This window comes from Hoplias malabaricus, chromosome 13 (assembly GCF_029633855.1).
Source record: "Hoplias malabaricus isolate fHopMal1 chromosome 13, fHopMal1.hap1, whole genome shotgun sequence".
NCBI classification, from domain to species: domain Eukaryota; kingdom Metazoa; phylum Chordata; class Actinopteri; order Characiformes; family Erythrinidae; genus Hoplias; species Hoplias malabaricus.
This window is the reverse complement of record NC_089812.1, coordinates 34,235,343-34,379,521: the sequence shown is the minus strand read 5'-3', so window position 1 is coordinate 34,379,521 and position 144,179 is coordinate 34,235,343. Positions and strand designations below refer to the sequence as shown.

Genomic DNA, 144,179 nt, shown 5'->3' with positions numbered 1-144,179 from the left:
ATGTATTGTAACCATTGTAACATATGCAAAGCTGCAATAAAGCTATAAGTAGGTACACCTATAGCTAGCGAAGCATAACTATTAAACCCCCACCTCAGCATCTCCCCAAATGGCCCTATGTTCAATCTGTTCACAGCTCTTTGAAAGTTTTATAGAGGCACGATTGGAGGTTTGATGCCTTCCAACATAGATGATTAGAGCCTGGACACTATATTAAATATCCTTCCTTCTCTCACACACAGAATCTGCTATTGCCCTCTGTCCTCCTGCCCTATCCCAGCTCACCCACACGCAGTACCTTCTATAGCCATCTGTCCTCCTCCTGCCCTAACCCCCTCAGAAAACTTAGAAAATAACTGAAATAAGACAGGTTCTACATTTTTAGAAGCATAGCTGGAAGGGTAACTGGAACTTGTGGTTTAACACACCACAGCAGAAGATTTTCCAGTTAACTGAGGCTCAAAACACACACATTTAGTGTGGCGCCATCCACATGAATCCATTTTTTAGTTTTAAAAATGGAGATTTTCCTCTCTCTGGTTTTGAAAATATCCCCACCCAGACGAATATAAAAATGGCTGCATTATCATGACAGTCCAGTAGTGGGCTATAGTACCTCTTAGTGGGGAGCTGTGGACTAATGGTTGTGTGGGGGGGTGTGTTCACAGCCCCTAGTGCACTAGTGTGTGATCACTGCAGAATAATATAATATGCAGAAAATGGACTACATTTGTTCACTTTAAACGGGCACTTTGGAAAGGACCATCCGCTCACTCCGTTATCTGTAGCTCATTTCACTGGCGCTTTTCCAACAATATGGGCATGTAAGGACACCAACGAAAGGTGTTCAAGAGCCTCTGTAACATGGAGGTAAACAGGGTGAGGACACTCACTTCGCCTGTTTTAGTTGGTGTTAGTTAACGTTAGCTTGACTCGCTAAACTCGGTGGCTCAGATTATACTCGGCTACGTAGCTGCATTACGGAGGTTTATAGTGTCGGATGAATTCGAGTTCGACTTCGATCACATTTACAAGAATAACGGTACCTCTACATTTGAGTTTAGCTTATTGCTAGGCTATTGTCATGAATAATGTTGGTTATTTAGCTAGATACTGTCATAACAGTCAGTCATAACGGTGTTTTACCGCGGCGTTGTTCAGCTGTTGTCCACCAGTGACGTCACGGTCGCGTTCAAGAATTTCCGTAGCGAGCTCGGGTTTTTCCATCAATTTAATAAAATTGTCAGTTTTAAAGCAAATTAAGCTGCTATTTTCATTTTAATTCATACTTATTTCTGTCAGTAACTACAATAATGTGAAATATTCATGGAGGTCCATTAAGTGGTGCTTAGCCTTTAATGATTTATGTACTTCACTATATAAGGAGGGAGGAGGTATTTGCATTTCAGTCAGAGACAGGCACCCAATGTGATGTAAGCGTTTCTTAAAATATCGTTTCATCCACAGCAGGACAGTGACAAAGGTGTTTTAAAAAATCTGCATCTTAGAGAATGTTTTCAAACAGCTCAGTTTTCAGTGACCTAAAATGCTGTTTTTTGTTTTTTTTTTGTGGATAGGGGCTCTTTGGCCTTGTACTTAAGAAACAGAACAGTAATTTATAACATTACACTAAGTGCATTTTTAATAACGGCTGTATGTGATATTACCATTATAGCGCTGAACCCCAAATTCAATGATCATGAAGAAAATATAGCTTTGCCTTATAAATCATTTTTAAACTTCCTTGTGTGCACAGACAAGGACAGATGTTTGTAAATTAGTAAATCTAGGCCAGATGTTAGTAAAAAGGTGTAAAGTGGGAATTCTGATCCTGAGGTTGATCTAAATTTGCTTCATATTTATTTCGCTTACAGACGTTGTGTGTATTTGCTCTTGGGATCCATTATTAAACAGTGTACATGGCAGGGGCAAATACCTTTTCACTTAGAGGTTATATTTGCCTTGGCCTTATGAGAATTGGTGGGAAGAGCAGGTCCAGATATCAACAGGCTCATCAGAGCTGTCCTCAGTTATTGACAGGCAGGTGAGTAATGCTTGAAAACCTCATTATGTGTTACGCCCAGTGAGTCCACCCACAACTTCAGGTCATGTGGGAGAACATTGGTTACATTTATGTCTCCTAAATCAGTTCATTCCATGTCTGGCAACATGGAGCATCACTCAGCCGACTGCCACGCTGCTTTTAATTGCACCGCCAAGTTTTTGTCACCAGGGGCCTATTACTTAACATCATGACCTTCCCTGCACACGGGTGGTCATTGCTCACTACCATTTTTTTTTTGTTTTGTTTCCTTCTTCCCTCCATTAATGCCCATATTGATGTAGTTGCCTGTAGCGAGGGTAGACCCAGGACCCACTGGTGTGATTATATCTCCTTGCTGGTCTGAGAACATCTGAGAGACTCCTAAGTGGAGCTGGGGCTGAGAGACTGCGGGGCTTCTTTGCTCAAACTGGTGCCACCGCGACCCTGATTATAGCTTTTCTAAATAAGACGATGAGATGAGATGTTGCTGTGCAGTATTCGGTCTTCCTCTTTTGATGATTAATTGGTGAGGCTTTAAATAAGGGCAAATTGAACAGGTTTATATTATAAAAAGAAAGAGGAAACCTTTTAAAGAACTTGTTTAAATTCCACTCTCCATAAATTGGTCAAAGACCAATATAAATGATTATGTGCATCAGATTATGTGTTTATGTGTAGAGACAGCAACAGTAGAATTTTGAAAATTTGTCGCTGTTTAAAGAAAAGCATGTATCTCCATTTTTTGGTGGATTTTTAGTTTACTACATTGTTTGAACACAGCAGAAATCCTTTATATTCTGTGAATATTTCAAGGTGACATTGACATCCATTGAAAATTAAGAGGCAGCACGATGGAGCAACAGGTAGGTGTCGCAGTCAGACAGATCCAGGGACCTGAAGGTTGTGGGTTCGAGTCCCGCTCCAGGTGACTGTGAGGAGTGTGGTGTGTTCTCTCTGTGTCTGCGTGGGTTTCCTCTGGGTGACTGTCTGTGAGGAGTGTGGTGTGTTCTCTCTGTGTCTGCGTGGGTTTCCTCCGGGTGACTGTCTGTGAGGAGTGTGGTGTGTTCTCTCTGTGTCTGCGTGGGTTTCCTCCGGGTGACTGTCTGTGAGGAGTGTGGTGTGTTCTCTCTGTGTCTGCGTGGGATTCCTCCGGGTGACTGTCTGTGAGGAGTGTGGTGTGTTCTCCCTGTGTCTGCGTGGGTTTCCTCCGGGTGACTGTCTGTGAGGAGTGTGGTGTATTCTCTCTGTGTCACTCACGAATGGTTTGACGGAGAAGTTTGACTCAGATTTAGTATCGTTTTGAAGAGGACTATCAAAGGTAGCGCTGCTGTGCTAACTTTGTGTGTGAGCCGCTTGTGGGCTCTTCACGCTTCGAGAAGCAGCGGTTTTGTCATCAATGAGGAAGTTTGGAATATCTTATTTTTTTGGCTTTAATTCCTGTAGTACTTGAGATATACTGACGGCTATAACAATGAGTGATTTTTTTATAGGCGCCGCTGACCAATGAGCGAAATAAGAGTCTAAATAACATTGCGTATCTAGGTTACAACTATCAACTCAGTCATTTATTGAGTGTAAGTTACAAAGAGAAGCAAATAACAAATAGTGAGAGCTGAAGACGAGAAAATAATTCATACCGTTTTCTCTGATGAGACGGCATGCAGCTACAGGTTGGAGGCTTGTACTCCTGTACTTGTGCTCAATGATGTCTGCCTGTAAGATGGCAAAATGGACACAAGGGGCGCTCTAACAGCCAGAATGACGGAGCTGCTCACTGCATTGCCTGTGTGCATTGTGTAAATATCGGCCCCTTGCGCTAATATATCGGCCGATGCAGATTTGATAAAAAATGCCAAAAATCGGCCGATATATCCGTCAATCACTAGTATACACAGTCATTCAGCTGCTGTGGCTCACAGAACATTGTTGGAAATTGGAACGTGATTTAAACCTGGGAAAACCATGAAAGAATTAATGAAATTAATCAATAAATTTTGAATCTTTGTTGTCCACGCATAACTTTAACAGTATCATTTTTATAGAGAAAATCATATTTGAGCGTGTAAGACCCAACTAAGGATGAACAATTATTCAGTATCAATATATCGCAATATAAAATGTTTCAATAACAATTATATTCTTCTTTATATTATATTCTTAAACACGTTTTCAGTATTTCAACATTTTCAATTAAAAATTTTGTTTCAAAATATTAATATTGACTAAGCCAATAGGTTTATGTTTGTTAATTTTTTTTGTTTGTTTGATAGTTAGTTGTTGGAAGTTTTAAGTGGATTTTATACTGTTTATGTCGATATTGGAATTATATCGTATAGACCAAATTTAAGAAATATATCATGACATAAAATATGACTAAATTGTCCAGCCCTAGACCCAAAACAAATATGTTTGTTAAACCATTATTTGAAAAGGATGTAGCATACCTTTGTAAACTCAGGGCTATCAGTTTAAATAAAAGTAAAAACCCATATTTTTGTTAAATAGGCAATTTGTAATCAAAATCTACTGCTGCATCCCTCTTCTTTTAGATTTCACCTTTTTTTCACTTCTGTTGCCCGTGGCAGGGTACAAACTGATAACATGCATTTTTTGTCATATATAATATTTATAATATTATATTATATATATATAATATATTTTGTCTCTGTGCCAGGTGTCTCCCCACTTCTCTCCCACAGCCCCCGTTTGTGACTTTGTGTTATTAATGCTAGCTCGAGGAGTTCAATTTGTTTCACCTAAATGACTTATCAATAAAGCTGCTGGGCTCACTCCCGTCTCACAGCGGATTGACAGCGAGAGAGTGAGCTGAACGCTCACACTTTCCCACAACACTCCACTGAGCTTCTCCAGTGTTCACTCACTTCAAGGTTGAGGAGGTGCTCCCTGGGTGACTCCTTTTCAAAGCACATTACTCTCCAAGTTTTTATTCATAAAGCCGTTGATTAAGTTGATGTTTAGGGGACCCTCTTTTCATCATGTGATAGTGCTCCAGGAGCCCTGCCAAGGCCATTCTGTTGGCTGACAGTGTGAGGGATACCCTTGAGACGAACATTAGGGAGAGTTCAATAGTCTTACTTTGTAAACAAAATGATATTTTTCATTTCCTCTACCAAAGAACAATATTTAATTAAGTGTAAAGATGGAATGCATTATTTCACTTTCAGCCAGATACATTGCCTGGACTAGTGCAGAATGTCAGGAGTTATTTAATTTCTTTTATTAAGCATAGAACACTTTAAGAGGTTATGTACTACTTGTTTTCTTCCCGATTGTATTTCTTTTGTACTTTGGATGATGCGTTTTGTCATTTTTTTGTGGAATTACTACATGATGGTGTGTTTTCCTCTTTATGCACTGAAGCTGGCACGTTCCCTGAGTCTTTCAGCAAGACGGTGCACCACCACAGTTTGGGTGTCAGGTCTGAGTGTTCCTAGATGAACAGTTTCCTGGAAAGTGGAAAGTGGCCTCCAAGGTCTCCCGATCTGACCCCCTTGGACTTTTATCTTTGGGGTCATCTGAAGGCAATTGTCTATGCTGTGAAGATACAAGATGTGCAGCACCTGAAACTACGGATACTGGAAGCCTGTGCTAGCATTTTTCCTGCAGTGTTGCTATCAGTGTGTGAAGAGTGGGAGAAGAGGGTTGCATTGACAGTCCAACACAATGGGCAGCACTTTGAACACATTTTATAAGTGGTCAGAAACTTGTAAATAACTCATGAAAGAATAAAGTTAAGTTAAAACCAAGCACACCATTGTTTTTCTTGTGAAATTCCAAATAAGTTTGATGTGTCACAGGACCCTCTTCCCATTGAAAAGACAAAAATTGGATCCAAAATGTCCGACTTCAAAATGGCCGCCATGGTCACCACCCATCTTGAAAAGTTTCCCCCCTCCCATATACTAATGTGCCACAAACAGGAAGTTAATATCACCAACCATTCCCATTTTATTAAGGTGTATCCATATAAATGATCCACCCTGTAGACATCTTATTGCTATTTCAGATCATTTAAGGTGGAAATGTCTCCAAATTCAGGAGTGTTACAAAACTCAACAACTTGAGTTACGAATGAGTTTCTGTGATAATTCAAACAGTGAAATAAAACTTACAGACAAGTTAAACTTCATCCAGGTACAAGCAACAGCTTTTTTTCCAGCTCAAACCTTAACTGTTCCACCTTAAAAGACACTTAGCTTCAGAATGTAAGCAACCAGAGAGAACTGTGAGAGCCCATTATTCGTAACATTCCCTTTAAAATGTGGCTTGTATCTGGATGTTGTCCATATACATAGTTTGTGACTGGATCATTGTCATGATCCAAAGGTATTTAAACAAATACTGTTGTCGGAACTGTCTGGCTGTGCATAATTCACAACCTAACGTTGTGAACAACAACCACAGCTTTCAGCTTTTCCTGTCTCTTGTTTAGCAGTTGATAAAACTGTATATTCTTACACATTTTGTTTTAAATTGTACGTGTACATCTTCTCTTTGTTTCTATGTATGTAATATATGTTTATATGTGTGTGTGTATGTATCATCGCTGTCCAGTGAAAAACGTGTATCTCAAATAGAGCAACTTTACAAGAGAAGCCTCATGTAAAAATATTTAATGTCAAGTATCATTTTGGAGCATTTCTGTTGGTCCATTCATCATGTATTTAATGTGACAGGGACTAATATATATGTATAAAGTATTCCAATACAGAATAAACAGTTTTATACTGTAAATGTACTGTAGAAATGTCATTTGTAATGTATTATTCAGTGTAACACATTTTGAATATTGGAATATTTAAAAATGATCACATGTTTTAAGAGTGTGAATGCAGCAATCGTACCATGCTTAGTGTTACACTGCGCTGTCTATGTGTGTGTTTTCCCTCTCGCTCCCTCTCTGTCTTTGTAGAATTCTAGAATCTGCAGTCTGTTCCAGTCCGTGTGTTTGTTCATCCGTCTAGAGTTCGTTTCAGATTCCAGTTCATGTATTTGTTCAGCGTCCTGAATCCGTTCCATAATCCAGTCCATGTGTTTTGTCTGTCACAGTTTCCTCTATGTCATCTCTCGGCGGGAATCATAAATACATCTGTGTGTACGCTGCTAGTCAGCCATATTTGTGCTCTGAGCTTTTTGTGACTTTGTTGCGTATATTTAATTCTGTGCGTTTCTTGGTATTGACTTTGTGCTCTTACTACTTTGACCACGGGTTTGTTTTGCTCCTTTTGGTTACTGACGTTAGATTTATATTTGTAAAGTATTGTAAACACTGTGTACATATATTTCACCAGAGTAGGGCTGGCTGCTGTTTGTTTGGGAGTGAGTTCTGTGTGTTTTTGTATATACCTAGGGACTAAGGTAAGGTATTGTCTTTTGTTTCTCTTTATTTTCCACTTAGGTAAGTTAGATTTGTTTGTGGGTCAGTTGGGAGGGGTGTTTGTTTATTATTTTTGTCAGCATAAGGCCATCCTGAAGTTCACTGGTGTTTGTCATTGTAAAAATCACATATACAGTGGAACCTCTACCTACGAACTTGATCCGTTCCGTGACCCAGTTCGTAAGTAGAAAAGTTTGTTTCTCGAGTCAATTTTCCCCATTTAAAATAATGGAAAAGCAATTAATGCGTTCCAGCCCCCACCCCGAAAGTCACCCTTTTTGCACTGATATATGTTTACAACACTCTCAAATTAGTAAAAAAAAATACATGTAGCGTTACTAAAAATAAAAGAGAAATACAGTGGTAACAGTGATAAAAAAGAAATAAAGTTGTAAGTGGTTACACATCGCTACCTTGAAGACGTGACGACTGGCTGGAGGAGTAACACAGGCACTGGCTGTATGACGGGAGTTGGTTGGGGGGGGTGGAATAACGGAGAGTAGGAGGGTGAATGTGGAGAGACGAAGCGTAGATACGGCTTAACTTAGCACGAATTTCGATGTCTGCTATTTACACTAATGCTAAATTGCTAAAGCTACAATTTGCTAATCTTAAAAGCTCACTCAAGTCTGGGGGCGCTGGGAGACTCGCCTATTGGGGTCAGTGGCCATTTCCAGCCGCCGGCTCGGAGGAGGCTCGGGTTCGTTTCTAGAGTCGTGGTTCGTTGGTGGAGGCAAAAAATATTCAAATGCCCGGTTCATATCTTGGAAAGTTTGTTAGTAGAGGCGTTCGTTAGTAGAGGTTCCACTGTACAATATATATTCTATTTATTATTTTTGTTCGCATACTTTGGTCCAGATTCTCATCTCTGTTACAGTTATTCATTTTCCCACGCATCAATCACAACACACACCTCATCCTGTTACGGCTCAACCCTAGACTGGGTCGTAACGTTAGTTTAGAAGAATATTCTGGTTTGTTCTTCTACTGAAGCGACTAGCTGTATGTATTAGTTTTCTTGTTTAAGTTTTCTGTCCTTGTTAGTGTCATCACTGTTGGTAATATATATATATATTATTATATTATTTATATAATTTAAACAATGAATGTGATTGAAAAATAATTTAAAAATTACTAATTAAACAAAGTTAGATTTTTAAAAGCTTCCCTTTTCAAACCTAACTTTGTTAATTAGTTATTTTTCAATTAATCAGCAAAAGTGGAGCATTCCATTGCAAGTTAGACCAGTAGCGATGACATTAATGAGGACAGAAATCTTACAGCTCTGAGTAATATTAATATTACTTATATATATAACGTTTTAAGGATTTATGTGGTACATTTTTACGATAAATAAAAAACTATTAAATCAAAACGTTCTGATCCTGTGGTGAACTCACAAGTTGATTTTATATTCCACATAAGTCCACATTAGAAAACTTTCCCAGTCCAAATTGTCTCTGTAAACGTGCTTCAATAAAACAATGAGTAATGACTCAGAGTCATCGCGACCCTGAGTGCAAATAATGAAGGTTTTAGCGATGATAAGATGAGTTCTTAATTGTTTCTCAGATTTGCATATTGTACCATGAATCTTTAAGAGCTTCTCGGTTTAAGGAATATTACATATTCTTTTCTCCTTTAGAGAAGCAGTGGCCGTCATTCTGGTTGATGCCAGCAGCATTGCGTAGCATTTCCTTTTTTTGCTCCGTCACTGGCTCTTTCCTCTGCCTCTCTGCCAAAAGCCAAATTGTGGCCTACAAGTTTATGTACACGGACAAATTGCGCCCTTGCAGCCTCTGTAATCTTGTTTGATTTGCTGAGAGCTTGCAGAGGTCTGGTTTTACTGTCACTATTTACAGCCGTAAGACACGTATTTGTCTGCCAATGCTGCTCTTCTGCCTCTTGGTTTTTATTCTCCCACCTTCTGTTTCGAGTATGGGCTTGATTTACGCCTGTCCTTCTCCCCCTAGCCTTCCACTCTGTTGTTGGTTTGAAATGGCACCCAGTGCTGGAGTCCAGGGCCACTGGCGGGACTTTTTTGTAAATCACTTCAAACTCAAAGTGTTTAGCGTAGCAGGGTTTACACTGTTCTGAAATCTTTTTTTGTGGATCTGGATATGGCTTCATTCCCTCAGAATGGACATTTACAGAAACCCTTGCAGGCTTCACTTTTGAGGTTGTTTTTAACTGGTGTGTGTTTGCTCTCTAATCTTTGATAACAATTAATAGAAAGAGTGGCTTGAGGACGTTTAAGAAGGAATATGCCAGAGTCTGGGTCTTTATTTAAATGATTGATTACCACTGACATAAATTCCCCTGTACAAAAACAGAAAAAAAGGACAGAGGCCTTTGGGAAGATGCTTGAATGACACACACATGCAAACACACCCACCCATACACAGTAGTTTTTAGTGGAATTTCCAATAAAGCTAAAGTAAACGCTTTGGGGGAAGGACAGCTAAAAAGCAATCAATTGGAAAACACTAATCATTGCTAGGAACTTAATAACTTTGCTTCTTTTACAGCACTGTTTATTCATTTGTTATTTACACTTTACAAAAAATTGCCTCTTATGTAAAAGCATCCCACTACAACTGTCCAGTGTTCTTCTCCCCTCTCCTCTCTTGTGAAGTCTTTGTAGCACACATTGCTCAAACACAGCTCCTCTTCCAGTCTGACACCTCCCTTGGGGTAATAGTAATCTATAACATGTCTTTTACAGTTCAGACGACAGTCAAATGCTCACGCCCATATATCCAGCACCTTATTCCTCTAATGACCTGCCTAGCAAAGTTGTTAAGCCACCGGGAATGGCTCATCGCACTAAGGACAAAGTCACTCTGGAAAGAATGAAGGGAAAAAAACAAGAATTAAACCTTTCTTTCCTTTGCCTTCTCTGAGAGTTCTGAAATAGAAAAACATTCTGAGCAAATTAAATTAATTTTGAAGCCTTTTAAGTTCATTGCACTTGTCTGATTATCATCTTTCAGGTGTGGTGTTAACGTGACGTTTCACACGTGAGAATCGGCGCCCACCACACACTAGAGCAGGGGTCGGCAACCTTTACCACTCAAAAGCCATTTGGACCCTTTTCACACAGTAAAGAAAACATTGGGAGCCACAAAACCCTTTTGAAATTTTAAATGAAATAACACTAACAGGGGTTTTTGCCTTTGTGCTGTGTATAAACAAACCACACTGTGTTACATTTATGAAATCAATGAACAACTGCAGAGAAAATGAAATAACATTTCTGCATGCAACAAAATGCAACCGCACACTGGGGGGTGACGTTGGAAGTTGTGACGTGTATTAAGAGCGACAAATATATTTTAAATATTAAATATTAAAATATTTTAGATTTTACAAGATCACCATAATCTTCATAGAATTCCATTTTGAAAATGAACTAAAATAAAATACATTTTAATTAAACACTCATTTATCAAACACATCAAAGAGCCGCGGGTTGCCGACCCCTGCTCTAGAGGATTCTGAGTCGTAAATATTGAACGTTTCATATTTGCGAATCACAATCGAGGCGGCCCTGACTGCACTGAGAGAAGATCTGAGGAGTAAAGATTGGACTATAGTCTCCCGACACTATGCGATAATCTGGGAAGATAATCGTTGATCATCGTAAAATTCTTGCAATTGTCGGGAGGACTGAATCGGCCTCAAAATCGGCTTGATTATCCTGTAGTGTGAGCCAGGCTTAAGCCTTAATATTATTTAGTAATTTTGCTGATTAAATAGAAATTTCTAACTTTGAAACAGTGAACTTTGATGCACTGAAATGCATCCTTGAAACAAAATTGAAAGTTTGAAAAGATGACATAATCTATGATGCACAGAACAGAGCAAAACACAGAATCAAATAGGAAAGATCCTGTGTGTACACACACACACAACCAACCTAAACCTAAGTATAATTAAAATGTTTTCATTGCCAGTAGTTGTCTGTTGTTGTGATCAGCAGCTCTGATGAAATCTGCAATGATTTAAAGAGTAATAATATGTAATAATGTATATAATAATCATGACTGTATTTCAGTGGTACAGTAGGTTGGTGATGATGATGATTCATTCATTCATTCATTCATTATCTGTAACCCTTATCCAGTTCAGGGTCGCGGTGGGTCCAGAGCCTACCTGGAACACACCCTGGAGGGGGCGCCAGTCCTTCACAGGGCGACACACACTCACACATTCACTCACACACTCACACCTACGGACACTTTTGAGTCGCCAATCCACCTACCAACGTGTGTTTTTGGACTGTGGGAGGAAACCGGAGCACCCGGTGGAAACCCACGCAGACACAGGGAGAACACACCACACTCCTCAGAGAAAGTCACCCGGAGGAAACCCACGCAGACACAGGGAGAACACATGATGATGATGATGACTTAAATTTTAACAAGTCTCATTAGAAATAAAAACACTTTTATATAAACAGTTTTTGTTTTGCCTCCTTTTCTGCGTTTATCTCTGCTTTTTCTTCTCATGTATGTGGATTTTGCAAGTACTTTGTTGCTATTTATATTCTTCGCAGCGCAGTCTTTTCACACACTCAGTGGTTAAATCTGTGACCTTTCAGTCTCCTCAGCTGTCTATATCCCGCAGGCCTCCAGAGGTCTGAAGTCTTAAACGTTTCCCCTTCATGCCACTCTGATGCAGGCCATTAGCCTTTGGTTGCACTCCCTCTGAGTCCAAACTCTGACCCAATTAAAATCATTTGTCTGTCTTTGACCACAGTCATCTAAGAAAAAAAGGTGAAAGAGGGAGACAACGAAACAAGTGAAACAAGGGTGGAGTTTATTGGAACATTTTTTTATAAAGGGAACTGAAGGGTGAGAACTGTTCTCAGCATGTCACCTCTCCCCTGTAGAATAAGCTTGTTAGAAGATATTATTACTATACTGCACTAAAATTGTCCAGTCAGACAATAGTGACACTACTGGAAAGGGTAATGGGGCACAGTGTTCACGTTTTGAATATTGCAGAATACGACTTTTGCCTTCGAATGAGGTGGGAAAGTTGATTTATCAGTGGAAGCAATATGTGAGAAACTATGATCTACATCCTGTTGATGTAGCAGGAAGGAAAGTCATGTTTGGCTCCTTGCCCTCTCAGAATTTTTACCCTGCTGGCTAAGGATGCACTGATAACAGTTTTTCCCCCTCCAATAGCGATATTTGATGTGTAAGTATCTGCCAATACTGATACCAACTCTATCTATCTTAACTGCTAGATAGGTGCCTATAAATCCAGTTCTTTTTATTGCTATGCTTACAGATTAACTTTTGTTAAAGCAGTGTTCTGTATCGCTAATAAGATATAATAAGCTTGAATGAACATTTACTTCTTTATTAACTGCACATTAAAAAATTTAATGTTTCAGAACCATCAAAAAATAAATATTCCCACAATGCTGTAACAAGCAAGAAGACATAGTCTAGCCTGACTGAACAGGTTTTTACACTGCCATGAGGATATTTTTCACAACTGTGAAATGCACTTTCTAAGGACGGCTGCTGACCCGAGTTTGCGTGTTTCTTTGAGGTCGCTTGATTGACGTCAGTGTTCTTTGGCAAGCCTTAAGCTGTGGTTACACTACACGACTTTTGGCCAGATTTTCAATTTTGTTGATTCGAAATCACATTTCAAACCAGTCACAGCATATTAAATGTTTAATATTTTCAACCCGACTTTGGGCATAGTCGCGAAGTGTAAACTCTCCACCAACTCGAGGCTAAACGAGCACGTTGTGACAGCAGCTTGGGCCCTCATTAAGTGGACTGCTACACACTTCACCTGCCATCTCTGAACTGTTAGATGTCCATTTACCATTGGCAGGGGCATTACTAAGCTCCACAGAATCCCATTCAACTAACAATGCCTTTATATGAATATCGTACAAGTCTTTTTGTGTAACTTTAAAATAGCTGTGTAATTCACTAATTAAATGTGCGGGGCTCGTTTTATATGTATATATAGTGTATATTTATGAATGGCCATTGGTACATTTTATTGACATAGTTAATATTTTCTGACAAATGTCATAGTTGAAATTTGTTGGTATGTCTGTTTGTGACTTGAGTACAAATTTAAGAAGCAAACGTCATGTCAGAGATGTCTTTCCATCCACTAGATCCCAAGATTTCTTGCCAAATGTTTTGTTTTTGTTTGTTTGTTTTTTTTTCAACCAATCTATTGCTTAACATCTCACTTGTGGTCTGAGCTTTTGGAGAATATATGTTACAGTGCAGTCTCTAACTTCTAAAATTTGCTTATGGTTCCCAGAACACTGCTTTACATTTTCTAGCAGCATAAGGTGCTTCCTCACACTAATGGCAGAAATGGACCTGTTCCACAGCCAGTCTCTAGCCTCATTTAATAAAGGCATGAACCAAGGCCATGAAGGTACCTGACTGGTTGCTGGCTGAGTGTGCTAAGTGCCCTGCATTTTCTGTGCTCTGATGGTTCAGATAATAGAGGCATTCCTTATACAGTTCGCTCCATTCCTAAAAGCTCACAGAGGAGAAAAGACTTAGAGTTCGGTGATACCTTAGCTGGCATTTTACTGTGCTCCTCCATGCTGGGTGGATATGGTGTCTTTTGTGAGATTGGCTTCTATAATAATAAGAACGTTAAGTAAATTTCCTAAAGCTATGTCAGACTATAGAACAGAAAGTCAACCCAATTTTTGTCATTTTATGCATTTTTTTAGAAAGAGATGCAGCAAATTTCAAATATTCCTTTAATTTCCAGTTCAAACTGTCTTAGCTAGGTAAGTTATATACATTAAATAAGATGATTAAAGCGGTTCTATGTAAGTTTGGCAAGTTTGCTGACCATTCTGGGGGAAATAAGAAAATGCACACAACATGCAAAAGCTCTGTGTTTATCCACCCTCTTGAAGCAAGTGATCTAATGATGTCTGGGTAGTGAATCTCTTTTCACCCTACATAAGATTTGTTATTAAAACAATGTTCTTGATAATGTAGGCTAGGTTTGGGCAGCATAATGGTAATACCATAAACCGCTATATTTAAAAATGGACATGGTATGACAAAATGTGGGCGGTATGTATTTCACCTTTACAACATGTGGGTGGTATAAAATTTCTGTTCTGTGTCTGACTACTTGAGTACAAAGCCAAAGAGTTCATTTATGTGCATTTAAGAAAGCCACAGGTAGGGGGTGTTGTTGGGGCTCACTGACTGGTGATGTCATGCTCTGAAAATGGGTGGGGAAAACCACAAGCCAGTAGCCCACCGCAGTTGTGAGTTTAGTGCAAAGTATAGGTTAAAAGGGAGAGGGAGGAAGCTGTAAACAACCAAAATACTCATAAGCCCCTTCACTTTGACAGGTATGAGGCTTTATCCTCTAAATATGTGTGATTTGAACTGAAGCTGGACAAATCATCTGCTGAGGTGTGCTAAATCACAGGCTAGCCAGCTATACATCTAAACAGTGTAGAACCATTGTATTTAGCTTATTTTTGAACTTTCTGTTCCTCCAGCCTGCCAGTTGCTGAAATTTGCGCTCTGAAAAAATGTTTTTATCGTCAGCGTGTGTGTCTGTGTGTATTATCAGGCTGTGCTGGGCTGAACTGCTTAGAGCAAAAACACTTCACTCAACTTTGAAAAATGTGAATACTGCCCATCCACAAATGTAGGCTATAACTTCGATTACACTCTTTCAAATTTCTATTCAAATTTTATATATATATATATATACGGATTTGCCGGGTTTGTCCTCAGCAACGTGCTGAAGTGCTGGATCTTTCAACTTACAGAGTTAAACAGGCCAGTCTAGTACCCGCACTTTTTTACTAAGAAGTCACGCTGTTGTAACACGGGCAGAATGTAGCTTGGCATTGTCTTTGCTGAAATAAGCAGATACATCCCTGAAAAAGACGTTGCTTGGATGGCAGCATATGTTGCTCCAAATCCTGTATGTACCCTTCAGCATTAATGGTGCCTTCACAGATGTGCAAGTTACCCATGCCATGGGCGTTCAGTGTTGGTTTTTGGCCTTGTCGCTTACTTGCAGAGATTTCTCCAGATTCTCTGAATCTTTTGATGATATTATGGACTGTAGATGATGAAATCCCTAAATTCCTTGCAATTCTACGTTGAGAAACGTTGTTCTTAAACTGTTGGATGATTTGCTCATGCAGTTGTTCACGAAGTGGTGAACCTCACTCCATCCTTGTTTGTGAAAGACTGAGCTCTTCGGGGATGCTCCCTTTATACCCAGTCTTGACACTCACCTGTTTCCAATTCACCTGTTCACCCCTGGTGTTTTATGAGCATTCCTCAACTTTCATGGTCTTTTGTTGCCTCTGTCCCAACTCTTTTGGAATGTGTTGCAGTCCTCAAATTTAAAAAGTTTGTCTGTCTGAACATTACATACATTACATTACATATATAGCTTGAAAAGGATTCGCAAATCATCGTATTCTGTTTTTATTTATGTTTTACACCACGTCCCAACTTCATTGGAATTGGGGCTGTAGTTTTTATATTGAATTTAAAATGTTATATATTAGTTTATAAGGCACTACATGGCCTCACACCAGACCACCTCTCAAGTGCTTTTGAGATATGAACAAAAGAAACCCCCTCAGATTCTCTGGTTCTTCTCTCCTAGTTGTTCCACATGTAAGAATAGAAACGTTAGACATTGCTGCTCAGTCGCTATGCTCCCAGCCTGTGGAACAGGCTTCCAGTAAAAACAAAAATGTCATATATCCAGTATAACTTTTATATACGGTCTTAAAATTCTCTGCTCTTAGTGTGTTATGCATTTTGTTTATTGTATGTATGTATTTATTTATTTGTTTATTCATATTTTTACTGAGAACATGTTATTTTATTTTATGAATGACTTGCCATATTATGTTTTATGAAATCTTTTATTCATTCATTCATTCATTATCTGTAACCCTTATCCAGTTCAGGGTCGCGGGGGGTCCAGAGCCTACCTGGAATCATTGGGCGCAAGGCGGGAATACACCCTGGAGGGGGCGCCAGTCCTTCACAGGGAAACACAGACACACATTCACTCACACACACACACCTACGGACACTTTTGAGTCGCCAATCCACCTACCAACGTGTGTTTTTTTTGGACTGTGGGAGGAAACCAGAGCACCCGGAGGAAACCCACACAGACACAGGGAGAACACACCACACTCCTCACAGACAGTCACCTGGAGCAGGAATCGAACCCACAACCTTCAGGTCCCTGGAGCTGTGTGACTGCGACACTACCTGCTGCACCACTGTGATACCTTTTATAATTTTTTGTATTCTTATTTTCTTTGAATTATATTACAATTTGTTTGAAAGGTGCTACATAAATACATTTTGTTTGATTTATATTTGTATTCAGTTGCTGTAGCTGGTGAAAAGTTCATTATTTCAGCTGCATAAGCTTTGTGTCATTGTAATAAAAGGAACACTGCTCTTCATAAATTAATGTACCACACAGTGTTAGAGCCACTTATACTAACCAGAGATATGAACCTGGAGGCTGCCTTCATGTGTCAAGGACAGGCGAGCGATATCAACCATGGCATGTAAGTGTCAATTTATTGTATTTTGTACTGCTTTCGTGCTATGGTAATGATGTCAGGTCAATTCCAAAAGCTAGCATAAGAGGCTGTGTCCTTGATAAGCTGACATTCAGCAGAAAATAATGGGAAACCTCCAACATGATGACTGCCCCACTTCTTTTCTTTCAAGCAGATTGTATTGGTTTATTTTTTTTTTCATGTATTTTTAAATGTTAATCTTGTGGTGTAGAAAAAACAGCTGTTAGCTTGGAGTGTGCACGGCATTCAGTTATTCGTTGTCTGTAACCGCTTATCTAGTTCAGGGTCGCGGTGGATCCAGTGCTTACTCGGAATCACTGAGCGCAAGGTGGGAACACACCCTGGAGGGGGCACCAGTCCTTCGCAGAGAGACACACACTCACACATTTACTTACACATATGGACCCTTTTGAGATTTTGGACTGTTGGAGGAAACCGGAGCGTTGGAGTAAACTCAGGTATGGTATATGATTGTAATACAGTATTTGCTTTAATATGTGGCTTCCAGATTTGCGCTGCTGTCCATTTTGGACCACGCATGCACAGAACACCATGCTTCTGTACACTTTACTGATAGCACTGATATTTTACTAATTGTGAAGAGACATGGTCGTTTTTGGTTGAACGCCATGTGTTATCCGTAATGTTTTGTTTAAACGGAAGACTTCCTCAATACGGCTATCATCAGTTGTAAATAAACACACTTTGCAGGTGCTCGAGTTTCTAACTTGTTTGTGTGTTTAAAGTTACTCACTCTTGAAGATTAAGCTCTCCTTTGCGTTGGAAATCAATCCTTTTCCAGCTGTAAGTTGTATGGGTGAAGGTCACCACAGGGCCTAGCTTTTAGGCTATGTCCAGAAAATGGCCGCCATCTTGAAAGACGCCATATTGGACCATGGGCAAATTTTTCCCAATGGGAAGGTGGTCATGTGGCATATGAAAGAAATAAAAGGGTGTCCTGTGACTTTGGAATCAGCAGATACTATAAGATAATTTGAATATATTTTTAATATTGAATTTTATCAAGGCTTAAGCATGAGTCTGCTGTAATATTTTTCCACTGTCATGCCCTAAACTGGATCGATCTGTCAGTCTGTACTTCCATAGCCGGTCTAGACGAGAGATAATCTAGGTAATGTTTCAGGCTGGACAGAAATTATGTCAGTCCTTCTATGAGCAAATTCCTCTGTCCTCTGCTAAGCCAAGAAGAATACTAGGCCCCTAGAGCATTCAGGATGGAGAGTGGGCTTGAATGGGCCTCATTTTCAGCAGATTAAATATCCATTTCTGCTTTGGCGACAGCAGTGTCTTGTTTATTGCGTTATATAAAGTTGAGAAAAGGTCTTTCAGCAAAGCAGAGTGAAAGTAGCATTTTATAGCCTATCACATTTACCTCCAGTCAGTTGGAGAGGTAATTTCCCCAGCTCGCAACACACATTCCTCACTTGTACACATACACAATCTCACTTGACCCCCCCACCCCACGCCCCACCCCACCCCCTCTCCTCAAAGTCATTCTTGGAATTACTTCGGATCAATATTTTGTTATTTATCTGTCTCGGCCTCTCAAGGTGCGAAATGAAATCTGTCTGGTTTCACTGGGAAAATGAAAACACTCGACCCTCCTCTCAATATCATAGTCACGGTAATCCAATATACAATAATAAATAAAATAAAGTCACTCAGTCAACTTTTGGTTTACTTTACATGTGAGCCTTGTGGGCTGGAATAGCTAATGTGCAAAACCCATATCCCATATCACCCATACGTGAGTGTGTGAGTGAGAGACGATGGTGGATTTTTTTTCTAAAATGTTATAGATTTATTAGACAAGGTTTCATAGATTTGGCAAATTCGTTTTTCAGAAGTATGTAGGTACAGGCATTTGTTGTGGGCGTATGTAAGTTGCACTGACCAATATTAATAAATGATCACTTGATTACGAATGCCTACCTTGTATCGACATTCACTGTTCTTCCCCCCTAGTTCCACTGACCATAAAGGAGCACTTTGTAGTTCTACACCAACAGAATGTACTCCACCTGCTATGATTTGAGTAATGGATCATTCTCTGTTATTGTGCTGTTCTTGTGATAGACATGTCGGCCGTAGGGCGGCACGGTGGCGCAGCAGGTTAGAGTCGCAGTTACACAGCTCCAGGGACCTGGAGGTTGTGGGTTCGACTCCCACTCCGGGTGACTGTCTGTGAGGAGTTGGTGTGTTCTCCCTGTGTCTGCGTGGGTTTCCTCCGGGTGACTGTCTGTGAGGAGTTGATGTGTTCTTTCTGTGTCTGCCTGGGTTTCCTCCGGGTGCTCTTGGCGACTCAAAAGTGTCTGTAGGTGTGAATGTTTGTGTGTGTGTGTGTCTGTGTTGCCCTGTGAAGGACTGGCGCCCCCTCCAGGGTGTGTTCCCGCCTTGCGCCCAATGATTCCAGGTAGGCTCTGGACACACAGTGACCCTGAATTGGATAAGCGGTTACAGATAATGAATGTCGGCCATATCTTATATCATATCACACTTAGGATTGATAACCTGGGCTGGATTTGAGTGCCCCTGCTAATGGATGCTTGAGATGATTGCACAACCAATGCTGAAAAATCCTGTTATGAAGTTAGGAGAATGTTGTAAGCACAGGACTTTAGTCGTTTCCCCAAATAGTGGCTTAGCTGGGGACCTTAAGATTTGTGTGTGAACTGGAGCCGGTGTATATTTCCATTGCCTGAGGTTGTTTCCTTTAAGCTAATCAAGTGTTTTAACTGCATTGGCTCTCACTGAATTGTGAAGGTCTAATGCACTGAGGTTAATGGTAAACAGAGTCTAACATCCTGTTTTTTCCTGTTTCCCCTGTTTCTTTCTCTTGAGGAAATTTGTGTGATGGGGAGTGGAAGTAAGTTAATCCTTTTAAATCAATAGTACTTTAAGTTTAACTTTAAAACTTTGAGACATTGGGATGCGTCTCTACAATTAGATAATGTTCCCCAGTCTGTGTCTGTGAGCAGAGCAAACTATGGGGTGGATTTATGTTTATTTTACATTAGTGGGGGTTAAGTAAATTTGTTCTCGTGGACCATTTCTGACTGTCACTGTATTCAGAGAACGCTTGGAATGAATATAATCTCAATTAATTACTGCCAAAGCATAGTCATAGATGTGTTATTTGCTTCTGTGTTTATTGGATATGTAAACTCTCTAAGCCAGTAATAGCTTATTTTCCATAACAACATGCAAAGGTATTTAAAAACAAAATAGAACTGCTGTATTGGTTAGATTTGTACTATTGTGCGGACGCACACTGAATCATAAGCTGAGGGATATGTTTCCCCAGTGACCCAGGGGTGACAGTGGACTTACTTTGGTTTAGATATTGTGACACGCCATATGGCCAAACATATGACTCAAACATAGTCAGTGTAATGTGAATTATGGTTATACAGTAGCAAGGTGAGCAAGGTCAAGTAGGCATAAGCTTTAACAGCATAGATGAGAAAGCCAGGCTGCCTGGTTCAAAAGGCACTAGCGTATTAATGAATTCCCTTTTAGTATTTATTTATTTTTTTGGCCGGCCTTTTAAGCCTCAGTTTGTTTCTCATCCATGAAGATCATTCTCAATCCTGTCCCTCCGAGACCCGCATTGCTGGACAAGATTTGGACTGTGCACACTCTGTGTGTAATTTATTTAAGGACGGCTGAAGCGGGGATGCACAAACTGTGAAATAAGCAGGTACAGAGCAATATGAGCATTGTCTGTATTTATTGAGAATGCTGGACAGTGCTTTATTAATGACCCCTAGTTGTTTTGTTTTGGCTGAGAATACGCCACATAATGTTCTGGGAAAAATGTTAGAAATTAAGGTTTCAGATTCACTTTTACCTTCAGTCACTTGGACATTTATATTAGGAAAAGAATTGCATGACAATTATTTTTCTGGTGGTGCAGCAGGTAGTGTCGCAGTCACACAGCTCCAGGGACCTGGAGGTTGTGGGTTCGAGTCCGGCTCCGGGTGACTGTCTGTGAGGAGTGTGGTGTGTTTTCTCTGTGTCTGCGTGGGTTTCCTCTGGGTGACTGTCTGTGAGGAGTGTGGTGTGTTCTCTCTGTGTCTGCGTGGGTTTCCTCTGGGTGACTGTCTGTGAGGAGTGTGGTGTGTTCTCCCTGTGTCTGCGTGGGTTTCCTCTGGGTGACTGTCTGTGAGGAGTGTGGTGTGTTCTCCCTGTGTCTGCGTGGGTTTCCTCCGGGTGCTCCGGTTTCCTCCTACAGTCCAAAAACACACGTTGGTAGATGGATTGGTGACTCGAAAGTGTCTAAAGGTGTGAATGTGTGAGGACTGGCACCCCCTGCAGGGTGCGCCCAGTGGTTCCGGGTAGGCTCTGGACCCACTGTGGCCCTAAACTGGATAAGTGGTTACAGACAATGAGTTTATGAATTATTTTTCAATTTTGAAACCTGTATTGAAAGTACTGACTGATATAGATTGGTCTTAAAAATAAAATCTTTACAGGCTAAAAGATGTTTAACTATTGAACTGTGCATCTGCCTCTAGCACTTTGTGGAAATCTACATAAATAGCTAAATTCCCATGCCTTTTTATTAGGGCTATTACGATTAGATGCAATGCAAATAATTGTAATTAAGGATGTAATTGTCACTCCTTCACATTGAGAGGAGCAGGCCTGGGTGGTTTGGGCATCTGATAAGAATGCCCCCAGGTGTCTCTTGCTGGATGTGTATCAGACACGGCCAACTAGGAGAAAGCTCTAAGCTAGACCCAGGAAAGGCTTGGAGGGATTATATCTCCTGGCTGGCCTGGAGATACCTGTGGATCCCCCAGGTGGTGGAATCCAACTGGTTGAAGTTGTAGGGAACAGATGCCTGGGATTCTTGCTTACACTGTCGCCACTGCAACTCTGAAATGGATTAAATAAATAAAGATGATGATTTAATTGTCTGCCTTTACCCCCATCATTATTAGAGCAGACCTGTATGCTACACATTTAGCATACATTAGTACTGTGTGTTGTACATAGCACAGTGTTTGGTTGCCTCTGATTGGACTAAATCTGTTAGATGTCATGAAGGAATATCCCAATTTGGAAGTTGTTATGAAACTTGATACTGTAGGCTCTTGAAAATGGCAGCTTGATGAGCTTTTGTGATTTTACAAACTTACTAAAGAATTTACGGAGCAATTTGTAAAACCTTTACAGTAATAAATTATGAAACTCTCTCACAGACATCTCTCCAGTTTTTTTATTATTTATTTATTTATTGGAGTGCAGTAGCTTTAGGTTTTAATCGCTTTCAGTCAGTATTACAGATCCCTCCATTAAGAAGGAGTTATACTTTGCACAGTTTTTGTCTCATTTTGTAATAATTCAATAATCATAGTCAGCACAAATAATTTACAGTCAGCTCAGTTATTTCTCATCATTCATTCATTCATTATCTGTAACCGCTTATCCAATTCAGGGTCGCGGTGGGTCCAGAGCCCACCTGGAATCACTGGGCGCAAGGCGGGGATCACACCCTGGAGGGGGCGCCAGTCCTTCACAGGGCAACACACACACACACATTCACTCACACCTACGGACACTTTTGAGTCGCCAATCCACCTACCAACGTGTGTTTTTGGACTGTGGGAGGAAACCGGAGCACCCGGAGGAAACCCACGCAGACACAGGGAGAACACACCACACTCCTCACAGACAGTCACCTGGAGGAAACCCACACGGACACAGAGAGAACACACCACACTCCTCACAGACAGTCACCCGGAGGAAACCCACACGGACACAGGGAGAACACACCACACTCCTCACAGACAGTCACCCGGAGGAAACCCACACGGACACAGAGAGAACACACCACACTCCTCACAGACAGTCACCCGGAGGAAACCCACGCAGACACAGGGAGAACACACCAAACTCCTCACAGACAGTCACCCGGAGCGGGAATCGAACCCACAACCTCCAGGTCCCTGGAGCTGTGTGACTGCGACACTAACATGCTGCACCAACGTGCCGCCCTATTTCTCATCATAATAATAATAATAATAATAATAATCTCATTTAGACGATTATGTAATAGTTGAGGCTGGTGTATCTCTCATTATCCTACACGTTTTCCCTTTCTTTTCCTCCTCTTTTTATTTGCCTGTCCTTCCAGGATGGCCGGGGACCGGGTGGACAAGTCTTGTTCCTCTCTTAATCAAAGCAACAGATGCGATTAGTGAGGAGCGGATGGCGCAGCCTGGCCTACCCCAGGGTAATCAATTTGCAATGGCAGATGCTCAGAGGGGGGAAAAACTTGAGTGGTGCACAACAGCTGCTACCGAATAAATATCAAGGAGTTTGTGTTTGCAATCTTCCATACACCCTGCTCTCTTTACCTTCATCATTCACTCTCTCTTTGACCTGCAGTGGCTTCTACCCTGTGCTTTGCTGCTTATTCAAACACCCCGAGGTATGGTATTACATGGGCGCTGATTGTAAACCTACGTACTCTACCTCCCTCCGTCTTTTTCTTGCTCTCAGTCATGAGGAGTATGTGCTGCTTGTTTTTGTTAGGTCTGATTGACTGATGAGGACGCTGCCAGCAAGAACTTCCATTTTATGTATTTTCTATTTATTTTTTGCACCGTCTCCTATGTGTTCACCTCTACTTCACTCTCTGGCCTGATCTAGATGGATATTGTGTTTCATGGCACCAGCAGTGGTCGAGGGAAGACAGATGGCTATGATTTTGGCAGCCAGACGGGACGTTTTCTGCAACAAGAATGTGATGAATGGTAATTAAACGATTACTGACTTCACAGATAAATGGGAAGTGAACAATCAGAAAGGCAAAGGGTGCTAAAAGGTGCTGATTGAACAAACACGGATGTGTAATATAGTAAACCACTTTACATTTGTTAGGCAGCACTATAATGAATGGGCTCGAGGTAAGCTTTAGGCCTTCGCTGTGTGTCCAGCCCAAGAGCAGCTGTGGTATTGCCTACCTGTGCCAACCACATTTTTCTGACCAATATACAGTATTTAAGTCTGCCACGCCCTGGCAGGCCACGCCTCTAACACTTTTTACCTTGTCTCCCTGCACACCTCTCATTAAGTAGGAAGGGAAGACGATTATTTCCATTTTGCTTGTCAAAGCACAGTGTGAGACTTTGACAAATGACGGCGTCTGCTTGCAGCGATGCCCATCCATTCTGATTAGGAAGCTGAGATCCTGAAGTGGCTTTTCAGCTAGACGTACGGCGGAGAATGAAACCAGGGAACAGATGCCCGTCTGGAGAAGACGGTTCTTTGGAACTGAGTTTGCTTTCAACTACATGCTTTTTGGCCACTGCTTGTGAGTTTGAGATTATTTTCTGGATTTGTGGAAGGATGAAGCTGTGTGCTTTGCCACGATAATGAGTCATGAAATAGAATGATGGGAGAATATGTAGAGTTTGGGTGTACTCACATTAGGCAATCCGTACTATGCCTGTGCATGTTTGAGCCCCAAAGTCCGGTTTGTCTGACCGGCGTGATTGCTTCGTACTGTACCTTGGCCCAGGCATGGTGTGTTTGAACTCAACCCGAGCACTGTACACGACTGATTGATCGCTAACCATGCCTGAACATGCAAATAAAATGCAATACAATATGTAACTAATTGTAACCAAACGGGGGAGGCATGGTGGCGCAGCAGGTAGCATCGCAGTCACACAGCTCCAGGGACCTGGAGGTTGTGGGTTCAAGTCCCACTCCGGGTGACTGTCTGTGAGGAGTGTGGTGTGTTCTCCCTGTGTCTGCGTGGGTTTCCTCCAGGTGACTGTCTGTGATGAGTGTGATGTGTTCTGTGTCTGCGTGGGTTTCCTCCGGGTGACTGTCTGTGAGGAGTGTGGTGTGTTCTCCCTGTGTCTGCGTGGGTTTCCTCCGGGTGACTGTCTGTGAGGAGTGTGGTGTGTTCTGTGTCTGCGTGGGTTTCCTCCGGGTGACTGTCTGTGAGGAGTGTGGTGTGTTCTCCCTGTGTCTGCGTGGGTTTCTTCTGGGTGACTGTCTGTGAGGAGTGTGGTGTGTTCTCCCAGCGTCTGCGTGGGTTTCCTCCGGGTGCTCCGGTTTCCCCCCACAGTCCAAAAATACAAGTTGGTAGGTGGATTGGCGACTCAAAAGTGTCCGTAGGGGTGTGTGTGTGTTGCCCTGTGAAGGACGGGTGCCCCCTCCAGGGTGTATTCCCACCTTGTGCCCAGTGGTTCCAGGTAGGTTCCGCGACCCTGTACTTGATAAGCGCTTACAGATAATGAATGAATGAATGAATGTAACCAAATGTAGCAGCAAAGAGATCACATGTGCACTGCTGAGGTGTAGTATTTGATGGGAGTGCAATGTTTCCTTTAGAATTTTTTCTTTAGCATAGCAGTGGTGGCAGGCCACCACTATATCTTCTATCTTCTATATTAAAATTTTGGTCCAAATTACAGGCCTGATTTAAGCACTAATAAGAGTCTGGAGCAAGGATATTCATCATTTTTTCTGCTTGAACTCCCTTTTTTTAGAAGTTGTGGTTGTTCTCAGTTAAATAAATTATTTATAGGTAGTTTATAAAAAGGTATAACCTTTTTTTCTCCATATTGCCTTATACACAACACATAATGTTGCCTAAATTCAGGTCCAGTCCTGGAGAAACAGGTTCTAACAGGTTTTCTTGTTTGCCTCATGTAAGAGACAAATGATTATATTCCATATAAAATTCTGTGATTTTACTTACTTTTTGAAAATGTTTAGGATTTGCCTTCTTTTTTAAACAGAATCCGTCAAGTTCAGGTTGTATCTTGTGAACAGCTCGTTTTAAGTTATTCTCCACTTGCACTTTTGATGTGTGCTTTGGCTTCAGGACAGTCAGTGCAGGAAATCCAGCTTCACATAAAAATGATGATCCAAATGGCAGATGGTCTCTCAGTGCTGGTGTTTTTTTCCTTTTTTTTTCGTGTCAAGGCTGGATAGTTTTGCTGAATTTTCAACCAGAAGTCTGCTGCTACTTGTTGTTGAACTGTGTTTCTGTGGTTCTGTCAGTCTGCAGTTCAGTGAGCTGCTCTTGAATCTGATCTTTTGCATGAGTTTCTGGCTTCACCAGAAAGTATTTGCCCTGATTGGCTTTTAGTCTAGGTAGTGTCGCAGTCACACAGCTCCAGGAACCTGGAGGTTGTGGGTTCGATTCCCGCTCCGGGTGACTGTCTGTGAGGAGTTGGTGTGTTCTCCCCGTGTCCGCGTGGGTTTCCTCCGGGTGCTCCGGTTTCCTCCCACAGTCCAAAAACACACGTTGCAGGTGGATTGGCGACTCGAAAGTGTCCGTAGGTGTGAGTGTGTGAGTGAATGTGTGTGTGTCTGTGTTGCCCTGTGAAGGACTGGCGTCCCCTCCAGGGTGTATTCCCGCCTTGCGCCCGATGATTCCAGGTAGGCTCTGGTCCCCCCGCGACCCTAAATTGGATAAGCGGTTACAGATAATGGATGGATGGATGGCTTTTAGTCTGCACAAATATTTCCTTTCTAGACCACAAAAACACCTGGAGGGTGTGGGTTCGAGTCCCGCTCCGGGTGACTGTCTGTGAGGAGTGTGGTGTGTTCTCCCTGTGTCTGCGTGGGTTTCCTCCGTGTGACTGTCTGTGAGGAGGGTGGTGTGTTCTCTCTGTGCCTGCGTGGGTTTCCTCCGGGTGACTGTCTGTGAGGAGTGTGGTGTGTTCTCCCTGTGTCTGTGTGGGTTTCCTCCGTGTGACTGTCTGTGAGGAGTGTGGTGTGTTCTCCCTCTGTCCGCGTGGGTTTCCTCCGTGTGACTGTCTGTTAAGAGTTTGGTGTGTTCTCCCCGTGTCCGCATAGGTTTCCCCTGGGTGCTCTGATTTCTCCTGTCCAATAACGCATGTTGGTAGTTGGATTGGTGACTCAAATATGTCTGTGTCCCTGTAATGCATTGGCGCCCCCTCCAGGGTGTTTTCCTGCCCAATGATCCCGGGTAAGCTCTGGACTTACCGCAACCCTTTATTGGATAAGCGGTTACAGTCAATAAATAATGGTGCTTATTAGTAAAATATACAAATTCTTGAAAATGTCAGGAATGTATAAAAAAAGTGCAGTCCAACTGGTATTGAACAATACATCAGTATTAGTGTGGATTGTTCTCCAACATAAGAAACTGCTCCTAATCCTCCACTAAAGCACTTGCTTACATTTCCTAGTACTTAGCAGTGACGATACAGTTGAATCTGTCTATTTATAGGTGGACGTCTCTCGTGACAGCCACCCAAATTCTGTGTGAATTAGCAGGAGGGATAATTGTCCCTATATTAACAAAAATAGCAGCAGAAAGGCAGCAGCATCAAATGTCATTGCGGTCCTTTGTACGAGTAGAAAGAGCTTCATGGAAGATCATGCAGTGGTTCCACAGAATGAGGTGCTGTTTCCAGTATCTGTGATACTGGAAACTATGATGATGTTAACTCTGCTCCAGTTGTGTTATAATCTCCTTTGACACAATGGTCATTTGATAGCCTGTGTGAATAACTACACTGATGGTACTTACTTGTGATGTCTGTAGCCTCATCCAGCTGGACTGCTATTTGGATGCTTGTATAGGAGTGATCAGACCTTCGTGGACAGTTTCTGACATATCTGCTATTGGCAGAGCCACTGTATTGTCAGACAGCACTGTTGCTGAGGATTGTTCTACACGTATCAATAGCTGTAGTAAAGATAAGTTTATCATTTTTTTTATTTCAACACAAAAATTAAGTGACCTTTTTCTTATTTTGTATTGAAAATCCCTATTTTTTTATTTTCACAATGAACATTTATTGTACTACACAGACCCACTCTGGGGGCTCTTCAGTTGTAGATTCGGTGGTACCTCTGCAGCCCTCCTTCTGCACATACTTCATTGGAATTTAACTCACATATTAAATACTTTTCTTCATATTATATCTCATTATGTGCATTTGTGATCTTTTTGTAATTCATTCATTCACTCTGTAACCCTTATCCAATTCAGGGTCGCGGTGGGTCCAGAGCCTACCTGGAGTCACTGGACACAAGGCAAGAACACACCCTGGAGGGGCCGCCAGTCCTTCACAGGGCAACACAGACACACACACATTCACTCACACACTCACACCTACAAACACTTTTGAGTCACCAATCCACCTACTAATGTGTGTATTTGGACTGAGGAAACCGGAGCACCCAGAGGAAACCCACATGGACTCAGGGAGAACACACCACACTCCTCAAACCCACTACCCCAGGTCCCTGGATCTGTGTGTCTACAACACTGCCTGTTGCACCACTGTGCTGCTCTCTTGACAACAAATTGTAAACACCCCTATTAAGCCTGTTTTTATTTATTTATTTATTTATTTAATTTGAATTTTAATTTTAATTTTAATTTTAATTTTAATTTAATTTAATTTAATTTAATTTAATTTAATTTTTATTCTCCAACTGGAGGAATGTCAGATTTTAAAGAGGAAGAACTTTACAGACCTGTTACTAGGACTAAAGCATAGCACAGTTTCAATGTTGATTTCAGAAGGCTGTAGGGGTGAACCAAAAAAGGAGTGCCAACTCAATTTAGAGCTTGTGCAGACTTATGAATCTTGTGGGGAAAAATACATATATGTATTTATATATATATTATACAATATTTGAGAGAAAATGTCCTGTTGTTTAGATAGAAAAACTCCTTTGTTATTTTTTGAGCAAAAACATAACTGTTACATTTATATTTTTGTTCAGTGTGTGTGTGTATGTGTGTGTGTGTGTGTGTGTGTGTGTGTGTGTGTGTGTGTGTGTGTGTGTGTGTGTATGACAGTCTATGTTGTTAATCTAAAATCAGGGAGTGGCAGGAAGTTAAAGTGTAGAGAGTGGGGAGTCTTCACCTGATGAAGGTCATGACAGAAGTGGCTGGATTGTGGGGTGTGGGGGGATTTGAATCTGATTATTTCCTGGCGATAGGGAGGGACGAACCCTCTAATGGATCTCTCCCTTAAAATGATTTCCACTGGGATGGGGACAAGGATCCTTTAAAGTCCCCCCCCCCCCCCCCCCCCATACTCATTCCCTTTTACTCACTACTCTCCCTCTTCCCTTGGTCATGCTTTTATTAGCTCATTTTCAGACTCCAGTTGAAAGAGGGGAATAAGTAGGCGGAGTGAAAACACGGATGCAAATAACTGGATTTTTTCCCCCTGCTTCAGTCTGTCTCTGAGCCTGAAGAATAATTTATGTCTTCTGGACTAGAATATACTGCTTCCTGAAGGTGTGGTGTGCGTTGCGGCATTCCCACTAGATGCTCACTCACTAGCTCCTTAATTAGAGAGAGACACACTCAAAGTATTTCCACTGCACACTGTAGGGATATTGTTGATTGTCTGGTAGGAAAAAGCAACTAAGTTTCTCTCATATGCTCTAAAGCATTCAGCCAGTTCAGCAGCCACCTGACTGGTAGGCTATTAGAAATACGGAATGAGAAGTGCCGAAAGACCCAGCCAAAAATATACACAGACAAATTTCTTATTGTACACAAGTTTTATATTGCACACTTTTCCATTTAACACATTGGAAGACATTTATTTAACACTCTCTTTATTCAACTGCTCTTTATACTGTGACCACAGTATTTCAAAACAAGATATAGACATGTTAAATCCTTAAAATCTATTTTAAATTATTGTGATTGTTCTGAGATAAAAATATATTTTTGAATCAATTCATGGTGCATACATTCAGAGTGTTTTAAAAACAACATGGTACCAGTTCTCTGCTCATTTTTGGTAGTGAATACAATAGTTACATTTGCAATGTACACATCACAACCATAGGTCCTTGGCACTAAATCATACAAAATATATAAAGAATTCTTTTTTAATCCCACAGGTGAGTATGACTGTGTTTTGGGGAAAATTTTATAGCCCAGCAAGTAATGGGTGAAGGGGCCTATCTCTTAAGCTATTTCCGTAACATGGCCGCCATCTTGGATCTAGGGCTAAGTTTTTCCAATGAGAATGTGGTCATGTAGCATATCAAAGAAAGCCAGAATTGTCTCAGAAATTGATTTCCGTAATTGGATTTGCAATATCACTTGTTGTTCAAGAGTTATCAACACAGAAATATAAAAATATAAATCAGCACCATTTTCGGTCAGAATGGATGGGAGCGTTGCTTACTTTAGCTTTACTTTAGTCAGGTAGCAGTGAGCATTTAGGGTCTGGTTGACCTTTAGTTTCTGAAATAAAAGGGTGTCCTGCGACTTTTGACTCACCTTGTAGATGACTTCAAGATTTTTTAAGTTTAGTCATATTTTTTGTAGCAGTATTTACTCTAATAATCACACAAAATGCTCATTGTATACGAGTGGAGTACGTGATAACAATAGAAAAAAATCATAAAATGTATACTGTAGCATAATTTGGCAACTTGAGCCCTGTATCAGCCTTTTCACAATATTAACTTACTCATATGGGGCAAAAAAAAAGAAAATCCCCACAAAAACCTTACAGTGACATTTTGCTGCTATATGATCCTGTCGTGCTAGTGTATTGCTAGACAGATGATATGTTGTTGTGATGGTAATGACTCTGTAGGCATATTAACAGAGGCATTGGGGTCAGTTTCATTTTTCAGTTCAAAATCACTCCCCGAACCTTGTGTGCCTTTATCCTGGTGAGTGAATGCTGTATGTAAACTTTATGGAGCAGAACCAGGGCTGTATGTATCGCACTAGATTAATATGGCCATTTCTCCTAGGCGTGTCAGCAGCTGGATTTGGCCTTGTGCGAGAAATCGATGGCAAAAATGATCAGGAGTCAACCATCTGTGGTGTGGGGGACAGACAGAGAGAGAGCTGATGTGCTGTGACCAGAGAGCAGGCTCATTAACTGTATTGTGAAAAACAATAGAAGTTTACAGCAATGCCTGTAAACGAAGAGTGTCTATGAACGTGTCCTGTCATACACTGATGCAGTTCTGGTAGTGTGTGTACCTGTGGTGTTAGCAACCTCCATATGGTACCAATCTTTTTTCCATCAATTGTTTGATTTTCAGAGGATTAAGGAAAACATTGCAACAGTGAAGTTAATAGGGAATGTATAATTCAGAATCTGTTCCTATCTCAGCCTGTTAATTATAATTAGCTTGTGTTAGTTAATGATAATTTGGATTATGTTCAAGGTGTGTGTTCATCTTTTTGTCTACAGGGTGGGCCATTTATATGAATACACCTTAATAAAATGGGAATGGTTGGTGATATTAACTTCCTGTTTGTGGCACATTAGTATATGGGAGGGGGGAAACTTTTCAAAATGGGTGGTGACCGTAGCAGCCATTTTGAAGTCAGCCATTTTGAATCCAACTTTTGTTTTTTCAATGGGAAAAGGGTCATGTGACACATCAAACTTATTTGGAATTTCACAAGAAAAACAATTGGTTTTATCGTAAATTTATTTTTTCATGAGTTATTTACAAGTTTCTGACCACTTATAAAATGTGTTCAAAGTGTTGCCCATTGTGCCTGTGCTAGCCTGTGCCCTAGCCTGTGCTAGCATTTCTCCTGCGGTGTTGCTATCAGTGTGTGAAGAGTGAGAGAATAGGGTTGCATTGACAATCCAACACAATGTTTATATCATGAGGTTAAGTTGGTATAACAGTTTTTAATTCAAAGACAAACTACAAAAACTGTATGTGAACTTTTTAATTTCTCCTTTTTTTAATTTCTAATAGAGTGATGACTTCCTTACTATTTTAAACAGTTTATGTCATATTTGTATGAATACAGTGGAGTGTAAAAGTGTTTTCCCCCTTCATGATTTAGTTTTTTTGCATGTTTGTAATTCTTAAATGTTTCAGATCATCAAACAAATTTAAATATTAGTTAACACAAGTAAACACAACATGCAGTTTTTGAATGGGTGGTTTTTATTATTAATGGACGGAAAAAAAAACCAAACCTACATGGTCCTGTGTTAAAACATAACTCGTCACACCTGAGTTCAATTTCTCTAGCCACTCCCAGGCCTGATTACTGCCACACCTGTTCTCAATCAAGAAATCACTTAAATAGGACCTGCCTATTTAAGAAAGTAATTTAGATCTAACAGTCTGGAAAAGGTTATGAAGCCGTTTCTAAAGTTTTGGGACTCCAGCAAAAAGTGGAACAGTGGTGAACCTGCCCAGCAGTGGCCGACTAAGCAAAATTACCTCCAGAGTGCACCGACGACTCATTCAAGAGGTCACAAAAGACCCCACAACAACATTCAAAAAACTGCAGGCCTCACTTGCCTCAGTTAAGGTCAGCGTTCATGACTCCACCATAAGAAAGAGACTGGGCAAAAAAGGCCCGCATGGCAGAGTGCCAAGACGAAAACCACTGCTGAGCAAAAAGAACATTAAGGCTCGTCTCAAAGACTCCAAGACTTTTGGGAAGATACTCTGTGGACTGATGAGACAAAAGTTTAACTTTTTGGAAGGTGTGTGTCCCATTACATCTGGTGTAAAAGTATCACCACATTTCAGAAAAGAACATCATACCTACAGTAAAACATGGTGGTGGTAGAGTGATTGTCTGGGGCTGTTTTGCTGTGATAAATGGAACCATGAATTCCGCTGTCTTCCATAAAATCCTGAAGGAGACTGTCTGGCCGTCTGATTATGACCTCAAGCTGAAATCAACTTGGGTTCTGCAGCAGGACAATGATCCAAAACACACCAGCAAGTCCACCTCTGAATGGCTGAAGAACAACAAAGTGAAGACTGTGGAGTGACCTAGTCAAAGTGAGTCCTGACCTGAAACCGGTTGAGGTGCTGTGGCATGACCTTAAAAAGGAGGTTCATGCACAAACCCTCCAACGTGGCTGAATTACAACAATTCTGCAAAGGTGAGTGGGCCACACTTCCTCCACAGCGCTGTGAAAGACTCATTGCAAGTTACTGCAAACGCTTGATTGCAGTTGTTTCTGCTAAGGGTGTCCCAACCAGTTATCAGGTTTAGGGGGCCAACACTTTTTCACACAGGGCCATGTAGGTTGGAATATTGTTTCTCCCTTAATAAAAACCTTCATTTAAAAACAGCATTTTGTATTTACTTGGATTAATATTTAAATTTGTTTGATCTGAAACATGAGGGCAAACACTCTTTCATACCACTGTATATAGGCCTTTACATTGTACAGTTGCCAACTTTCCTCTCATAACTGTTCAAACCACTGTTCACCCCTTGGCAGTAGTTTTCTCTGGCAGTAGATATCGGCTTGTCAGAATCCTGAGTGTTGGAGGCAGCCATGTGCCCCAAGTCATCTGTCATGGCTTTAAGTGATCTACACACCACTGACACCACATTGTGAACTGACGGCCACCTCACTGTATGTGGCTTGGTGCTCATCCAGCTTTGTCTGGAATTCATGCACCTTGCTACTTCTGACAGAAGACTTCCTGAAGAATACAAAAATGTAGCTAAAATCCTGCTGAAACTTTTCCCTTCTTGCAGAGTTCTGGTTGCATCTACCAGCAAGAGCAAAACCCTGACCGGTGCAACTCCTTGGTGACATCCCTTCATAACAACAGCAGGTATAAACTGCCATTTTTTGTTTTTCCTTCTGTATACATTTCTCTCAGTAATTGCCTTACATTCTCAAAAATGGTGCCTTCTCTTTCCACTTTCCATTTACAACTTCAGGGTTCCTGAACTATTAATTTTTAAACTTGTCACTTCATATTGCTTACTCATCCAATACTAAAGCATACAATTCCCAGGCATTTTAAAGAGTTGATAATGTAGATAATGAAAGTGGGAGGGTACAATTGATTTTCTTAGTGAGAGACAATTTGTAAAAATATGCTGGTGATCAAAAGACACCCATCCATCCATCCATTATCTGTAACCGCTTATCCAATTTAGGGTTGCGGGGGGTCCAGGGCCTACCTGGAATCATTGGGCGCAAGGCGGGAATACACCCTGGAGGGGACGCCAGTCCTTCACAGGGCAACACAGACACACACACATTCACACCTACGGACACTTTCGAGTCGCCAATCCACCTGCAACGTGTGTTTTTGGACTGTGGGAGGAAACCGGAGCACCCGGAGGAAACCCACGCGGACACGGGGAGAACACACCACACTCCTCACAGACAGTCACCCGGAGCGGGAATCGAACCCACAACCTCCAGGCCCCTGGAGCTGTGTGACTGCGACACTACCTGCTGCGCCACCGTGCCGCCTGATCAAAAGACATAATTAAAAAAAATAGTAATACCTTTTTTGGGTCTGTAGAATCCTGTATGTATAATAAAATCTGCAAAATCAGTTTTGACTTATGGTGTATTTTGGTGGCAAAAATACCCATTTTGTTTTAACCTGTCTCAATCTGCCAGATCTGAATCTAAGGTATTTACAAGAAAAGTTACTTCTATGAAGAGGAATTGATGAACAAATTAAACAGCAATCACTGCCAATCTAACAAGAAGAATACTTGTCAAAATTAAAAGAAAACTATTAAATTGTTTTCATGTAGTTTGACCTCTTTACTGTAAAACAATACACAACGATTTGCATTTTAAAACTTACATGCTGAATTAGTGTCCGAATTAAATATGATCACTCCAAATGTGATCAGTACACAACTGTATTGTTTTACATCGTAAGGTACTTCAAACATAGTTGAAGTGCAATATTTGAGATTACTTTTAAACACAGACGCGCGGAAAATGTGCCATAAAGAAAAACAAATATTCATTACCTTGATTTAATATCACTGTGTCCCTTAACAGAAAATAAAGAATAAAATGCTGAATTTGTGTCAAAATTTAACACAAACCATCGCGAAATGCTATTGAAACATTGCAGGAATTGCTTATCAATCTGGCACTAATTCCTCTCCATATATTCCTGCAAATTATTTCCAAATAAATAAAGAAAAAGACCCAGTGCTGGGGTCGTGTAGTTAAAGAAACATCGGTGAACAGTATGATTCTTTATAGCCTTTTTTTAGATTTAATGTAACTTTTTTTTTTTTTTTTTTTTTTTTTTTTTGCCATAATGCCCACTCCTTGCTTAGACACAAGAAACATTTCATTTTTACAAAAGCTTTTACGCTGGAGATGATGGTGGGGGGGCGGACATATTTTGGTTCTCGATTGTTTGGTCAAGTTTGCTTAAGTGGACAAATACTGTGGTTGCTCCGACCCAATCTAGCACGCACCAGGAGGGAGAGAATCTAGGCCTTCCTTTCCATTGACCTTGAAACTCGTTCCTTTAATGAGACTGGGAACAGCTCTCAGTAATGATCAAACCCAGTATGTGTGTCCTGGAGGGAAGTGGATTGAAAAGCTGAGGGATGGTGGTTTCTGTCATCACGCTACACCCACCTATCACACACTAACACTTGTCCCTGAATCAGACCACCCATGTGCACTGCCCTTTTTGTGGCTGTGGTCAGCCACACACATGGGTAGAAATCCAAAGCCACAAGAACCCCAACCCTTTACACCCCAAGGAAGGGAAATATTGGTAGCTTCAGACTTAGCAAATAAGCTAATCAGCTTATTTGGTCAGTTTAGGTCCTGTAAATGTTTCTACACTCAAGTGCCTCTTAGCAGAGAGTTCACTTTGATTACAGACTGTAGTCCATCTGTTATAGGTGCACATATACTGACATGGTGGTGGTATCTTAGTGTGTGCTGCGCTGGTACGAGTGGATCAGACACAGTAGTTCTGCTGGGGTTTTAAACACTCTGTGCACTCATTGGCTACTGTATTGGACACACCTGCCTTGTTGGTCTATATAGTATATAAAATGTTTTCTGTGTGGCTTAGTTGTAGTTTTTAATGTTTGCTTTAGGAAGCAGTACAGTGCTTCTGTGTCTCTGTAGTTATTGCTTTACGTTACATTTCTTTACTAAATCCCGTCTCCGTAGCTACAGTCTACAGTCCACAATCTGTTGGGATTTTGGAGCAAAAGTGCTTTATTTTCCCTCCCCTCTTTGAGAAGCGGAGGTAGTAAGCGCAACAGTTGCCAAGTGAATTATCATGACCATTTGGCATGAGGAATGAGTGATTGGATTTGGAACAGGCCCCAGTGTACAGAAGTCTCTCCAACCCCATGAATCTCTGGCTCCATTAGATGTGTATCTAAACCGGCCCTAAGCTTCAGTCATTTTAATGCCGATAATGTAATGGCCATTCGTTAACTGTAGATAATGGAGAATTTGGATTTTATTGCCATTATATTTAGCTCAATGAAATCTCTATCTTCTTGGAATCACAGATGCATTTTTTTAATCATTTGAACATTTTAAATTCTCTCTCTCACTTACTGCTATTTTTGCTTGGACCTTGTGTTACTACCCTTGTTTCTTCTTTCTTTCCTCCCCCTTTCTTTTCATCTTTCTCATCCCGTCTTTTCATCGATGGCCTCCATGGCTTTATTCTCAAGGTGACTCTGAACATCTGGGAAAATTTATGGAGTGTGAGGTAATTTATTCAGTGCTGGAATGTGCAGAGAATGTTTTTTCATAGTTCCATACTAGGTAGTATCGAACTGTGTATGAGTGTATGTGCACTCAATAGTCCCTGGCATAAACGTTTGCAAGAGAAGATGAGATCATCAGGGGGGTCTTTTAGATCAAGCACATTAAGATGAATACCAGACACCACCGCACAGGTTAATTGATGAAACGACTCTTAATTGATAGCATGCCCATTTCAGTGAAGAGTAAAGGCAGACCAATTTATCAGGTCAAAAAGTCAATTTGGAAGACCTAGGGTAAGATGGGTCTGATAAGAGCTTTATGGATGTCATCATTTTAAATCATCAGAGTTCCCGCTGCAAGTGATCATGACTTGTAACTGACAGTTTAGTCCTTAGAAGTTCATTTAGCCCCCACCTTCCTGCCTGCATGCCCTTGACTGCCCATGTTCGGCTATAAGCGGGCAAGCGAAAGGCAGATTGAGAGGGTCTTCCCTTAGGGAGCTGGGTCCATCTGTGGCCCAGGGATAAAGGATGAGGAGACTCCGATACCATCATGGTCTGCAATCTGCTGCCACCATGGACCTTCCACCTTTCTGCCTTTAATATCCATGTGCCACCCACCACACCATACACTGATAGTCTGCCCCAGATGTCAGGGCATCTGCCTGCAAATACAGAGCCAGGCTGGTGCCCGGAGAGAAGCCAAAGGCTGTGTCCTGGGTGTAGGTTAAAGCCTGGGTTGGAACAAAGTGTTAGGCTCTAGTTGCTGTTTTGTATCTTTGTACATGGGTTCATTCTAAAGATTTCTCTCTGCCCACATCCCATAAAAGGCATTTGGGGGTTTAAAGACAATGAATAGACCTCCAAATGTTGAAAAGCCTGAACCGATATGAGTATATTACTCTATTCTTGCTCCATGGGTGGGTACTTAGAGTGGAACTGATGCCAAAGTTTATTCTTCTTCAAACACACCACTCCACTTCAAGACTCAGACCTTCTGAACGTTCAAACCAGAGAGAACAGCGTTTCCCCACGATCATAGATGTACCCTTTAGGATAATTAAGATAATAAACACAGTGAAATTCCTAAAAAAACAATGAAAGACTTGGTAGGCCACAAACTTTTATCATCAGATAGAGTTCTTAAAACCTTTAAAGAGACCTTTAAATTCCACTCTTGTTTCAGACCTGAAGCAATCCACGTTCTCTGAAAAAGCTTAAACTTTGGGTTTGAGAAAAATAATACATTTTGCAATACAACACCAGAACTGGATAGGGCTCTGAGCTCAAAAACTTTGACCGTGTTTGTGATTAGTTGATGCAGAAAATACAAAATATTTATAAGAATGAATGCCATAAAGGCCAAGCGTAAAAAAAAAAAAAAAAAAAATCTGAAATGTTGCTATAGAATTTTGTTTTGTATTTAAATATCTAGTTAAATATACATTTATACAATTACATTTGAATATTATAAGTTCAAGAATGATTTTGGCAACCCAATAAAAGATTTAGAACCAAGATAACGTAATATGGTAACACTTTACAATAAGGGTACATGAAATAACATTTTAATGAGTGAGTAATCATTAATTCCTACAGGTACTAGATTGAGTCATGCATGAAGTATCTCATACACACCTTAATGCTGCAGCAATATGTTAATTAATGTAGTAATTAAGGTACAAGTTTCATTCACAGTTATTCATGATGTTCATACCCTTGTTTTTCAGTTTATGTAACCAGCTTTTCTAGTGTGTCTATCCAAAATGTTACTCTTTATTGTGTTTTCTCAGCACTGTTTATTTGTGGTTTTATTTATATTTCTTTTATTATTTTAAAAGCCTTTGTAATGCCAGTCCTTCCCAGTGCACTGTGTCAGGCTCTGCACTCGAGGAGGCAGAGGTAAACGCAGGGAGGGTACTTTATTATAACAAAGGAAACCGACAACTAGAAAATAAGTAATTAACAGACATAAAAACACTAAACATTAACCTGAACAGAACTACCCAGAAAACTAAGGATAAACCAAATCAAGGAGCTAATGCTAAACACAGCGCTAACGCTAAACCTAAATACAGAGCTAATGCTAATCCTAAATACAGAGATACAAAGAAACAGAGGGACTTGGAATGACAGGTATCAAGACACAAAGGGATAAGTAGAATGCAATGGTCGACAAACACTGAGAGTCAAGACAGGGCTTATAAACTAGAGGACAATCACAAGAGGAGACACTGATGAGAGGGTGGAGCTACAAACCAAGGAGGGGCTAAGGAGGAGACAAGGGAGACAGGAACAAAACAAAGCAAAGAGCCATGTGCTAAGTAACCACATGGTGGGAACAACAGGACAGGTGTTTATTAATTAATTAATACCTTTTTTCCTTTCATGTAATAATTTACACAACAGGATTATTTCACCATTTTAATTCAAGGGCCACAGACATCATGAATGCATGTAGAAGTAATGATTTAGTAATGCATAATATACATGGTCTTGGAGGTGCTGACTGGCCCGTCAGAGTTTACCACAGTTTACCTGATGACTACAATGAAGGCCTGAACATCATAATTAATTCATGTCGCCTGATGAAATGCTTACATTATGTAGGAATTAATAATTACTCACTCATGAAATAATGCATGAATTAATACTATTTCGTGTACCCTTATTGTAAAGTGTTACCCATAATATTGCAGGTTTAAAAATGCACATTAACCTCACTCTGTATTTGAATGCTTTGTATTTCAGATTCCAGTCTAGACTAATGCTGGCTAATGTGCAAGCTTGTTAATGTCTGGTATGCTGTTGTCACAAGATGTGGATTAACACATGCTCCTGTTGGAGGATGGATCAGTGAATGTAGCGGCATCTGACTGTAATAGAATGCCATCTTCATTTGTCAAACGATTGATCCCTTGTTGCTTGGCCTGCCTGAAAAACACTTTGTCAAAAATGCCAACCCAGGCTATTAAGCATCTCAACCAGGATGTGCGTCAGTGTACTTATAAAAATGGTAATTGATATAGATTTATGTATTGATCACTCACAGTGAGGAACGTTTATCTGTCATACCTCAAGTGTAAATGAATCTAATATGAGTCATCCTTCCTTTATAGCACTTACACCTGGTGTTGCTGCTTCAGGTTTAAAATTCTGAGCAGACGGCAGTTCAATTCCCAGACGTAAACGTCGCAATTAATCTCAACTTCAACTTCTTGACCTCCAGCTCCACCTACTCAGTCTTGAGACACCGCCCAGCATGGCGAAGCTGATGAAACGGATTCATTATGGGCTACATATCATATGCTCATACTCTTTTACAGGCATGCGCTGATTACTCAAGAACGTTTAATTCTCCAAACCTGCGCCCACATTTGTCTGCCACTATCCGATTATATATGTTGTGTCTCACAAGCTGTCATTGGAGAACCTATACCAGGGTGCTCAGATAAGAGAAGGGGTGTAGGAGGATGGATTATGACTTGAGCCTCTAACTTCTTGCTTCCCCCCTTTTTGCTGATAGAAATTTCTCTTTAACGTGAGACAATGAATCAAAAAGAGTTGCGGGAGAAAGTTCGTCTAACATTAAGTGATTGTGGAAATGAATTGCACAAATTCAAGCAAAGCTAATTCTTTTCTGTCAGAACACTGTCTGCACAGGGTTTCAGAAAGTTGATTTAATGACAGTTGAAGCTTCTGTAATTGAGTATCCCTGAGTTAATTGGTTCCAATGAATTAAAGGTCTGCAATATTTAAGAAAAATGAGAAAAGTAACAGCTAAATTTTGTTGTAATTTTACATTTACATATGTTGTAAAATTACCCCTGCTTGTACATTACCACCTTAGCTTAGAAAGGACTCTCAAAGAATAATCTGCACGGGTAGCACCCCTCTGCACCAGTGTTTAAACATAACAATGTGGAATACAGCTTTTCTTTCTCTGTTACTTTTTTACAGGAATAATTCCCAAACACTCAGCACACACAGAAAACATAGTTCCAACAAGTTTGTAAACTTTGTGCCATGAGAGTCAGAAGCCAACACACCCGGCACAGCTGCACATTTGAAGTGAGTTCCACACTGTCCGTTTGTGATGAGGTGCCACTTGCCACTCCCTTTCATTGTGTTCCATATTGCATGAATAATGGGGTCCATCATTTTCAGACGGACATGCTGAAGGTTTCTTCTGCTTACACTCATCCCCGATTAACACTCGACCTGAGAAAGCACAGCACTCAACCTCATCACCAACAGCTTTAAAATAAACTTCACAAATCCAAATGAATAGACAGACATTGTCAAAATAAGTCACAAACTCAAACGAAGCTGTAACACAAAATACATTCAGACTGCAAAAAAAAAGTAAAACGGGAGACACATGTGAGAGAGTAATCATAGCTTTCAAAGTCTGTAACTAAAAAACCGTGATCAGCTTTGAACCTTAATTGTAGGCTGTTACGCCACCAGTTTCAACATAATAAAATTACGACCTAAAGTGTTATTCATAGTCGTCTGATGTTCTAATACTCAGATTTACAGTCCAAATTGTTCACAGCAGTGCTGATATGAACCTAAATTGTTTAGTGCCTTTAAATACATATTTCTGTGAAAAACATATGGTTCTGAAAAACATATTACAACTCTTGATGTGTAAGATATACAGGGGTTAGACAATGAAAGTGAAACATTGTAGTGTGGGAGGTTTCATGGCTAAGTTGGAGCAGTCTGGTGGACAATCTTCATTAACTCCATACTGCACCAGTAAGACCATGTGCATCCAATGGTTCAAACATTGTGTCCTGAAGGCGGTGCCGTGTATCAGGACGACAATGCACCAATACACACAGCAAGACTGGTGAAAGACTGGTTTGATGAACATGAAAGTGAAGTTGAACATCTCCCATGGCCTGCACAGTCACCAGATCTAAATATTATTGAGCCACTTTGGGGTGTTTTGGAGGAGCGAGTCAGGAAACGTTTTCCTCCACCAGCATCACGTAGAGACCTGGCCACTATCCTGCAAGAAGAATGGCTTCAAATCCCTCTGACCACTGTGCAGGACTTGTGTATGTCATTCCCAAGACCAACTGACGCTGTATCGGCCGCAAAAGGAGGCCCTACACCGTACTAATAAATTATTGTGGTCTAAAACCAGGTGTTTCACTTTCATTGTCCAACCCCTGTAGTTTTAATTTTGTCTTGAATTTTTTCTTAAATAGCTGATATTTTAAATGTCTTCAAAATTCGTTTTTAAAAAATGGTATCTTACGTATTTTTCAAAGGACAGTTGTAAGTTCACTAGTTATTTTGTTCCGGGTGACTGTCTGTAAGGTGTGTTCTTCCTTTATCGCTGTGGTTTCTTCCTGTAATAAAAAACACACATTGGTCGGTGGATTGGCGACTAAAAAGTGTCCCTAGGTGTGATTGGGTTAGTGAATGTTTGAGTGTGTGTTGCCTTGTGAAGGACTGGGACCCCCTTAAGGATGTGTTCCTGCCTTGCACCCAGTGATTCCGTGTAGGCTCCAGACCCACCAGGACTCTGAACTGAATAAGCGGTTACAGACATTGAATGAATGAATGATTGTTTTGCGTAACAAGTTAGATGGCTATATTCATATTGCATACACTTGCATACACTGTCTTTTTAACAGCAAGTAAATTAGTGATTAGTTTTTTCTCCAGTGTGTCATTTCATTTCTTTGTCTGGTATAGCACAAAAAAGCAGGGTCAAAGTTGTGAATCTCTGCTCTGTTTCACTCTCTTTGTCTTTCTCCCCTTCATTGCAACCATCACTCTAAGTGTAGTAGGAGAGTTCAAGGATTTGGCACATGTAGACTTTGCTGAGTCTGGTTTCTATGATGACCCTATGCCTCCATCTTGAAATGCTGAATGATCAGGGGCGCTACAGGGCAGCAGTGCTACTTGGCTCACCTCAATGTCGCGTATCATCCTGAATAGCCATGATTAAACAAGCCATCCCTAGGGGTTAATCAGCCCATTCAGCTGCCCTTCAGCTTGCTGACCTCCGCAACCTTCTCCTCTACCTCCTCGCAACATTGCAGGGGCTGAGCTGGAACCATTCCAACCCTCCAGCGATGACATGAGAAAAGGCTGAGTCCCACCACGAGCAGAGAGCAAGAGTGCAGGATGGATATTAGCTCTGCACATCACGTCTTAAAGACACAGTATGGTGAGGAAGATAAGGGTATGCTCTTCAAGCGTGCAGCCGGCATGCTCCATCAGTAGCTAAACCCATTCTCCATGCCTTTGCTCCACACATGGCTCGCTTCAAAGCAAAGAGTCAGTGCTTGCATGTTTTCTCAGTTTTCCGTTATTAGACAGTACTGTACTTCAAAGAGAGAGCCCTTTTGAAACACTGAAAACCTTTTTTCATGCTAGTTTGTATGAAGCATGTTAGGACAGTTGATTTTAGAAGTGGACAAATGATGATATAGCCATAGAAAGAAAATCAGGCCTGGACATTTTCATTCCATATGTAGCGTACAGCCAGTGATTTTCTGTGTCATTCTGAAATATAGAAATGGGAAATGTTTTTGGTTGTTTAAGCATGTGGCAGCACATGTGCAGGAGGGATGAATGCATTCAGTGTTAGGTAACAAATTCACAAATGGTCAAAGCAACTTTGCTAACAGTTCTAAGCTCTTTTTGAATATTCTGGTTCAGCTGGTTAGTCAAAGCTCTGGAAGGTTGAGTAAACCTTAGGTTTAGCGCCTTTGTCTGACGTAATGCAAAACTCTGTAGATGCAAAACAGCAATACTAGGGTGACCAGATCTGTGATGGTGAAAAAGAGGACACGTCTCTGGGGAGGTGGACGACTACTGATGTGCAGACTGACCAATTAAATGTTTACAGAGAAGGTTATTGACCAATAACGGTAGCGCTACACTCAGACCGTCCAATCAGAAGATTCTAGGCTACTTCACCACTCCCTCTTCTCACTCAAGCGAACCAATTGGAGTAGGGGAGGGCGGGACTAGTTTGTGAACGAAACTTCTAGAAGTCCTATGTAAGCGCTAGAAAAACAACATCCCGGACGTTTGTGAAATTCCACCCGGACATTTTTTTAAGTCTAAAGAAGAGGACATGTCCGGGTAAAAGAGGACGTCTGGTCCAAACTGTAATACTCACTGTAGCCCATTTATCAGAAAGGCTATTACTGCTCTGACACTTTTCTGCATTGTCTCAAGTTCTATTCCCTCACTGATAATGATAAAGGTGTACTGAATGTGCTAGCAGGGTGCTAGCGCTGTCTGTGAAGATGGCTAATGCAGAACCTGGGCTTGGAGACTTGTCCTAACTTGAACACAGTGGAGCCACAGTTTTAGAGCCTGAAAAAACAAACCTGTCTGGTGATGTGAACATACACATGTCCTGGCAGATAGCCCCTTACAAAACAAAACAAAGTACTCACAAAAGTGTTTTTTGCCCCTTCTCCCTCTAAAGTAATTCCAGCTGTGAATTTGAAACATGTCATTTTAGTAGTTTACCTATCCAAGGCTGTCAAATACTTGTTTATAATTATGTTTATAATATAATAATTTGGCCAATACTCCTATGCTAACTATTGCTGGGCCAAATTTAAATATTGTTATATGGTTAATGCTTATTCATTCATTATGTTGGTGTATGTTTCCTGATGGGATTTTCACATCTGGAATCTCTGGCAAAAATGATTGAATCACCAGATCAACAGGATGTTCACCAGGATTTTTTATTATTATTTATTTATTTATTTCTTTTAGTTTTCATCCAGTTGGATTTAGATCCAGACTTTTTGTTGGCCTTTTGCTGGTTGATGTGCCTTTGCTATAGAAAAGCTTTAAACTCTTTGCTCTAAAGACAGATGCATTATCATCTAAAACAATGACACTTTCATCACCAAAATCTATTTTCTGTTGAGAAGAGTATCCACAATTTTGAAGTACACCTCTGCACTGACTGTTGGGGTAGTGACTGCTACCTCTGCTGTGCTTTACCTGACCTATCAAAAAAGGAGGGGAAATTTGATTGTATTCTTCGGGCGGACATCTTTATATTGAATTATAATTAGAATGGAATCGTCTCCTACGTAGATTCATGATTCATCACTGAATATAATTTAAATCCACTCATCTGTAACCCATGATTGAGTTTAATCATCTTTTCAGAGTTTCAATTTACAAATCTCTTGTTGAGGTCATGTTTTTTTTCAATTAACAACATTTTCCCAAGGGTGTTATTAATATTTTAGACCAAACTACCATCCAAGGACATGTCTGTTCATTTCTGATCGTTACAATTTGTTTAATTATAAATGTACATGTTGTTATTTTTAAATTTGTTATCGAACATCAGTGCGTTTGAAACAGAAACTGAAACTCAGCATATTTCTGTTTAATGAAAATATTATTTATTTCAGCAGTAGCACTGTGAGGCTATATTTCTGCCATATCACCCACTTTCAGTTGTGCAATTACTACAGATGTTATGACTGATAGAAACATTTTGGTTTTGTGATGTTATATTCCTTGTTCAGCAGCACGCACATTTTATAAAATGTTTCTAAATCTTTCTGAATAACTGCCTGGCAGCTTGTAGTTTGACTTACAGCTTTCTCTCTAACTGATCTATAACTGCTGTATACCAGCTGCAGCAGGATCTGCGAGTGCAATCATTTTGCCTCTCTGTGAGTGTGAATAGTAATGCACGAAGCAGTATGCAGAGGGAATCCAATGAAATCGTATTCATAAAATGTTTCCCCTAGGTCATATATAATCTGGGCTGATATTTCAGTTAGTATATTGGAGCAGGGTTTCGTAGGTACTCGTTTCCTTTAAACGTTTTTAAAAGTTCCCAAAAACAAAGTTTTTGAAAGGTAGGGATTGATGAAGTAGGTAGGGCTGCTGTTCAATTAAAAACTGGAAATGAATAAAATAAAGAGGAGAACTGTACTGTAAAGTTAGCCTTTTTATTTTAAGGTTCATTTTTGGGATTTGATTAACTGTGAAGTAGTTCTCACACTTATTAAGTGCCAAAGGCATTAATCTCTCTCTCTTACTCTTTGTTCTATTTGAAATCACATTTCCAAAGATAGTTGCTCAGTTTCCCATTTCTCAGGGAATGGTGGGTGCAGCTCACAACATATTATACAGGAGATAAGATGGCACCTTTCTCAGCAGATCCATCACTTCACAAAGTCCTTGTGGGAAACTGACTTGGGTTTATTCTGTTTTTTTAATGTTATTTTATTTCAGTGCTCTTCTGAACATTCAGCATAGTTCTGCAGGTGCATATTTGGATGAACAGCACATTTTTTCGGCAGCGAGGCCGTTGTTTGCATGAATCTATTTAATGCAATATGTCTAATTGTGAAAATGACCACAAAAAAGCTAATCAAAATATAAATTATAAAGAGAAAATGATCACATGAGCAAGAAAGGGAAGCAGTGAGTTATGAAACTGAGTCTTATCTCAGGAACATCCTGATGTGTTATATATCAGTTTGTAGCAGTAACCTTGATGCTATAGATAATGTAAACAGTAATCACAACCAAGCTGAATGTCAAAGTTTGCATCCATATAACCCCTGCTTGACTTTTAAATGGGCTGTGCATACTCTGCTGTCTCTGTTTGGAATTTGATGGATGGCTGTTGATATCATCCTGTGCAAGTTGCCCTCTCCCTGTGATATTATATCTGCATGAATTGAATCATTCATCAGGTAGGAGAGATTGCTCGCTTCCCCATCAATCCTACTGTTGTGACAGAAAGAGCACACAAATGCTGTTTGCATGTATCACCTTCATGCTGCTACACTTGTTTCTTTGGTAAATAAAATCTCAAGAAAACCATGATGTGTGTGGCCATTCTGGAACATGGTGTCAAGGTGAAGGGCTTCAGCTGCAAGGATGTAGCTCTCCTTTTTAGCCTTGGTAGGAAATGTAGCTAGGAGCATGTCCCAGTTTGCTCATTAAGATTGGTTTTTTGAATTTCCACTGGTCCCAATGTTTTGTAGAATATATTCGTAAATGCTTTTATTTTTTCACAGACATCACAACAGACCCCATTCCAAAAGGCCCCTTGAAGCCACTTGTTTGTTTATTAAAGAGTGAAATAACTGTGGAAATACAGACGACGGAATCAGTTGAAGCAATCTTAAAATCCATGTTACAACATTGGAGCACGTAAAAAGCCTCAAACAGACGGCGGACGGCTCTTTCAAAATCCCTGGACTTAAAAACACATTGGAAGACCTTTTTTTAGGTGAATTTTATAAAAATTTGTGTATTTATGTATATTTATTTATGTTTGTTTGTTTGTTTAGGAATTTCTGACGTTGAATTCTGAATTGGTCTAAGAACAAAAGCTTTGTGAACATGAATTTTAACCTAGTGGTCTAAAGCTGCCTTGCAACCAGCTCCGATTGTTAGCCTGTAGAGAAGGATTGCAGTCATGTAGTGACTTTTAAAAACCTGTTTAAATCAATGATAAGTTTAATTTAATATATTAAGAATTATTCAACATTGTGTTTATTTCTTTAGCATTTAAAGTATACTGATGTCCCAGCAGAAATCACATACTCGTGCCCTCTCTCCTATCCCTGCATCCCTAAATATTATTGCACTGAGAATATCCCTTCAGGTCCTCCTTCAGCACAGCTTAAATTTTTGCAAGTTTCAAAGGCTTCTTGGCTGTTCAAGACAGTTCTCCCTCTAAGTCAATAGAGAGACAAGTCTCTGAGTCTTGAGACACCCATATAAAGGGCTTCAGACCTCAGACTCCAGACTAGAAACTCTGCCCCAGGGCTTTGGCACATAGGGACTATTCACCCTTCGCGCCACCAAAACCTGCCTGCGGTCCCTGTTCCCAGAAGAAGCTGGTAAAGTGTGCAGTGGCTGCAGTGGTGGCTCTTTTCGTGAGCGTCCAGCACTCTCAAAGCCTCCAAAAGCAGTGTTTTGGTACATTATAGGCCTGCTACCTAACCGAGATACCAGGGCAGCATCTTCCGAGCAGCGGTTGACGCAAGGGAACAGGTGGCACATGTCTTTGGAGTGATCATAGAAGTGTGCAGGTCCTTGCGCCAGTGGACCCACATATACTGGAAGGTCAGTATATGAGTTCAGGTAGGTGGAGTAATGTCTGTGCACTACTGTGGAAGAGGACCGGCGCAGCGCGGCGGCGTTCTGCAGAATTGCTTCCCGATACGATGGGAGACGTGTAGACTGAGAGTACTTGAGATTCTGTGGCTTGTATGGGTAGGAGCCCATATGTGCTGGGTCCAGATAGGCCGGCTCAACTGTCATGTTGTAGCAAAGGTTGTTACCAGCGCTAGAGTACACCTTGGAGGGCTTGGGATTAGCTACCACTACACGTGGGAACAAGTCAGGCATGGTGATGTGACTGGAAGAGGAGGCGGAAGCAGATGGTTTTTCATCTAGATGCCGGATCCTATCTCCACCCCATGTGGCTCTGAGGAAAGAGGCGCGACGGTTAAGCTTGTCTTTCCCCAACAGAGGAACATCATCCATGTCTGGCTCAAGGTATGCTTTCATACAGGAGTTACAACTGGCATTAGGCCGGCGGTAGTGGCTTCCCATGCAAGGCGTGGTATGGGAATGGTTATCGAAGAGGTGATTGGCTCGAAGTTCGGCTAGGCAAGAGGTTGGTTCATCATAGTCGTTTCTGCGACGGGTTTCCGGTGATGGAGCCACGTAGCTGTGGGACCTCTTTTTGCGACCAAGACCTTCAGCATATAGTTTCCGGCTCTCGGAAGGTTCTTGGTGCTCCACGTAGATGTCGGGGACGTGAAAGTCACGGTAAGGGAAGAACGGGGAGGTTGTTTGATGGCAGGCCTGGTTGTCAATGTACATTCTGCCACTGTGGTGAGGTTTTGGAGCTGTTGGGGGTGGTGGGTCCCTCATGGCAATATGGGGACTGCTGAGGCTAGAGATGGGTAGTGTTCGTTCATATATATGATGATGACTTGTTCGTGCGGGTAGAGTGTAGCGTAAAGGAGTAGGCCTAGTCACAACTCGAGGCTTCTCAAGCAGAGGCTGAGTGGTGCTGTCTCCATAATGCAAGGGAAAAGTGGGAGTCATTGTCCTCTGAGGGTATGTTGCATGGTTGTCTGCAACACTTGGAATGTAGGGCAAACGAATATGACTAGAATCTGTACTTATCAGTCGGGTCGGAAGACAAGGTTTAGTAGGGTCTGGTCCTCTGCGTGTCCAGTTTTCAATGGTCTTGGTGGCATTGTCCAGGGAGTTCTCCACTCTGGCAGAAGATACAATGTCCTTGGCTGTCTTGAGCATCTTCAGCATGTTGGCCTGGGTGTAATTAGTGGTCACGTCTGGGCTCTGCATGCTTCCATTGGGGTCTGTATCTTCTACGCCATTGAAGCAGCTGTAGATGCCCTGAAGAGAAGCAGTGAAATATCACAAGCGTTACAGAAAAATGTAATCATTTATATTTTCTGTGTAATATCTCATATAGTGCTCTATTCATTTTGATCATATTAAGGTTCTGCCTGCTCCTTTGACAAACGAGGCATAGATTCATCAGAGAAATCGTCAGAAGCTTTGATTTACTCTGAAGGTTTGCATTAAAACCACAGAAAACAAGATGCCGACAAAGAAGCTCTAATATTTCATTTTCACTTTCAGGTTATATATCACACTGGAATGCTTAATCTAACACCTGTCTTTGTATGACGAGCATACTTTCTTAATGAGGCTATTAATATTCCCTTTAAAAATGAAACATTACAACTATGCTTAGAATCCTAAAATAGACTAAATTGTTCATCCCTTTTTTTTTTTAAATTCAGACTCAATTTTGTGTGGTCATTACCCGTTATATAACTAGGGCCTGTTATATCCGTGTTCTTTGAACAATTTAGTCTCAGGCTCTAAAGTACACGAAACAGTATCACAGACCTGTTTCACAGTTTACCATACATATTACATCATTTTCTAAAATTTTATTGTAGCTTGACAAAAACTACAGGAGACAAAGTTGTTCTGTGATACACTATCACTATTAATAATGTGATTAATGGAAACAGACTTAGACAGACCCCTGCAACTAAATGGAGAGTCTGATACTTTCGGTGCGTTTAGCTGGCCTCGCTGTCAGGATTTTGGCTAGTTGCATTCTGATTGGCTGTCTGTACATACGCACATTTGTGTATCGTTTTTTCAATGGTTCTGGCACTGGTCCGGCATGAATTAAAGACTGCCTCCTTCTACACATCATGCCAGACTAGCAGTCCTTGGCCGCATTAAGTGGCAAAGGTAGGGCTGTTCCAGTGAAAGAATTTCCCGTGCTGTGTTTTAACAGGATTCAAAACTGTGATATTAGCGCCCCAAATGACTTCTAGTGCTACACTCCTAATTGTCACATGGAACCGGCCTGAACTGTTCCTTTTGAGACTGCTTCATGACTGGCTGGTGGACTTAACATGGGCAAGAACCGCCTACTAATGCAGGAATATATGAGAAATTTGACTGACACGACAAAGGACCTATCACAAGTCTGCTATTTTGGCATGATGTGTAGTAGGAGGCGATTCACATCGGACCAATGCCTGTACAAAATGGTATATGTGTATGTACAGAGAGCCAATCAGAATGCATCTGGCAGAATCCTGACAGTGAGGCCAGGGTACGTGCACTGAAGCTGTGAGTGCACTGAATCACACTCACTGGAATAATGGCATTTGGTTTTATTGTTATATATTTATAATATTTGTAGGGTGTTATTTGTTGTTTGTTTTTTAGCAAATAAACAATTACTACTCAGACAAAGTGGTGTAATGGAACATCATGATATCATTACATAACTGTAAACTGTAAAATTTTTCTGCCAACTGTTTATACAATATATTATAATACTAATAAAAAATGGAATATTGTCACTAAAGACTGGCGCCCCCTGCAGGGTGTGTTTCTGCCTTGCACCCAGTGATTCCGGGCAGGCTCCAGACCCACCATGACCCTGAACTGGATAAGCCGTTACAGACAATGAATGAATGAATGGACATGTGTAAAGCACTGAATAGCACCCCTTTTGGAGAATTTTGTCAAATGGTTGTGAATCAATATCTGAATGAGTGAATTACATGCCAGTCGCATTAAGTCGTACACATTGAAATGACAAACATTTACACAAGTTAAAATTAACCTGCAGACAACACTCACTCTGCTGATAGCCAGCAAGAAGTCCAGACGTTCAGATTTGTGTACAGAGTGGCGTAATTTCCAGTACAGTAGGTGCTCCCAAGCAAATACCAACAGGCTAAGACCCATGGCCACTAGCAGCATGTAGAAGACTCCCGCCATGTTGTCAATGTCCAGCTTTGAGCTCATTACTTCTTTCTTCTCATTACGGCAAATCCCAGTCAACCACACTGTCTGCAGCTTCTGAGTGTCGCCTGGAAAACATACTTTTCTGTCAGGAGATACTCTCTTCACATTAGAACAGCAAGGGAGAGGTAAAATAACCAATACATCAAGGTACTTTTTTGTATTATGTATATTTAAATATAGGAAATTAGCTTGGCTTGACTGTAATGTCGTCCTTACCCAGTAAACAATTAGCTGTTGATTCCACGTTGAAATAACATAATGACTGCCATCTAATCGACGTTCTCTTAAGGTTGAAAATGTAAGTTGAAAAGACGTCCAAACACAGACATTGAACAGACGACTATTAGACGTATTTTGGACGTCCATTGACGTTATTAATTGGTCCCGAAATAAATTACTTGTATAAAACGCATTTTGGACGTCTACTGACGTTATCGATTGGTCACCACTTAACAAACTTATTAAGATGGAATTTGGACGTCCATTGACGTTTAAAATATGTCCTTGACGGACAGACTACTTTTAGACCTATTTTGAACGTCCAGGGACGTTCCTTGTTTACTGGGTATTATACTTTGCCTTATATTTTCACATCACTTCCATGTGTTAACTAGAGAACTGCATTAATTTGTAAAGTTGCATTAGTCACACTGTTTAAAACTAAATATTTGTGAAGTTTGATGCATGTATAGAAAATTGTGAGGTTACCATCTGCAAGGAACTGAAGGAGAGCAAGGTCAATGGGGCGTTTCCAGCGTGAGCCCTTCTGTAAGGCAATGCCGTAGCCTGTGGTAGCAAAAACCTTGCCACTGCCAATAGTCACCAGCTTACAGCCCTCATCTTTACCAGCCATATAGTTAAGCACAGCCGCATCATAGATGAATGCATCGAGTTTTCTGTTTAGAATAAATAAGAACCATTCAGGAATTGTACAGTGTAAAGAGGGTCATTGAAATACATTCTGCAAAGTAAGTGAAAATGTACCCAGTTTTGAGGCTGGTAAGAGCATCCTCCACACCCTTCTGGTTATATTTGACCATATGTGCATGCATCTCTGGATAGTTACTCCTTATATTCCGCTCTGTGCTGCCGTTAGGCACAGTACCAAACCGAAATGGTGGATATTGCTCCTGTGGCTTCTGAAACTGAATTGGACAAGGCATGTCACCAAATCACCATTTTAGAGGACCAAACATAGCTTTACTTCGAAAGCATTTTAAACCTCTAAATATCCTCAAGTCTAGTGGCTTTTGTTGAGAAGGCTGAGCTGTTGGAGAAAGATTGATTTTTCATTCTAAGCTGGATTTCTGGATGTGGATTTACTTCAAATTTATTCTTTGTCTTTGATCTTTCATCCAAGGATTCTTAGGATTCTATATCTCTTTCCTTCATATGCGAACTGCGAAGCTAAGTCCAACCAGTTGTGAGAATTGAACCACATCCTTAATCCTTATAGTGGCTGGGGAGGGGGAAAAACTAATATAGAGATAAAAATCAAGCTGAAGACAATTGGTCATCATACCTTTAGTCTCTTTTCCCCCTAGTGCTACTCAGTCAATTAACTGGTCAGCTAAGGTTACGCTCTCAATAAAGTCCATCCTTTTTAATTTGAAAAACCAAATCTCTGATTAAGCCGTACCATGAACAGAAATTAGATTTGCTGCGAGGCCAAGTGTTACAAAGCATTCATTTATTATTTTGCCTCTTTACAAAATGAGATCAACTCATTTCTATTCTTGCTTGCATGTGCTTTTCATTAAATTGCAGCATCATATGAACATTGTCTTCAAAATAGCACCTCATGAGTTTCAGTCCGAGTCCTTAATGAAGTAGTTATTGAACGTTTCATCTGAAATATTCTTGGAAAATATATGTAGGCTGTTTAAAAAATAAGATGAAAAAAATAAGTTGAAGTTGTGTTTTTTTTTTAAAGCTGCAACAATGTTTTGATGAAGTTAATGTTGCTAATTCCCATAATATCACAAAATGTACATTATTATATCAGTAGTAATTTGATTAAGTTTTCTCCCGTATCCACATGGGTTTCCTCTGGGTGCTCTGGTTTTCTCCCAAGGACCAAAAACACATGTTGGTAGGTGGATTGGCGACTCAAACTGTCCATAGATGTGAGCGTGTGAGTGTGTGTAGCCCTGCGAAGGACTGGCGCCCCCTCCAGGGTGTGTTCCCGCCTTGCAACCAGTGATTCCAAGTAGACTCTGTGACCCTGAACTGGATTACCACTTACAGGAAGTGAATTAATGAATAATTAGATGAATATGACTACTGAGTGTCGTATTCCATTTATTGGTTATTTGGGGTTGTTTAAGTATTTTTTTATTTAAATAAATTTTTACTATTTACCAATGGAAAATAATGCACTATTTGAATGAAAATATATAAAATAATTAAAATCTAGAAATGAGATTAATCTACTTTTTTAATTTTAAATTGAGATGTTAAATAATTAGTGTACATGAAAGATCGCTTTTGGGAATCAAAAGGCACTGTGAATTTAGTAGTTATTTAGTTCATACCCACCTCAGACACATTCATGTAAAGTTGACCCACTATAAAAACAGTAAACTGAATAAAAACAATGATCGGCTACTGACATAATTTGTATTTGAGTTAATTAGCCTGTCTGCTGCCCTAAATACACCTCAAATGATTCCAGCAGCTTAAGTTGATCACAGTGTGCTCTTGGGAACGACTTCTGTCTCATCAAATAGCATTGTGATGTGTGGAATAGAAGTTCAGCTCATTTAACTTCCTCTTTCATTGTAGTGTAAGGCATGAAAAATTCAAACCGTTTTTAATATTCAGGTTACATTTTGGTATCAATAGCATTTTCATTTGCGCTGCTGCTTATCTGTATAATTATAAAACTGGGCATTGTGCTCTATAGGAAATTACTGATTTAATTTATTGTTGGATTAGCAGTGGTTTCATTTTAAATAATTGTATTGAGAATGAAGCTCGTTTGAGACATTTCCCCAGGATGTGTGTGATCTTATTTAGGTAAGTCTTTGCACATGTAATAACTCTAATCGCCCATCTGTCCGGCAAATATTATTTTACTGAGTATAGAAAGACACACTCTCCCCCTCCTTTGCTAACGTGTATCCAGTTCTGCAGAGAATGCCAAGAAAATTTGAAATGAGTGCAGGAATCCTAATGAGGGGTCTTTTTCTTTGAAAAGTGCTTAATCCTGGCATGTTTATGAAACATATATCAAAGTTTTATTGCATCCATATCACATGAAATGCAATGTATAATATTTTGTAATAGTTTATTACCTTTCAACCCCCCACTCCTTCCAACACATCATTCATGATTTACAAACGTATAAATGTGTTTTTCAATCATGGGATTATTTTACAGCTCGTGACAGTCAGTTGATGTGCAATTAATTCAAATCCTAATAAAATATCCAGCTGTACTCAGCAGATTGGGGTTGGTATACATGGAAACTGAAATGAATTGAAAGAAAAGTCACTAGCCTTAGCTGCACCTACCTTTTTGTCACTGAGTCCGGAAACTGTGTCGATGTATTGCTCTTGGATCATGAATGCAGCCAGGTTGGCTGTGTAACTTGCCAGGAAGATCACAGCGAAAAAAGCCCACACCAGTACCATGATCTTACTGGTGGTGCCCTTGGGGTTCTCAATGGGCACTGAATTATTGAAGACAATCCCCCACAGCAGCCACACTGACTTCCCAATTGTGAAGGTTGGCCCACCAGGATCTTAAAAGAAGGATAAATTAACATTTTTCATGTTTTTAAGATTAATATCAGGTGAAAACTGTTCAGAAATGAAGCACACTACAGTTGTGATTGAACAAATCTGAGGTATATTTAATAGCAGATAAAGATTACAACTAAATGTCAGAAACAAAGCATCACATGCATATAATTGTCTTCTCTTTTGTGGTTCTCTGTTATGATTTCAGACAAAAGAATCTCTTATTAAAAGCTGAAAATTAGAGCCAATACATTAATAAGATGTAGATTGGCAAAAACTGAAACGCGATAAGTGAAAAGCCCATGAAAATTGCCTTTTCAATCAGGCAGAGATTGACTTTTGTCTTGCCAGTCATTACAGATTGATTGAGTTCCTTTTGGCTGGGCTTATCTTTAACACCTGTCCTCTTTTCTGGAGAGTTAAATCAGACGTAGTGAGCACTCACCTTTGGCACTGACCAGGCTTCGGTTGTACCCGACAGGACTGAAGTACTCAAACACGAACACAGTCACTGCCACAACAGTCAGACACATCACGAACATCATCACCCAAACTGCAGGACTGTAAGGCTCTGTGAGAGAGAAGGAAAAGGATTATACCTTGTATAATTGGATAAATGAAACCACATAACATGACATAACATGAGAACAATCCAGTTGACCTCTATGAAATAAATTTTATTTGAAATGGAAAAAAATGCACTCTAATTATAGCTACAGTGGAACCTCTACCTATGAACTTGATCCGTTCCGTGACCCGGTTCGTAAGTGGAAAAGTTCGTTTCTCGAGTCAATTTTCCCCATTTAAAATAATGGAAAGGCAATTAATGTGTTCCAGCCCCTACCCCGAAAGTCACTCTTTTTGCACTGATATATGTTTACAACACTCTCAAATTAGTAAAAAATACATGTAGCGTTACTACAAATAAAAGAGAAATACAGTGGTAACAGTAATAAAAAAGAAATAATAAAGTTGTAAGTGGTTACACATCGCTACCTTGGAGACGTGACGACTGGCTGGAGGAGTAACACAGGCACTGGCTGTATGACGGGAGGTGGGGGGTGGGTGGAATAACGGAGAGTAGGCGGTGAATGTGGGGAGACGAAGCGTAGATACGGCTTAACTTACCACGAATCTCGATGTCTGCTATTTACACTAATGCTAAATTGCTAAAGCTACAATGTGCTAATCTTAAAAGCTCACTCTAGTCTGGGCGCTGGGAGACTCGCCTATTGGGGTCAGTGGCCATTTCCAGCCGCCGGCTCCGCGGAGGCTCGGGTTCGTTTCTAGAGTTGTGGTTCATTGGTGGAGGCAAATGAACGGTTCGTATCTTGGAAAGTTCGTTAGTAGAGGTTCCACAGTGTAGTGAGATGTTTAATAAAGATTCTTTTAAGGTTGATTTGGATTTTTCTGGCCACAATCCTAGGGCAGACCTGCAGCAAAACTGCAAAGCACATAGTGTGTTCAAAATCTGATCAGTGAGAAACTGTCAGAGAAATGACCAGTAGTTTACATAATTACACAAATAATTTGTTTGCAAGGGTTTTTTTCTTCTTCTTTTGAATCCATAAAATCCTGTCCAACTTTGTAATAGCAATAAACAACAGCAAAAAGAAACATTTGTGGACAGGACATGGATAGGTGACAGTATCAAGTCAATATTCATTTTTTGCAACAAGCAACGGGTATATAATCTGTGGTGCAGGTTAGTATTTCGTGGCCTATACCTAAAAAGGCAGAGGGGGAAACTGTTCCATTGCTTCTGGCCACCATCACACTGATCCCCGTCTCGACAAACGGAACGGAAAAGTCAATGATCTCAGAGCGCTCCTCATTTATAGTTAAAGAACCAATGGCCATATCTGCTCTCTTGTACACCACCTTGAAAAGAGAGAAAAAACACACAGAAATTATGACGTGCAAAATTTGCTAACTTTATATTGTGTATTACTTTGCCCATCTGTAGTGTTGTAGTTGTAAAGGTCTAAAGGTCTAGAACCTCTGGATTCCACACATCGATGTTTAAATACAGGTTGAAACATGGCCTAAAGCAGTTTAATGATAATGACAACAATGTTTGATGTAACAGTTCAGAGTTTTTTTGTTTGTTTTTAACCTGGTAGATTTGACCTTAATCTTTCAGAGCAGGCATTCAGGAAATGCACAGTGAAGAACAGGGTGGGACATTTATATGGATACACCTTAACAAAATGGGAATGGTTGGTGATATTTACTTCCTGTTTGTGGCACATTAGTATATGGGAGGGGGGGGGACTTTTCAAGATGGGTGGTGACCATGGTGGCCATTTTGAAGTCTGCCATTTTGGATCCAACTTTTGTTTTTCCAATGGGAAGGGGGTCATGTGACACATCGAACTTATTGGGAATTTCACAAGAAAAACAATGGTATGCTTTACGGTTTAATGGTTTTAACGTAACTTTATTCTTTCATGAGTTATTTACAAGTTTCTGACCACTTATAAAATGTGTTCAAAGTGCTGCCCATTGTGTTGGATTGTCAATGCAACCCTCTTCTCCCACTCTTCACACACTGATAGCAACACCGCAGGAGAAATGCTAGCACAGGCTTCCAATATCTGTTCCCATTGAAAAAACAAAAGTTGAATCCAAAATGGCTAGTAGAGTTCATACAGTGGAAAAACACCATGTGTGTCTATCCATCCTTCCTTCTTTTCATCAAATCAAACATGTATCTCTCCATTTTTCCTTTTGTATAGATACTTCTATCCATTGCAAGAGACATTGGTTAATAGCACGATTTCTAGAATTTTGCCGCTTTTAAAATGTCAGATTCATTCAAATCCCTGAAAAAAAAAAGCCCATTGTCCACATGAGAGCTGAGTAAGAGAGCAGCATACAGAGACCCCATAAAAGGGGAATTGATGGAACACTGCAGTTGGAATTGCTCTTCAATTCAGCATAGGACAGGCAAGGTTACAGTCTCTGCATAGTGTCTTGCTGTTGGAGAGAATGTCAACTGAATGCCTACTCCCCAGTTGCAAGCTCTCTCACTAGCATCAGGCTAGACTAACCTTTGCTTAGGAGCGTGTTGTGTGGACCAAGTAGAACTGGCCAAAAAAGCAGGTTTAATTTAGTTGGGTCAGATTTCCTCTGGGTGACTGTCTGTGAGGAGTGTGGTGTGTTCTCCCTGTGTCTGCATGGGTTTCCTCTGGGTGACTGTCTGTGAGGAGTGTGGTGTGTTCTCCCTGTGTCTGTATGGGTTTCCTCCGGGCGACTGTCTATGAGGAGTGTGGTGTGTTCTCTCTGTGTCTGTGTGGGTTTCCTCCGGGTGACTGTCTGTGAGGAGTGTGGTGTGTTCTCCCTGTATCTGTGTGGGTTTCCTCCGGGTGACTGTCTGTGAGGAGTTGGTGTGTTCTCCCTGTGTCTGTGTGGGTTTCCTCCGGGTGCTCCGGTTTCCTCCCACAGTCCAAAAACACACGTTGGTAGGTAGATTTTTAATCATTTTAATCCTTAAACATCTCATTCATACTGGTTTCAAGTATGTACTTCACATTAAGCGACATGACATTCATTGTATTCTAAAAAAAATATTTATTGTTCATATATATTTATAAAAAAGTTTGAGAGCATTAGCCTCTTTAAAGGTAATATAGGGGTTAATATCTCAAACTAACATACAGGTATAAAATACATGTAGCCCTATGCACATGTAATCACAAGTATTTATTATACAGTATGGCACACATATATACCCATTTACCCTCAGAATGTGGATTAATGGTGAGACTGGAAACAAGCAAATTTCGTTGTTTTATTGTAATGCATTTTCATTCATTTCATTCATTGCTGGCGGTGGTTATTCCTTCTCTTGGAAGTGGGTCCCCACTATTCCAAACGCCTAAACATGAATTCAAAAATGGCATTGTTCCTTGTATCCAGTTTTCCACTGCCTCCCATTCTGTGGGCTGTTGTGTTTTTATAAGCCTCACAATATATAACAAATGCCAGTGATTACATGTGCATTTTTTAGGCTGTTGTAGGCTACCTGCATTTTTATATGATATTTGAATCCAGGCTCTCTTCACATACAGTGGTCTTGTGAGTTTTCATGTGATTTATAGTTTGTGCACTAACTCCAGTTATTACCAGTTATTATCCAGTCTGTGTACATAATAACTTTATGAGCACAACATCTGCACACAAGAAACCAGGAGGTAACATCACAACCCACAGAGTACAAACTGATCTGATTTACACATAACACGCATCAAGTACTTTCAAGTTAGAATGTTAGTCGCAGTTCCTGTTTGGAAACATACAGCTTTTACATTCCTCTTCCTCTTGCTTTGATGTCACAGACACGGTCTCCATAATTACAGGAGCCCGCTGGTGGATTAAAACAATTCTCCACAAGTTTCTATTTCCTTATTAAAAAACTTTAACTTGATAAAATGCACCACAAAAGCCTCACCTCTCCGATCATGCCGTTCCAAATGCCTCGCACGAGCTTGCCATGTTTGCCATTGGTGACAAGGTAGAGGTCATAGGAGAACTTGATGTTGCGAGAGAGTTTCTTGAGGATGTCAATGCAGAATCCTTTACAGCACAGTTTGGTGTATGGTTCGGTATGTCCAATGATCCTACAGGAGAAAATAAAGAATAAGGAATCATATTAATGTATAAATGAAGCTGTTTTATTATTCTGTTGATTAAGGTATTTCATAGAAAAATACTTAAAGCCTTCAGTTAAGCTGAAAGATCCTCCACATATTTATGTAGTCTAAATATTTGTAGACGACAAGCATCTACTACACGCTGGATGGATCTCCCTCGCTCACGCATTCACTCTCTCTCTCTCACATACTTGCTCATATTTAAAAAATGCTCCATAAGAGATGCCATTCAGAGCTTTGCTTCAGTGACACTGTGTCCGTTGCGTTTCAGTAAACAGAAAACATACTTAATAAGTGTAATGCATGGCAGTATCCATATATTGAATTAATTAGAAGATATCTTTAGTATATTATTTTTATTTTATATGGTTTATCACTGAAAAAATTGAGAGCGGAGGTCATTTTAATGTTGTGGCTGATCTGTATGTGTGTGTACGTAAATTCACTAATGCTCTTGTCCCTGAATTCAATCAAATTTTCATAGAAATATACCAAATACTGTAAAACCGGAAAAAAAACAGGAAATACTGGTACTGCAGCAGGAGTTCTCTACAAACATCTGGACGAATATATAAGTACACAGGCGATATCAGTTCTTCTGAGAGATGTGAAATGAGACAGTTATTGGTTTCATCAGCGACCTTCTGCTGATGCTGTGAAGGTATCGCACATACAGTATGATCAGATACTTTTCATGGCTCAGACCTTTTTGTAATATGGTTTTGAAAGCAAGCCAAGAAATAAATCGATGTTTTAGCATAAATACCAGGCCTCATTGTATTCTTCATTTTCAGTTACAGCTCTCATTATAGGTCGGTAGAATTGGTTCATGACACTGCTGTGTCTGGTTCAAACTCTGCCTCCCGCAAATTTAGTTTCTAAGCCTTTTATGCAGCATGTTTTAAATAGGTCAACTACATATCCAGGGGAAAATAAGCATTCCATCATCATCATCATTTGTAACTTTTCCACACAGTGGTGTGCTAATTTGTCATTTGTTGCCACTGCTTGGGAACGAGTCTAAAGGAGCCCATTCTGGTGTGTAAACGTGTGAAATGGGACAGGAGCACTTTGAGTACTGGCTGTGCCTCATTAACGACACACTGTTTACTACGCTGGGCTCGTGTTATGTTGATTACGAGTCTGCAGTGCATGTCTGATAGATGCCATGAATCATACGTATACTGAGCAATGAGGACAGAATAACGGGAGAGCCAATAACATCCATTAGGATGTCTTATGGCATGCTGTTATTTCCACAGAGGAATAGGTGGAGAGTAAGGGTTCAACAATGCATCATGACATTGTTTTATCCAAATGCAAATCTGTGATACCATGCATCACAGCTGTCCCCAACCCCCAAACCCTAACCCAACATGTGGTGCATATTGTATCAGTTAACCATAACTTTTATTTACGTCATCAAATTAACTATGGCTTCTAATGTAAGTGTATAGTCTGTGCACCAATCAACAACTTACACTTCCATCACTAGTGTTGTGAAACAGCGTTCTTATAACTAATTTCTGTTTATCAAATTGAGCTGTTTAAAAATTATATCCAAAAAAACTATCCAAGAATTTGGATCCAGGAATTATATCCATGAAATTGTCTTTAACAATCATGTAGTTCAAGGGACCTGCCCCACATTTTGATGGGAGTGATTTGATAGGTTTGTTAGGTCTGTGATCGGTGAAACCCTGGCTAATTAGAACACCCATTTGAGACTGCGTTTTGTACACTGCAATTTCAAATTGCAAATGCTCATCCATGTAGTTGACTGCTTATTTGGCCAATTCTACTTCCTGTAGCACAGAAAAAAAAATCACCAAATTAGATTTTCAAAATAGTAGATCTAATTGTGGATCTAATATGAGTTTAATTATTAACTGGGTGTATAAATACACCCCTACAAAACAGCATCATGTTCTAAAGCTGTGATGGTACACCCCCTACTACCATTAGAGCTGGGTATTTTAAACTGCCTTTGTCTCTTAACCTACAAGAGCACACATGCACCGTTGCCAGAAACCCTGGCCGTAGTGTAGAGGAAGGGAAAGAGTAACAAGAAGCAAATGGAAAGAAGCAGAGATGGAGGGATAGTAGCCGAGTGCAGGAGGATGGGTGACGTCAGCAGTGGGCGGGTGGGTACCGGGCAGTCGCGGCAGGTCCTTGTGTTATGTCACAGCTACAACAGATGGAAGGACAGCCGGGCCTGGCCAAAACAAATCCAATGCAAATTAATCACCAGCAAACAAAGGCAGGAGAGCAACTCTGGATTACTGCACCGGCTGACGGAGGGCCGACTCATGCCGGATCAGAGCTGCTGCAACACAAAGCCTGCGCACACTTCCCACCCTCCACAGCTGCCTGAAAAGTTAGCTTGGCAATGCACAAAGTTTTCATTCTGTAGCCCATTAAATAATTCATTTAAACTCCTAAAACTCACCAGACATTCTGCAACAAATATCATGATTTGCAGTTTTGATAACATCCTGAGAAAGGACTTACAAACAAAACGCGACAATGTAAATCTGCTCTAATTTGACGAGAGATAAGAATGAAACTTTCGCATCAAACCCCTAATTACACTCTCTGACAAACTTCAGGCAAGGTGTGCGAAGACCAGATTACTGGAGGCTGTATTACTCGTTATAATACAGTTATAATAAAACAGTTATATAACTGTTATCTTTGAAAGAACAGAACAAAGGTCTGGCCTGAATAAGGCTGCAGTTCCTGTTGAATGTAAATGGTAAAAAATTTACAGTTTTTTTTTATTGTAACTTTACGGTGAAAAACTGTAAAACCATGACACAAAATGACTGTAAACTCCAAAATGGTTTCTGTAACAGTGAAATTCTGTAAATAGTTTTATCAGCCAAAACACTAATTTTTACATCACTTTAATGTAAAAATACATTATTTCACTGTTAAACGCACAAACCATTATAGTTATTATATAGGCAGTACAAGTATTCAATGACTGGGAGATCAGACTCATTACAGAGCTCCAACCATTCCTAGCAGCGCCATATTTTCTGTGATTTTCTTTGTTCTTCTCTGTTTTTGAGTCTTTTTGATTTTGGGTTGCATTGGGGTGATTATTTTTTGTATGTTTGTGTGTGATTGTGTTTCTGTGCATGTTGTGACAAGATGTGTGTGGCACCAGATACTGCACATTTCTTTGCTCCTTTCAGCAATACCTCATTTTAAGGGCTGAATACAGAACGTGGTAAGGCTATATCTCAGTCACCATTCTCTATTGTCACTATTGTCACACTATTTACATATTAATTTTATGGCAAAACAATGTTTCTTTGTTATTTTTATGTAAATACTATGGGTTTTTTATGTTGTATTTGTTTTTTGTTTTGTTTTTTTCGGAAAAGTACTACAAACAAAACATTTATTAAATGTAAAAATTTACGATTGTCAAAAATAATTCTGCAATGTCATACATTTTGACTGTATATTTTATGGTGAAATTTTGGCAACCACAAACCGTAAAAATATATATATATTTGTGGGCTATAAGCTTCAGTTTGGCACCTTTTCTGGCAGTGGCTCTTGCATTGTCCGAATACTTGATAAATGGCAAATACTTGATCATCGTAACAGACAGGCAACAATATACTTGACGTGCAGTTGAACAGAAAAGCAACAAGCGAGCTGTCTTGGCTTTGCATTAAAGATAGAGAGCCGCAGCGGGATAAGAATCAATTCCAGAGCTTTATCCTATGGATTACTGGGACGTGGCGAGTGAAATGTCCTCCCATTTCACAGTAACAGGATTACAGCGGCTGTAGCAGTGAGACCAAACAGTTCTCAGTGGCAGTACTGTGGTAGCAGCAAAACAGGCCACCAGAACTCAAATGAGTGGCATAAGTTATTCTATCATGCAGCTTAATCCTTTTGAACATATGCCTCTTTTACAGAGTTCCTGGATTTGCTGAACCCTGCTCCGTTTGGAAAGTGCTGATTTATTTATTTATTTATTTATTTTTTATGACAGATGTGCAACACGTGAGGAAGTTCTTTCAGCACACTGGTATTCACATATTTATTTCATTAGCTTTTATTCACTTGGCTTATTTGACCTCGCCTGCAGCGCACCCACAGTGCTGTTCAGTGTGTGGAAGTTAGAGGGGCTTTGGGCTGGTGCTGCAGGTTAATTGGTTATTATGGATTACAGCAGCAGGGATCTAACATGGAGCTAGCAGATCATCAAAGGGGCATGAGGGGTGTGTATGTGTATGTGTTTGTATGCATACATTCACATACATTTGAGAGTGTAGAATGGAGAAATGTAAGGAACAGGGATTGGATGGTGGTATAACACACCTCTGTACCTTACACCATAATATCAGTGACACATCATAGTTTTCAGTACTTTTAAGGATTTGTAAATCTCTGTTTAATGCGTAAGGTCCAATATTCATATCAGTCGACATTGGTTTAGTATGTGTTTATGATTGTAGTTTAGTTCTCTTAGTTTGGACCCAATGAGAAAATTATATACATTGTTACATGTTGGTCCTGGTTTGCTTAGTGTTCACACTGACAGATAACAAATGAAACCAAAATATCTTTAAAAAAATTTAAAAACTGACATTGAATGTATGACATATATTGTGTGAGTCATTCGTCCACAAAAATGCCAGGTTGATGCACATATTGGGATTGTGTACACCTGGTGTTATATTTACCAACTGGAAACACATGGTAAAATGTATAAATTCCTCAGTGCACCAGATTTTTTTTTTCAATTTGCAATTTAGTGTCCCACTTTGTGAAATCACATCCTGTGTTTCATTTACATGCCTTTGGTTCAGAGACCCACCTGTTCAGCCGATCGCAGCCCACGTTTTGTGCGAACCATAGTTCAAAAGGAAGCATTCACCCTTTCTCTAAAAAATCACACTAACAGAGCAGTCACACAAGGGCTTATTTGCATCAAACCAAAGCTGACAAGTATAAACACACCCTTTGTGTGTATTCCAAGCCTAGCCCCTGTACTATCAGAATATTATAAGTGTGCTAATTGTCGGACCACCTGCCGGCCGGCCTAGAAGAGGCTTATGTGCTTAGTGTTGTCACAATATCAAAATTATGACTTTCAATACGATACCTGCGTAAATATCTCGATACCGGCACTGAAACGATACCATGGCAAAAACCTAAAACACCAGGAGAAGTAATGTACGTTCTCTAAAGCTGAGGGCGGTCGGCAAAAACGCTGGTATCTGCTTGTTAAGTGTGACTCCACACGTGACGTTTCACCATTTCTGGGTCCAAACGCGCCTTTGACTGTATGCCATACATTCACAAGACTGTTTGAATAAAGCTGATTGCCTCAATCAATTATGTTTTCTCAGTTCGGAAAAATAAATACGTGTCTTTGGCGGCACTTTTTGCACGTTCGCAGCTCATTCTGATCTGTGTGAGATGCCAAGGGAAGCTGTGGATAGAGCTGTCTTTCCCACTCACGGTCAAACCCAGTGTTCTAACGAGTCGTGCTACCGGCGATTCTCTTCTATTAAAAGTAGCTAAGGTTTGTACAGAAAGTCATTGGTGATAGTCAGGTTTTTTGTTTTTTAAATAACTTGCTAGAAGGTCTGAAAAGTCGCTAAATCTAGCAGCAAAACCATTAAGGGGGGGAGATGAGACAAAGCACTGCCTCCCTTAAAGTACTCATTATACGTGGTATTGTACTGTTTTTAATGACAAAGTATTGAGATACTTTTCTAGTATCGGTATACCGTGCAACACTATATGCGCTTATTGACTGACTGACTGACACATAGTGTTGAAAAGCGCATGCGTGAGTAGGAACTGTTAATTCAGCCGTATTTCACAGAGAGAACCTAAGGTGGCACCACCACACCCTCTGTTTATAGTTCACCAATATTTCACATTCCAGTTCATGAACTAAATCTGGAACTGTTCGGCGGTGAACAGAGGTCCTCTTTTCCCTGGACAAGAGCTGAACTGGGACACACTCACGCTTCTTCAGCGCTGTAGCTCCACCATCCACCGCGGTGCAGCTCAGTGTTTTACTGGAGCCTCCAACAGAAATGTGTTGAACGTTGTTGAGGTACTATTTATCATAGTCTCTTCTTTATGTTTGGAGAATGTTTCTGTGACTCAGCCTTTTGTTTTCTACTGTATATTTAACAAACAGAAAGTCATCTTTTCTGTCCCTATAACGACAGGAATACACGCACACATCGCACCGTTACTGACTTTCTGTCTTTGTTTAACTTTGTTTTACACGAAAACGGACAAAATCTTCAGATTATTAAAGCCAGAGCGAGGTGTTACTCAAATAAACGAGGCTGTGGATTAGTAACAGCTCGGTTTTATCAGTCGGACCCTTATAGAAATGTAAGTCAGTAATGAATATCTAGTTCCCAGCGATGCCCTGTTCCTTTAACAAGTGTAAATCACTTGATTGCTAAAATGTTAAGGTGCTTGGCTTTAGAAATGTTCAAAAACTTAAATGTTTAAATGTTATCTTGTTGGTTTCTGGTAAACGAGTTGCTTTAATGTCGTCTCAACAGTGCTTCAGTTTTGTAGCTTTGTATGAACAGAAAATAACAGGCTTTCCCTGATCACACACACTATCAGCAACTGACAAGATAAACTATTTTTATAGTTTGTTATTATTGTAAACAAAGACATTGATATGAAGCACCAAAGCTTCTGCAGACCTTACAATGACAAGGGGATGTATTTTGAGCTTTCCTGTTTTTGAAATGCCAGAATAACCTCTGTGACAGTGTCCTGACAAGTTTCTCTTAGTTTTTAGCTGTGGCAAAATTTCTGAATGCAGTTTTCATGTCATTTATTTAGTGTAAAGCATTATTGTGGGTTAAATATAAAAAAAAACCTCATTGGAAAGTTATTGGAAAACGATGATCACATGTTCTGTGCTGCACTGTATGAATAAAACAAATAATTGAGAACAGAATTGCAATAGAGTGTGAGCAATGCGTAGGCAAAAGCAAAGCTAATGACACATCACCTTGTAACCTCCCCCGTACCTTCCGACTAATGAACTGTAGCATCGCGGAGTGGGAGTAATGCATTGCATTCGACATACAAACCCACAAGTCATAGTCAATAGAAACAAAAACAAAAGAAAGCAAATGAACTGCTGGGAGTAAATGAGCAACTCCCTCTGACTCTGAACATTCTGTTCCTCCGTCACTATCCCACCACCTGGCTGAGTTCAGCTGTGATGGTTAACTTCGGCTCCAAAGGCATCTTAATGTGACTGTGCACAACGTGTATGAGCGTTTGATTTGGGCCGGGCAGAAAACCCTGAGAGAGCCACGCTTCTGTAGAGTTAATTGGCCCACAGTCTTCTCTGTGTGTGTGTTTTGTCTGTGTGTTTTGTAGACAGACAGAGAGAGAGAGCCCTCAGAGGTTTTTTGCGTTCACTGAAGGATAGGGCTCTACTTTAATCAACTCTACTAATTATCACCCTGCTCTCATCAGGCAGCGCCAGAGTGCTGGGGGTAAAGTTTTATCTCTCACTGTAGCTCAGAGCCAGCAGGTTCCTGAGAGAGCGCTCAGCTTTGAGCAGGTGGCTAGAATTCCTGAGCTCACTGGAATGGCTGCGGAGTGATTGTGGTGTAAGATGGTTTAATAAAAACCTGATGATGCTGGTGTGAGGTTTTAACGACAACATTGCCCTCCAGTCTCAGTCTCTCTATCTCTCTCTCTCACTCACTCACTCACTCACACACACACACATGTGCACACAAACAAACAAGTCCATTATAAATGAATACGTTTTGTTTGTGTATAAATTGGCAATTTAAAGAGCATTTTGGCTAAATGTCTTAACACATTTGTACACTTGAGCAGAGATGGTTGGGTGATCTAAATAAAATAATGTCACTGAAAGATATCTTATAGAACTGCAGTGGGGCAACTTGCATGTTTATAAGTTTTTAATTATTTATTAGTTTTCTCTGGAAATCAGTGGAAATTAATCATTCATTCATTCATTATCTGTAAGCCCTTATCTAGTTCAGGGTTGCGGTGGGTCCAGAGCCTACCTGGAATCATTGGGCGCTAGGCGGGAATACACCCTGGAGGGGGCGCCAGTCCTTCACAGGGCAACACACACACACACCTATGGACACTTTTGAGTCGCTAATCCACCTACCAACAGACCACACTCCTCACAGACAGTCACCCGGAGCGGGACTCGAACCCACAACCTCCAGGTCCCTGGAGCTGTGTGACTACGACCCTACCTGCTGCTCTAGCGGAAATTAATATTGTTAAATTAACACCTGTAATCGGGGGCAGCAGTGATCTTGAGGTTCGAGAAGTGAGTTTAAGATTGGAGGGGTGCTTGTTCAAATCCAGCTGGAAAAATACATCCACGGCTGAAGTGTTACTGAGCAAAGCACCCACAAAAACTGCTCCCCAGGTGCTGAGGTGGTTGGTAGGTTTGTACAGTTCATATTTTCTGGTTCACACAGCTTTTCAAGGCAAAAGGTAGTGAAGCATTCTTGTCAATTCCCTGTATAATTTCTGTTTTTGTTTGTTTGTTTCTTCTGAAAACCATGGAGACCAAAATTAGTAAAAAGAAGTCAAGCTTGTACCAAATTAGCGTTTTGCTGTGACAGTTTGTGTAAATAGAGGTGGAGAGAATGCACATGTGACTCTCCCTATCAGTTACTGTCACTTTACATTGATCATGCTCTTGCTCACAGCACTAATTACCACAGCAGCTCAGTCAGCGGTACAGCCTCCCAGTGGAGCACAATCCCAATGATTTCACTACGTTGTCTAAGCTTTTTTGGGGGATGGTTCTGAGTTAACTAATTCAGTGTAGGATTATGGATAATCTGTGTGCTGTAAACCAAATTATCTGGAGTAGATGTATTGTTTACCAGCCGACACGGAGATGCACAATCACATATTCTGAAACTGTGCTGGGGCTACTCTTGGATTTCTATGTTGTTCACTTGTTCCTGCAAAGTTCAGGGTTGTATTATTATTATTATTTTTATTTTTTATTTTTTGCATGCCACAGTTCACTTTCTTTTCTTCTTGATTCTCTTGTTCTTTATTTCTTAGGTCTTACACCAGGGACACAATTAAACCTCTTAACCTGTGCATTATTTTGTAAAATGTTACTTGCTTAAATAAAACCTCAAATTCTTTTTTTTGAGAGGACAATACTATGGTGAGGCTACAATATCTGCACAACTTGACACCTACTGAAGCAAAATATTGGTGATATATTGTGATTCAGCCTCTTGGTTTCTGTGGATTTCATTTATTTATTTATATATTTATTTTTCTGGGTGACGATCTGTTGATATTTTGGATGCATTCCTGTCAGATTTGGGACATATTTTTGGTGTTGATTTGACAGATTTGATCACAATACGTCCTGGAGATTTAACGGAGCCCATTTAAAGCTCCAGTTAGCACTGAATGACATATGAAGCAGGTCACCCCAAGAAATGAGTAGTAGACCAGCCCACTTTTACTCACGTCTCAGTCTTGTTGGACTGGCGTCTGCAGGGCACAGTATTGCTGAGGCAGGTGCCAGTGATGGGGTCCACAGCCTCTACGATCACAAATGGTCTCTCTTCAAGTGTGGCCACAGTTAGATGTCGGTTGTCAGATACTGGCTCCAAGTATGTTCCGTATCGAGGCCAGACCGGATAGCGCATCTGTAGGATCCCGGACTCATAACTTCCCACCTAATGAACATGAGACAAGAGAGAGGGGGAATGAAAGTCACTTACATTGTTTCAAGTTTGTCTCTTGTGTGTGTTTGGGGCCACTCCCGTCGTAGCCTACGAGCGTGTACAAGGTCCAAGCTTCACAGTTCACTGTAGACACAACACCGCAACTACTACTTTATTCCAAACTTCATTATTCTTTGTTAATTTATGAAGAAGCATCATATAAGACGAGAAAAAAAAACAGTGGTTATGAGCTTCTATCCGATGTTTAAAACCACACTGTTGAGGATAGGAACAAAAAGGTAGATTTGCTGAATTGCTGCTACCAATCGCATTCTCCAGTAGGAAATGACTGGCCGCTTGTCATTCTGGCAGCTTATTAAACAATAGATAAGTTTTCAAAGATTAGATCCCTTTCACTGTCTGTCCTTTCCCTACTGAGACCCTTTAAACACAGGAGGGGAGTGAGGGAGGCGGCCTCAGTCTACAGCCAGTCGAAGAAAGCTCCCTGCTTCCAACACCTCTGGCCTTAAAATGGAAGAGTACTGGGTTAGAAACAAGACTAAATATCAGAATAAATCGAGGTGAGTATTCCTGTTTGTTGAGGGTATACAGCCATTTGGAGAGGGGCATGAGATTAGTTTGTCAAGGAAGGTAAAATGTTGCCATTAAGTTTATTCATTCATTCATTCATACATTATCTGTAACCCTTATCTGTACCCTGTAAGTTCAGGGTCGCGGTGGGTTCAGAGCCTACCTGGAATCATTGGGCGCAAGGCGGGAATACACCCTGGAGGGGGCGCCAGTCCTTCACAGGGAAATACAGACACACACATTCACTCACACCTACAGACACTTTTGAGTCACCAATCCACCTACAAACGTGTGTTTTTGGACTGTGGGAGGAAACCGGAGCACCTGGAGGAAACCCACGCAGACACAGGGAGAACACACACCATTAAGTTTAGATAATTCCAATAATTTTCTGCAGTAAAATGAATCAGTTTCCTTATGGAAAGGTTGGGATCTTTGATGTAATTTCAGGTGCAAAATTGAAAAAGTCATTAAAAGTGTGTTAAGAGTTTAAAAACCAGCTTGAAAAAGAATTGTGATAAAATTAAGATAGTGATCCTGCAAAAAACAATCGTGATAATGTATTTTTGCCGTATCGCCCACCCCCTATTATGCAGTTAGTTTTGCAAAGGCCAATTTTTCTGTGTCATTTATTTTATTGAATAACTTTAATCGAGCAAAAAACAGTAACTGTAGTTTAAAATGTACCGATATGTGTTCTCTTGTGAGCTTATCGTCAATTCACTGCATTGAACTACACTTCATATCGATGTAATTTTGTCAGTGTGTCACACCTGTCACTCCCTCACTTCAATCTACACTACCACTTGAGTCTGTTACTTGCTCTAGGGACTTCAATTCCCATGGTTCAGCGGGCAGTCACATGACTCCATCAACCAATGAGAACTGGTCACCTGCACTGCAAAAAGTCTAAGTAAGTAAAATTGACTTAAATCTAGTCTAAATATCTAGTTTTACTCATTTGGAAATTATCGTAAGAATATAATAAGATTCAACTTATTTCTACCTGTTTTAAATAATTAAAATTATTTAAACCTGTTTTAAATCATTTTATCTACAGAAAGTGTCTTATTCCATTGGCAGATATTTTTGTTTCTTTTAAGCATCATTTTATGTTATTTCTTAAATTAAGAAAAAATATCTGCCAATGGAATAAGACACTTTCTGTAGATGAAATTATTTAAAACAGGTAAAAATAAGCTAGAAATAATTTGAACAATCTTATTATATACTAGTAAAACTAGATATTTAGACTAGATTTAAGTAAATTTTACTCATTTTTTGCAGTGTGAGTTTTGAATCACAGCTGTTTTAGATTACACATAATTACTCAGTTAGTATATTTACCCAGCCTTAGGAATTCCACATTTGCAAAGTATTGTTAACTCTCCTGTTGCATACTGAGCATTATCTTGTTGTGAAAGCTTTCCCGTGTATTCCCTCTGTCTCTTGGATTCGTACCGCTAGTGTTTTGATGCTTTGTGTTTCTGACTTCTGCTAATTACCATTCTCCAGATTTTCCCTTTGGTTTTGGATGCATTCTTCTTACGGTGTGTGTTGAACTTAATTAAATTTCCGTAAACCTGTTCGTGCTGGAAACCCGCGAGGATCTATTCTGTTTGTATATCTGCGACACAGTGACTCCCCAACATTTGCAAACAGTTAAGACTGTTCATCTCCTTCATATTCCACACCATATTCCTTAGTCGATTTAGAAATTATTTAAAAAAAAACGAGATGTGGAGCCGAGCCTCATTGTTTTAGAGTAAACACAAGTTGGCAGTTATCTCAGATCACACCACCTGCAAATTCCCTGGAGGGTGTGACTTTCAAAAGTATATTTCCTCTCTCAAATCCTAATCACAGATCTGGTTTTCACATAGCAGAGTGCACACTGTGGAAGACCCATCTCTTTGTCTCCATCTGCTTCAATTAACGAATGTTTACTCTTTGGCCATTTTGCATGCAGTGTGTGGTATTAAGACTCCACGGTTAATTTCCTTTTCATTGTGATGATAAAACAAATGAATTGATTTTTCTTTTTCTTTTTTTCCTTCAGTAGATTCTTGTCAAACAATACAAGGAGATGAATAATACTGGGCTGCTGTTGTTTACTTTCAAACATAATGGCGCCATATGTCCTTAAATACTCATCAGAGCAAACATGACTCCCAGTGTCATTAACTTAAAATTGAACATGTTTAGATTTTACCAAATGATTGTATAAATTATGAATAATAAGAGAACTTCCTGTAAGTTTTAATCTAAGAAATGAAATGAGATGTGGGGGGGGAGGAAAACACTTGTGAGAATTGCTTGCTGAATATTTTGTCGCTGATGGAGCTGTCTTTTTGTATAATTGGGTTTGTCAGTTTCCCAGGGCTTGCTCAAAGTCATAGTAGCATACATCAATCTCCCTACAGACTTTTGTACTTGGCAGCATCTAAACATGAGGTATCATTTGGATTCTGGCCTAAACAAACTAATTCATCCCAAAGGTGTTCTATCAGGTTGAGTTCAGGACTCAGCCTGTGCAGGTCAGTCAAGTTCTTCCACACCAAGCTTGCTCAGCCACGTCTTTATGGACCTTGCTTTGTGCACTGGTGCACGGTCATGTTCGAACAGAAAGGGGCCATTCCCAAACGTTTTTTTAGACATGACATTTTCAAAAAAAAATCTCTTGGCATGCCGAAGCAAGTTCCTTTCACTAGAACTAAGGGGCCGAGCCCAAATCTAAATAAAGCCGAAATACTACCCCACACCATAATCGCCCCCTCTATCAAACTTTACACTTGGCCCAATGAAGTCCATCAGATTACCAGACAGAGAAGTGTGATTCGTCACTCTAGAAAACACATCTCCACTGCTCTACAGCCTAGTGGCAGCATGCTTTACATAACTGCATCCGCCACTTTGCATTCGGCTTGGAGATCTAAGGCTTGGATGCAGCTGCTTGGCCATGGAAACCCATTCCATGAAGACTCTGCAGTAAGTTAGTGACCTCTGCACACTATGCACCTCAGCATCTGCTGATCCCACTCTGCCATTTTATGTGGCCTACCACTTTATGATACCACTGACAGGTGACTGTGGAATATATAGTAGCAAGGAAATTTCACAACAGGACTTGTTGCACAGGTTGCATCCTATCACGGTACCACACTGGAATTCACTGAGCTCCTGAGAGCAACTTGTTATTTCACAAATGTTTGTAGAAGCAGTCTGCACGCCTAGGTGCTTGGTTTTTATACACCTGTGGTCATGGAAGTGATTTGAAAACATGAATTCTGTGGAGTGAATACGTTTGTCATAGTGTATGTAAATACCAGACGGTAGAAATGCACTTAATTTATGACTTGAGTAAATGTACCTGTATTTTTATTTAGATTATATTAACAGGTATTTGTTTTTTTCTGTGATTTTTAACTGTGAATTAGCATCAAAAGTAAAGCTACTATTGATTAATTTAAGTATTGTGTTGGCGTTTTTATGAAGGTGATCTCTGTCACAGTCAAGTGCCTTATAGAAGCAATACTTTTCCTTAAATCGTAAAAAAAAATATGCAGGATTTACATGAGATATACTCATGATGACCACCTCCTTGTTTCTACACTCATTGTCTAATAGAGTGAACTGTGAATGGACACAGTATGTAAAACCTTCAGCAGCACTGCTTTGTCTGATCCACTTATACAAGCGCCACACCCAGTGCAACCATTGACTATTGAGGAACAGGATGAAAAGTGTCAATGAAAGTATGCAGAGTGACACATGGACTATAGTCTGTAATTGTAGAACTATATGGTCAATGGAACTGAGAGAATGGACAATGAGAGTCCAGGTGGTCATAAGTTTATGGCTGATCTGTGATTTTGACCAGTGGTGTTGCAGTCACACAGCTCCAGGGACCTGGAGGTTGTGGGTTCGATTCCCGCTCCGGATGACTGTCTGTGAGGAGTGTGGTGTGTTCTCCCTGTGTCTGCGTGGTTTTCCTCCGGGTGACTGTCTGTGAGGAGTGTGGTGTGTTCTCCCTGTGTCTGTGTGGGTTTCCTCCGGGTGACTGTCTGTAAGGAGTGCGGTGTGTTCTCCCTGTGTCTGTGTGGGTTTCCTCCGGGTGCTCCGGTTTCCTCTCACAGTCCAAAAACACACGTTGGTAGGTGGATTGACGACTCAAAAGTGTTCATAGGTGTGAGTGAGTGAATGTGTGTGTGTGTGTGTGTGTGTTGCCCTGTGAAGGACTGGCGCCCCCTCCAGGGTGTATTCCCGCCTTGCGCCCAATGATTCCAGGTAGGCTGTGGACCCACCGCGACCTTAGAATTGGATAAGCGCTTACAGATAATGGATGGATGGATGGATGAATAATCATTTGTGGAACAGGAAGTAGCTCCTACAGCACCTTTTCCTCATAAGATAAATATAAATACAAATATAAATAAATAAACGTAGCTGCTTTGGGATTTCTGCTATATTGATTTATCTGCTTGTTTAGCTCTGAGCAGCTTATGGGCCTTGTCTAAAGGCTCAGGAGCCTGAATCTCATCCAAATGCCCTCAGATGTAACAGATCTGTGCCCTGTGGCTTGTTAGTGGACACGCTACGAGCGGAATTAAGATTCTAAGGTCGCCTGCAATGCAACACTATCAGAAAGTCCTCACAAGCCCCACACAGTGCTTATCTACACTACATATTGCCATTGCCACAGGTTAACAGTTAAAATGATGGTTAAATTTTGTTTTCAGTGGAAGTCTAACTTGTTTCGCAACAGGTTTTTGGTTTGGAGAATTTTGAAAGCATTGGATAAAGAGGATTTGGATGGCTCCTGTAAAATTGCCTAGTTTTTTTCCTTGAATCTAGTTGAAAGAATAAAGATTTGAAAGCAGTTTTTCTCAAAGAAGCAGCCGAATTTGGGGGTGTTTTTCTGAAGACTATTTTGGGAAAATGTAGTGGCCGATTTGTGTTGAAAATCTACGCAGTTCATCTGGCAGAAATTGAACACTGAAACTGTTCCCTATAGTAATCTCTCTCTCTCTCTCTCTCTGTCTCTCTGTCTCTCTCTGTCTATCACACTTTCTGTGTCTGGAACCCACCCTGGACAGGGTGCCAGTTCATCACAGGGCACCACACACTCTCACATTCACTCACAGCTGAGGACACTTTTGCACAGCCAATCCAACCGGTGTGTGTGTGTGGTTGGACTGTGGGAGGAGACTGGGGCACCCAGAGGAAACCCACGTAGACACAGGGAGAACACACCAAACTCCTTAAACATTGATCCAAGGCAGGGTTTAAACCCACAACCCCCGGAGCAGACTTGTGTTTTTTTTTTCTAAATTAAAGCACTGTTTCTGGATTGTCAGTGTTCCGGATCTCTGATGGAGAAAGAAAGAGTAAGATCAAAATCGAAGGTGGGACCAGCCTTTTTCCGTCTTGCACTCAATCTGTTTCTCCCTCTCTCATCTGTCCGTCTGTCTGTCTCTATGCTTGATATTCTCTCCATGTGCCTGAGGTTGTTGTGCTGTCTTTTTGGGAAAGAGGTGTCATTGAGAGACGCCTCTGACGCAGTTATGAAAAACGAGTCCTCGTCAGCTGTCAGCTGGAGCGCTTTTGAAGAGAGTTATCCGGTGATTTACCTGGCTAATAAATCCCCTCTGCAGCGAGAGGAGAGAGTGGCGCGAGGTCTCCCTCTGTGTGCCAGCACATGGATAGATGAGCAAGAGAGATACAGAGGGCTTTACATCTCTCAAGTGAGCCTGAAACAATGAGTTCAGAAACTGGACTCTGCCCTGAGGGACACAGCAGAAGTGAAAACTTACAAAGTCATCTGCTGCAGAAATCTCTTGCCTCAACTTAGTCCATTTCTCTGAGCATTAAATCATTCACATGCTACAAAATTTACTTCAGAATTTTCAGTGAGGGACCAAGAGTCCAACAGTCACATCTCTCCAAACTCTTAAGGAGGTAATTTATGTTAACAAGGTTTTTTTCTCTATTGAAAAGCATTTTACATCCCGAAAGAATGTAAGGAGGATGTGGAGGATGCCAAAGGGCAAACCAGAATGAACTTTGGTCTAGCTGTGGTGTGTTTTTTCACATTACGTGATGTAGCTGGATGTTATTTGAAGCTGAGGTGTTGCACACTTTTCTGTCCTTTTTATCAAGCTATGTGTGTTTTACAGGAGTCTGCGTGGGTTTCCTCCGGGTGACTGTCTGTGAGGAGTGTGGTGTGTTCTCCCTGTGTCTGCGTGGGTTTCCTCCGGGTGACTGTCTGTGAGGAGTGTGGTGTGTTCTCTCTGTGTCTGCGTGGGTTTCCTCCGGGTGCTCCGGTTTCCTCCCACAGTCCAAAAACACACATTAGTAGGTGGATTGGCGACTCAAAAAAAGTGTCCGTATGTGTGAGTGTGTGTGTGTGTGTTTCCCTGTGAAGGACTGGCGCCCCCTCAAGGGTGTATTCCCGCCTTGCGCCCAATAATTCCAGGTAGGCTCTGGACCCACCGCAAACCTGAACAGGATAAGCGGTTACAGATAATGAATGAATGAACTAATTTTTTCCTAGAGCCATTCATCAAACCCAATGATTTTTTTTTTCTTAATTCTCAAGTTTTGACAAGTTGCCTACTCAATATTACTCTTTGCCTGTTGCTGTCAGTGGAGCTCATCTGACCACATTAAAATCCACCAAGCTCTCGAAGGTGGGGGTGAGAACATGCTTCCTCTAAGAAATGTGAAGCAACCCAGTTTTCTTTTCAAACAGCTGCTAATTGAACTCCACTGAATGGCTTAATACCCCGGAGAACACAAAATGCCCAGATCTATTACATCAGCTTACCGGAACCTATGCCAAATAGCACCATCAGCAGATGTGGGGGATAAGGTGTGCCATCCCACCCACCCAGAGGGTGAGGCCAACTGTGCACTCTGGCACATTACTCTCTGATGATAGAACAAATGCTTTGACCGCTCTGACAATAGGGACTTGTTGTGAAATGTCGTTGTACTAAGACAGTTCAGTTTTTCTCTTTGTAAAATTCACAGAATGTACACAATCTAAATAATTAACAAATTACTACACTTTACCAAAGCAATGGCTGCAGACACAATATAATAGAAAAGTGTTATTTTGAGCAAGGTGATGTCAGGAACGCCTGAAGCCTGAATAAAGTTTTATAATATCATAAAACTTCATACTTTTAGAATATATAGCACATCTGGTTGATCATTAATGACAATCCCCATTGAAGTAAGTCCAAGCTTTTTTCAGTGATAAAATATACTTCCAAGTCTCATGTATGCTTCACTTATTACTCACAGTTAGAAACATTTGCTGAAATACACAGTCATGTGCAAACACCTCTCTTCTTAAGTGACTTCAAATAAGCGCCTGACTTCATAGACAAAAAAAAAACAGCCCTCTACATTTCACACCAGTACATCAGCTTTAATTTTAACTCTGCTTTCTACCCACAACCTGCAAATTAAACAGCCTCACCCGTGAAGAGTAACAGAGCACATCCAAAATAAATAGAGGCCAACTCGAGGAAAACATCAATAGCTTAATAATTACTCCATCCGCCCCAAGGCTGGGATTTTGTAGAACTAAGAAATACCTCTTCTGCCTCATCATATGCCCAAGAGTGTACCGTTCACAAACAAGCTCCCAGTACACAAAATACACCTCGCTGTGCAAAAGTCAGAGGCCGTCCTTCACAACAACCAAAGACTGCGAGTTATGTGTATCATTTTCCGGAGACATACCTGAGGACATTAGATAAAAGCCATGTCCGTGAGACGTGGAAAAGTTTATCATGATCACAACTGCTAGGGTGTGTTCTGCCAACAACAGTACAGCAGTTAGAAATACCACGACTGGACATTCATGTTTATATTAATGCGAGGCTCACCTTGTCCCATTGCCTTTCGCGGTCCAGTGTGATGACAATCATGGAAGGATTGACCAGATATCCATCATTGTTGAAGGAAAAATCCGTGTGTTCCCATGACACATTCAACATGTGCCTGTGAAAAGAAATCACAAAAGATTGGCCGAGTTTGGTCTGTAATCTCATGAAATGGCAGTGTAGGCTACTGTTGATTGTTTTTCATCATGAAGCCTATGTTATAACACTTCTATAATCACCAAAAACTAACCTTTGCTACAAATATGAAATGTGTGGGCTATCATTCATTCATTCATTCAGCACCACCCACATTATAACTCATAACTGATAAGCAAGACTTCTTACGTTACATTTGTCTACTTGTACAACTCTATTATATTTTGAGAGAAGATCATTGGTCTAATGCGTAAATTTATATCTTATTTGTAAACGTAAAGTGCAGAACTGTACCAAAATATTGTAATATTATAGAGGACTCATCGTAGTTAATAAAAGGTTACGTCTTACTTTTGATGTAGACAATTGATGTATTATTTACACTCATTTAAAATTGCATGTTGAAGCTACAGGGGTTGGACAATGAAAGTGAAACACCTGGTTTTAGACCACAGTAACTTATTAGTATGGTGTAGGGCCTCCTTTTGCGGCCGATACAGCGTCAGTTCGTCTTGGGAATGACATACACAAGTCCTGCACAGTGGTCATAGGGATTTGAAGCCATTCTTCTTGCAGGATAGTGGCCAGGTCTCTACGTGATGCTGGTGGAGGAAAACGTTTCCTGACTCGCTCCTCCAAAACACCCCAAAGTGGCTCAATAATATTTAGATCTGGTGACTGTGCAGGCCATGGGTGATGTTCAACTTCACTTTCATGTTCATCAAACCAGTCTGTCACCAGTCTCGCTGTGTGTATTGGTGCATTGTCGTCCTGATACACAGCACCGCCTTCAGGACACAGTGTTTGAACCATTGGATGCACATGGTCTTACTGGTGCAATGTGGAGTTAATGAAGTTTGGCCACCAGTCTGCTCCAATTTAGCCATGAGACCTCCCACACTACAATGACAGGTGTTTCACATTCATTGTATAACCCCTGTATGTAATATGTGTTATTTATATTTAAATTGTGGCAAACATAATGAAATTGGAATTAGTCAATAAACATTTATAAAACATACATGTCACAATCTTGAAAAAAAAAACATGAACCAGCAGAGATGCTACACGCAATTGCTACTATTTTAGAGGAAAATGTCTCAGAACAAAATGAGATTGACATCCTCAATTATATTAAACTTCTTTTTAAAGCATTGATACACTGTACAGATTTAAAATGTAGCATAAAAAAGTAATGTTCCGTAGAACAATGCTGAAACATAGCGAATATAAAGTTCAGGGTCGCGGTGGGTCCAGAGCCTACCTGGAATCATTGGGCGCAAGGTGGGAATACACCCTGGAGGGGGCGCCAGTCCTTCACAGGGCTTAACACATTTTTATATATTATTATTCCCACTTAGGAGGCTAAATTAATGCATATATGCAGCAGCTAGAGACTTGGAGATAGTTGCAATAAATCCTCAGCTGATCAGAAAGGGTTACTGCAGTTCTTCTCCTTATTGTTAGTTGTTGAGTAGATTAATGTAAACACACCCACATCTTTAGCCTGGTTCAGCACCTGATTGGATCATATGAAAAGTGCTCATTTTATTTTCATAACGCTGTGTCCCAGCAACAAGCATTTTATTGAAGTATTGCATTGAGAAATGTGTCATGTTTGCGTCCACTTGTTATCCAAAGGAAATTTAGTTGTTGTAAGCTCCTGTGATCGGGGGCAGCATCAAAACGAGCGAGAAGGAGAGATTTGATTGGGAGGGGGGAGGCGGGGTGTTATTTGCTTTGATCGGAATCCTTTTTACAGCCATTTTTGATCCCTTTATGGCTGTGATTCAGTTCAAAGATGCCACACCGGACAAGCAGCGGCGCCTTAATCAGTGCCATAATGTCCATGTCCCCTTCCCCCCATCGACCAAGTCCATGTACCTGGATGTGAAGATACTGTATAAACTAATGCCTAATGACTTCTCAGTAAGTGTGGTGTTTGTATAAAATTATATATAATCACAAAAATAATAATATAAAACACTTAAGAAATGTTTTAAAGTCTTATTAAAGCAGTGGGTGAGAGTGAGTTTGAAGAACAATGCTTTGTTCAGATTCTCATTTATTTGCATTATTTAAAATCTTTTTTTTTTTTTAACTAGGTATTGGATGATAACCTCAAATAATACAGACTCCACGAGGAGAGATTTGAAGAAAGTTAAACAACACATTCACACATTATTTGTTTTTTTTGTGTTTTTGTTTTTAACAAATTAACACTTACTGCTCAGATATATATTGCAACCAACTGAGACCTCATTTTTCTTGATAGTTTAATTTTCTCTTCACCATTAAAGTCCATCAAATCAACAGGATGGTGCTTCAGATGCCACAAAAGCAGCCTAAATATAATCATATCTAGGAGGTCTCTTTCAGTGGCCAAGCCATAAGTGGCACAGATTAGGTGGGTCATGTGACCTGAAAGCAGAAAAACTATTTTAACCTCGCAAAAGAAGAGCTAAATACAGGCCACAAAGTTTAAAACCAAAAAAAAATTACGTCTAATGACTAACATGGTGTGTTCTCCCTGTGTCTGCGTGGGTTTCCTCCGGGTGACTGTCTGTGAGGAGTGTGGTGTGTTCTCCCTGTGTCTGCGTGGGTTTCCTCCGGGTGACTGTCTGTGAGGAGTGTGGTGTGTTCTCCCTGTGTCTGCGTGGGTTTCCTCCGGGTGACTGTCTGTGAGGAGTTGGTGTGTTCTCTCTGTGTCTGCGTGGGTTTCCTCTTGGTCACTGTCTGTAAGGAATGTAGTGTGTTCTCCCTGTGTCTGCGTGGGTTTCCTCCGGGTGACTGTCTGTGAGGAGTGTGGTGTGTTCTCCCTGTGTCTGCGTGGGTTTCCTCCGGGTGACTGTCTGTGAGGAGTTGGTGTGTTCTCTCTGTGTCTGCGTGGGTTTCCTCTTGGTCACTGTCTGTAAGGAATGTAGTGTGTTCTCCCTGTGTCTGCGTGGGTTTCCTCCGGGTGACTGTCTGTGAGGAGTGTGGTGTGTTCTCCCTGTGTCTGTGTGGGTTTCCTCCGGGTGCTCCGGTTTCCTCCCACAATCCAAAAACACACATTGGTAGGTGGATTGGCGATTCTAAAGTGTCCGTAGGTGTGAGTAAGTGAGTGTGTGTCTGTGTTGCCCTGTGAAGGACTGGCACCCCCTCCAGGGTGTATTCCCGCCTTGTGCCCAATGATTCCAGGTAGGCTCTGGACCCACCGCAACCCTGAACTGGATATGGGTTACAGATAATGAATGAATGAATGAATGACTAACATGGTGTGGACTCTAAAATGATGTTGACTCAACGTTGGGTCTTTGTCCTCATTCCTCATGACAACATGTCTGACTTCAGCATCGGTTTGCCACTGGAATTTGGAAGATGCTGAAGTTATATATAAATGTATGACTTTGGTCAGGCACTGTTTTAGCCGCCATACCTCAGGATTTAATGTCGTTATTCAATGTCAATAAGACTTGGGAACATCTGACTTTGAAGATATTGGATTTTTGTTACTTAACACCACGACTCAACGTCCAACTACTCAACATCAAACTGACTGTGACATTAGATGTTGTCTTGATATTGAATTTTAGTGACCTGATATCATGACCTACATTCAACCAGATATCAATGTCTATGGACGGCGGTGGCCAGCTGGGATACGTGCGTCATGTGCGGACACAGGTGCACACTGAACAACCTGTTCTTGTGTGTGTTTTCACCCCCCCCCCCCCCCTCCCACACACACACACACACACAAGTCTCAGCAGTGAAGAGAGAGTGATGCGGACATGCTGCATGTCATCCAAAGCAAAGCTTGTGTAATCTGGTAATCATCTGTAATCTCGTTAATAGATGAAATGACTAAATCAGCAGCTCATTAATAGCAGAGTTAATTACAGGCGATTGGTGAGGTTGAAAGTGATGGGATTATATCGTCAAGCTCCGAATCAAACTGCAGAGCATAGAAAAGCCTCAGTATTATATAGCGTCTCCAAACTCTAATAGCTCAGTTCATAAGTTTATCACCAGGGCGATAAACTGGTGGGGTTTCGATATGAATATTAACTCTTAGAAGCACTTGACAGGGGACTTAGAGCATGATGTAAATTGATCTGAATGAATTCTCGTTGAAAAGATTGGAGAGGTTCTTTTGAAACTGTGTATTCGGAACATCCATTAAATACCACATTATCATTTTTAAGTGTAATGAGAAGGTTTTTATTAGGATTTGGGTTTGATAACGGTGTTTTAGACTGTGTTATTTGGAGTAAAAGCATGATACATTTTCACCGTTATCTTTTTTAATTTGCTCTCGACTTACTTCGACTTACTTCATACCCTTTAACTAAACAAAAGTAAATTCAACGCAGCTGCAATATTTTGGCCAATTTACTCTTAATTACTACATAATTACTACTAAAACATAATACAGGAGGTCCTCGGGTTACGTCAGTCCTGAGTTACGACACATCTCCCATTTACTGTATAAAGCCTTGTTTCGACGTAAGTGGTTTTGCGCCGTAAACGTCGTAACGTGAACTCTGTGTTTGGTGTGCACGGCGGAAGAATACACGGTTACGCGGCTCGGGACCGAGGAGGATAGGTGTGTGGAAAGTAGCATGCTACTAGTTTGATGTTAAAAAGTTGTGTCTATTTATGTGTAAATTAAACGAATTTAAGAAAAAACAAGTAAATAAGCCACCTCTGGAGTTTTATTTTAAAATACATTAAAATTCACCTTCTTGGTGCTTCTTAGTGCTATGTTAATTTTTGTGTGAAAACATGGGATAAAAGGAGCCCTTTTTTATGTTTGATGTTATAAGGGGACTCATTAGAATTATACCCCCCCCCCCCCCCCCAGAACACAGAGCATGGAGAAACTGGAGAAAACTAGAGTAGAGGAGTAAGTGGACTGACTAAGAGCATTTGAACTCTGCAGTAGGGTTTGTATAGTGTGTGTTCTCATATTTAGACACTAGCACTAAATGTGTGTATTGTTTTTACTGAAACATCATTATCTCAACATCCTCTAAATACTAATGATATATATTTACTATTTAATAAATACTTTAAAAAAGTAATCCCTGTAAAAATCTATATTGAATTACCTTACAACATTGATTTTCTCTCTCTCTCTCTCTCTCTCTCTCTCTCTCTCTCTCTCTCTCTCTCTCTCTCTCTCACACACACACACAATGCCATGTTTCAGTGGTTCTGTACACAGTGACCTTGACCAGATTCTGATTCATTCTCATTCTCTCTCTCTCTCTCTCTCTCTCTCTCTCTCTCTCCTTTCTCCTCTCTCTCTCTCTCTCTCTCTCTCTCTCTCTCTCTCTCTCTCTCTCTCTCTCTCTTGTCCTCAGCTTCCCTTTGGCTGATTAAAATTTTTTCAGACCAAATAGGATTTGCTTGGTGTTCCCTGCCACAGATGGCACCAGATTTCTCTTTCAGGCGGCGCTGCCATTAAGGGACATATCTTATCATTCTATATTTTTACTTCTGATCCAAGCCTAAAGCAGTATATGATACACACTGCATGGTTTTCAAAAGCAGAGACGGCATGTGCTACCACTTCAATCTGAGGCAGAAACCAAATTGACTATCGGTGGTTTTTAAGGGAGTTTAATTTGAAGCCTGTATCTTTTTTGCACATATTGTATTCCTCTGTAATGTCGAGAGGTCCACTGAGACCTGTTACTGTATAAGAACCAGAAAAGTATTAATCTGTAATTATCTGTAAACACGTAAGTTGTTTCACTTTCTGCAGAAAGGAAAACTCAATATGCTTTGCGTGAGGGGCAGGGTTATACTAAGAAACACACACACATGCTCTCTCTCTCTCTCTCTCTCTCTCTCTCTCTCAACACACACATCACACATCACACACACACACACACACATGGAGTCTGTGATAGAGAGAGAGAGGACAACGTAATCGTGCTACAGACATGCAAATGAAAGATAATCAATTGTTTAATTCTCCCACTGTGAACATTTTAAAGGTAATCAATATAATAAAATAGAGCAAATAACTTGAGATTAATGTATCACATGATACTCAGAATATTGGCAAAAAAACAACAAATAACCTTCTGTCAATCTTTCTCTCTCTCTCTCTCTCTCTTGTTCTCTCTCTCTCTCTTGTTCTCTCTCTCTCTTGTTCTCTCTCTCTCTCTTGTTCTCTCTCTCTCTCTCTCTCTCTTTCTTGTTCTCTCTCTCTCTCGTTCTCTCTCTCTCTCTCTCTCTCTCTCTCTCTCTCTCTCTCTCTCGTTCTCTCTCTCTCTCTCCCCCTTCCCCCTCAATCTGAAAAAATGCTGAAGCAAAATGACCTAAAGTGTATTTTTAGTTTGTTTAGGTTTCTAGTTATATCCAAACCAAAGCAAATGATTCTGTGCTGTAATTTTTTCACGTGTAATTAACATGGAGCTAATAAATAAATAAATAAAAATCATTGCAGATTGGACAGCAGTGTATGGGTTTTGTAAGACATTGTTTCATGTCTCTTATGATATTCTAAAGCAATAAGCCATAAAATAAGTGTTACACATGGCTTAGAGCAGGTTATTACCCTGTTAAACAGCAAGGATGGGGCACATTAAAGCATAAGGTAATAGACACGTGCAGTCGTGTGTGTAGTTGGAGTTTTTCAAAGTGTCTTTGAATGTGCTTCAACAGCCTTCGGAAAACAAAGGTGGCTCTGTAATTTCCAATTCTGATTTCATGAAAAGTTAAACTGCACGGGTCAGAACACAGCGGTGTTGAAAAGACTGGATTTGTATTCGTACCCATTCCTCTGTAAAGTGTAAATAAAAAAAAGATTTTCTTTTCCCCAAGCATTCCCAAACTCCCCGTGCCCCTCCCCATCCTAACACTCACTTAAAGAGCGTGTCGTTGGTGTCAGGCCGCAGTGGAGTTTGGCAGTCCGTGTGTCCCTCAGGAACAAATCCTCTCTGTTTCCGGAAGCTCTCCACACCCTTTACTACAATGGCCACCCCGTCCCTCACTCTGTTCCTCAGGCTGAGCTTCCAGCGGTCGGTTATGATACTAATAAGTCCAACGGGGAAGCTGTCTGGAGGGGGATTGTTGGGGTTCCCCACTGCCAGGCTGGGGATGATCCAGATATAACCAGGTCCCAGCAAACCCACCTCCTTGGCCATGCTGAATAGGTACTGGGCCTCATCATGGGAGCAATATACCAGCAGCACCTGAGCATCAATCTGCTGCAGCAGCCGACGAGCGCGGAGGTCGTTCATGCCGTCAGCTGACATGTCAAAGGTCAAGACATCCTGCAGCTCCCACAGGAAGTAGGAGGTGTCTGTGAAAGAGCGGATGTAGTCCGCAAAGGCCTCGTAACCTGGGTACTGGCTGGTCACCACGACAAAGCTGTCCCAGTTGTACTCCTCCATCACCTTGAACATGCCATTAATCTGCTGCTCAATGGAGGAGCCCAATTGGAGGAAGGTGGAACCATCACCCTGAAGTGGAAAGAGAAAACAAGTTCAGTAAAGGTCCTATCAAACTATTGTTGTTAGGGGTTGGAAAAAGAGAAAATGAAAGGTGATGTTCTTCTTCAAGCATGTTGAACCACACAATAATGCTGCTTTAGTAACAGTTCGAAAAGAGGCAGTGGCTAGCTTCATATGCCTTGGAGCCAGTCATTAGCTGCCCAGTGAGGAAACGTTTTATTACAGGGGAATACCTTGCTACTAAGTGGGAAATGATCGTGACCAAAATGGGGAAAAAAATAGGTGAATGAACAAAACTACAGATTTCTGGATGATATATTCTGCTGTACATTCTAACATACAACTCTGAATAACGGTTAAGTAAATAGCTTGCATATCTGTCACAGTACTTGCAGCTTTCATTTTTGAGAGGTGAAAGACATAGCAGTTACTTTATGAGAAGACCGTATTGTGGGTCTGAAAGGATGTGGAACTGTAAGAAATTGTTGCGGGGAAAGGTGGAATTTGCAGATTCAAGGAAGCTACTACAGTTCTCAGAATCAGAGACTCCTTGCCACAGACTTTGTTTTGAATTTGTTTAAAGAATGGAAGCTGATGGCACAGGTAAATAATGTAAATTGTATTTTAAACTCCCCTTCAGCATGTTTTTGGCCTTTGACACCTTTAAGAAGACCTGTATTTTCCCCTGTTCCAGTGAAATGTCAAGCCTTGGGTGACACCTTACAAGTGCATGTAGTGTATTGATTGTTTTGTTTGTTTGCTTGGAAGGTAAAGTAGAACTCAGTCCTGTTTTCTCCTGGAGATTGCAGGTCCTGCTGTGGGCCAAAGGCTTCAACCAGACCGCCAGCATGTCTGTATGTTCACAATGCTCAAAAAACACACAAAAAAAAAACTATTTCACAGACACAGTGTCATATCCTTCAAAGAAACGTCTGCCATATTTTGAAAGTAGGGTAACAGCTGATGGAAGTGGGAATGAGAGATGTTCTGGTTTATTCCACATGGTATGCATTGACCCCTTTCAATGCTCTAAAAATCACAAAGCTTCTTTTACCCAATGATCTTTGCTCTAAATATGAAACAGGTTATAGGCAGATGACAGGAGTGAGGGGATATATATATATATATATAATCTAGCTTAAATCTAGGCTTAATCATTTTATAAGAAATAAATAATTCAATTGAATAACTCATGTTCCACAAACTGTACATTTTTTCAAATTAATTTATTCATTCATTCATTGTCTGTAAGTGCCTGTCCAGTTCAGGGTCGCGGTGGGTCAAGAGCCAACACGGAATCACTGGGCACAAGGTGGGAACACACCTTGGAGGGGGTGCCAGTCCTTCACAGGGCGACACACACTCACACACTCACACCTACGGACGCTTTTGAGTCGCCAATCCACCTACCAATGTGTGTTTTTGGAGCATGGGAGGAAACCGGAGCACTCGGAGGAAACCCACGCAGACACAGGGAGAACACACCACACTCCTCACAGACAGTCCCATGGAGGAAACCCACACAGACACAGGGAGAACACATCACACTCCTCACAGACAGTCACCCGGAGGAAACCCACGCAGACACAGGGAGAACACACCACACTCCTCACAGACAGTCACCCGGAGGAAACCCACGCAGACACAGAGAGAACACACCACACTCCTCACAGACAGTCACCCGGAGGAAACCCACGCAGACACAGGGAGAACACACCACACTCCTCACAGACAGTCACCCGGAGGAAACCCACGCTGAAAATTGTTTATTTATTTATTTTTTTATGCGGTGGTCAAAGCATTCAGCCCTCAAGGTGGCAAATGAAGACAAATCTGAAGTCATGTTAATGGGACTGTATTTCTGTATATGACTTTGTATGTTTGCTCCATCAACAAAGACAGTCTTGTGAACTTTTGGTGTGAAATAGCATCAAACGTCAGCAAACATAAGAAACTTAGCAATACTGGGTAGTGTCACACCCTGGCCCTGTCCTGTTGTTCCCACCATGTGCTTACTTAGCACATGGCTCTTTGTTTTATTTTGTTCCTGTCACCCTTGTCTCCTCCTTAGCCCCTCCTTGGTTTGTAGCTCCACCCTCTCATCAGTGTCTCCTCTTGTGTTTTTTGTTCCCGGGTGTTTTGTATTGTCCTCTAGTTTATAAACCCTGTCTTGACTCTCAGTGTTTGTTGACCATTGTATTCCATTTATCCCTTTGTGTCGTGATATTTGTCATTCCAGGTCCCTCAGTTACTTTGTAGCTCAGTATTTAGGATTAGCATTAGCTCTGTATTTAGGTTTAGCTTTAGCGCTGTGTTTAGCCTTAGCTTTCTGGTTAGTTCTGTTCAGGTTAGTGTTTAATGTGTGGTCTTTAAGTTTTTATGTCTGTTAATTCCTTGTTTTCTAGTTGTCGGTTTCCTTTGTTATAACAAAGTATCCTCCCTGCATTTACCTCTGCCTCTCCGAGTGCAGAGCCTGACAGGTAGAACCAAATTGTAATGGTCATGCTGGTCAGGGCGTCTCTAACATGGCAGGTCCTGTGTGTGTCCCTGGTATGCCATGTTTATTAACAAACAAAATGTTTAAAGGAAAGACAACCAGTGAAGGGGCGACAGGGTCCTGGGAGTTCAGTACAGAGAGATTCAAAGGCTAACCTTACTTTTACACAATACTATCAAGCTGGGAGGGTGAAGGCTAGCTTCCCTCAAGTAAAGTGAGTCCAGATATCTCTTTTTGTTTTTGTTTTTTTCCTACAGTTGGACAAATCAAAATGCTTCATATGCTTTTATGACTGAGGGGAACTACAATTAAGACAGCACCTCTCAGGAGCCCATTTGAATTATTATTCATGTGTCCAGGTGTTTTTATTAATGCGCTTGAATATTTTATTGCCAGCGAGGAGATAATTAACAAACAAAGTATAAAAATGTGAATTTGTGTGAAATGTTTTTTTATTTAATAAATATAGAGTAACATATGTATACAATATACTAATTTTAAATGTTTCAGGAGGTTTCGATAAGATATATTTTTTTATATCATATAGAAACTTCACATTATTGTTTTCAGCTGTTGTAAGTAAAGAAACCCTCAAGTCTGAAGCTGTGAAGGTCTTGTGGACTGATCTTATATTTCCTTTAATAACAGCTTTCCATGAGGAACTCTTGAGGAAGGCTGGACTCTGGACTCGACAGGAATAGGCCAGCACTTGGAGATAATAGAAAATGCAAAGAGAAATAGCTCTTAGCCTCTTTCCGAATCAGAGGAGTCACAATCTGCTGCGGGCTGGTCATGGTGAATACTGAGGAGATAGCACAATGCATAAATCTTTCTGCCGATCCTACTGTACATTACTCTTCGTCATCACTTCACACTGCCCTTAGACGCATATTCCATTTCTGTCAGATGCTGAAGTCAAAGTGGCTGCAAATTGCATTTTCTTCATATTAATAGTGCAAACATATAGTGAAAGCTCTTTGTGGTCCTCTGATTGAGTGCCTGTTGTGGGCTGAGGGATGGTTTGCCAGATCAATTTTAAGCATAAATTTGCAATACTTTAAATCATCATTTTTCACATTGATCCTTTGGATTCTGTAGGATGTAATTCACTGCTTTAAGGATTCTGAAATGTCACAAAAATAGATTTGATACAAATATTTTGGTAGAACTTATAGCTATTTGTTTAAACAACACATATAATAAGTGATTTGGTTAATTGTGAATTTATGCACCAAGCTTTTTATTTGTATTTATTTCTGTTGACTATTGTCTGTAGGTTTTATTTTGATGGTTTTTAAAAAGGAGAAGTAGAACATGCTTATTAATGGAACTCAGTCAGTCACAACTATATTTTTACACTTGGCATTCCAATGTATCCCAAGGTTAAACTCAATGCACGTTCATGAAACGAACCCTGTATATCTTCAAAGATGTCCTGATCTTGTCTGTGTATCTGTCAGGTTTACTAGCTTCTCTGCGTCCTGTGTGTGTGTGTTTTGTGGCATATGTGTTGCCTGTGACTCTCAGCATGCGGCGGCTCGTTCCTTGGCACCGCAGCGTCCTTTCTTACTCATTCACTGCGTCACGTATCTAATGTACATCCACGAGGACACTGCAGAGACACGGCACTAAAGTCACTGTAATATGATCGGCCTTCTCACTGCGTATAAATGTGGATGTTTATTACGTAATGGATTGCATCTTGATTGTGTCACATATGTCCCCTATATAACGGCACTATCTGCCACAGTTAAGGATCTGTGAAGTTCATCTCTGCATATTTCACTGTGGTGTAATTCTAAGAAATATATTCCGTCAATAAAACCCAGTTCCTTTATAATAAGGACTTTTAGCTTGGGTCCCAATGAACATTTCATTAACTTTATGCAAATGTACAAGAATGTAAATGTAAAATGTAAAAATCATCTGATACAGAGATAAACTTGGATAATATTATGGTATTGAATTTTATCAATACACCTTCCAGCACTAACCTCATGTGTAGATGTCTGCAGATATGAGAGTAGTGTTCTCATATTGAGAAAGTTGGTAATACAGGGCTTCGTGAGATCAGGAGTTGTATTCAGTTTCTCGTAGTAGGAATGCTAATATTAGAACTCGTTTTGCCTTTCATGTGTTTCCCTAATGAATATAATTATATAGATCTTAGAGAGCTGATCCTGGAGCTTTCATTCTCAGACACTTGATCCATTTAGAGCTGACATGTATTGACCATGCTGCTGACCACATCTTGAAGCAGGCCCTTCAGTTGATTAGTTACAGCATCATCAACTGCATGTTCTTAATGTTACACTCTCGAAAAATGGTAACTTTTAACAGGAGATGGATGAAGCATTCTGAATTTAAATAATTTAAATAAAACCATTGTGGTTTTTTATCATTTCTACTGATTCAATCGTTAAGATATTTCATGTAAAACAATGAGAAGCATTTTCATATTCTGCAAAAATAAAAGTAAAAGAATTAAAGTGAAGATTTATCAGTTGATATTGGTTCTATGTGTTTTTAAAACTCAATTTATCTGACTCAAGTGATGCTTTGTTACAATTGAGTGACAAATTTTGATCTTAAAGGCTCTACCATTGTGGGGACCTGCTGCTCTCTCTGATTTGTTTACGTTCAGAAGCTCCACGTCTTTAAAAGCTTTAAGGGAAAAATAACGACTGCTCATGGTTGAAGTTGAACTTGTCTGTAAGTTTTTTAATTACCACAGAACCTCATTTGAAACTCATGTTGTTTAGTTTTGCAGCACTTTCAGTCTATGTTTTCTTTCATGTTTTTAGTGCTCTAAATGTTTTTAGACTCTAAATGACTCTGAATTCAGAGTCATTTCCATCTCTTCTCTTGCTGTCTAAACAACTCCAGATGCCAGTTCTTTGCTGTGAGAGAGAAAGCCTATGAGACATTTTTTTTTCAAACCCATTTACAGACACTGGGGCTTCGTAAAGCATGCAGACAGACTGGAGAGCAGCAAATGATGATGGAAACATTTTTTGATGAAAATCCTGGACATCACATTTAAGCAGGTCCTTGAGCTTCAGAGATGCCTTTTAGACCCCTGCAATATGCCAGGAATAAATGACATAAATTATCCACTTGCAATCACTTGTGACAGTATAATCATGGCCTCAGAAGTGTATGGTACACTTAGCATTGGAAATGGTGGCAAGGTTTAGGCAAGATGTATGTTTTTTCTACGAATTATTGTCCAAATAGATTAGATTAGTAGTTCGATTTTTGTTAATATTTTGAGTATCGCAATCACACAGTTCCAGGGACCTGGAGGTTGTGGGTTCAAGTCCTGCTCCAGGTGACTGTGAGGAGTTTGGCGTGTTCTCCCTGTGTCTGCATGGGTTTCCTCTGGGTGACTGTCTGTGAGGAGTGTGGTTGTGTTCACTCTGTGTCTGTGTGGGTTTCCTCCGGGTGACTGTCTGTGAGGAGTGTGTTGTGTTCTCTCTGTGTCTGCATGGGTTTCCTCCGGGTGACTGTCTGTGACGAGTGTGGTTGTGTTCACTCTGTGTCTGTGTGGGTTTCCTCCGGGTGACTGTCTGTGAGGAGTGGGTTGTGTTCACTCTGTGTCTGCGTGGGTTTCCTCTGGGTGACTGTCTCTGAGGAGTGTGGTGTGTTCTCCCTGTGTGTGTCTGTGTGGGTTTCCTCCGGGTGACTGTCTGTGAGGAGTGTGGTGTGTTCTCCCTGTGTCAGCGTGGGTTTCCTCCAGGTGACTGTCTGTGAGGAGTGTGGTGTGTTCTCCCTGTGTCTCCGTTGGTTTCCTCCGGGTGCTCAGTTTCCTTCCACAGTCCAAAAACACAGTAGGTGGACTGGCGACTCAAAAGTGTTTGTGTGTGAGTAAATGTGTGGGTGTGTCGCCCTGCGAAGGACTGGCGCCCCCTCCAGGGTGTGTTCCCACCTTGCGCCCAGTGATTCCGGTTAAGCTCTGGACCCACTGCGACCCTGAACTGGATAAGTGCTTACAAACAATGAATGAATTAATTAATTAATTAATAATATTTTGAGTAAAAGAACAAAATATAAGTGGTCATTTTTATTTTTTTTATTTATTTAAAATTATTAATTGCAATTTTATTTTTACAGCTTGTTCTGCTCGTGTTTATGAGGAGAGCCAATGTTTGTGAAGGGCACTGTGTGATATATTCAGTCTACTGGGGTTCAATAACCTCTCATTTACTACCCTCCACAGCAAACAATTCCTTCTCTCGTGTGTGTGTGTGTGTGTGTGTGAGAGAGAGAGAGAGAGAGAGCTACAGAGCAAACTGTTCTAGTTTCTAGTCTGGTGTTTTGGCGCTGCTTATTGTCCTGAAAAGTAGGTTTCTGGCTCAGCTTGCATCTCAGGGGTTATAAGGCCAAATGAACAGCGAGTATGACCCACTGAAGCAGAGCACACACACAGAAACACACAAGTGTCTAACACATTTTCTCAATTCTCTTCTTCAGAAGCTCACAAGCCTTTGTGTCCAGGTACAAAATCTGCTCTAATGCATGACATCATTGTCCAATTAAAAACATGTATCGTTCATGATGAATCGACCAATGGAAATGCTCCAAAATTACTTGGAGCCGAATTTTTTACACTGACTTCCACTGAAAGTAAAGAAGCGTTTTTCCTGCTCCTGTAAAGTTATCCTTTTGGGAAATGCAAGTTTGTAATTGGAGACAGCACAGTAGTGCAGCAGGTAGTGTCGCAGTCACACAGCTCCAGGGACCTGGAGGTTGTGGGTTCGAGTCCTGCTCCGGGTGACTGTCTGTGAGGAGTGTGGTGTTTTCTCTCTGTGTCTGCGTGGGTTTCCTCCGGGTGCTCCGGTTTCCTCCCACAGTCCAAAAAAACACACGTTGGTAGGGGGATTGACGACTCATTTGTCCTTAGGTGTGAGTGTGTGTCACCCTCTGAAGGACTGGCGCCCCCTCCAGGATGTGTTCCCACTTTACTCTGGACCAGGCTCAGGACCCACCCCCTGAACTGGATAAGCGGTTACAGACAATGAATGAATGCATGTTTTTAATTGGACAGTGAGGATATGTTAATGTATTTAAAATGTATTGCCTGTTTTTATTGAAAATCATTGCTGCATTTACTTGTTGAACTAAATTCTGACATTGGGTTTTTTATTAATACAAATGTGTACTTGTACTTAATAAAAATATACATAAATAAATAAATAATTGCCATCTAGGTGAATAAGAATAAGGTTGTTCATACTGTGTGTTTATTTGCCAAGAGATACACAATGAATTGAGTAAAGTAATAACTGCCCTTTAAAGCAACAATTAAAACAGCAAAACAGAAGTACTTTCCCCATTCACAAAAGAACATTCCAAAGGTTGACAGTTTGCTAAAGCTGAGTTACTCTAGAGAGGGTAAGACATTTATAAACCAAGTCTCTACAAGTCACAGAGTGCTACCTGACAGGGAGGATGAAAGTCAAGTTGTAGCAACTTCCAGGAATGAACTGACATTAAAAATAGAATTATAAAACCATTCTTTTTAAAATGTTCATAGATTTCTACTAGACTCCATTGGACCTAATTTCATTTCCTGAGTGGTTATACTTTAATGTCTCCTGACCCCCTTTTTTTATTATTTCAACAGGTTAAAGCCATGTTTCAGTGAGTCATTTACTCTTTTGTGTTTTTTTTTTCTTTTTTTTTTTTATTTGAAAAATGTTGTATTATGAAAGAGGAAATTGATTTTAAAAATCATTCATGTTAATTAAGCAGTACATATTTGACTTTTTATTCTAAAACCAATTAAATAAACGTTTGATGTTTTGCCCTAGTGTCAGTTGAGTCTGGAGCTTTGTGGTATCAGTATCAAAGTCAGAAAAGTAATAAATCTTCACACAGTGGTATGGACTTGGGTTATATTCCTGAATGTTCAGTCCCTTGACAAATACAATGTGTTGTGTAGATGTGACAAGGAGAAGATATAAAATGTTAGAGTTAATATCAGGCTTTGTCATGTTGAGGATGTTATTGCTCTTTCATTTTGGGATCATGGCTTGTATTAAATTGCTCACATTAGGAATACAGATTCATGATTGGACTGTTGGTATCTGAGGAATGTTATGTTGTTTTTGTTGAATGTCACTTGTGAAGTGCTCACATTATTTATCAGCGCTAGGACTGGGCGATAGCATATAGGTTGCGATAATATTGTAATCATTTTTAAAACAATGTAAAAAAATCAATGTCGTGATAATCGTGATATTCAGGCTTGTTTACATAACGACTCAGCACAGCAACTACTCTGTGTTTGTTTTATTTATTTATTTAGTTGTGTGGTAGTTTTATGTGCTACAATATTGTTTTATACAAAATCAGAATCTTTACAGATTTTTTTATTTTGAATGTTTGTTACATATGTAGTAATACAAACATTTTAATAAAAATATCCATGTAATGGACGGCACGGTGGCGCAGCAGGTAGTGTCGCAGTCACACAGCTCCAGGGGCCTGGAGGTTGTGGGTTCGATTCCCGCTCCGGGTGACTGTCTGTGAGGAGTTGGTGTGTTCTCCCCGTGTCCGCGTGGGTTTCCTCCGGGTGCTCCGGTTTCCTCCCACAGTCCAAAAACACACGCTGCAGGTGGATTGGCGACTCGAAAGTGTCCGTAGGTATGAGTGTGTGAGTGAATGTGTGTGTGTCTGTGTTGCCCTGTGAAGGACTGGCGTCCCCTCCAGGGTGTATTCCCGCCTTGCGCCCAATGATTCCAGGTAGGCTCTGGACCCCCCGCGACCCTAAATTGGATAAGCGGTTACAGATAATGGATGGATGGACAGATAATGGATATCCATGTAATACTATTGATATATATTAAATATATTAAATTTACTATATATATTTTTTTAGTGTTTTTCATATCGCCAAAGAATCATGGGGCACAAGGCGGGAATACACCCTGGAGGGGGTGCCAGTCCTTCACAGGGCAACACACACACACTCACGGACACTTTTGAGTCACCAATCCACCTACCAACGTGTGTTTTTGGACTGTGGGAGGAAACCGGAGCACCCAGAGTAAACCCACGCAGACACAGAGAGAACACCAAACTCCTCACAGACAGTCACCCGGAATGGGAATCGAACCCACAACCTCTAGGCCCCTGGAGCTGTGTGACTGCGACACCACCTGCTGCACCACCGTGCCGCCCCACCCCTACTCAACACAACATTATTTTAAATACTCCATTCTTCAATGGGGTATTTGTGAAGGCTTAAAATGTTTGCTTTTGTCATTTGCTCCTGTTCTCCTCTTCTCTTCTCTTGTATTCGTCTTGTATTTATAAATGCCATGCATGTGCACAAACACCATCTCCTGTGTTAACGTCCTCAGTGCATGCTTTTCGGAAATTATTTCTATCCTTGATTTATCTGTTGTCTGTGCAGGCAGCAGCATGACTACAGCTTCGATCAATGATTGACTGGCAATAGAGAACGTGCTTTGACTTCATTCTCATCAGTGTGAAGATCTATAGACACTTGGTTTATGATGAGATCCAGTGCACGTCATGCTCAAGAAAGATCAACATTCGAATGTTTACACAGATTTAATTTGGATTCCAATCGTTGAATAATAACAACAACAAGGAGAACTCATTACAAGAATCTTCTCTATGTTTTATGAAGCTTCTCGTGCCTCACTGCCTTTTTAAGAGACAATAGATGGTTTGTAGTGTGTTACCTTCAGCCCAGCGTGAGATTAAACCTGGCAATGATGGTGTATTCTAATTGCCCTAATCAGCATAGTAATTGAGCAAAATATCCCCAGGACAAAATGGGAGTCTAGGCTAATTTTGCTCTGCTTCACTTTGCTAGAACAGGCCTTAGGTAATCAGGAAATAGCCTGAGAAATGGCTGAAGACACCATGTTGGCAGAGATACTCCATCCACTAGTTTGGACCGCTGCCCACTAATCAATCATTATAGGTGCCATTTTAAGCCCATCTCAAGTGGACCCCTACCTTTCGCAAAATGCAGACAGTGAGGAAGAGATTTTAAAAAGATATCACTTCACTGTTATGGAGACATATTCAGATGGAGGTTTATCTGTTTATCTGTTTTATCGGTTTTTGGCTGAGGTCTAAAATTGTTGTTGATTTTCTATGCACAGTTAGAAGAACTCATTCATTGATTCATTGTCTGTAACCACTTATGCGGTTCAGGGTCATGGTGGGTCCGGAGCCTACCCGGGATTTCACTGGGCGCAAGGGGGGAACACACGCCAGTCCTTCACAGGGCGACTCACACATTCACTCACACCTACAGACACTTTTAAGTCACCTGTTCACCTACCAACATGTGTTTTTTGGACTGTGGGAGGAAACCCACCTGGACACGGGGGACAACACATCTGTCAAGTCACCCGGAGCGGGACTTGAACCCACAACCTGTGCTTACTGCGACACTACCTGCTGCACCATAGTTAATGTGAATTTCGCTGGTATTAAATTTAAATTTGTCCCTTCCAGTTGAAATGTAAACAATTATTTTCTATTTTCATCGAATTGAAGACATAATAAAATACTTTTTTTGTGAGTTATTGTGGGCAGTGATATCAGCAGCCGTGGCCCATTAGTTACAGGTCCACTCCCAAAGACCAGCAGGAACATCCATGGCTGAAGTGCCCTTGAGCAAGGCACAGAACCCACAACTGCTCCACGGGTGCTGGGGATGGCTGCCCCCTGCTCTGGGTGTGTGTTCACAGCCCCTAGTGCACTGCTGTGTGTGTATGCACTGCCAAAGATGGGTTAAATGCAGAAGACACTTTCGTTGTACGTTGTACATTGACAAATAATTATATATTTCATCACATTACATTATTGTTTTGCATGATAAGTCCCTTTAACAAAATTGTATAAAATATGAGATTAATGGCATTAAATGGCATTCAAATCATCACTTTGTCCAAAAAAACCCCACTGAAAATTCCACTTACTGGTGCTGAAGTTAGTGGTTTAAACAGAGTTTCTCAAACACCCAAGTGAGCTGCTACACACCTTCTTGGTGGTCATTAGGCCATAGTGGGTCATCGGTGTGTTTTCTGGTAAATAAGTTGGCCATGAAGCAAAAAGATTAAGAACTCCTATCCAGTGGAAAGCTCTCTAAAGAACACTTTTTATTATTTTTTTGTCATTGCTCCAAATATGGTATTTTTACTGTTTTCATTTTAAAGAGTATGTCATGTATTTTTTCACCTGAAATGAGTCAAGGTCAATGTGGATCACAAACTGAGTAAACTTCATTGGGCTGTTGTGGTTTTTGCAGAGACAGGGGTTTCTCCTCATGCTCCTGCTTTGGCAGGGTCTCAGGGAGGGGGAGGGTATTAATCAGACTGAACCTGAGACAGCTGTCATGATGCCATGGGGCCTGGTCATGCCAGCCACTAATGAGAGCAGTGCCACATCAGCTGGATCTCTCAACAGTGAGCCTGGTGCCTCAAACACTTAGACACAAGCTCCACTAGACTCTGCCAGCAAAACATAGGCTATGCTGTTTCCTGTCAAAATACATGTGCTGGTATTTCAAAGGCATTAATTTGAATGAATTATTATATTATTATTTTCGCCAAGCGCATCATCTTGTCTGACAGCTTAAGACAGTCTCTTGGCAGATGTGTCAGGTGAAAGACTTTTCTGACGTATGAGGCTTTTCCTAAAAAAAGATTCTAGCTCTGTTCTACCCCAGCAGTGCTATATATTATAAAAACTATATATTTGTTATGACAAAAGCTGAAAATGCACAGAAAAAAAGAAGAGAAATCTCCTTTACTTGTTTGTCTGGTTTTGGCCTACTCTGACAGACAGTCTCTTAGTGACGAGAATCTTAGTGAGTCTGACCCCATAGGAATCTAGACATTGTCTCATCACAGACGTCATAGGGCACAGCTGGAATGTATGCCCTTGTTATAGGATATACACTGATTCCCAATAAGGACATCCCAAGAAAACATACGCTTTTTGTTCCCATTTTGTTTGTTATATAATATTATATTGAAATTTGATAACTTGTCTCCCAGAACAAATGTATCACTATAATTCATTAATTAATTCATTAGCTGTAAGCGCTTATCCAGTTCAGGGTATCGTGGGTCCAGAGCCTACCTGGATTCATTGTTCACAAGGCGGGAATATACCCTGGAGGGGGCACCAGTCCTTCACAGGGCAACTCACACACATTCACTCACACCGGACACTTTTGAGTCACCAATCCAACTACCAACATGTGGTTTTGGACTGTGGGAGGAAACCCACGCAAACACAGGGAGAACACACCACACTCCTCACTGACAGTCACCTGGAGGAAACACACGCAGACACAGGGAGAACACACCACACTCCTCACAGTCACCCGGAGAAAACCCACGCAGACACAGGGAGAACACACCACGCTCCTCACAGACAGTCACCTAGAGGAAACCCACGCAGACACAGGGAGAACACACCACACTCCTCACAGACAGTGACCCGGAGGAAACCCAGGAAGTTTTTAAAATGCAGTGGAAATTACAAATTATCCAAAATGATGCTACCAAAGATGAATTTCCACATTGTGGACAATTATTCTATTCTTTTCTATTCTAAAGGCCAAATATCATGTTTTCCTGTGCTCTCCCATTCCTAGTTAAGTATATTATTGATTAGCTGATCCAGGATTTGGTAACTCCAAAGATTCTTCTACATTGAACATTACTCAGTATTTAATTTATCAGCTGTATTTTATTTTAAATATTTCAAATGTTTCTAATGCATCAGTCCAGTCAATGGAAACCTAAGCAACAGAAAAGTCATAATTTGTTTACATAAAAGCATAAATAAAACTAATCTGCTGCATAAACTCTCCTGCCTATCACAGCTTTATTTACTCTGTCATTTATTATGAATTATCAAGTGCTGCAGTTGCCAAGTTGAGATAATTATGGGGTAAATGACCTCAGGGAGGTATATTACGCTGCAAATGACACTTCGCAGCCCCTGAGAAACAGTGCAGATGCCCAGAGTCCCCATCATAGTTCCAAAATCCATTTAGCTGCTGGACAGGGAGCAAACTGCAGCAACATATGGAGGAGAATAAGAAGGTCTTATTACCCTAGCAGCTGTTAGAATCTAATAGACCTGCACAGAGCATAATATCCAATCTTCTCGGGTTCACTTGACTATTTTAAGTTTATTGTCCAGCAGATCAATCGAATGACGCAGTGCTCACAAATTACAACGCTTGCATCGGTTACATCCACTAAAAGCACTTTGACACCTTACGCAATCTTCTTAACCTTAAACAGTTTTTCCAGTTTTTATAAAATCTGTTTAAATTCGATTTTGTCTTGTGCACACAGTGTATTGAACTATGCCTCCATTGAGATTTGGATATAAACATGTTATAATAGTTATTAAACGTCATTTTACATGGCCTTTGTAGTGTCACACTCTACTTTTACAAACCGGATTCCAAAAAAGTTGGGACACTAAAGAAAATGTGAATAAAAACTGAATTGCAATGATGTGGAGACGGCAAATGTCAAAATTTTATTCGTAGTAGAACATAGATGACAGATCAAAAGTTTAATCTGAGTAAATGTAACGTTTTAAAGGAAAAATATGTTGATTCAAAATTTCACAGTCTCAACAAATCCCCAAAAAGTTGGGACAAGTAGCAATAAGTGGCTGGAAAAAGGAAATTGAGCAAATAACGAACAGCTGGAAGACCAATTAACACTAATTAGGTCAATTGACAACATGATTGTGTATAAAAAGAGCTTCTCAGAGTGTCAGTGTCTCTCTGAAGCCAAGACGGTAAGAGGATCACCAATTCCACCATTGTTGTGCAGAAAAATAGTGCAGCAATACCAGAATGGTGTTACCCAGCGTAAAATAGCAAAGACTTTTAAGTTATCATCATCAGTCGTGCATAACATAACATTTGTTGACGCCATGAAATTTTGAAACAACATATTTTTCCCTTAAAATGATATTTAAACTGAAGTTTAAACTTTTGATCTGTGATTCGTGTTCTATTCTGAATGAAATATTAGATGTTGGCACCTCCACATAATTGCATTCAGTTTTTATTCACAATTTGTTTAGTGTCCCAACTCTTTTGGAATTCGGTTTGTACTATTTTGCTCAGTAAACTTAACAAAGGGTATTACAGGAAGTATAACTATGTAAATCTGTGCTTTGTTCATAACCGCATCCATTTGTAGCTGTTATTTCATGTTGTACATCCCTGCATGACCAGCTAAAGCTAGTCGTGCTGGTTTAGCTGGTTGACTAGCTTAAATCTTAACCCGCTTAGGGTATGTTTTCATTTAAATTTGATTGTTTAGCTGGACTAAAAGCATGATCAGCCTGACCAAACTAGACAACCATTATGACTAAGCTTGACCAGGCTGATTGACCAGCACCACCAAGCACGACCAAAATCAAATGCAATATACGCTACGCTGGTTAACCTGCTAGCTTACCAGCACATGGTATGTTTTGCCTAAATGATCAGTTTTCCAGTCACCTTGACCATCAACGACCAGCTCAAGACACCTACAACCAGCTAAAGCTTTGTATTTTAATATAATAAAGCCGCAGCATCATATTTCAGGCCATTGGCAAAGCATTTCAGTGGAATTTTGCTAATAATTAGTGGTAATGGTTTTTCGGTTGCATCAGATGTGAGCAATAACAGGCCACTTTTTTGACAAGTTTGAATAAAGACACAAGGTGTCAATTATGCAAAGCATCACTCTTATCACTCTTATAAAGTACATAAGGTCCTTGAGTGGTAATAGCACCCCAGTGAGATGAAGATTCATCCTAATTAACATGAGGCAGTAAATGAGAGAGAAAGTGAGTGTGTTAAAACCCATGCCCATCAGGGGTTTATCTAATACTGTAGCACTCTGCTGTGTGTTTAGAGCAGTTTGACTGTTGGCAGTCTCCTTCACCTCTTCAGATATTGTCGTGAATATCTGTTGTGATTATTATGTGGGGAATAACTGAGCTGGGGTCTGATAATACCCTCTGTTCCCTGTACGCAGTCATTTGTATGGAAGTGATAAAATACTGGAATGTGTTGGCTAGCATCCATTCGCCTTTTCTGCTCCATCTGGAAATCCAGTGTGGCAGCTTATTGCTATGTTTCAGCGAGATTGCTCATACATTGTGGGGATGTACGTTCACGCACAGAGGATTGTTTTGGACTTTGCATTCGGATGCAGTCATTTTATTGTAATTAAAGTTTGGCCCTGAAGCAGGAACCTCCAAGAAACTCATAACAATACCCCATCTTGGAAAAGCAGTTCCACTTTACAAACATCTCCCGTGTTATTAAACTGCTCTGGAGAGACAATATAATATTTGATGGGATAAAATGATATGACTTATAGCAGGGTTCCTGTAGGAGGGGAACGGTTTGCAGTGATATAAAGAATGAAGTTAAAGAGAGTGTTTGACAAAACTCATTCAGTTTAACAGTTTGCCTTTTTCCCAAAATATAGACGGAAAACCCAAGCTTTGTTTCCCAATATTCGCTTTGTAGGTAATGTCTTTAACAGGCAACATGTAATTATCATTGTATTAGCTGTATGTCTAAATCACCACCAATAAGTATATGGGTTCTGACAGTGTGTGTGTGTGTGTGTGTGTGTGTGTGTGTGTGTGTCATACTAAACCAAATTCTCTTTATAGCAAACACATCAAATCCCTCTGCGGCAAGTGTGGGAGCTGACTAATGTGCAACTAAAATCAGTCACCTGAGGAAGATTGGCCATGAATGACAATCAATGGCTTTAAGTTTGTGTGGGGAACCAGTCTTTGAAGCTGATTGGCTCCCATCTGAGAAACCTGCATCAGGAGGTCGGACTTCCCGGCGACTGTGCATGCGTTCCCCTGTCTTTGGCAGAAAGTAGGGTTAGCTGATCATGTCCTGTTGCTTGTGGGCAAACTCGCTAGTCATGAAGGTGCTGAAAACCCAGGGCACTACACATTTGCCATTTGTCTGCACATTTCAGTGGGAAACATGGGGGTATAGCTAGGCATAATTATTTGACGTGGTGCTGTGTGTACAGGGAGGGTGTTTTATTGATTATCCTAGTACTTTCCTGGTAATTTTTGGTGTTGTGCTGAAGTCTAGTGTGGGGCTTTGTATAGAAAGGAAGCTAGCCTTTTCAGTATATGTTCTAGCCTACTTTGATGCAATGACCATAATAAATAACTGTACCTCATACAGCTGAAGTCAGAGCCTTGGACTGGAGTCACCTACTGACCACCTATTAACATAATTAGATTGGGAGATGTTTAGTGGAGTCAACGGAACAGTCAGTGGAACGTTCCATTTATAAGTCTGTAAGTAAAAGATTGTGCAGATTCATTATTGCAATAGCATTCTCCTACCACTAACCACAGAAGTGATCACATGATTTCCAAAACCACATTATTTTGAGATGACTTAATAACATTAAGTTTTCGCACAAGTCTAGTTGGCAGAAAAGGAGCATCCATTGCCTGGTTACATTAGACTTTTAGCTCCAGTGTGAATATAAAGAAGCTAACAACAGACATTTAGCTCACAGACAACATTTTCAATAAATATTTTCAATTTTTAATCTGTCAGTCTGCAAAGATAGCAAAGATGTTTTAATGTGTAAATTATTTGAGAAGGTGGAGGGCATTATCTGTGTTCATTTGAGCCATAAGTCTCTGAAGAGGGAAACACTAACTGAGCCTGTTAATGAGAGCGACAGTAATGATTCTGTTAATTATAACTAATTTCTGGTCTGGAAAGAGGGTGTTTTTGTGTTAAAGGCTTTCACTATCTTACTCTTCTCATTATCTTTATATGTCCACTATTCTGTGATAATTCTATGTTTTTCTCAGTTTGTTTACCTGCTACTGGCCAGTTTTCTGGTCAGTGATCTGTAATGTTCTCATTACTCTAACACACTTTAACTCATGATCTAATCATTTTGATAATCATCGTGCCTCAGTCCTCGAACACAACACAATGAAAGTAATGAACACACGGTGCACACTCAGCTAAGCAAACCTCATGTAGGGGGAAAATATTATGGAACCTCTTGCTTTGGTTTGTTAGCACTGTCATCTTATGCTGCTATCAGTGGATTTAATTATTTCCTGAAATCTAGGATCATTTTGAATTCAGATCTGCAGAAGTAAAGAAATAAAGACTCAGCCAGACAGAGTGCCTCTATTTTCCTTCAAAAAAATGGCCATAAATATTAATGCATTGAAAGAATAAATGTGGGATAGATAGTTTGAGTCATAACCCAGGTGGTCCTTCCTTCTGAGATCTATGCGTGATTCACTTTCTCAAATTTCAAAGTATGAACACCACCAAAACCAAAAGTATTCAGTATACGATTTCACCACATTCACATTCTGAAGCAATAGGCTTATGTCCAGTGTTGGTAGAACTAAACTAAAATTATGACCTCACCCAAAGCAATGATGTCACTTTTATGACTGAGTTCAGTTTATGACAACAGCGAAGAGTCCTGTTTTTTACCTGATGTTTGTCTAAACACACTAGATACGAAACCGCTATGGCTAGGTTGGAGAGAAAGCACTGCAGTGCAGGATAAGGGGTTATTTTAGGACCTCTTGCCTAGGTCACTGCTCCCATGGCAGAAGTACACAGTCTGCTGTCTAGCAAGCTGCAAAAACTGGCATCAAAGAGCAAATCTGACCTTGTGCGGCAGGACGACTGCGGACCCCCCACTAATGCCCACGATGGGCACGGCTGTCTGAGTGGAGATGAAGTCCAAGATCTGTGCCACGGCCTCTGAGCCGATGTTGTCCTCAAACACCACGCCGTGGACCCTGTTGGCCGCCAGCGTGTCGCAGATGCGGGTCAGCAGTGCCCGGGGATTGGTGTTGTTGACCAGCACAGTGATGGGGTTCACTTCCAGTGGCAGGTCCAGAAAGTTCTCCCTGCTCAGGCGGCCCTTTATCTCCGTCTGGTAGGTCGAGCCGCTGAACACCACAGCCACGTTGACGGTGGGCTCCACAGTGGTGAACGGGCGACCCTTGCAACAGGGCGAGGCACAGAACAACAGCAGCAGTAGCGCTGGCCACAGAGCGTTGCTCAGCCGTCCCAGACGAACGCCCATCTCAGTCGCCTACTGCCTGTACACAACACAGAATAACGGGGATGATTAGCTTCAGGCAGTGTTTTACATGACAGGATTCATATGGCTTTCGTAATTGAGTTTTGTGTCACCCCGGCATGTATCCATGTAGACGTTTATAGGATGCAATATGAGCGTGGACTGCATCTACATTTCAGGCTTTGAAGTGGCTTAAATCAGATATTATCAAAGCAGCCACTCAAATGTAATTCTGATGTAGAAACTAATAGGGTAAGTGGCCATGAAACTGTAAAAGAATAGACCGATCTAAATTCAAATTGTCACATTATTATTACTGGCTAGTTTGCACTAATATAAACCAACAAAAATGTGTATCATATTGTACTGCGGTTCTTAAACTGGGAACCACAATCCTTTAGTGTGTTGTGAGATGAATGGACAGATTTTTATAAATATGTTTAAATTTTAGATCTACCACTTTTAAAACTATTCAGCGGGCTTGATATAAAATATGTTGTGAAATGGGGCGGTGGTGCAGCAGGTTAGTGTCGAAGTCACACAGCTCCTGGGACCTGGAGGTTGTGGGTTCGAGTCCTGCTCTGGGTGACTGTCTGTGAGGAGTGTGGTGTGTTCTCCCTGTGTCTGCGTAGGTTTCCTCCAGGTGACTGTTTGTGAGGAGTGTGGTATGTTTTCCCTGTGTCTGCATGGGTTTCCTCCGGGTGACTGTCTGTGAGGAGTGTGGTGTGTTCTCCCTGTGTCTGCATGGGTTTCATCCGGGTGACTGACTGTGTGGTGTGTTCTCCCTGTGTCTGCATGGGTTTCCTCCGGGTGAGTGTCTGTGAGGAGTGTGGTGTGTTCTCCCTGTGTCTGCGTGGGTTTCCTCCGGGTGACTGTCTGTGAGGAGAGTGTTGTGTTCTCCCTGTGTCTGCATGGGTGTCCTCCGGGTGACTGTCTGTGAGGAGTGTGGTGTGTTCTCCCTGTGTCTGTGTGGGTTTCCTCCGGGTGACTGTCTGTGAGGAATTTGTTGTGTTCTCCCTGAGTCTGCCTGGGTTTCCTCCGGGTGACTGTCTGTGACAAGTGTGGTCTGTTCTCTCTGTGTTTGCGTGGGTTTCCTCCGGGTGACTGTCTGTGACAAGTGTGGTCTGTTCTCTCTGTGTTTGCATGGGTTTCCTCCGGGTGCTCCGGTTTCCTCCCACGGTCCAAAAACACACGTTGGTAGGTGGATTGGTTACTCAAAAGTGTCCGTAGGTGTGAGTGAATGGGTTAGTGTGTGTGTGTTTTGCTCGGTGAAGGACTAGCGCCCCCTCCAGGGTGTATTTTCGTCCAATGATTCCAGGCAGGCTCTGGACCCACTGCGACCCTGAACTGGATAAGGGTTACAGATAATGAATGAATGAGAAAAAGTTGTGAAATGGCTCCTGAAAGCCAGTAAAATGTTCAGATGAGCCATGAACATATGCGTCTGTTTCTACACAAGCATCTCCAGGGCACCGTGCATAAAATAATGAGAAAGAAAAAACATTAGTATCAGATAGGATTTATAAAATACATATTCACGTGCCACGTTAGAAATGAAAGGGATCACACACTGTGTTCAGGAAAAACTGGCAAATGAGAGTTTAACATCAGTCAAAATGAAGAAGCATCTTGAAATGGATGTGCATTACACTTGTTATTTTAAATAAAGCTTAACAATTATTGCATTGTAGCTTCTGCTTCCTGCTCCATGGTGTGATTAATGCTTGAAAGAGATTAGCCATAACAGTATGCTATCAAATCATAGGGTTGGGAAATTGGGGGGTGGTTGTGAGATAAGACCAGTTTTTTGGGGGACTGCAAGATCAAAGATTTAAGAACCCCTCATATAGAACCTGGAAAAAAGGTTGGAATATTGGTGTTTTAAATAGTGTGATAATGTTGTGGTAATGCTCCATTGTCCATAACTTCCCTGCCGATTGTTTTTACTCTGCCTTTACATATGAGCAGCTTTAAGGTCCATTCTGCCACAAATGTGTATATAAGAGGCCATTAGATATTTGAGGAAACTCTGAGGCTGGCACTGATCAGGGCGTCCTGTCTGCAGTCAGCAGCTGTGCTCAGTCCCAAACTCTCAAACTGCAGTCCAATCCAACAGATGGTGGGCACTATAAAAAATAAAATCCGTTTTCCCTTTCTCTTTCTTTTTTGTAACAAATGGAGAACATGGGGATTTATGCCTTTTTTAGTCTCCGTGCTACACGGCCGCCTGCCTTAATCTTCCAAATAAAAAGAGTCAACAGGCAGCCAGTGGTCAGTATTATGATGCCAAGAAAGTTCTGCGTTCGGCTGGATTTCTGCAGCTTTAGTGACCTCCTTCTTAATGGCTTATAAGGACGTAAACCTAGCTGTGAAATTTAGGTTAGTTCTTCCCTTAATCTCATTTGTGACCCTTTCCATTCTCTGTCTATTTCCAAACAGGTCTTACACTATTAATGTGTTTTCTGTTGTATCTGTATCTGTGAGTGTAAAATCCTAATTCCTCACACAATAGTGATATCAGTGTGTGTTTATCTCTTCAAATCTTAAGACAGTGTTTACACAGACTTTAGAGCTTTAGCTGTCAGACTGAACGGAAACAAGACCAATCTTCTCATGCTAACCAAATTTATCACGTGTTGCGGTCCAGACACATAGTAATCCCCCTGTAATCCCACAATCTGTCGTGACTGATGCTCTCACGGTATCACCTTATCAAGTGGCCTGATGTGATACAAAAGCCCACTGTAATTCCTCTATACCTACACCAGCCACTCCGGCGGATAATACAAATCTAGCCTTTGTGAAGTATCTCAGACACACAGTTTTCCTTTGTAATGATTTTCAGATCGAAACCTTTGGCGAATTGTTATACGACAGGAAGTCTGAACAAGTAAATTATAAAGCTTTAATAATGATATTACATTTGGGTTCAGAAGTATTTTATATAAAACAGAACATAAAGTCAAGGGTTTTTCAAGTTTTTCTAAACCATGTAAATACATAAGTCACTGTGAAACAGCTCCAGGGTCTTGGTGTATGGAGTCAAAATAGGGTCAAAAAGGTTTTGTAAAACAATATTCACAAATTAAAGAACAATACTAATAATAATAATAATAATTAAAATTCACAAATGTGTAAAATATGTTTAATATATTGACAGATTTTTAAATGTGTAAAAAGTATTGGCATTTGTAAATGAAATGTTGTGAATGTGAGAACCAGTACTGCTTAAATTACTTAAATTGTGCCAGAGGATAAAAATCACATGAAAATCTTAAGGTTCCATGTGTGACTATGGGAGACTTTGAGTGTAACGGTACAATTCTGCACATACACCGTCACTACTCTATTTGTGACCCACTTTCAGTCAATACGGATGTTTGACCCTGGTTTGCCAGCAAATTGATCTATAGGAAAATCTCAAAATCTTTTTTTGACCCTATTTTGACTCCATATTGGCATATTGGGGTTGTGTTCAATCCCCAACTCAGGTGAGGAGTATGTGGTGTTCTCTCCATGTCTGTGTGGGTTTACTCTCCTCATTCATTCATTATCTGTAAGCGCTTATCCAGTTCAGGGTCGCGGTGGGTCCAGAGCCTACCTGGAATCATTGGGCACAAGGCGGGAATACACCCTGGAGGGGGCACCAGTCCTTCACAGGGCAACACACACACACAAGGACACTTTTGAGCTGCCAATCCACCTACCAACGTGTGTTTTTGGACCGTGGGAGGAAACGGGAGCACCCGGAGGAAACCCACACAGACACAGGGAGAACACACCACACTCCTCACAGACAGTCACCCGGAGGAAACCCACACAGACACTGAGAGAACACACCACACTCCTCACTGACAGTCAGCCGGAGGAAACCCATGTAGACACAGGGAGAACACACCACACTCCTCACAGACAGTCACCCCGGAGGAAACCCACGCATACATAGAGAACACACCACACTTCTCACAGACTGTCACCCGGAGAAAACCCACACAGACACAGAGAGAACACACCACACTTCTCACAGTCACCCGGAGGAAACCCACGCAGACACAGAGAGAACACATCACACTCCTCACAGACAGTCACCCAGAGAAAACCCACGCATACATAGGGAACACACCACACTCCTCACAGACAGTCACCCGGAGAAAACCCACACAGACACAGAGAGAACACATCACACTCCTCACAGACACTCACCCGGAGGAAACCCACACAGACACATGGAGAACACACCACACTCCTCACAGACAGTCACCCGGAGGAAACACAAGCAGACACAGGGAGAACACACCACACTCCTCACAGACAGTCACCCGGAGGAAACACATGCAGACACAGGGAGAACACACCACACTCCTCGAACCCACAACTTCCAGGTCCCTGGAGCTGTGTGACTCCAACACTATCTGCTGTGCCACTGTGCTGCCCTTAACGCTCTTCAGCTAATGGTCAATATCCATACTTCCAGAAGAAATACAAAAGTTTTACTGGCAGTGTGTGTCAGGCTAAGACTTCTTTATGCTAAATACCTGTGTGATATGTTCCTTCATGTTATTCCTTTTTTTCATGCTTTAGTTTCTAAACACAGCAGATATGAACATTCATGTTAGCTGTTTGTCACTTAGCAGTTAACCCAAACATATTCTTTACTTTAGCTGACCTCGCAGAATCTCAATCCATGAAAAGTCTTCATTAGCAACGAAGAGAGAGTTAATTCCTCCTTGGTGCGGCACTACGTGTCATACATTCTAAAAACGTTTGACCTTGCCCACATTTAATCACAACAAGAGAAGAGCGGAGGAGGGGATCTGAAGGTCGGCTGCGTGAGGGATTACTGTAATAAAGCAAAGCACAGAATTAAACAGATTGGCTGAATGACTCATCATCGACTTAATCAAACGCTCTGCTTTTGTCAATATAGCCTGTTTAGCTCAGGTGTATGGCAAACAGATACACGAGGCACATTAGAATGTGGAAGAATTTGATTAGCTCAGACTTAGCTCTAATGAGGAAGACCCATGTGATCCACTTGAGACTTGAGTGGAATTGAACCCAGCAACACGAGCTTCTTAATGAGAGGAAAGGAACATACACAGAATCTTTTAAAGGAATATATATATATATATATATATATATATATATATATATATATATATATATATATATATATATATATATATATATATAAAGAATTATTATTTAAAGAGCTCACATTCATTCATTCATTATCTGTAACCCTTATCCATTTCAGGGTCGCGTTGGGTCCAGAGTCTACCTGGAATCATTGGGCACAAGGCGGGAACACACCCTGGAGGGGGCGCCAGTCCTTCACAGGGCAACACAAACACACACACACCTACGGACACTTTTGATTCGCCAATCCACCTACAAAACGTGTGTTTTTGGACTGTGGGAGGAAACCGGAGCACCCAGAGGAATCCCACGCAGACACAGAGAGAACACACCACACTCCTCACAGACAGTCACCCAGAGGAAACCCACGCAGACACAGGGAGAACACACCACACTCCTCACAGACAGTCACCCAGAGGAAACCCACGCAGACACAGGGAGAACACACCACACTCCTCACAGACAGTCACCCGGAGGAAACCCACGCAGACACAGGGAGAACACACCACACTCCTCACAGACAGTCACCCGGAGGAAACCCACGCAGACACAGGGAGAACACACCACACTCCTCACAGACAGTCACCCGATGGAAACCCACACAGACACAGGGAGAACACACCACACTCCTCACAGACAGTCACCCGGAGGAAACCCACACAGAGAGAACACACCACACTCCTCACAGACAGTCACCCGGAGGAAACCCACACAGACACAGGGAGAACACACCACACTCCTCACAGACAGTCACCCGGAGGAAACCCACGCAGACACAGGGAGAACACACCACACTCCTCACAGACAGTCACCCGGAGGAAACCCACACAGAGAGAACACACCACACTCCTCACAGACAGTCACCCGGAGTGGGAATCGAACCCACAACCTCAAGGTCCCTGGAGCTGTGTCACTGCAACACTACGTGCTGTGCCACGTAAAGAGCTCACATCAATCTTTAAATCAAAATATTCAAATGTTTTCTTTACACTGTTTCATCGATTCTATCGAACTACTTTGTGTCCAGGCATCTCATGGAATTCTTATATTTCAAAAGTCATATTTGAGATATTTGGTTTGTTACAATTTTGTTTTGCTATTATGATTAAGAAACTAATGTATCAGCATGAGTATGTAACAGATGTTTTATTGTTTTACATTCATTCGTTCATTGTCTGTAACCGCTTACCCAGTTCAGGGTCGCGGTGGGTCCGGAGCCTACCCGGAAACACTGGGCGCAGAGCAGGAACACGCCCTGGAGGGGGCACCACACTCACACATTCACTCACACACTCACACTTATGAACACTTTTGAGTCGTCAATCCACCTACCAACGTGTGTTTTTGGCCCGTGGGAGAAAACCAGAACTATTGTTTTACAACTACCGTGAAAATACCAAGTAGAATGTTGTGGTTTTTAATTATTAAATGATTTTTTTTTAAATATTGATTTGCTGTGCTTAATAAATTGTCATCTCCACTGTTTTAAGATGCAAAGCTGAAGCTGATAGTTGCTAAATAAATAAACAAATGAAAAAATGAATGAATGTAAGTTTGAACGACCCTAAAACCACTAAAACGTCCCAAAACCTTATTATCTTTTGAATTCTGGATTGCACTTATACACAGCCATGTCAAATTTGTGCTCTCTAGAGATGTAATCCAGTCTTTAAATCTCCACTGTATCAGTCTCTCTCTCTCTCTCTCTCTCTCTCTCTCTCTCTCTCTCTCTCTCTCTCTCTCTCTCTCTCTCTCTCTCTCACACACTCTCTCTCTCAGGGTTAGTGTTAAGGCTGGTCTGAGAGCACAGCACAGACCAGATTAGATCAAAGCAAAAGCAGTGTCTCCAGCCTGGCACTCAATCCAAACCATCCACACATGGCCCTCTTTCGTTTTTCTCCTTAATGGGACAGGGGCAATCATTATTTCATTTCGCTCTCAAATTCTGGGCAATGGGAACAAAACAGAAAAACTAAGAAAGGATGATTGTTGTTCTTTTTTACAGAACTGAGACTTTACAAATTGCTGGACGCAGGCTGCTGTGTTACAGTGTGCCGAGGAAGGGCTTAACACCCTCTAGTGGGAGAAATAAAGAGTATCTCAAGAAATGTATCACTTCTAAGAATTTCTACAAACAGCAGGATGTTATTAGAAGTATCGTATATATGGAGCAGGATTTGAGGTATGTGCTTCATGTACCAAAATCTCTCAAGGTCACGTCAGTTATAGGTTAAAAAATATGACAGAAAATGTTAAAGGAAAGGTTCTAAGTTCTGCGTCAAGGTTTTCAGTGACATGTCAGTGATGTCAATTTTTAGCACCAATATCAACACAAATGCATGTGACACTACAGTGAGAGTCATTATAGGACATACCTCTCTTCATAATGACCAACCCACCACCACCTCCAGCTCTTTATCCACTTTTAACCCTAGCTTTTAATCTTCCTGATTCCTTAGACTGTATCTTTTCTCCAATCCTTGCCTCTGTACTGACGTAACGCCCATAACTCCAAACACCATGAGCTTGGATTGTAATATCAAATGAAGAAGGAAAAAAAATGAGATGCAATATCTGGGCAAAGCAATAATCCAGTAACACAAAAGCGCTTCTTTGACGTTCCCTGTGTTTGACACATAAGATTAGATCAAACTGAATACAAGTTTTATTGTGCACAAATTACAGTGTATTACAAAATCTTTGGTACTAGCTCCCAGGGGCTAAAAGCTGCCAAAGTGCTATGTATTGGAGAGCACTCAAGCTTTAGGGACCATGGATGATACAGGATAAGTACAAAATATAGAATGCTAATATCTAGAGGAGTAACAGATCACTCCACCAATAATAATATTCTTTAGCCTGGGTTTAGGATTCTAAAGAAAGAGAGAAAAGCAAAGAAAACAATTAATTTCAAAATGGCAGCTTCCCAGGTGAAGTTTGAAACTTACTCTATTTAATTTAAAGACGTTTAATACCAAGTCGGGTGCAGCATGTAGTGTCTATGTCTCACAGCTCCAGAGACCTGGAGGTTGTGGGTTCGAGGTTGGAGGTTGCGTGGGTTTCCTCCGGGTGACTGTCTGTGAGGAGTGTGGTGTGTTCTCTCTGTGTCTGATTAGGTTTCCTCCGGGTGACTGTCTGTGAGGAGTGTGGTGTGTTCTCTCTGTGTCTGCTTGGGTTTCCTCCGGGTGACTGTCTGTGAGGAGTGTGGTGTGTTCTCCCTGTTTCTGCGTGGGTTTCCTCCGGGTGACTGTCTGTGAGGAGTGTGGTGTGTTCTCTCAGTTTCTGCGTGGGTTTCCTCCGGGTGACTGTCTGTGAGGAGTGTGGTGTGTTCTCTCTGTGTCTGCTTAGGTTTCCTCCGGGTGACTGTCTGTGAGGAGTGTGGTGTGTTCTCTCTGTGTCTGCATGGGTTTCCTCCGGGTGACTGTCTGTGAGGAGTGTGGTGTGTTCTCCCTGAGTCTGCGTGGGTTTCCACCGGGTGCTCTGGTTTCCTCCCACAGTCCATATACGCACGTTGGTAGGTGGATTGGTGACTGAGAAGTGTCTGTAGATGTGAGTGAATGTGTGTGTGTGTGTTGCCCTGTTTTATCGTAGCACTCTAAGAACCTGTATGACACACGGCAGAAAGAATGGGAAACGGAAGATGGATTCATTTCAGAGGTAAGACAATTCCTTCTTGATCTTGTCCCCTGAACGAGACTTCCTAAAACTGTCTTAGGATCTTTATTATTGTCACATCTTATCATGTCAGCCCTGTATTTGCATCTGCTCGCCTGACCTGTGACACAGACGGATCTTTAAAACACAGCGTTTGTGTCTGCTTGTCACCGGATGACCTCCAGCAGTGGTGTCCAAGGGTTTGGCTGTCCGTCACAATCTCTGACAAGCTGCACTTTAGATTTATTCCTTTTGTCTCTGATGAAATGATCCCCAGCGTTATGGCCTCATGATAAAGTTTAGTAATGGCCTGTCACATCCACACAATCCATTCTCTCTTCCTCTCCTCTCTTTCCTGTCCCTTCAAGTCCATTCCCTCCTGAATACGGTTTTCCTTTGGCATCTGTCCTGATTTATCTCACACCCTCTGACCCTGGAGGGGGAAGCACATCAAACCAATACACTCAGTAATATTAGTTCCTGTCCCTGGTCCTATTACAGGCCACATGGTGGGCGTGCGGGCGTGTAGCTTTCAGATCTGCTTGTACCATGAGCTTTACGTGACAGGTGATAGATCTGCCGCGAGATGAAAGGCACTTTAGTAAAAACCCCAGCAAATGAGAGACAGATTCATCAAAGCCAAAGCGTGTGCGGTTCCAGCGGTATGATCAATAACCGGAACATGACGGGCATACCAGCCACCCTGCTCCTAATAAACAAGTTTCATACCTGTTAAACACTGTGGTTAAGCAGACGTTTTCCCCTCTGATTGTTCTAGCTGCACTGTAAAGTGTCCTCCTACGTACAATAGAGTCATATAAATGCCTTTGCTTTCTAGTTAATGTAATCTTATTAGCCATTCATAGGTCAGAAATGAGAAATATAGATTGAGAGAGGTTGTAAAATAGTGGACTATTGCACACTTTCCAAAGAAACCTTTCAGATAGAGGTCTTTCACTTCTGTAACACAGTTTCTATTCAAATCATAGAGGTTCATATCATAACTCCCGCAGTGACCGTGAGTGATCCTTTCGTGCGGATTATTTTAGTGGCTTTGTTAATTAATCATTAAGTAATGATTGTAAAGAAAAATGTAGCATTAACTGGCATTCTTTGCTGATTTTATAAAATTCGAAAATAATTCTAGTTCATGTCTCTATCATTATTAATATTTAATTACTTCTTATTATTTAATACTATCTTGTACCTTATCTCAATTTCAACAAGCATTATGATGATTACGATGTTTTTTTGTCTTTCTTTTAGAAGATTATTAGAGGTCTTTTAAAATAATTACAACAATATAATCAAGCTGCCATCACATTTTCATGTACGTTGTCAATTTGTTTTTAAATTTTATTTAAATAATTTCTTATTATCTATTAACGTTAATTTAAAATCTAGACTTGAGATTGAGGTTCATTCATTCACTGTCTATAACCACTTATCCAGTTCAGGGTTGTGGTGGGTCTAGAGCCTACACAACACACACTCACATATTCACTCACACGCTCACACCTGTGGACACTTTTGAGTTGCCAATCCACCTACCAATATATGTTTTTGGACCGTGGGAGTAAACAAAGCACCCGGAGGAAACCCACGCAGACACAGGGAGAACACATAAAACTCCTCATAAACTGTCACCTGGAGGAAACCCACACAGACACAGGGAGAACACATCAAACTCCTCATAAACTGTCACCCAGAGGAAACCCACGCAGACACAGGGAGAACACACCACACTCCTCACAAACAGTCACCCGGAGGAAACCCATGCAGACACAGAGAACACACCAAACTCCTCTTAAACTGTCACCCAGAGCGGGCCCCCAACCCCAGGACGAGGACCAATTTTTTTTAAATGATGATAAAAATTATGTAACTGGAGTAACAGAAAATGACAACAGATAATTTGGTCCATTCATTTTTGATTAGAAAGTTTTAAAAAAATTGAACCTTCTGACATAGGAGGATATTTTGGGCCCTTTTTTACTAAACACTATGTTACTTCATAAAGTCACTGTCATAGAGAAGCCATATTGTCTGCTTTAATTATTGTACCATGCCTCAAGAAGAGCCCCTGTCACACTTAAGTGCATCTCTCGGTTTGATAAATGTGACATTGGTTCCTAATAATAAGTGATTTGGCTGAGAGCCTGACCCACAGCATGGGTGAAATTAGGAATTTATTTCTGCAGTTTTTCATCCCTTAGAGAACTGTCCTAAATTGGAACAAGTGAGCAGACTTTAACCTTTAAAACTGAATGATGCCAAGAATTTTCCTTGTTTCAAGTTGTTACAGGTTGTGTTCACCTATAATTGTTTATTTTATGGAATGTTTATATGATGTAAAATGGACAGCGCATTTCCACTTATGAATAACACTAGTTTATCTCAAAGTGTTGAAGCTAAACCTTTGAAAAACCTCTGTTTGGCTTGTGGTAATTATGGCGCTAACAAGCTAAAAGCTAAATCTAAGATTAGACTTAGATAAAAGTTGCAGAAATGTGTTACTTAGCCTCTAAATGAATGGTAAGTAATCAGTGAGGATTATTTGTCGTCGTACGTATTCCCAATGTTTGAATTGTAAAAATAACCATTTGTAAATCATTGTTTTAAATGCAACATTCGTTTAAACTGCAACAATACACCATTGGTAGGATGTTTCTATCACAGCATGCTTTTGTGGCCTAACACTAGTATGTTTGCTGTGTTGTTCAGTATTCTGCAACCCAGTATCTTTTGTTTTAGCCACAACAGTTTGTCAGAATTCACCATTTTATAGCAGTGGCATTATGCTGTGTGGCCTTGGGGATATTACCATTCTCCAGCTGCTTCGCTCATATTCATTGTATCAGGAAGTGTGATCTGGGGGTGTTCATTGCTCATTCAGATTCATTCCAGTTACCTTGGCTTTCATAAGTGACACAAATGGAAGTGTAGCTTTGCTGTGTAGAGAGCACTCATTACTTCCTTTCAGTGAATGTAATCTGTGGGGATGGCTGCTTAATCCCTATGTCTTCTTAACATGTCAGTGTTACAGATTTGTTCACATACCAATTTAATGCAGAAAGATCTTGTTAACATACTGTAGGACATTGTGTTTGGTTCTAAGCAACGTTTTAGTAAAATGACATTGCTTCTACACTCACTGTCAGTTTTATCACCTCCACTTTACCATATACACTCTTAAAAATAAAGGTGCTACAAACACCTCAGTGTTGTGTCTGAGAATAGTTCACCATCCAAACAATATCCAGCCAAAACTGTGTCCTGTCATCATTGGCAAAGGGTTAGAAAATGACAAAGACAAATTGCGTAGCAACAGATGAGCTGCTGTCTCTGATTTTACATTTATAAAGTGTACCAACAAAGGTAGGTATGTCGAAGTGCCATCACAATACATACTAACATACCAACACCACAACAGTTCTGCTGCAATGCTGAGAATAATCCACATAAAGCAGGTCCAAAAGCATAGTTGAAGCATGCCTCCTAAAACACACCCCTCCTTGTTTTATTTGTCTGGTCTTGAATAAGTTTACATTTCTAAGCTCCAGCGCATACACAAAGTAAATTGAAGCAAATGCTTTATTCAGTGGCAGAAACCGAGAGCGGTTATGAACGCACATCTTGTAAAGTCCTGGCTTACACTGTAATAAGCAGTTCTACAGTTATAACATTCAGTAAATGTGCTTGAATTGAAGAATATGGAACTATATAGTTTTACTTCATAGGAACATAGAAATAACTATGTGACCCCACATTTATTAAAAACGAAGTAACTTATTCTGATAAAACAGTCTTGTCTTAATCTCTATACTGCAGGCTTGTCTTCTCAAAATTATTCGTTTACAACCCAGTAAACATTAAGCCATGTATTCAACATTGAAATAACATAATGACTGCCGTCTAATCAACGTTCTCTTATGGTTGAAAATGAAAGTTGAAAAGACGTCCAAACACAGACATTGAAAAGACGACTATTAGACGTATTTTGGACGTCCATTGACGTTATTAATTGGTTCCTAAATAAATTACTTGTATAAAACGTGTTTTGGACGTCCACTGACGTTATCGATTGGTCACCACTTAACTAACTTATTAAGATGGATTTTGGACGTCCATTGACGTATAAAATATGTCCTTGACGGACAGACTACTTTTAGACCTATTTTGAATGTCCACGGACGTTCCTTGTTTACTGCGAACTATTAAATGTTATATAGTTATAAGATCAAGTCATTGAAATGTGAAACCACTTACAGCTTCTGTGTTAAGGATTAGCTTTTTATGCTAACGTGCTAACGTACATGCTAATGCATGACTGTAATTAGTTTGTCTTTATTTAAACGCTATTTTATTAATCATCTTTGGGACAATATAATACATCAATTACAGTGAGAACACACATAACCAGAGCAGTATGTTCTTTGACTAAGAAACCGCGTCATGTGCGCAATGATCTGTAACCACTAATGAAGGACTAGAAGATGACCAACGCAAATTGTGGATGTTCAGTCAGAGACAGTAGCTCAAGTGTTGCTGCAAAAAAAGGAACCAGCAATGTAGGTGTGTTCAATAGTTTGGACAGTGAGTGGACACAGTGAATGTTTAAAAGCTCCAGCAGCACTGCTGTGTCTGATCCTCTCGCACCAGCACAACACACACTAACACACCACCACCACGTCAGTGTCGCTGCAGCGCTGAGGATGATCCACCACCACATCACACCTGACTTTTAGGGGGCCCTGATCATTAAACAACAGGGTGATTGAGGGCTAATGATGTATGCTGAGCAACAGATGGAATACAGCCTGTAACTGTAGTGCTACAGAATGCTACGGTATGGTCAGTGGCCTCAGGGAATTGAGAGTGAGGGTAGAAACAAGGTCGTTATAATGTTATGGCTGGTCCTTGTGTCTGTTTAAACTGAAAATAATGTGCTTTATTTATAGCAATTTTAAGCAGAGTGCATGTAAGTAAATCAATATCAAATTACATCAGTGTGGAGGCAGTCAGTGTCCAAAAACACCTGAGTAAAACTGTCACATCACATTTTACAGTGGAGAGTCTGAGAGTGATTCTGACAGCGTCCACTGCTTCACAACTCTTAAAGTGACAAACTTTTCATTTTGCATAATCAGCTAGAATAACACAACCTAGTGTTTGACAGCCGGTAACCCTGGAATTGGTGACAGATTAAACTGTATTTATACATTTATAGTGGGTATAGTATTTCATTGTACTCCAAGCTTTGCATGGCTTATAGACAGCATTTTAAAAAAATACTGAAGCTCAGCTACATTTCGGGCCACTCATGGACACAGACGTTCATTAGCGTGCACACAGCTTGTAGACACTTCATAGTAAAACATTAAACAAATAGGACACTTTGAAGCAGCTGCACAGGTGTCTAATGTCAGATGAGTACGCAACGTCCCCAGCATTAGGCTACAGAGCTGTGAGTTCTTTGACCTTTGGTATAAGACAGAATCTCACTATCTTTGAATGTAGATTTGTGATCGATACATTGTCCCAGAAAATAAAGGCAACAAACAATATTATTGTCAAAGTAAGACAATTGTATGCCACTAATACTAGAATAGTATAGGGTAATAAAGCATTTACACCTCTTTCAAGGGCAAAACATTTAGTTATTAAGAACAGATCTTGGAACTGGTGAATAGAAGTGATTTAATATCCTAAATCATTCGTTCATTATCTGTAAGTGCTTATCCAGTTCTGGGTCGCGGTGGGTCAGGAGCCTACCCGGAATCATTGGCAGGAACACACCCTGGAGGGGGCGCCAGTCTTTCACAGAACGACACACACACACACATACCTAGGGACAATTTTGCAAAGTAAACACAATAGGCAGTAGTGAGGTCAGCAAAAATGATTGAGGAAATGTGCATAATCCGGTAATGTAATAATTTTGACAGGCCTAGTCTAATGCAATCAAATCTTCACAGAATTCTAAAGTGTAGAGACTTCCTAGCAGTGTAGTAGCTGTTAATATAGCAAACTGTCAGCTTCACAGCCCAGTACTGGAGTCCTTTATATTTCTCTAGAGGTAGTCTATCCAAATTACTGTAAAAATATATACCTCACACAACTTTACTGTCTTTATGGCCAGTGGCTTTGACTATGATCTGATTTTCAATTCTCATCTTTGGTGTGGGCCACTGTAAAATTCCCTGAGCAATGAATGGAAGCAGGTTTCACTTGCTAGAGTTGCCACAATTTTAAGCACTCCACTTAATTCACATAGGAGTACAGTTGGAGTGCACACATCTGCCACCAAATGCTGCTCTAAACAAGGTGAGTGTGAAAGCATTTTTTGTGGTGGGTGACTGTAGGAGTCTTGAGAGTGTGAAATGTGTGTGTATGTAGTGAGTATGTGTTCCTGCTTGTGCATGATTAGTATGTGGAGGAGGGGATCAGGTTAAGACTCTACTTAAGCTGAAGTTGTGGCACCCTCCATAGCATCCCTCTCATCCAGCTGTCATTAGGCTGCACCATTGCACACATTCACATGCAGAAATACATATGCACTTCATATAATCTGAGTTTGAACATACCAGTTTTAGCGCATGGATACGCTCTAAAAAGTCAGGATAGATATCCAGATAAACTAAGACCAGTGCAATTCATTCATTCATTTATTATCTGTAATCGCTTATCCAGTTCAGGGTCGCGGTGGGTCCAGAGCCTGGGCGCAAGGCGGGAACACTCCCTGGAGGGGGAGCCAGTCTTTCACAGGGCAACACACACTCACACATTCACTCACACCCACGGACACTTTTTGAGTCCCCAATCCACCTACCAACGTGTTTTTGGGCTTTGGGAGGAAACCGGAGCACCCAGAGGAAACCCACGCAGACACAGGGAGAACACACCACACTCCTCACAGACAGTCACCCGGAGGAAACCCAAGCGGACACAGGGAGAACACACCACACTCCTCACAGACAGTCACCCGGAGGAAATCCTCGCAGACACAGGGAGAACACACCACACTCCTCACAGACAGTCACCCAGAGGAAACCCTCGCAGACACAGGGAGAACACACCATACTCCTCACAGACAGTCACCCGGAGGAAACCCTCGCAGACACAGGGAGAACACACCACACTCCTCACAGACAGTCACCCAGAGGAAACCCTCGCAGACACAGAGAGAACACACCACATTCCTCACAGACAGTCACCCGGAGGAAATCCTCGCAGACACAGGGAGAACACACCACACTCCTCACAGACAGTCACCCGGAGGAAACCCACGCAGACACAGGGAGAACACACCACACTCCTCACAGACAGTCACCCGGAGGAAACCCACGCAGACACAGGGAGAGCACACCACACTCCTCACAGACAGTCACCCAGAGGAAACCCTCGCAGACACAGAGAGAACACACCACATTCCTCACAGACAGTCACCCGGAGGAAATCCTCGCAGACACAGGGAGAACACACCACACTCCTCACAGACAGTCACCCAGAGGAAACCCTCGCAGACACAGGGAGAACACACCATACTCCTCACAGACAGTCACCCGGAGGAAACCCTCGCAGACACAGGGAGAACACACCACACTCCTCACAGACAGTCACCCAGAGGAAACCCTCGCAGACACAGAGAGAACACACCACATTCCTCACAGACAGTCACCCGGAGGAAACCCACGCAGACACAGGGAGAACACACCACACTCCTCACAGACAGTCACCCGGAGGAAGCCCACGCAGACACAGGGAGAACACACCACACTCCTCACAGACAGTCACCCGGAGGAAACCCACGCAGACACAGGGAGAACACACCACACTCCTCACAGACAGTCACCCGGAGGAAACCCACGCAGACACAGGGAGAGCACACCACACTCCTCACAGACAGTCACCCGGAGCGGGAATCAAACCCACAACCTCCAGGTCCCTGGAGCTGTGTGACTGCAACACTAACCTGCTGCGCCACCTTACCGTCACAAGTACAATTGTAGACCTTTAATAAATGCAGTAATTTAGATATTGTCAAAAGAGACGGGGCTTCAGTCTGCATTTTAAATTAACAGGTGATTCTAGCCTTCCCAGGTTCCCAGGGTCCTCATTGTTGTGAGGGAGGGATGGATCTTTCCACAAGTCACTGACAGCGACAAGTGATTGGTACCTCAAAGTAATCCAATAGAATACTTCCTGTTTTGCTGAAAGCCAAAGTCTGGGGTGATTGCTGACACAGTGTTGTGTACATTTTATTCTGTGGGTGGATTGTATTGAATAAAGAAATAATGTTTGGGTGTAAAGCTATGGATGAGGTTTAGTTTGAGAGGTTGATATAGTGCGAGAGCAGGAGATTCTGTCCACAAACCTCCAGCTTTTGATGGTCACTCTCTCTCTCTCTCTCTCTCTCTTAGCATTGGAGAGCTTTTCTCACCTGCGAGCAAAGTTGTGATTACCCTGTTTGACTCTGGCTGGAGATCAGTCAGAGAGGACAACAGCCTGGTGTCCGCTTATCTGACAAACACACACATCCCACACAACTTCACACACATGACCTTCATCAGCCCATGGTGGATGTTCAACTTGTACACTCCTGCACCTGTGAGATTGAGAGAGTATGTGTATTTACATAGTGAGGACCAAATGTCCCCTGATGGACCCAAAAAGAGAAAACCAACATTTTTTAGTGACACAGTCATATTTACCTGAAAAAATGAAAACTAGAGCAAACATATTTCTTGTGTGTGACTGAGGTTATAATTAGACACATGTAGGACTCATTGGATGTCATTACAACTGCAGTAAATACAGTAAGTGATGGCTCGTGTGACAGGTTGTCAGGTTGATAGTAAGCGGTCAGTGAGGTTAAGGTGAGAGTTGGCGTTAAACGGACATGAAGCATTATGTAGCTAAAGTAATATAAAAATCAATGGAAATGCTCCATAAAGATTGTAATACAAGTGTGCGTGTGCATGTGTGTAAAGCTGTCCGTGAGTGCTCTCTATCACGAGTGTGGCTCTAAACTCCCGAACATTTCATTAAGCTGATCGGCTCTCAGTGGCTCGCTAAAGCTGTGATGCAGCTGTGGAGGTCACTTGGGAGAAAGAGGAGAAAGAAGGAGGCTGTGTGAGATGAGCTGGAGTCAGGTGAGACACTCCTTCATTAGCAAGTCAAACAGCAGTGTGACAGCTTTTATAGGCAAGAGATGGAACTGCTGCCTGAGTGGCCAGTAAAGTAACATTTGATGGCTACGCATTGCCCTCTCATTCACGACAATGTCATTGCTGTCTTCGGTGCAATCTTGGCTTACCGGCGTGTGTTTAGCTCGGTCTCTGGCTCGAATGGTAATGGCCCATACTTCAGCAGCTCTGTGTATCTTTGTCTTGAATATTGATACCAAAAAGCACGTGGAAAATGTGAATGCCTTGTCTGTAATAAGTCTTCTCATTTTTCTCCAGCAGTGAAAATGTACAATCAAAGGTATCTGTAAAGGTACAGTCATGTCCCCTAACTAAAGGCACTGAATGTGTACCCTTGAGTTTTTCCTTGGGGTTATTTCCCATACAGAGATTAAGCTTAGTCCTGGAGTAGCTCCTCCTTTCAGTGGTAAATCACAACTCAAAATGCTGTGTAGTCCAAGACTAGGCTTAATCCCTGTCTGGGAACACACTGAGAAGAAATACAGGGGGGGGAAAGGGGTGGGGAATACAAGGGGTTCTTTGGGAGGATCGTGTTGATCCAAAAAGCAGATGGAATGGAGTTTAGTTCATTTTTTTTTGAAGGTGTTCAAACTGTTACACGTTCTCAGTTCGGTTTGTAGACAGATGCAGATACAGTATCCTCTGTGTGAAACTGTGAACTGGCTTAATGCGGTTCTGTAGATGTTGTCGGATTTCAGGTTTTTAGGGAAATGTTTGGGAAAAGGAGGAGGTTTTACTTGAATAAGAAAATAAAAGATTTGAAGAAGATTAGTGTCATACATTTTGAATCTTTAAGTTAAAAAAAATGGCGAGAACAAGCATTATATATGAATATATGAAGAATATGTGGAGATTACTTCTGAAAGTACCCAGGCATTGTTACAGTATATGACAGAAGTGGAGAGCTCATTGTATAATACAGATTGGGAAGTCCATGCTGAGGTTATAAATGATTGATGATAACTGATCATATGTAGCATATATAATATAATACCAGCTATTATTAATACATACATCAAGGAATATAGTCCATTGGACAGAGGATATATTGTTGTTAGACGTACCCCAACTCTAGGGTATTAATACATTATTTGTTTCTAGACAAAGATGGTAATTTTATATTTGATCACAACGTTGCATTATCTGAAGTGATGAAACCAACACCTTATTTTTGTAGCTAACCTCATTAGTGCTCCTAAACACCTCACAGAAATACATTCTACTTATTAATATCCGTAATATCAACATGATCTCACTAGATATTGTCCTCAAACCTTTGGTCGTGTAGTGAATCTTCCAGCCACTACCATCAGTAATGAGTGTGGGTCCTTTGTCAGTGTTTGTCTCATTGTTGTTTGCACTCCTCTACACATTTAAATCAAGTAAACTTAGTTCATCTCGTTGTCTGTGGGTGTGTGCACATTTTGAGGCGGGATTAAGTGTGCATCTGTTTAAAAAAACCCACTTGATTGCTGATTCTGACGGTTCCCTCGGCCAGACACACACACACACACACACACGTACACACATCAGACTGACTGTAAACACAGCTTCTGAGTTTTGGGTTCTTCCCTGGGAGCACTCAGAACAGAACAATGGACGTCATAAACCTCCTCTTCAGAGGAGACTGCCTTTCAATTAAAGTCTTTTATCTGGTCCTGACTTACCCTAGGAGCTCTAAGTACAATACAATTTGAAACAGAGAGACTTTGATATTTTCTTTGTTATCGATCAATATTGAATCTGAAGTAGAGCTGAGTAAAACAAGGTTGTTGTTATCATGATAAATTACGTTCGGATCATCTTTCCTCTGAAGTAAAAAGGTATTATTAGAGAGTGTGTTCACCTTTACTGTAGTTACAAGCTTTACACTAGCTTTTGGAACATTTCTGATGGCATTCAACCATCCACCTCCTACCAGAGGGACTGGATTGCTGTTTCTGTTTGCACCTTTAAGTAGTTACAGTGTTAGAAGTTATACTGAGGGTTTCTGTAATCATTTGGATAATGTATTCCTCTGGGTTAAATCTGTCCGTGTAAAAGTCCAAGAATGTGCAAAAGGAGGTATGTGTGTGCAGGAGGGTGTGTGTGTGTGTGTGTAAGTTTGTGTGAGAGATAGAGAGACCCCCTGTTGAACGGTGGACCGGTCTTTGCCATGTGGAGCCAACATACCCTGGGATCAATGCATCTGTTCTGTCCTCACGTGGCGCTCAGTCATCACTAAGCCGGTCAGCCTCTCAGTTTAACTCTTTACTGACCCACACTGCTCTGCCTTAATCACAGTTTTCCTTTTCGTTGATTCGGCCAGAGTTACACTTCACAATGTCTGGCGTATTGATGTACATTATTCTTTACCTTTTAACCTTAGGGTGCTCTGATATTTTCTTATAAATGGCTATTAATTGCAGGACCTTGTGCCCAGTGTTTCCGGGTCAGCGCCGGACCCACAGAGACTCTGAATTGGATTCAAAGTTACAGACAATGGATGATTAGTGTATAATTAATTTTGATTAATTGCAAGTAATCACAAACGTTTTATTGAATAATATTCCACTCTAGGTTTATTTATTTATCGACACAAGCGTGAATAATATATGCATCATGAAAATAGATTTATTACCATCAGTAATTGAGGAGTGCAGCCCTGAGCCATTAACTTTAGCCGTGTACCAACAGGTCCTTCAGAAGGAATAATGAGTATGACACTGTATCTTAGAGAATCTGTTAATATATACTATATATTTTAATTCTAATTAAAGGTGTTCTAATTAAACCATCCACTGTGACGAGCAATGTCTGAAAATAGACAACGTAAAGTACTACTTAAGTTTACATGTGATTACACAGTACTTTGTGTTGTGCCTGTTACACATCATCAAACATCATACTGTCACAAAACCTTCATTTATTCAGATTTTGACAAATCACAACCTGCTCGGTGTGTTTTTATTTACAGTGCACTTCCTGTTTTCTTGCTTGCCCCTCGTTATGCCTTTTACACACAGGACAGATAGTGACAAGTGACTGGGCTTCAGCAGAGTCTCTGGCTTTGCTTCCCTTCTGTGGATAGTTTATAAACACAAATTATTGTGGTGCATGGAGATATTGTAATAGCACACTGCTTTTGGAACAAAACAATTCTGGTGACTAGGACCCAGTTACAGGTACAGTACACGCAGGTCATTTTAAAGCTGTGTACAGCAAATTGCCATTAAGAGTCCTTGGGCAAGACTCCCAACACCACATTTACCTACATCAAAGAAGCTGTAACTCACTTTGGATGAGAACCCTTGTCAAATGTTAGAAATGTTAATGTAATGCCTCACAGCGTCCGCTGCTTTGCTGTGTACACGGTGTGTAATGAAGCTGATCTGTAAACGTTTACACGACTAATCCCAGGTGTGTTCTATAGCCGTCTTGCGCTAACTGTGCTGGTCAGACTCTCGGCTCTGACATGCTTGACACAGCACACGCCGAGCTGTACGAGCAGAAAAAATGCAGTCTGTGCTAAGAAAAGAAGCTTTTGCTCATTTTCCTCTGTGACGAATTAGCATTTTGTGCATGGGAAAAAGCAGTCACCGTGAATAATGGCGTGGTAAGGTAGATGGTGGGTAACTGAAAGTCGAAAGGAGGGAAAAATTGCATGGGTGTGCGACTGTGAGGGTGGGGTGGTGGGAGAGTTCTGAAAGACTTGCCCAGAACTGCCAAAAAACCGTACAAGATGATAATATTCCTGATTGTACAGGGTCATACACAGTTTACACTACAGCTCTTCTCTAAGAGAAGAGAAAATATCATCTGAAATGTATCTTAGATTTTCTCTTTTGTCTAAGCCTTTCATGTGACCTTGGCAGGTTTGACTGTAGACTGTAGGCCAAGCCCTGTATAAACCTGAGACAAGCCCTGTGCTGTACCATAAACACCTAAACTAACGCTGTGGAGCAGTCTGTTCAAGTTGGATTCATTTCAGTAAGAAACTATCAAAATGTGATGCTTTAAACAAGCTTTTTTGTCGCACTGATTGCTTTTATTCCTGCTCCCTTTCGGCTTCTCTTCTACATTTCTTCTCCACATTCTCCATCAATTTATTCTTTTTCTGTCTTTTTTGTTTTGCACTTTTATTTATTTCTTTGTGTTTTTTTTTTGTATTTCTTTTTCTTTTTTCTTCCCCAAACTGTTCATTACCTTTTCTCTTTTTTCTCTTCTTCTATATTTATTGCCTCATTAACAATTGTTTTCTTTTCCTTTCTTTTACTTCTTTTCTTTTCTGACATTGTTCATTACCTTTCATTCACCCCCCTCCCCCTCTCTCTCTTTCACTCCACCTGGATTGTGTTGTTGTTATTAAAAGCACTGGGGTAATTTTTTAATTTTCTAGTAGTAAAGAGCAGTCTCCAGTAGAGTGTGGCGTGTACTTCCCTGTCCCACAATGGGCTGAACACTAAAGGCATCAGTATGCGCTGTGTGGAGTCATAAGTGACCCAGCAGTAATTACTGCGGGCTGTCACTGCCTCCCTCTCTGAGGAGCTCAGATCATTTCTCTGTGGCACTCCAGCCCCTCTCCATTCAGTGTCCCAGGACAGTAAAGAGTACAGGAATATCCGGCGTGAGCTAACATCATCTCAGTCAGCAGTGTCCACGGCGTGAGCTTGATTAACAGATTCTTTGTGTTTAGCATTGGCTTGACTTACACTCGGCAGTGATAACGGAAAATGGGCTGTTGCTGAAACACCTGCCCATTGTCTTCTGTTACGGCTGCAGTTTGAGTTGCTGTTCATCGGTTAAATCAGTTAAATGCCATAAATGTTGAGATGTTAGAGTGTAGAGCTAGACGAACTAAGCACGGCAGAGTGCAGGTATGTGCTGACAGGATTTGGGCTAAGTATTCGTACTCAAGCTACTGGAAGTTAAGCCTATTAACATATAGAATAGCTGTGCAGTGCTCTCCAAGAGGAACATTTTACAGCACACGGGTTCCTCTTTAGTGATTCTACTACAGTTCCACAGCAGAAATGGTATTAGACACAAAGGAATCATGAGTTCTCACAGAATCAGAACAGTCAAAGAGGAATGGTCAAAATTATATTGAGATTCCTGCGAGTGATTGAAGATAAACATGAGCCAAGCCCAATATGTGACTTCCGGAGAAGTCACTAAAACTCAGGAGACGCAGGAGATTCCTGGGCTCTTTTTCAAACAGAAAATATATATATATATATCCAAGCAAGGACATTTAAGCAAACGTCTGCTCTCTTTCCGTCTGATCTCACTGTTGCCTTGGAGAAAGTGCAGAGAGATGGAGATCAGGGTGTGTTTGATTCTTTTCCCCTGTTTGTTTTACCTTCAACACGATAGAGATAAATAGCGAGCCCGTCCGAGCAAGTGTCCTACCTGTGGATAAACTTGCACAGATTTAGCACCTGTTTTACACCACAGCAGGACGATTACAGCACCATCCACACACACATCTCCGTCCCCACACTTTATCACAGCAACACGACTCACATCTAAACATGTGACGTGTTTGTCACCGCAAACAGAAGCACATGTCCCTCATGTTAACAACAAAGAACGGGTCCCAATAACAAAGGTTAACTGTTAAAAGCAAACACATGTCCCAGCTGAGAAAAGTGAAGGTGATGTGGTAGTTACCTGTGACGGCAAACCGCATCCAGCCCAGGCTCCTGACAGCACATTCCTCCTTCACACTCCGACGTCCTGTTCCTTTTTTCTTTTTTCCTCTCTCTCTCTCTCTCTCTCTCTCTCTCTCACTCTCACTTTCTCTCTTTCCTCTCTGTCTCCCTGTGCCTCTCTCTCTCTCTCTCTCTCCCTCTCGCTCCCTCCAGTCTGCACTTGTTTGAGCCTATTTCAGTGTGGACACTGGAGCCCGCTGTGTCGGTGGCATGGTTTCGAGCAGTTTGGCAGAAGGTCACATCATCTTGCTCTGTGCAGGGAGGGAGGGAGGGGGGTGGGGGGAGGGAGAGAGAGAGGGAGGGGAGGAGAGAGATAGAGGGAGTGTGAGGAGGAAAGCCAGGAAAAGAGAAAGATAGGGTAAATGAATATATATAAATAAACGTATATCTTAGGGGACATTAACATCGCAGCATGACACGAAATCCATATGTATTTATGGCTGTGTTGTAGGAATGGTCTTTACTCTGCTCTAGGCTCCAGTTTGTCAGAGTCCCTTTGAAGAGATCTTTAAGGAACATACGTTTTTCGTGAGAGAATCTACACAAAAAGTGTAGAATCTTTAAGAGACGTCCTTACTTTCTGTCTCACGTAGATGTCCATGTCCGCGTAAAGCCCAGAAACTTTCCGAACGCTCACTAACATCTGGTACCGCTGAATTCTGTTGAGTGCCCAGGTTTATCCTCTGTATTCCTGTTGCAAAGTGGCAAAGCCTTGTGCGAGTTCCAGGAAAGCAGCCCAAAGTGTCTCTGTTAATGGCTCTTGGAAATTAGTCTTTGGGAGAGCCTGAACCTCTGGTTTGCCTTGTTCACCCGTTCTCTCATGTGTTGTAGAGCAGAGGCCACTCCAGATGCAGATGTGGAGACTAGGAGACAGAGGGAACAGCCAGGAGACTCTTGGGTTCTTGCTGCAGGTAACACATCGTGGCTAGAGATGAGTTCTGTTTTTGTTCTGGAGCCTTAATTTCCTTCCATTTTGCGGTTTCAACTTGTGTTTATTTTTTTTTTCAGTGCTAGTTGTTCGTAGTAGATGTAGACCGTGGTTGGAGTTGTGGTGTGCAGTGCTGGCCTTAGGATTACTGCGTCCAGTAGTAATCCTGCCTCCTCCTGCACTTCATGTCAGAGCAAAGGCTTGTGAGCCGTAATCATTATGTGGTAAGGATTTATCCTGCTACTGTTTTTCTCTCTCTCTCTCTCTCTCTCACACACACACACACACACACACACTCCCTCTCACCCATCCTCATCTCTCTTCATTCACCCCCTTTTCCTCCTTATGAAGTACCACGCTCTGTTACTTATGCACCACAGTCGTTATTGATCATTAATGTTAATTTTTCATGTTTCTTCAGTGCCCTCTGTCATTCTAATGCTTTCTCCATCCTCTCTCCTCCCATTCTTCGATTGCTGTAGCGATCAGTACACCACAGAGCAACAGGTCCCGCAGACGGTGGTCTTATTACATGTGCCCACTCTATACAAACACACACTACACACCAGCTCCCGCTCAGATCAATGATATAAGGCACACAAAACAGTGCCTTGAGTGTCATAAAGAACACCAGCTCTAAACCCTACTCTGATCTCCGCCTTTTGTTCTCATTTGCGTAATGAAAAAGTCAGAAACCACAGTTTATTTATTTATTTTCATGTTTTTCAGCACCACGACTAAAAGGAGAGAGCACAGAACTTTCTACTAAAACAAATGTGTTTCCTCAGTAAGTGCTACGTGTTTTTCAGACCAGAAGGCGGTGTTATATTCTCACATTGGAGAGATGGACAGCTGTGGAATGTTTTTTTTAACGTCCAACGCGGTTTGAGCTCATGTTTCTACTGTCCTATAGAGTATAGCCTTTTTGGTCCTGTATCTCAAAGCTGCCGATCTCATGCCACTTTGGGTGGTCTCCCGGGGGTCTCCATGTTGGTTTTCTACATAACATTCAAACATTATTTAAACACAAATTTGGAAATTCCTGATTTGTCTTTGATTTTCTTTCTCCACGTGGAAAGGATGTTTGAATTGAAGTGTGGAGGGTACCGATGAAGAAGTGAGAGTTCACTCAGCAAGGAGCAGCCAGGACTCAACTCATTCTGTGATAATTTATTCAAAAACAACACACGTGAAGACGTCACGATAAGATAAGCACAAATAAAGAAAAGAAAATGAATAAAAACAGTAAGTTAGGACTAAACAGACATAGTTTCCTGTACTGCAGTCCATTCTACCTTCACTGGCTACCGCAGCCAAATCCCCCTCCTTTTAGTAACTTAGCCCCGCCCCTCTCTTAATTGGACTAACCCAACTCTGGCAAAGAGGGTAACAAAGTTACTTACAGGAAGATATTTATTCCCTACAATATAACCATTACTCCAGGGGCCTGGAGGTTGTGGGTTTCATTCCCGCTCCAGGTGACTGTCTGTGAGGAGTGTGGTGTGTTCTCCCTGTGTCTGCGTGGGTTTCCTCCGGGTGACTGTCTGTGAGGAGTGTGGTGTGTTCTCCCTGTGTCTGCGTGGGTTTCCTCCGGGTGACTGTCTGTGAGGAGTGTGGTGTGTTCTCCCTGTGTCTGCGTGGGTTTCCTCCGGGTGACTGTCTGTGAGGAGTGTGGTGTGTTTTCCCTGTGTCTGTGTGGGTTTCCTCCGGGTGACTGTCTGTGAGAAGTGTGGTGTGTTCTCCCCGTGTCCGCGTGGGTTTCTTCCGGGTGACTGTCTGTGAGAAGTGTGGTGTGTTCTCCCCGTGTCCGCGTGGGTTTCTTCCGGGTGACTGTCTGTGAGGAGTGTGGTGTGTTCTCCCCGTGTCCGCGTGGGTTTCCTCCGGGTGACTGTCTGTGAGGAGTGTGGTGTGTTCTCCCCGTGTCCGCGTGGGTTTCCTCCGGGTGCTCCGGTTTCCTCCCACAGTCCAAAAACACACGTTGCAGGTGGATTGGCGACTCAAAAGTGTCCGTAGGTGTGAGTGTGTGTTGCCCTGTGAAGGACTGGCGCCCCCTCCAGGGTTTATTCCCGCCTTACGCCCAATGATTCCATGTAAGCTCTGGACCCACCGCGACCCTGAATTGGATAAGGGTTACAGATAATGAATGAATATAACCATTAACAGATATCCCCGGCACATCTTATTCCGACTTCACTGGTGAGTATTTACCTATGTACATATTACTTATTTGCTTTTTCCCTTTCACAGGTTCCCAGATCCAGCTCTTCCCTCCCCCTCTCTATACTTCACCGTGGGTTCTTCGGCTAGCACAAAGAGAGACAGGAAATTCGCCACCATTCCCCCAGGAACAGGACCTGAAACATAAGGTAAGTAATAATACCGGCATACATTCCTTAATGTATATTCCAGTGTTGGTGATGGGGCCAATTCACTGATCTCATCACACTCCACTTTTATGGGTTTAAACAATATTCAAAAACCCTTATAAATTCCTATAACGTGAAGACTGTGTTTAAGGGCGATCTCAAATATATGCACAGCACTGTATTTGTTTACAGTGCATTCAGAATTCATTAGCACCCTTGGAATACAGGGGACAAAATGTGAAAATTGTATTTTTAAACTTTTTTTCCCAAATGCACAAGCCATTACCATTATTGGTGTCTCTGGAAATTCTTAGGTCTAAAGTCTAACTGACATATACTTCCCTTCACACCAGAGTCTTAGGGAGCTCTTAAGGGTCATCCGTGCCTTTCTGTTTCACCAGGGCATAAATATGAGGCGACACAAAGGCCAAACACCCTTAGTCATTCCTCAGCTTGAAGAAGATCACAGAATACACAAATGTAATCAGACAAATGACCTTCATTCACCAGGCAATGACTAAAAAAACAGCTTCACACCTAAATCATCTCCTTGTGAAATGTCTTTAACCAGAGCATTGTGCACAAAGACAAATGGCGATTCAAACAAAGGAGCTTCAAACAAGCAGAAGATTGATGAATATGAAAGAGGAAACACTTCTAAACGAAGCACAGCTGGACCACTGCAGCAGGGAGTTGCAGCCAAAACTATAATTAATCTCCGAGAAACAAACTTTTTTATAAGTCTTGTCAACACTTTTTGGAATTTCAGAACTGTGTCCAATCGTCAGATGAAAGTGAGAAGTTTAATTCCACACAAAGCATTATCAATTTCAGTAATTATACATCAGAATCCTCCTGCTGTTACCAGAGGAACCTAGTGGTCATTAGTTTGGATCTACAGGGGTTAGACAATGAAACTGAAACCCCTGTCATTGTAGTGTGGGAGGTTTCATGGCTAAATTGGAGCAGCCTGGTGGCCAATCTTCATTAACTCCACACTGCACCAGTAAGACTATGTGTATCCAATGGTTCAAACATTGTGTCCTGAAGGCGGTGCCGTGTATCAGGACGACAATGCACCAATACACACAGCAAGACTGGTGAAAGACTGGTTTGATGAACATGAAAGTGAAGTTGAACATCTCCCATGGCCTGCACAGTCACCAGATCTAAATATTATTGAGCCACTTTGGGGTGTTTTGGAGGAGCGAGTCAGGAAACGTTTTCCTCCACCAGCATCACGTAGAGACCTGGCCACTATCCTGCAAGAAGAATGGCTTCAAATCCCTCTGACCACTGTGCAGGACTTGTGTATGTCATTCCCAAGACCAACTGACGCTGTATCGGCCGCAAAAGGAGGCCCTACACCGTACTAATAAATTACTGTGGTCTAAAACCAGGTTTTTTAATTATTTTTAATCATTAAGACTGTTCACCTTCATGTATCTGTTTTTTACAAACATTATTCTTGTCAAGGGACATACGTTGAAAGGTTGTTAAGGGCCGTGGCACTCAACTCCTCTTTTGAGAAAAGTTTTTGGTTTATTTTGTGGTTGACTTTCTTGTTTCAGTGCAGGATGAAAGAGACATATCAAAGACTTTTTGCTCCTCTATATCATAAGTGCCATGAATTCTGGAGGGTATCCGTCAGTGGTTTATCATGTGCCAGAGTGTAATGCTTAAATGTTAATGGTGATTATTGTACAAGTAAATTATCACCGACTGCAAAACATGGAGAACCTCACACAGGAAACCGCAGTGGATGTGGTGATTAACATTTTCATTGAGGTATAGTTTTATTCACATTAACTCCCTCCTTCCCATCTCAGTGGTGTGCACAGCATGATTAATTCCCTTTGCCTTGGACAGAGACACTTTGTGAGCAGCTAATTTTCTTGGAGAGAGAAATACATGCCAGGAGAGAAAATGCTTCCAGCTATTGATTACGTGTCTGAGATTTGGGTTAGAGGAAAGGAGGTTGGAGCAGTGACACAAGGCAAAAGAACAATTTACTTTTTTTGGGGGGGGTGGGGGGGGGGGGGGGGGGGGCTAGAAATAGCCTTTCATCTGTGCCACAGATCATATTTTGGGAACATATTAATTTTGTGGGCGCATATTTTTCAAGAGCTGTATTATATCTTTCGTATGTTAGATATGTTATTGTTTATAATTTGTCAGGCTGTTTTTCATATCATGTTAGCCTTCATTTATCAGTTAATATTTCAGAGACACCTGGAAAAAACATGGGTGGGCAAGTATTTTTCAAAATAAAACTCTGAGGGAATGGAAAACAAAATGAAGAGTTCAGTATTTCGAGGCAAAAATGGAATCTGATCTTGAAAATGTGTGTTTTTTATTTCTAACCCAATGCTCTGCTTTCTTTTTCTATATATTTATCCCATGCTATGGGACATCCAGAGCTGCATACATCTTCCATGAGTCACCCTAATAATACACGGATGAAGATATGGCATTGGATAAATAATATCTGAAGAGTGAGGTCACATTTCTCAGTGAGTTTGTTAACAGCTCGACTTCTATGAAGGCTTCAGCCCCCTTTAGCCCACCTCTTGGATGATGTGTAAAATACCTGTGTTTAATTCGGCTTACGCCATTGTTCAAGATCTGCAGAAATAGCTAGGGTCTGCTGCTGGTGCAGCAGAAACCACTGATGGAGCCTTCACCTCAGTCCTCACTCTGATGGAATCTCAACAGCAGATCATTAACCATGTGTTTTTAAGAAATATAATATTCAAAATTAAAAAGCGGTTATAAACAACATCCACACAAACCCAGTAAACAAGGAACGTCCCTGGACGTTCAAAATAGGTCTAAAAGTAGTCTGTCCGTCAAGGACATGTTTTAAACGTCAATGGACGTCCAAAATCCATCTTAATAAGTTAGTTAAGTGGTGACCAATCGATAACGTCAGTGGACGTCCAAAACACGTTTTATACAAGTAATTTATTTCGGGACCAATTAATAACGTCAATGGACGCTCAAAATACGTCTAATAGTCGTCTTTTCAATGTCTGTGTTTGGACGTCTTTTCAACTTTCATTTTCAAACTTAAGAGAACGTTGATTAGACGGCAGTCATTACGTTATTTCAACGTTGAATCAACGGTTAATTGTTTACTGGGAAGTAATAGATGAGGGCCCTTGATAAAGGGGTGTACTTCAGTTCTGTTCAAATAAGAGGTGCTCTGTGGACTTCACTAATTAAAGAATGTTTAATTAGCTGAATTAGATGTTCCTGCTGAATAGTGCAGTCAACCCCACAACTTCCAACCGTAGAAGAATTTGCCACTATTATTTTCAATCAATCAATTTCAATCAATTTCATATGAATTTTAGCTTTTTTTTCCATTGGTCCCCAGTCATCCCCAGCTGTTTTTGCTCAGGCATTTTTAGGAGCTGTTCATACAGATATCACAATCATTCCAAACGTTGACAACTATAAGTTAAAAGATATAGACATAAGGCCCTTGGCTGAAACCTTGATCTCCACTCGTTATCTAAATATAAATTATTTTACGTAATCAGTGTTTTTATCTGTGTTCATTTTATTTGCAGAACTCTAATCACCACAAACCTCGCTAAAGACTAGAGGACAAGGTTTTTTTTTGATTATCCAGTCTGTGTTAAACAGGAACATGTATTTTAAGCTGTTTCCACATTTGAACACCTATTTTTACCCATTAACACGTAGCGTACAGCTGGAGATTTTCTGACTCTGATGCGTTCTCACAGCTGGAGAGTGCTTTAGGCCTGGGACATGGCCTGTGTAGAGCATGAATTCATGAGGATTTCTCCAGAATATCACCAGCTGTATTCACACAATGGACATTACCTGGACCTTGCACTAGGGGCGGACAGGACAAAGTCTGTGTAATGTCTAGTACCGACGGCGGTGTTCACACATACAGCTCCACTGGTTAATGTCCAGAACATTTCTGGGTTACCATGTGAATGTGAAAGGGACCTGTTGGTGTAAGTCGAAGTCCAGTGGGGGTTTGACCAGAATCTGACACACTTCTCTAAAGATTTTCTAAAGTCTTTTTCATATATCAACTCTGAACCGTATCCAGGGAATCAGACATTCTCTGGAGCAGTCTTTCCACACAAACAGCATACGGCCAAAGGGTTCTTGTGTCAGAAGAGTTCTCATTACAGGAAATGTTGGGCATGGTTTAGGGATGGGGCAGCACCTCAGATATTACTCTGACTTCATATTAGCAGACTTCAGGATAAAGTCCAGGTAAATGTAGTTCAATGTAGTTCTGAATTACGGTGCATGTCTGAAATGGACAAAACCCCTTCATTTCCATAACAGTAACTTTACAAGAGACGGTTAAAGATCCTTAATTTTCAATAAAACTTAAAGGCACCATTCACGATTTTAAGAGTTTTCCCACTCTGTTTGCACTGTGTCCAATGTGTTTATGAAGCCCCAGTGTCTGTAAACAGGTAACAAGACAAAGTCTAGGCTTTTTCTCTCCATGCTCATAGCAGAAAAATGGCATCTGAAGATTTTAGACAATGGAGGGAACTCCAAAGGTTGAAAGGCACAAACAGAGATGAGGATATTGCTCTATTCCTGCTCCGGCTTTGACTTATTTTTGGTGTTATAAATTATTTGTTTTTACTTCTGCAGTCACTTTTGGTAATGTTCTGCAAAACGACACAACTCAAGTTACGAAGGAGTTTCTGTGATCATTCAAACATCTTCAGCTCTGTACAAACAACAAAAACAGCCATTTTGTTTCCTCACACATTCCATTCCACCCTAAAAGATGCAGATGTAAACAAACCAGAGAGAACAGTGTTTCCCCACAATTGTAGGTGTCCCCTTTAAATGTAAGATAATTTAGAAGTCATTTTGGGACTTCTTCTATTGGCCCATGTGTGGACTGTCACTGTTACACTGATCATTGAAGAACAGGGTGGAAGGGCGCTAACAAAGTATGTAGTTATTTGTAATTGTAGAACTACAGAAAACTCCTAATTGGTCAGTGGAGCTGATAAAATAGATAATGAGTGTCAAAACAAGGTCGGTTTAATGTTGTGGTGTGTGAAAATGATCTATGTAGTATCATATATTATATTATATATTATAATAATATAATATACGGTGACCAGACGTCCTCTTTTACCCGGACATGTCCTCTTGTTTAGACTTAAAAAAATGTCCAGCCGGAATTTCACAAACGTCCAGGATGTTGTTTTTCTAGCGCTTCGAGAAGTTTCGTTCACAAACTAGTCCCGCCCTCCCCTACTCCGATTGGTTCGCTTGAGTGAGAAGGGGGCGTGGTGAAGTAGCCTAAAATCTTCTGATTGGACGGTCTGACTGTAGAGCTACCGTTATTGGTCGATAACCTTCTCTGTAAACATTTAATTGGTCAGTCTGCACGTCAGTAGTCCTTGTTTACCTCAGGCAAAGCTCATGTACCCACCCTCATCTCGAGCAGCTATGCTGAAACGGAAATGTAAGTCCACGGATGAATTAAAAAAGAAACTCCCGTGTTTTGTGTAGAAAATAAAGGTGTAAAGGACCTAAAAGCACACATAGGTTCAGCTAAGAATACAACGGCAGCGAGGGGCGAGAGCTCATCAACCCCCCCCCCCCCCACCCACCATTCAGCATTATCTCAGCACGATTCTAGGCAGTGTTACATCCCATATTAACACATTTATCAAAAAACAAAGTTTGTTTAACATCTCTCACCCATGCAGGACCCTTGTGTTTCAGTGGAGATGTATGTAAGTGTTTTGCCTTGCTCCCTCCTCCAATCACAGGGCAGCAGTATTAAAAACCTGAGGGGCCTGCACAAGATTTCAACTCCCCATGCTTTCCACAGCACACACAAACACACACATTCGAACATGTACTTTGACACACACACACACACACACAATTGCTCACAAACCTATTTTCTCTACTTCACACAAAGACACAAATAGCTTTCACCTCGCACATATTCTCACACTTGAGAGCTGCATTCATGAAAGATAATTGTGGGAATTATTACTCTGAACACTCTGAAGGATGGGAGAAGGTGCCCTGGTTCTCACAGTTTTCTCATTACTCCGAGGTTAATGATAGTCCAGGTCTTGGAAAAATAGGCATCACATGCAATGAAGTACTCAGAAGCCATAAAGCCTCCTCTTTCTGGAGTGGGTGTTGTTTGAAATCTCTCTGTGATGAATCTGATGAACAACCCATGGTTTTATGATGCTGTCAAATCTGCTCTGAGAAATCTTGCTCATGTCGCGATGATGTATGCTCGCTGAAGGCTGGAGGGCGTATTCTTGATGACCTCATCAATCACAGAGGTGATAAGCATCTATGGTATTGCTTGTCATTCTTGATCAGCAGGGCCTGAAGTTGGCTTTCACTAATTAATGCACGATCAATAAACAAAACCCTCAGGCAGGAGCTAATTACCTGCTGGTAAGATATGTGGGATTGCTCTGAAAGATTAGTTCTTTAACAGTGTGTTAATGCAAGTAATTGGCTCTTTGAAGCCTACGATCGGATTGGTTCACAGAAGGCTGGACTGTAATGTTTGAGTTTCTGCACTTGAATCCTACCCTGTTTTGGCTTCTGAGGTCCTGAGCTCTGATTGGTCAGTTGAATTATTCAGTCTGGGGGGAAATATCTAATTACAATTTTTCTGACAAATATTGCAAATACTGTTTAAATTGTAACTTGTATAATTTTATGTGAGTCTGTTTTTATAACCAAGATCGTCAAGGAGATCGGGCAGTGTGTGATTGTTTCTGATTGGTCTAAATAGATTGTTATATAGAAAATAAAAATATTAAGATTTTTTTTATATCACAAACAATAGTAAAAGAGAACATCAAAAGGAATGAAAAAATGTGCTGGGAAAGTAAAAATAATAATAATAATAAAAAAATAAAAAAGCCCAAAAGTATTTTTCCAAATTTCCAATTGGTTCCTGGTATTCATTCCTTCATTCATTGTCTGTAACACAGGGAGAACACACCACACTCCTCACAGAGAGTCACCCGGAGGAAACCCACACAGACACAGGGAGAACACACCAGACTCCTCACAGAGAGTCACCCGGAGGAAACCCACACAGACACAGGGAGAACACACCACACTCCTCACAGAGAGTCACCCGGAGGAAATCCACACAGACACAGGGAGAACACACCACACTCCTCACAGACAGTCACCTGGAGGAAACCCACACGGACACAGGGAGAACACACCACACTCCTCACAGACAGTCACCCGGAGGAAACCCACGCAGACACAGGGAGAACACACCACACTCCTCACAGACAGTCACCCAGAGGAAACCCACGCAGACACAAAGAGAACACACCACACTCCTCACAGACAGTCACCCGGAGGAAACCCACGCAGACACAGGGAGAACACACACTACACTCCTCACAGACAGTCACCTGAAGGAAACCCACGCAGACACAGGGAAAACACACCACACTCATCACCGACAGTCACCCAGAGCTGGTTCAAACCCACAACCCCAGGACCCTGGATCTGTGTGAGAACGACACTACTTGTTGTTCTACTGTGCGGCCCAGTTCTTGAATATGTAGACTAGAATTAAAACTAGAGCTCATGCCCTAATCCTAAGTACTTGAGTGTATGAATTCTGTGCTGTAATTGCGTTGTCAGGTTTAATTTAGCTGTTTAGTTAGTTGAATAGCAGTGGTGTTGGCTACTTGACGGTTGTGTCCTCATTAGCTTTTTATACTGCAGAGGAACTGCATTTAGTGAATGGAAGTTGTTTGTATAAAGATGAAACACTCCTGCTGTGGAACTTAGCAAAATGATCTTGCACATAGTCATAATGTAAACTTACGTTTTCATCAACAAGTCCGATAGATTTTCCGTTTTCTGTTCATCCACCTCCGAAGTTCGTCCTGCACTGACTGATGTTTGGTGGAGTAGGAGGTAGTATTACTTGTCATGGTGTTTGCCTGTCAGCTTTTAAGTTGTAGGTTCAAGGCCATTCTAGAAGCATCCTCTTCTCTCTGTTTCTGAATGGGGGTTTTGCTGCATAAATTTCCACACACTGTTCAATATCATGAACGATATGACATTTGGCCTTGTAGAATTCGCCAGCATGTGACCCTCCACTATGACACACATCATTTTAACATACAACCACTCCTGACATTTGTGGAGAATGTAGCCATTTCTTAACCAATTTTCAGTATTAAATTTTTTTTAAATCTGTTAAAAATGTGTGAATAGCTGTGGGGAAAGCTCAGAGCCTTCAGTGCAGTCATGAATTCTGAAACCCAAAAGAATGGAGTCTAATATTTGTTTAATTTTTTTTAATAAAATGTTAATATTATTTACATTCTGAAAATATTGTTGTAACGCTTTTTGTTATTTTGTGTTACTTTTTGCACACTAGACTGGCACATTTTCTTGGAACAATACCAAAGGTCTGGTCACCATTAAAGATACACAGGTGATAAGCTAAGTGTAGCTCAGAAACATCAACATGCTGTAGAACTTTTCATGATCTTTGGTTGCTTTTGTTTCAATGATATTTTTCTCGTAGTTAGTTATTGTTACACTTATATAGTGCCTTTCTAGGCGCCCAAAGACGCTTTACATTCCACACTGCTCAGAACACTCCATCCACACACACACTGGTGAGAAGCGGCAGCCAAACACACACGTACAGCGTACTCTCGACCAGGAACGACCGCCCACCTGGAGGACTGCATCGGGCACTAGGATTTCACCCAGGACAGAGCGCCAATCCATATCTGGGCACACACTCATTCACTCACAAACCAGGACAGTTATTACAGAAGCCAATTCACCTACCCTCCATGTTTTTTGGACTGTGGGAGGAAACCCACGCAGACACAGGGAGAACATGGAAACTCCACCCAGATGGGACTTGAACGCTGGGAGACGAATGTGCTAACCACTAAGCCACCGTGCTGCTCTTGTTACTGGCTTATTGTTGGTGCCTATGTAAAATTTAAAATCATAGTGCTTCTAAGCAAAGCCAAAAATGGACTTGTGACTCGTTTCCTGAAGGCAGCAGTCAAGGTTCTGTCTGTACTTCAAGGTTGAATTACAGCTTGGCTTGACCCACCCATCAAAACTTAAAAAACTCCAGCAGCACTGCTGTATCTGACCCACTCGTACCAGTGCAGTACACACTAACACTTCACCAGGTCAGTGCTGAGAATGATTCACCCGTCATATTATATCTGCTCTGTGGTAGTCTTGTAGGTCAGGATGAAAGAGGGCAAACAGTGTATGCAGCGCAACAGATGGACTACTGGACTACAGTCTATAGGAGAATTACAAAGTGCTCCTGTATGGTCTGAGAATAGACAATTGTGTCCATAGTGTTATGGCTTATATAAAATTTTATTTATTTTATAAATAAAAAAAATTACAGTCTAAAAGGAGTACATTTAATTCCTGAGTGTAGTGTAATAACAACAGAGTCAATAGGCTAGCTTCCGGCATTAGCCACATGAACGTGCCCGGTTGCTAATGGCCCATTGTAGCTTTCGTTCATGGCAGTTAAAGTCTCCTGGGGAAGATTTATCAGTCCCTAGAGAGTGTTGCAGTGGTCAGTGTTGATTGCGGCTGTTAGCATGTCAGCAGTAGCTGCTGGCGACCCTGAGGAGATTAGCAATAGCGTTAGCGGAGTGACAGCAGATGCCTTGCAGGAACAGGTGGGCACAAGGCAGAGGAAGCTACACGTGTGAGGATGGAAGGGAGGGAGAGAGAGACCATATGTTCCCTCTCCATGGCTTGGCCACGACATTTTGAATGCTAGAGAGGTGGACAGGCACATGAGAGTAATAGCTAAAAAAGAAGAGCAGGTAAACAACAGGAAAACAGAGCTAAAGGACACTGAGACAAAAGATGGCAGTTGTGGCCTGTGCGCTTGAAGTTCTGAGGTCTAAGTACACATTCTTCCGACTGTCGGGGCGAATCAGCTGGTATTATTAGCTGTGCTCATGTGACAGAAACAGGGAAAAAGGAGGGAAAGGGGCCAAACTCTGCACTGGCCAGACCTCAGGGGAGCGGCCAAATATAGCGAGACGTCTCTGAGTATTGACCAACTGCAGCTCAGCTTACGTCCTCAACTCAGCCTTTCCCTCCAACTTCTACTCCAGCTCTCTCTCTCTCTCTCTCTCTCTTTCTCTCTTTCTATCCCCAGGCTCCAACTTGATGCTGTTGTTATAAAGATCATTGGTATAAAACTCAGAGGTTATTGCTTCCATTGATGGATGGAGAGCGCTAGTCCATCCTTTATTGACAGATCTACCTGGTAGTAATGGATTTCATTTTTAGCTTTTTTCTTTTAGGTCAGGTCAGGTGGAAAATATCCCTCCTGTGTCATGTGTATTATCGCACCAAGTGGCCTATTGACTATATTTAGTTCACTGAGAACAGGCTACTTCTCCTCTTGGCCATAGCAGGTAATGATGCCATTTCTCCAGGCCGGCTCTTTGCTGGCGTATTCAGTACGTTTTCTCTTTTGTACTTTCATGACTTTTTCTATGAGCTACTGTAAGTTTAAAAAGGTTTTACTGTGGGGTTCTGCGTGTAAGTGATTTATTCATGTGATTTATTTTATAGAATCAGGTGCAACCTCTGAGCTTTTCAAGAACTGAACTGCACTATTCCACTACACCATCACTCAGATGTGATCTTGTATCTGCTGATGGGAGAAAATTGTGGCCAGTAAAGTGTCTGGCTCTGTCTCTCTCTCTCTCTCTCTCTCTCTCTCTCTCTCTCTCTCTATATATATATATATATATATATATATATATATATATATGTCTATAATCTTTATTATATCATTTGTATTTTATTTAATCCTAATATCAGGTGTTTTAATCTGTTTTGTACTGTTTTGTGCATTTGACGACTTTGGGAATGATAGATTACAGTGTGCTTTATTAGAGAATGCCACTAGATGGCACTTGCACATGTAAATGAAATTAAAAGCCCAGCAAAATCTTTTATTTTTTTTGCTTTTTTGCAGTCCTTATAGGAAAATTTGTACACTCAGCCACCATACTAGCATCACCCCCCCGAGCAGTTACCTCCACTCAAACAGACAGAGAGGTTTAAACCCAAAACTAAAACCTGCGCATGTGCTACAAAGGCATGGTTAAAATCTCTGGCTACTGCACAAATGCATATCTCCACAACAGCAAAGGACACGCGCTGACTTATCCTACTTGCACCTTTCCTAGTGAACTACTGGATCTTTATATTTATGGTGGGATTTATTTGTTTATTTATTTTATTTTATTTTATTTTATGTTATGTAGACCTGGAGGCTGTGGGTTCGAGTCCCGCTTCGGGTGACTGTCTGTGAAGAGTGTGATGTGTTCTCCCTTTGTCTGTGTGGGTTTCCTCCGGGTGACTGTCTGTGAGGAGTGTGGTGTGTTCTCTCTGTGTCTGTGTGGGTTTCCTCCGGGTGACTGTCTGTGAAGAGTGTGATGTGTTCTCCCTGTGTCTGCGTGGGTTTCCTCCGGGTGACTGTCTGTGAGGAGTGTGGTGTGTTCTCCCTGTGTCCGCGTGGGTTTCCTCCGGGTGACTGTCTGTGAGGAGTGTGGTGTGTTCTCCCTGTGTCCGCGTGGGTTTCCTCCGGGTGACTGTCTGTGAGGAGTGTGGTGTGTTCTCCCTGTGTCCGTGTGGGTTTCCTCCGGGTGACTGTCTGTGAGGAGTGTGGTGTGTTCTCTCTGTGTCCGTGTGGGTTTCCTCCGGGTGACTGTCTGTGAGGAGTGTGGTGTGTTCTCCCTGTGTCCGCGTGGGTTTCCTCCGGGTGACTGTCTGTGAGGAGTGTGGTGTGTTCTCCCTGTGTCCGCGTGGGTTTCCTCCGGGTGACTGTCTGTGAGGAGTGTGGTGTGTTCTCCCTGTGTCCGTGTGGGTTTCCTCCGGGTGACTGTCTGTGAGGAGTGTGGTGTGTTCTCCCTGTGTCCGCGTGGGTTTCCTCCGGGTGACTGTCTGTGAGGAGTGTGGTGTGTTCTCCCTGTGTCCGTGTGGGTTTCCTCCGGGTGACTGTCTGTGAGGAGTGTGGTGTGTTCTCCCTGTGTCCGCGTGGGTTTCCTCCGGGTGACTGTCTGTGAGGAGTGTGGTGTGTTCTCTCTGTGTCTGTGTGGGTTTCCTCCGGGTGACTGTCTGTGAGGAGTGTGGTGTGTTCTCCCTGTGTCCGCGTGGGTTTCTTCCGGGTGACTGTCTGTGAGGAGTGTGGTGTGTTCTCCCTGTGTCCGCGTGGGTTTCCTCCGGGTGACTGTCTGTGAGGAGTGTGGTGTGTTCTCCCTGTGTCCGTGTGGGTTTCCTCCGAGTGACTGTCTGTGAGGAGTGTGGTGTGTTCTCCCTGTGTCCGTGTGGGTTTCCTCCGAGTGACTGTCTGTGAAGAGTGTGGTGTGTTCTCCCTGTGTCCACGTGGGTTTCCTCCGGGTGACTGTCTGTGAGGAGTGTGGTGTGTTCTCCCTGTGTCCGCGTGGGTTTCCTCCGGGTGACTGTCTGTGAGGAGTGTGGTGTGTTCTCCCTGTGTCCGCGTGGGTTTCCTCCGGGTGACTGTCTGTGAGGAGTGTGGTGTGTTCTCCCTGTGTCCACGTGGGTTTCCTCCGGGTGACTGTCTGTGAGGAGTGTGGTGTGTTCTCCCTGTGTCTGCGTGGGTTTCCTCCGGGTGACTGTCTGTGAGGAGTGTGGTATGTTCTCCCTGTGTCAGCGTGAGTTTCCTCCAGGTGCTCCACTTTCCTCCCACAGTCCATAAACACACGTTGGTAGGTGGATTGGCAACTGAAAAGTGTCCGTAGGTGTGAGTGTGTGAGTAAATGTGTGAGTGTGTGTGCTACCCTGTGAAGGACTGGCGTCCCCTCCAGGGTGTATTACCGCCTTGCGCCCAATGATTCCAGGTAGGCTCTGGACCTACCACGATCCTGAACTGGATAAGCACTTACAGACACTGAATGAATTAAGTTGTCATGTTATTTTTTTTTTCATGCTGAATCTGCACTGGTCTTCACAGGCCCTGTAGGACTCCACTCAGTTCCCGAAGCTCTTCCAGTCACACACCTGCTAGTCTCACTCACAGACACTCACTTTTCCCACAAGTTGACAGAGAGTCTGATACTTTCAGTACTTTAATATTTAGCTTTAAAATGTAGCTTCTTTTTTTAATCTGGCCTCACTCTGGATTCTGCCAGTTGCATTCTGATTTGCTTCCTACCTCCTTCTACACGGCATGCCAAATTAGCTGACTTGTGATTGGTCCTTTTCGGTGTCTGTCAAATTTCTTAACCTACATTAGTAGGCGGTTCTTGGCCATGTTAAATTAAGAAAGGTACCAGGCTCTCCTTGCACGCGGGCTGGGCGGGTCAAGCTCACTGTACAGCTCTGCATGCTTG

General features: G+C 41.3%; 1 protein-coding gene across 1 annotated transcript; it reads right to left on the bottom strand.

Moving 5' to 3' along the window:
* Positions 1-46,774: 46,774 nt before the first annotated feature.
* Positions 46,775-127,479, bottom strand: grin2ca (glutamate receptor, ionotropic, N-methyl D-aspartate 2Ca). The gene is made up of 13 exons (XM_066642277.1): positions 127,424-127,479; positions 103,350-103,788; positions 84,535-85,133; positions 77,521-77,635; positions 68,832-69,043; positions 59,105-59,273; positions 56,379-56,532; positions 55,097-55,222; positions 54,424-54,653; positions 51,893-52,053; positions 51,617-51,804; positions 50,741-50,973; positions 46,775-48,955 (listed from the first exon to the last, which is right to left on the bottom strand). Exons 2-13 carry the CDS (start codon positions 103,770-103,772, stop codon positions 47,309-47,311), a joined length of 4,257 nt encoding a protein of 1,418 aa, XP_066498374.1. The 5' UTR covers positions 103,773-103,788; positions 127,424-127,479; the 3' UTR covers positions 46,775-47,308.
* Positions 127,480-144,179: the final 16,700 nt, after the last annotated feature.

Excerpts from the sequence above, each read along its gene's own strand:
- grin2ca (XM_066642277.1), bottom strand. The coding sequence starts at position 103,772 with ATGGGCGTTCGTCTGGGACGGCTGAGCAACGCTCTGTGGCCAGCGCTA. Across the intron at positions 55,223-56,378 it reads TTCCCCCTCTGCCTTTTTAG|AGCCTTACAGTCCTGCAGTT; the intron begins GTATAGGCCACG and ends TCTCTCTCACAG. Across the intron at positions 51,805-51,892 it reads CTTACCAGCCTCAAAACTGG|AAAACTCGATGCATTCATCT; the intron begins GTACATTTTCAC and ends TATTCTAAACAG.